General features: G+C 32.2%; 8 protein-coding genes and 2 long non-coding RNA genes across 18 annotated transcripts; 5 read left to right on the top strand and 5 right to left on the bottom strand.

Moving 5' to 3' along the window:
- Positions 1-16,996: 16,996 nt before the first annotated feature.
- On the top strand, positions 16,997-18,881 carry LOC107951448 (selenoprotein K). The gene is made up of 4 exons (XM_016886511.2): positions 16,997-17,183; positions 18,212-18,315; positions 18,421-18,571; positions 18,717-18,881. The coding sequence occupies exons 1-4, from the start codon at positions 17,165-17,167 to the stop codon at positions 18,752-18,754; spliced, it is 312 nt and encodes a 103-aa protein (XP_016742000.1). The 5' UTR covers positions 16,997-17,164; the 3' UTR covers positions 18,755-18,881.
- Positions 18,882-21,108: 2,227 nt separating this feature from the next.
- On the top strand, positions 21,109-22,361 carry LOC121212490 (pathogenesis-related thaumatin-like protein 3.5). The gene is made up of 3 exons (XM_041085315.1): positions 21,109-21,222; positions 21,301-21,967; positions 22,086-22,361. The coding sequence occupies exons 1-3, from the start codon at positions 21,171-21,173 to the stop codon at positions 22,219-22,221; spliced, it is 855 nt and encodes a 284-aa protein (XP_040941249.1). The 5' UTR covers positions 21,109-21,170; the 3' UTR covers positions 22,222-22,361.
- An 18,153-nt stretch (positions 22,362-40,514) lies between these two features.
- Positions 40,515-43,570, top strand: LOC107951446 (ubiquitin-fold modifier 1). 2 transcript variants are annotated; one of them, XM_016886509.2, is made up of 4 exons: positions 40,515-40,791; positions 40,889-40,986; positions 42,185-42,217; positions 43,171-43,570. In XM_016886509.2, exons 1-4 carry the CDS (start codon positions 40,724-40,726, stop codon positions 43,236-43,238), a joined length of 267 nt encoding a protein of 88 aa, XP_016741998.1. In that variant the 5' UTR covers positions 40,515-40,723; the 3' UTR covers positions 43,239-43,570. The 2 variants fall into 2 exon arrangements, with proteins under 2 accessions (XP_016741998.1, XP_040941260.1); XM_041085326.1 differs by lacking the exon at positions 43,171-43,570 and adding an exon at positions 42,847-43,151 and having other exon boundaries at positions 40,600-40,791.
- Positions 43,571-47,954: 4,384 nt separating this feature from the next.
- Positions 47,955-53,115, bottom strand: LOC107951444 (histone-lysine N-methyltransferase ASHR1). Its single transcript, XM_016886508.2, has 14 exons — positions 52,866-53,115; positions 52,554-52,699; positions 52,332-52,466; positions 52,184-52,238; positions 51,958-52,076; positions 51,399-51,487; positions 51,240-51,321; positions 50,361-50,465; positions 50,165-50,255; positions 49,976-50,086; positions 49,702-49,808; positions 49,318-49,387; positions 48,924-48,987; positions 47,955-48,392 (listed from the first exon to the last, which is right to left on the bottom strand). Exons 1-14 carry the CDS (start codon positions 52,963-52,965, stop codon positions 48,227-48,229), a joined length of 1,440 nt encoding a protein of 479 aa, XP_016741997.1. The 5' UTR covers positions 52,966-53,115; the 3' UTR covers positions 47,955-48,226.
- A 15,579-nt stretch (positions 53,116-68,694) lies between these two features.
- Positions 68,695-74,344, top strand: LOC107951443 (uncharacterized). Of its 8 annotated transcripts, XR_005907749.1 has the most exons (6): positions 68,733-68,990; positions 69,298-69,486; positions 69,585-69,666; positions 69,749-70,110; positions 70,224-70,323; positions 74,149-74,344. It is a non-coding gene; the product is annotated as an uncharacterized lncRNA (long non-coding RNA). The 8 variants fall into 8 exon arrangements; XR_005907748.1 differs by having other exon boundaries at positions 68,743-69,486; XR_005907751.1 differs by having other exon boundaries at positions 68,778-69,666; positions 69,749-69,898; positions 69,990-70,110.
- An 8,961-nt stretch (positions 74,345-83,305) lies between these two features.
- On the top strand, positions 83,306-84,667 carry LOC107951442 (oxysterol-binding protein-related protein 1C). The gene is made up of 2 exons (XM_016886507.2): positions 83,306-84,077; positions 84,157-84,667. Exons 1-2 carry the CDS (start codon positions 83,727-83,729, stop codon positions 84,532-84,534), a joined length of 729 nt encoding a protein of 242 aa, XP_016741996.1. The 5' UTR covers positions 83,306-83,726; the 3' UTR covers positions 84,535-84,667.
- Positions 84,668-86,067: 1,400 nt separating this feature from the next.
- LOC107951441 (uncharacterized) lies at positions 86,068-87,275 on the bottom strand. Its single transcript, XR_001698424.2, has 2 exons — positions 86,707-87,275; positions 86,068-86,422 (listed from the first exon to the last, which is right to left on the bottom strand). It is a non-coding gene; the product is annotated as an uncharacterized lncRNA (long non-coding RNA).
- A 5,538-nt stretch (positions 87,276-92,813) lies between these two features.
- LOC107951440 (30S ribosomal protein S13, chloroplastic) lies at positions 92,814-94,042 on the bottom strand. Its single transcript, XM_016886506.2, has 3 exons — positions 93,821-94,042; positions 93,194-93,418; positions 92,814-93,113 (listed from the first exon to the last, which is right to left on the bottom strand). The coding sequence occupies exons 1-3, from the start codon at positions 94,025-94,027 to the stop codon at positions 92,946-92,948; spliced, it is 600 nt and encodes a 199-aa protein (XP_016741995.1). The 5' UTR covers positions 94,028-94,042; the 3' UTR covers positions 92,814-92,945.
- Positions 94,043-98,835: 4,793 nt separating this feature from the next.
- Positions 98,836-102,475, bottom strand: LOC107951439 (nitrate reductase [NADH]). Its single transcript, XM_016886504.2, has 4 exons — positions 101,233-102,475; positions 100,990-101,130; positions 100,441-100,673; positions 98,836-100,323 (listed from the first exon to the last, which is right to left on the bottom strand). The coding sequence occupies exons 1-4, from the start codon at positions 102,209-102,211 to the stop codon at positions 99,007-99,009; spliced, it is 2,670 nt and encodes an 889-aa protein (XP_016741993.2). The 5' UTR covers positions 102,212-102,475; the 3' UTR covers positions 98,836-99,006.
- Positions 102,476-113,440: 10,965 nt separating this feature from the next.
- Positions 113,441-119,717, bottom strand: LOC107951438 (mitogen-activated protein kinase kinase kinase 1). Its single transcript, XM_041085349.1, has 9 exons — positions 118,501-119,717; positions 117,526-117,610; positions 117,335-117,397; positions 116,390-116,547; positions 115,870-115,942; positions 115,715-115,774; positions 114,587-114,697; positions 114,056-114,303; positions 113,441-113,848 (listed from the first exon to the last, which is right to left on the bottom strand). The coding sequence occupies exons 1-8, from the start codon at positions 119,505-119,507 to the stop codon at positions 114,094-114,096; spliced, it is 1,767 nt and encodes a 588-aa protein (XP_040941283.1). The 5' UTR covers positions 119,508-119,717; the 3' UTR covers positions 113,441-113,848; positions 114,056-114,093.
- Positions 119,718-144,179: the final 24,462 nt, after the last annotated feature.

Raw genomic sequence — 144,179 nt, forward strand, 5'->3', positions numbered from 1 at the left:
GATTAAACATTCTGACTTTAACCTAACCTGTGCACGGAAACAAACCATACGCTGAGTATGAACTTAGTGGTATTTCTATAATCTGAACACTTAATAATATGAAAATATAACATTTACTTAAAAATCATATAACAATCACTATTATTTAATTGTTCAATTCGTAGACAAATTCTTAATTCCTTATACTAATTCAATTCTTGTTATCTATTAACCCAATAGTTTTTCTCAATAAATTCACAAATCATTAGAACAATAATATTCTTCTTTCATATTCAATTCAGAGATACTTAATTCATGTTCCTTATTCATACTTTAGTTCACTGTTTAATTTCAATAAATATTATTCAACAATTCACTTGTCAATCAATATTTTGTACTCATTTATTCCAATAACAGTTAGTATTTTCAATATTAATCACTTTATCAATATCATTCAGTAACAATCAATTGTTCAGTAACAGTCGATTATTCAGTAACAGTCATTTATTCAGAAACAGTCAATTATTCAGTAATAATCAGTTATTCAGTAACAGTCATTTATTCAGTAACAGTTAATTATTCAGTAACAATCAGTTATTCGATACTTTTATTTACCCCTATTAACATGATCGGACCTGGACGGATACACGGATCCAACCAAACACACCAGTACGGTACATTGTGCCTTAACGGTACACAGTACCTAAACAGGAATTAGTAACGGTAGCAGTAACAGTAACAGTAACAGTATTCAACACACAAAGTGCTGAATCTGTAACAGTAACGGTAACAGTATTTGACACACAAAGTGTCGAATCGGTAACAGTAACGGTAATAGTAACAGTAGTTGGCACATAAGTGTTTGATCAGTAAGCCGGCAAAAACCCGTACTCTTCCATATCCTATGGCATGCCAACTATATCTGACTTAGCCCGAATACTGTTAATAGGGTATTTCGTATTACTTTTCAATTTCAATTTCATTCTCAATTTAATTAGAACTCAATTCAATATAATTCAATTCACTTTTCAATAACAAATATTCGATTTCACAATAATCACTTATTCATACTAATTTCATAACATTTCTAACCAATATATTTTCCAATATAACGTACATTCAATTATTCAATATCCACATCAATCACATATATTCATATAAATTCAATGAATTTATCACATACTAAATCAATTCATTTCAATTATAAAGAAACAATATAAATAATTCTCATCTTAATTATTTATCATAACATTTACCCAAAATTCAATTATCATAATTACACAATATCACATTCACATATATATTTATAATATATAATTCAATTTAATTCAATCAATATAAATTCATCACATACCAAATTAATCCATTTCCATTATAAACTCAATAATTCTCACTTCAGCATTAACTAAATGCATTGAATAAAAAATATAACAATTAATAACTAGGTTCGGATTATAGAAATACAAACCATAATTTTTGAGCTAACCTTCGTTGACTTTGTCTTTTTCTTTCTTAGCCGAGGTTTTCCGGCACAAGATTAACTATTTAAATTCCAAGCTTTAAAATCCCTATTTCTCCCTTTTCTTTCTTTCCCTTTTTCCTTTCTTTCTTTCTCTCTCCCCTGTTTTTCGTTTCTATTCTCTATTTCTTTTTTTTAATAATAATAATAATAATATTTATAATAAATATCTTTTTATTAACAAATATTTATATTACATTTGTCACCTTTTAATTAGTTTGTCATATAAAAATCTTATATAATAATTATTAATATCTTTTACTTAATAACAATAAATAAATAATAAATATCTATTTTAATAAACAATACATGTATTACAATTATATTATACATATTATTACACATGTATTTTATCTTTACACTACATTTGTCATAATTCAATTTATTTGATAATATTAATAATAATAATAATTTAATAAATATCTATTTAATACACAAATACATATATTACAAATGTACACTTATAAATATTTTTATATTTGTATGTTATCGTAACCATCCATTCGTCTTTCTTTTATTTATTTATCATACAAAAATCTTATAATATAATTTATATAATTTATAATTTATTTTAATAACAAGTATAAATACTACAATTGTACACATATATTTTTGTACATTTGTACAATATCAATACCATACAATTTTCATACTTCCAATTTATTTAATAATATATCAATAATATTTAATATAAATTATAATTTAATAAAATAATACTAATAAATAATAAATATCTATTTACTTAAATTACAAGAAAATACATTAATACTTTACAATTGTCCACATATATTTATTACACATGTATATTTTTATTACCATACATTTGTATTTATTTAAATTGTTTCATAATATAATATAATTATAATATAATCAATTAATAATATATAATATATATTCCTAAGAAAAATCTCAGATTTTTCAATCCAATTGCCACCTCAACTATATCAAATAGCATATTTGTCATTTTGGTCCCCCTTTCTTTTTATTAATCTATAATTAGACTTTTACCCTTTATTTAATTTAATCCTTATACCTAATTAACCTTTTTAAGCTAATTCACCTTATTAAACTCTAATTAATCACTCAATTAACTTCATAAATATTTTTAATAAATATTTAAGAATCCATTTTTCAGAAACGGAGATCCGAAAATAAACTTTTCTGATAATCGTAAAATTCGAGTCGTTACATTAATAATATTTATGCCAATTATCATCATGTTAATTGTATGATAAATGTTTGGATATAATGCATATTATTTGCATAGGAACTTACTAAGCTATATAGCTTACTCCCCTTTCTTTTCCCTTGTCTTATAGTGTCACCAAGCTAGCTCGGATTTGGGGATCGTGGGAGACTCCATCACACTATCAACTGATTATTGACATTTTGAGTTATGGCCTGTATAGGGACTTGGTCATTTTGTCATGTGTCATAATTGATTTGGCCAAATGTGTTGGCTTATGCTGGTTGATAATTCATTTTGTAAATGGCAATTGAAATTGGCTAATATTGGTTTAAGTATTTATGCATATGATGATGTTTTCATGAATGTGGAAATTTGCATAGTTTAAGTTGATAAGTATGTGATGTTCGTATGTGGTAAAAGATAGCATGTAAACGATGTGTGGATGTCTTGATTGTGGCTGAATTGGTTGAATGTTATTACTTGGATTGGTGTTATGTTTTGTTGTGTAGGTGTGTGCACAAAAGGGTGACAAAATGGCTTGGTAAATAGCCTTGTTTTTGTCCACACTGGTAGACACACGGGCGTGTGTCTAGGCCGTGTGTGACATACGGCTTGCCCCATGGGCGTGTGTTCTAGCCGTGTCTCTACCATTAAGGTGCAGGGGACACATAGCTGGATGCCCATGGGGCAAACTGTGTGTCAAACACGGCCTAGACATATGCCCATGTGTCTATCCGTGTGGACAAATACAAGGCCATTTTCCAAGCCAATTTCCACCTTTATTTGCACAAACACATACATGACTTCAAGGGCACTTAACATGACATAATTGAGCACTTAAAACATACACAAACAAGACATGATCATGATCATTCCATCTTTACTAATACATGCATAAAACTTCATACTTTGTCAAGCCAAATTTATAAATTTGCATGCACTAAGAGTTGAAGTTTACTTCCATTTAACATACTCATGTCTTAGTTATTATCATGCCACTCACTCACAATTTCATCATCAAACATCCATAGTCACATCCACAATTCATCCATGCCAAACAATTTTAACCACATCATGTATGACCTTGGCACATGCATGCATATATGAATAGATTTACAACCAAATAATCAATATGAACCATATCGCATGGCCATATACGAAATGAATCACCAATACACTATAAGCCAACACACTTGGCCAAATTAATAATGACATAACTAATTAAAAGATGAAGTGCCTATACATGCCATAAACTTAAAATACTTGCATTCACTTATACCCAAATGATAACTTGATAGTGTGATAGCATCTCCGGCGAACTCCAACCCGAACTAGCTAAACTAAACTATAAAAGATAGGAAACGAAGGGGAGTAAGCAATAAAGCTTAGTAAGTTCATATGCAAATAATAAACAACTATTAACATTCATTTACTTTATCCATCTATAAGAATACTATTATTACAATTTGTATTAAGTCTCAAGATTTCCACTTATTCATTTATAGTGCTTACACTTTTAACTTATAAACACCATTTACATGCCTTGGCATTAGCCTAGCCACCATAGTCTCCCCCATTATAACATATCACATTATTTAACAAGTTATTTCCATCCTCTTAATCACATGCAAATTATTTATGAGTAATCATAATTTCAACATATAATTCAACCACCTTTCACTTGTCTAAGCTCGTAACTTACTATATTCTCATAATGACTTTATTCAGCAATTACTTCTGTCTTTCCTTTTCCTCATATCCAATGAAACACAATTTAAATAAATAAATCATACTGTATCACAATTCAATTAGGCTCATAAACCTATCACATGATCATTATCAAATCTTATCATGTATCCATTCATCTTAAGTGTAAATCAATATTCATAATGCTATCGATATTTTTTAGGCATAACTTACTCGAATACATTCTTACCAAATGTTCATCACACACCAAGCTCATTACTCATGAATTGTTGTACATACCTGTACCATCTCGTAACATATTTATGCCTTTTTCATCACATCATTAATATACCTGTTGAACCACTCGGAATACTAAAGGATACTCGAAAAGTCTTGCACATAAGTGCCTCATACGTAGCCAAAGCTACCTTATATCTCATAACACATGAAGGCTCATTCTCGAGCTACTAACGGGTTTGCTCACACAAGCTGTCGGTCAGGGCGTAGCTACACGAGCTGCTCACACAAGATATCAGATATCCGCAACACATGCCGGACTACCCAGCCACCACTAGGACGTATAAGACCAACACCTGGAAACAAATAAACATATATCACATACCTCATGAGCTCATAAATCACAGGGTTCCTAGTGACATGTCACTCGTATCTTATTCTATTCCTGATGTTCAAACGAGATTTTTCATACTTATCGGAACTTGTCAATTGTATCCATAGAATTAATCATTCATTCCACACATTAACGAATCATATAAAATATTTAAAATACAAACATAATAATGCATTATTCACATACGAACTTACCTTGATACCAAAATGGCAACAAGGGACCTAACCGTCAATTTCTCGTTTTTTCCCGTTCTAGGTCCAAAACGCGTTTTCTTTGATCTATAATATCACATTTAGTCTATTTATTAGTCACGTTATTCAATGTAATCCAAAAATCACATTATGGAAAAATTACATTTTTACCCCTAAAGTTTCACATATTTACATTTTAGTCCCTTGGCTCGTAAAACGAAATATGTTAAATTTATTTACTACCCATGTATAGCCAAATCATTTTCATGCTTATAGAATCCCACATGTTCCATTAAATCAGATTTTTAAGACATATTTCATAAATTTTACAAATAGGTCCTTTTATGCATTTTCACCGAAAATCACTCAGTAAAAGTCATTTCTCTAACCATAAACATGCATTTTCTACCATTAAAAATCAAAATACACACATTAATCATGGTTCAAAACCCTATACTTTAACCATATCTCAAATTAGGAGTAGAAATAGATAGATCTTGTTACAAGGATTTCAAAAATGTAAAAATCATTAAAAATAGGGCTAGAACAGACTTACAATCGAGCCTGGAGGCTTGAAAAACCCTATACATGGTTTCTCCATGCAATTTTCGGCCAAGGGGTTGAAGATGGAAAAAAACTGGCTTGTAATTTTGTTTTTAATTCATTTTAATAACTAAATGACCAAAATGCCCTTAATGAAAAACTTTGGAAACATGCCTAACCATGTCCATTTTTGTCCACCAACCTCACCAATGGTCTAATTACCATATAAGGATCTCCAATTTAAAATTTCATAATAATTGGACACCTCTAACATGTATAACTTAACTTTTACACTTTTTACAAGTTAGTCCTTTTGACTAAATTGAGTGCCCAAACATAAAAATTTTTGAATGAAATTTAAAAGAAATCATTCAGTGAAATTGTAGACCATAAAAATATAATAAAAATAAATTTTTCCTCGTCAAATTTGTGGTCCTAAAACCACTATTTCGACTAGGCCCAAAATCGGGATATTACATCCTTAAAGTATGAAACCTATTAGAGTTGGTAAGCCTCTTGTTGATAACATCCGTAAGTACAATGCTAAATAATTTTGAGCTACTACCGATGATGATCTTGAAAAAGATAAATTTTGGTTAGAAAAAACTATCAGAGTTCTTGATGAATTATCTTGTTCACAGGCTAAATGTCTTAAGTGTGCAGTATCTCTATTAAAACATTCAACTTATCAGTGGTGGAATATGTTGATTTCTATTGTGCCAAGAGATCGGGTCACCTGGGAATTATTTCAAACCGAGTTTCGAAAGAAATACATCAATTAGAGGTTTCTCGACTAGAAACGTAAAAAATTCTTAGAGCTTAAACAGGGTCATATGATAGTGTCCGAATATGAATGAGAATTTTTTCGATTAATAAAATATGCTCGAGAATGTATTTCGATTGAGACTGCAATATGTAAGCGGTTTGAATATGGCTTAAACAAAGATATAAAACTATTAGTCGGGATCCTTGAGTTGAAAGAATTTGTTGTACTGGTTGATCAAACATATAAAGCTGAAGAACTAAGTAAAGAGAAAAGACACGCTAAAATTGAAGCTAGAGACTCGAGAAAGAGATTGATGGGAAAGTCATACCAGTTAGCACCGAAGAAACCTAAAGAACATCACTATCGTTCTATTACTTCTGTGGGATACTCTGGTAGAGACAGAGGTTCTCCATGCTCCAGTCCTAAATCTCAGGCTATATCTATAGCAAGTGTGAGTAATGTCAGAAACACCAAACCCAAGTGTAAGCACTGTAACAGACCACATTTTGGTGAGTGTCGAATGAAGAGCAGAATGTGTTTCAGATGTGGTTCTTTTGACCACAATCTTAGAGATTGCCCAAAGAAATCTGAGAAAGATAATATTCGAACTTCGAGGCTGAGCAACACAGCTGCGAGAGGTAGACCACCTCGTAATCTTGGAAATGTGAGTGGTAGCCATGGTGTGATGAAAGACTCGACTGTAAGGTCTGAGGCATAAACACCAACTAGGGCTTCTGCTATTCGTGCACGCGAAGATACTTCTGCGCTAGATGTTATTACCTGTACTTTCTCTTTTATTGATACTGATGTAACTGCTTTAATTGATCCCGGATTGACTCATTCATATGTTTGCATAAATTTAGTGTCTAGTAAAAATTTACCTGTTGAGTTCACTGAATTTGTGGTTAAAGTATCGAACCCTCTAGGTCAGTATGTGATAGTTGATAAGGTTTGCAAGAATTTTCCATTAATGATTCAGGGTTACTATTTTTGGCTAATTTGATGCTATTACCATTCGATGAATTCGATGTGATTTTAGGCATGGATTGGCTAACTCTGCATGATGCTGTGGTAAATTATAAATGAAAGCTTATCATATTGGAATGTCAAAATGGTGAGATGCTTCATATTAAATCAGATAAATTGAATGGGTTGCCTATTGTGATATCAGCTATGTCAACACAGAAATATATGAGAAAAGGTTGTAATGCTTACCGTGCTTATGTATTGGATACTAAAGTATTTGAGTCGAAGCTTGATCAGTGCTAGTGGTTTGCGAATATCCTGATGTGTTTCCAGAGGATTTACTTAGATTACCACCGGTCAGAGAAATTGAATTTGCTATAGAAGTTGTACCGGGAATAACACCAATACCGTTAGCACCATATAGAATGGCTTCTACTAAGTTAAAAAAGTTAAAAGTATAGTTGCAAGAGTTGACTGATAGGGGTTTTGCTCGACCTAGTTTTTCACCTTGAGGTGCACCGATTCTATTTGTTAAGAAAAATGACGAATCGATGAGATTATGCATTGACTACCGTCAGCTCAATAAAGTTACAAACAAGAATAAATATTCACTGCCTTGTATTGATGATTTGTTTGATCAATTGAAAGGTGCCACAATTCTTGAATATTGATCTTCCTTTTATCTATTATTAGTTACGAGTGAAAGATTCGAATGTGCCAAAAACAACATTCAGAACCAGGTACGGACATTATGAATTTTTTGTGATGCTGTTTGGTTTAACTAACATACCTGCAGTATTTATGGATTTGATGAATATAATTTTCAGACCGTATTTAGATAGATTTTTTGTGGTATTTATTGATGATATTCTGATATATTCTCAAGATGAGACTAAACATGCCGAGCATCTGAGAATTGTTTTGCAAACCTTACAAGATAAACAACTATTTCCTAAATTTAGCAAATGTGTATTTTGGCTTCGGGAAGTTGGTTTTCTGGGACACATAGTATCGGCTAAAGGCATCAGAGTTGATCTGAATAAAATTCCAACGATTGTTAATTGGAAACCATCAAGAAATGTATCTGAAGTCAGAAGTTTTTTTGCATTAGTCGGTTATTATCGGATATTTGTAAAAGGGTTTTTGATGATAGCTACAATGATGACACGACTATTACAAAAAGATGTGAAGTTTGATTAGTCTGATAAATGTCAGCAAAGTTTTAACCAGTTGAAAGCCCTGTTGACCGAAGCAACAATTCTGGTTCAGCCTGAATCGGGTAAGGAATTTGTGATTTTCAGTGACGCGTCATTGAATGGATTAGGTTGTGCTTTGATTCAAGAAGGTAAAGTAATAGCTTATGCTTCCAGACAGTTAAAGCCAGATGAAAAGAACTATCCGACACATGATTTAGAGTTGGTAGCTATTGTTTTTGCGTTGAAAATTTGGCAGCACTATTTGTTCAGTGAAAAATGTCTTATATTTACCGATCACAAAAGTTTAAAGTATCTGATGTCGCAGAAAGATTTGAATATGAAACAGCGTAGATGGATCAAACTATTGAAAGATTATGAGTTAGTTATTGATTATCATCTGGGAAAAGAAAACGTAGTTGTTGATGCTTTGAGTAGAAAATCCTTGTTTGCTTTTGCAAGCAATGAATACCCAACTGTCACTATCTGATGATAGCTCAATTTTAGCTGAGTTAAAAGCTAAACCAATGTTCTTACAACAAATCTGCGATGCTCAGAAATGTGATAGTGAGATGTTAGCTAAACGGGGACAGTGTGAATCAACTCTTGATTCAGAATTTCAGATAGGATCCTATAATTGTTTGTTATTCAGAGGTAGAGCTTGTGTACCGAAGAATCCAGAGCTTATACAGAAAATTTTGCATGAAGCTCATAGTGGTAGCTTGTCTGTTCATCCGTAGAGTAATAAAATGTACAATGATTTGAAATAAATATACTGGTGGCTAGGAATGAAACATGATATTTCAAATTTTGTATCTAAATGTTTAATATGTCAGCAAATTAAAGCTGAACATTAGGTACCTTAAGAACTATTACATCCAGTGATGATATCAAAGTGGAAATGGGATAGAGTTACTATAGATTTTGTATCGAGGTTACCCCTATCTCCAAAAAAGAAAGATGTGATATCCTGAATTAGGGCCTAAATGGAATAGTGGTTTCAAAACCACAATTCTAAAGTAAAAAAAATTATTCCGATTAATTTTTATAATTTATTGAGTGATTAGATGCATGTGTTAGAATATCGATAGAAAATTTCATGAATTGCATGTCTAATTTGCCTATTAGAACTTAATTGCAAAAGTTGATAAATATGAGTTTTAGATGTTAAAGGATTTAATTGAAGATAATAATTGAAGTAGAGGTCCTTAAATGGTAATTATACCATTAGGTTTTCATGGACAAAAGTGGACATACATAGGTAGAAATAACCAAAGTTTTTAATGAAGGGTATTTTAATCATTTGGTAATTAAAAGATTAAAAAAAGGAAAAAGATGGCAAAATATGTCCATCTTCTTCATTAGGAAGAAATTTCAAGGGTTCTCCATAGCTAAGGTTTGTTTCAAGCTTCCAAGCTCCATAGTAAATGATTCTAAGCCCCATTTTTAATGTTCTTTGCGTTTTTTGAGTCCTAGTAACTTGATTTAGCTTATTCTAGCAGTAATTTAACCTAGGGTTTATATTTGGAAAAATACCCATAGGTGAAATGTGTTTATTTTGATGTTTTATGGTATAATATGAAGCTTTAAATTGTGTTAAACAACTTTTGCTAAACGATTTTACGTGAAAACGAGTAAAATGACATAATCGGTAAAAATACCTCATGTTTATAACTACATGTTAGAGTGAGAATTTGATATTGCCATAAAAGGGAAAAATGATCAGCATGTCATAAAACATAATAATTTTGGAAAAAATTTTAATTTTTGAGCTTTGGGGCAAAAGTGTAATATACAAAAGTTTAGGGGCAAAATTATAATTTGGCAAAAGTTAGAGTTAAGGACTATTTTGATAAATGTGAGTATTAAATCAGCTAAATGTGTTATTTTAGACCAAGAAAGACGTGGAATCGACCTTGATCAGGGAAAGGAAAAGATTGTGGACTAAATTGCAAAATTTCTTTATTTTGTACCGAAGTAAGTTCAGGTGTAAATGTAGTAACATAATTGTCATTTTAAGTAATTTAATGTTATTTATATGATATGATGATTAATACCATGAAATATTATGCTTTGTGGTTATTATTGAGTAATATGCAAATTATGTGTGCTACTTGTTAAATATGAATTACTACCGAGTATCGGTTTCGATATTCCGTGGAAGACGGCAAAGATGTGTGATCGAGGAAAAAGCTCGTTTGAACCTTGGGAATAGATTAGAATACAAGTGACATGTCACTAAGATATTTGAGTTCCAAGCTCGTTGCGATGAGTCTGAGTTCGTGAGATGTAACTAGGCATCCGAACTAGTTGAGTTGAGTCCGAGTTCATTTATGGGCGGGTTACATGGTAGCTTGGCTACATAATTTCCGCAGGCTATTGAGTTTGTCTAGCTGCGGGTATGGCACTTATGTGCATGAAATCTGTGTATTCAAATCATATTCCGATGTGTTCAACGGGTAAATCTTAAGTGGATAAGGTGAGTAACTAAAATGAAGGTGACATGTTGGTAAGTGTGGTGAATGAGAAAATTTGTACAGGTATGTACTTAACCCTCGGTTTGAGACTTCAATATAACAATAATATGGTAGGATCATGAATGAGAAATATGATATAAATGCTTTGGTGATATTATGCAAATGTGGATTTCGTAATATTGCATGGTTATGTTACTTGCTATTTACATGTGAACTTACCAAGCAATTATGCTTACTCCCTCCTCTCTATTCTTTGTAGTTTTGTCAAGCCGGCTAGGAGATCGAGAACGGTTGGAGGCGAGCTCACACTATCAACAAACTATTTCGGTATATTGACTTGTATATTTTAGGAATATGGCATGTATAGCATTATAATCATTTTGTGTATATAATCTTATGATATGGATCATGGATGCAATGGAAATGTTTGAGAATGATTAGCTATTGGAGTGGCTAATCAAGATTATATTTGATAACACATATGCTTTATGTGCTAACTAATCTATGGAAATCCATAAAATGGTATTGGCTATAAAATAGAATCACACAGCAGTAGTGACGTGAGTTTGAAAAATCACTAAAAATAGTAGAGATAGAATTAGATGATGAATAAAATACAGAATTGAATCTTAATGAACCTATTTTCATGTGGAAGAAACAAAATAGGTAAAAGATTTTTATTTTATGAGATATTTACGTTTTGGTGAAACAAGGTCAAAGCGATTTCTAGATTCCCTGTTCTAAATTTAGAAATTTATCATACATTGTTTAAAAATAATTAGGACTCAAAATTTATATGTATGAATTCCTTATTGAGTCTATTTTTAATAGAAACAAACGAAATGGTCATTGGATCTCTGTACAGGAAGAAATTTGATTTGTAGTGCATAGGGGTCAGAGTAGCCGAACCCTGAAACAGGGGAGACTTTAACTAATAAACTGTACTAATTGGCCCTACCAAAAATTCTATAAAGAAAATTAGTAAGTATATATATGAATCTAGTTTCAGATAAAATTTACGAAATTTGATTTCAAGTTTCGTAACTCGAGATATGATTTTTTTAGCGACTGTGACGCGGATGGACAGCTTACTACGAGAATTGTTTGAACTTGTTTAAATGCTAAAATAAGTTTAGTAATGTCTCATGCTCGACTCTGGCGACGGTCTCGAGTAAGTGGGCGTTGCAAAAGATTTCATTTGGGTTATTTTCGATCGTTTGACAAAGCCGACACATTTTATTCCTGTACGTACAAATTTTTCACTTGACTGATTAACTGAGTTATATGTTTCGGAGATAGTTAGACTACATTGAGTACAAATCTCCATTATTTTAGATAGAGATCCGCGGTTCACATCACGATTCTGGAAAAAGTTAGAAGAAGATCTAGGTACGCGATTACATTTTAGCACCGCATTTTACCCTCAGACTGATGGTTAGTCGGAGCGTGTGATTCAGATTCTTGAAGATTGCTTCGGTATTGTGTTTTAGAGTTTGAAGGCAATTGGGAGAAATATTTTTCGTTAGTTGAATTCACATATAATAATAGTTTTCAATCAAGCATAAAGATGGCATCGTATGAGGCTTTGTATGGTCGCAAATGCCGAACTCTGTTATATTGGGCTGAGCTTAGTGAGAAAAAGATACATGGGGTGATTTGATTCGTGAGACTGAGGAAAAAGTGAAAGTGATCCGAGATAGCTTAAAAGCAGCTTCAGATCATCAGAAATCTTATGCGGATCTTAAACGTAAAGATATAGAGTTTCAAGTCGACGACAGATTATTTTTGAAAGTATCGCCTTGGAAGAAAATTCTTCGGTTCGGTCTAAAGGAAAACTGAGTCCATGATTTATCAGGCTGTATGAGATTACTGAAAGAATCGGACCTGTTGCGTACCTATTAGCTTTACCGTCAGAACTTGAAAGAATCCACAATGTTTTCCACGTGTCTATGTTATAACGGTACCAATCTAACCTTTCACATGTTATCTCCCCGAAAAATGTCGGGATTCAGCCTAACATGACATACAATAAAGAACCGATCGAAATTCTGACACGAGAGGTGAAAGAGTTAAGAAATAAAAACATAACTTTAATAAAAGTTCTCTAGCAGCGACAAGGAATCAAAGAAGCTACTTGGAAACCTGAGGAAGCTATGAGAAAGCAATAGTCGAACCTCTTTTCTGGTAAGATTTTTTAGGACGAAAATCTCTTTAGGGGGAGAGTTGTAACAACCCATTTTCAGTGAAATCGTAACAATGGTTTCGGGACCACAAATTTTAAGCCAGAAAATTTAGTTTAATATTATTTTATGGTTTATATTATGATAGAAATATCATATAAAGGTTTTGTTAAGAAATTTTACTGTTTACATGCCTAATTTGATAAAATGGACTAAATTGCGTAAAGTGCAAAAGTTGAGTTCTAATAGCTAAAGGTATTAAATAGCTATAGAATTTTAAACTGGAGGTCCTTATATAGTAAATATGCCATTAAAGTGCTTAGTGGATAAATATGAATAGTCATCATTGGAAATTGAATGAAATATTAAGGTTAATTTTGAAAATTAATGATTAAAATTATAATAAATAAAATAAAATAATTTATTCTCATCATCTTTCACCAAAAAAAGAAAAAAGAAAGAAACCTAGCCATGGAAGCGTGAATTTGGGAAAGCTTATTTTGCTCAATTAGGTATGTATTTTTGTCCTTTTTTATGATTTCTATGTTTCCGAGATCGTAGTAGCTTAATCTAGCTACCTAGAGGATTAATTTGCAAAAATATTAAAGTACTAGGGTTTTTCCATTGATGAATATGGTTGCATTTTGAAGTTTGATAATAGAAAATGATTGGTTGTTGTTAGATAAACAACTTTTGTAAAAAAAAATTTGATAAAATTATCAATCAGGGATTAAATTGAAAAAGATGATAAATTTATGGTAAAATTTGTGAATTTTGTGAACTATATGGGCTGCTATTAATATGTATAAAATCAGCTAGGCTTGAGTAAGGATTAAATTGTATGAATTTCATTTTTCGAGCCTAAGGACTAAATTACAAAAGAATTAAAAGTCTAGGGCAAAATGGTAATTTTTCCAAAATTCTATGTTGGATTAAATTGAATGAGAAATATATTGAAATGAGTTAAATTCGTATAGATCCTGTCAGACCTCGTACAAAGTTAGATTGAGGTAAAGAGAAAATATCTTATTAGTCGCATTCGTATCTACGTACACTTGTCGAGGTAAGTTCATGTAATTAAATTGAGTATTTATATGTTTTAATTGAATCATATGCAAGTGATTTGTATAATTGCTATGTATAAATACCAATCGTATATCCGACGATTACTGAGTCCTATTTGAACCTTAGAAATTCGTAAGACACAAATGACATGTCATTAGGGTTACCGATTTGGTTTAGATCCTGAATGTGTTGCGGGCACACCACAGCTCGTATAAGCTTCCCAATTTACAGCTCGTATGAACTTCCCAATTTACAGCTCGTATGAGCTTCCAGATTCACAGCTCGTGAGAGCATACTGATTCATAGCTTGTAGGAGCATAGATGAATATGAATTGTCGGATTACAGTTCAGTACACCTCATGTGTACTACCCGTGTATCCAATGATATTTTAAATGGTTCAACGAGCACAGTTCTATTACGAGATTATATGAGTTCGATATGAACTATCACTGGTATTTACATGAAATATGATTATTTGATGAATTCAACCATGTGTGTTGGATCTTATATGTAAATTTCATGGCTAATATGTTTGTGATTATGTGTTTAGGCTTTTGACCAAATTGGTTGAGATATTCTATGTTTACTTACCTATTTTATGGACATATAGTAAGTTAAAATCCGCGTTATACAAACTTACTAAGCTTAAATGCTTACTCTGTGTTATTTTTCACGTTTTATAGTAATTCAAAAGCTCGTTCGGGTTGGAAGCTGGTCGGAGCTATTTCACACTATCCATCGGTCCGTTTGGTACTTTCAGTAAATTAATTCTGGTTATAATGGCATGTATAAGTTAATTTGGCCAATGTTGACATATAATTGTTTTGTTGATATTAGCCACTTACATGGCTTGTGTTTGGTATATTTTGATGTATATATACATGTGACCTTACCATATTTGATGTGTGTTTAATATGGTAGAATGATGAAAAGTAAAATGTGGTTTGAATATACATATATGTATTAGGTCATTTAGGTAAGTTTAGATACTTGGTTGACATGTTTTTGTCATTTGAAGTGCCTAAGGGCATATTGGTTGTATGTTGTGACAATACATGTTTAAGACTTAATTTTAGCCTGATTTGAATGCGTTGTTATGGCTTGTTGATGTGCAAATTATTGTGTTTAGGTTGGTACCAAATTGGGTGAAAAATGTGGCTTGGAAAATTGCCTATTTTTGTTCACACGGGCGTGTGTCTCAGCTGTGTGTCCCCTGTATCTTTTAAATTGCGCAAGTCAGTATGCTCACAAGGCCTGGCACGCGGGCATGTGGCTTGGCTGTGTGGCCCAAGTCAGAGAGTTACACAGGCAAGGACACGAGCTGGGACACTGCTGTATGTCCCTATTTCGAATGCCCACATGACCAAAGACACGTGCGTGTCTCCTGATCGTGTGAGTCACACGGCCTGGCTATATGGCTGTATGACCTCTGCAACTTTGAAAAATTTTAATGTTTTCCGAAAAATTCCTTGAGTATCCGATTTAGTCCCGATTTGTTTCTAATGTGTAATTTAGGTCTCGATGGCTCGTATAAGGGACAATATGTATAATTTTAATTGGTTTTTGACATGAATGCTATATGATATGAAATGTTTGCATTTTATGTCTGTTTGATTTGTAGACTCTAGTAATACTCTATAACCCTATTCCGACGACGGGTTCCGGTTATGGGTGTTACAATTAGCAGCTGGAAAAAAGGATCAGAAGAGAGAAAGCCTAGGCTTCATAGATAAAATGAAGGATATTGTAGAAAGCGCTAGTATGTTTGGACAAGCAAGGAGTAACCACTATACTAGAGAATGCTCTAAACAAATAAAAGTTCAAGAGAAGTCTAAACTCTAGAAAAAGGATTATTTGTCACTATTGTGGTGTTCTTCCTACTATTGATCTTATGAAATCTATTTCTTCGAAAAATCTTATTCTTGATTCATTGATTAATGATTCTAAGACTATGTTGATGTTGTTCCAGTGTTGTCATATTATTTAAGTAGGCAATTGTTGTGTGAACACTCTTGCAAGAAAAATAATGCAATATTTGTATTGCTTTTGTTGATGATTTTGGGGACCTAATATTATGTTGTCCTTTTTGATATCCTAGATTTTATTTCCTTTCTTTTTAATGTTGACTTAGTCGGTCCTCCTATGTATCATACTTCTTTTAAGTAATTTTAATAACAAAAAAATTAAATGAAATCTTGAATGTTGTTAAAATATTTGTATAGATTAATATACCCAAACACAAAAAACCACCTGCATATTAGTAATGCCAACATGTCAATTAAGTTCATGTCCTAATCAAGGTTTTCATTGCTGAATCAATAGTAGAATTGATTAGATCATCAATTTTTAATTTAATTTATTTAAGTAAATAAATTATTAAAATTTCATTCAAAAATATTTAAAAACATAGAGAAAATTGATTTAATTGATTTTAAACTATTCATAAATCGATTGAATTAATTCGCTCTCTTTGAACTAATACTCTAATCATTTTGTTTTAAACAAAATTTGTATTAATGTAACACAAAAGGTCCGCAAAACATTAATTTTTTTTGAATAATATTATAGACTCTAACTATATTTACTATTAACCCATAAATAAAAAATAATAATGCACTTAACCACAATCTAATCACGTATTAACAATAATACTCGTAGAAATCCATCCATCAGCTCATCAAATATATATTTTAAAAACGCCTATTTAAAACACAGCTGTTATCCCTATAATTTTCCCTCGTTTTCGAAAAAGAACCGGAAGACGCTGGAATTCTTCTCATGGCTTATGTTGAGCGAGGTTTGGATCCTTTCTCTCTTCTTGTCAATTTCTCTTTTAACTATTCATTTCTGCTATTAGATTTTTTTTTCTTAATGTGGTTCAAGGTCTATTACCCACTATAATTTCTTTTTATTTATGTTATTTTTTCCTGTTTTGAAATCTAATATTCGTTGAACCCTAATTAGTTACGAGAAAGAAAAGAAATGTTTTTTTTTCAGATTTTTTTAATCAATGAGATTTTTGTGGATCGTAATTTCTTGTGGGATGATGGAAATTGGGGTTTTAGTTGGGTACTTCGATGAATTTTGATGAGAATTGTTCTAGCTTGGAACAATCTTCAATTTTCGGACTTCTTTAGCATATAAATTCGACCCAGTTATTTTCGTTTCGCGGCTTTTAAATTGCTGAAATGAGGTTTTAACTTATGAATTGCGCAGGGTTCCAGAATTGTGATAGTGTCTGTTGAAAAAGCCCCTTTTATGGTAACATTTAAAATCAGTTTCAATAGATCATATTTCATTCCTACCAAACGAAAGCCTACCCTCAACGAATTACATTTTATAGAAATAACGAATTTGCGTTTTCGTTTTCATTTCTTGTATCGAACTAATCCGCATTCCAGTTAACGTTGGATTCAATTTTCTATCTTTGAAAAGAGCCCTGTTTTCTAACCCCTCCATAGTTAGTGCTATTTCTTTGCTCTAGTGGGTGGTACCTGCTAAATCTCTGTTATTTCGAAGATAGTTGTTTCCTAATTCCTAATGCTGTTATGAACAAGGGAGGTTCTTTATGTTCTTCCACATGTGGTCTTTGTGAGTGAACTATATGTATGTGAACACTGCTAGTAATATTTTCTTTGTAACTCTTCATGGAGTTTATGGCTGACAATCATCGCTGAGCATTCTTAGCTGCAGTAGTTATTTGAAGATTAGTTACAACTTATTGCCTTTGATCTTACAAAATTGGCTCGTTTGATCACTTTAGTATATCTCGATCCCTCCTATCTTCATGTTGCGTAAAACATTTGTTTGTGTATGCTTATTCAGGTGTTGTGAAATCAAAGCGATCAATATGGCGACTGAGGACCATCATCGATTTCTTCTGGGCAATCATCAATTTTATCGGAGTGTTTTTTTCGACCATGTTCTCGGTAAGTTCTCATTTTTCTTTGTCAGTGGTCAGTTCTAGGGTTCCTTGTTTTTGTTGGTTAATCTGCTTCAATGAATTGGAAACTTGAATGTTGCATATGCATCAGATGGAAAAGTCAGATGCCTATAGAAAAAGCTCTGGTTCAAGCAAGAAATGGTATGGTGGTCCAGGAGGACCAGGAAGTGGACCGTATGGTGGTGGTGGCGGCCCACGTCGACCATCACGTGGACTAGACAATGTTCGAGGAATTGATCATAGTAAGTGCTGTGCCTTATTATTATTATGCCTGGGAACTTCCAATTATCAGTGTTTTTTTATCACCAGGCCATGTTCCCCTTCTCTTTTTTCCCCTTCAATTTGTCAACTAAAATAATTTGTCATTTGCCACTGCTATATTTTCAGGTTCCCTTCCTGCTTGCGGCTCTTGCTGTGGTGGCTAATTCCCAAACATTGTTGTGTCTAATTCATTTTTATTTTGTGCAAGAAATTTATAAGATGTTAGTGTCAATAGACTGCCTGTGAAATAAAAAACTTTGGAAACTCTATAAACCCTTTTATTTTTCTCTCTTTCGAATTTTGACATATTTTTTATTGTCATAAATTAAAAATTGTTGATATATGATTTGGTTGGTAGCTCCGTTGATCAGTTTATCGGTTAGAATATGCAAAAGAAAGGGGTTCTCTTGTGAAAAAGAAATGGAAAAATGGAGCTTTTCAGAGAGCTCCCTTTTAAGAGTCTTTAGAAATATATTAAAAAGATTTTTTCGGGTCCGGTTTTGGATTGGGTTAAAATATATTCTATAACAGAAATCATTTGCAGCATTATTGTTAATTGCAATATGATAATTATATCATCAACTATAGGGTAACTGGGATTTATCATCAATCATGGACCGTGGTCTATCTGAGATGGATAGGCGCTGACCTGAATCTAGTTTGTTTCAGGTCAGGAGTTTTAAATTCGGGTTGATAGATATAATTACGTCCAAAAAGCGTAGGGCAAAAAAGAAAGAAGAAATCGAGATCTAATGATATGTTTATTTACTCAACTGGAATATAGAAGGGTTAATTACACGTCTCAAAAATGAATTTTCAAAGCAAACAAATCTGTAATGTACATGATCATTCATGTAAGCATGTGTTTTTATGTTGTGTTTGTGTTAAAAATATTATATAACTAATTTTATATATTGGTAACTGGTTTTAGATGACTTTTGATCCTCATCACATGTTTGTATGATGTAATTGTATTTAGTACAAAGTTGCCGTAGTTGTTGGAACATAGCAAAAATATAATTTATGATTGTTTTTTGGTTTATTGTGTAATTTGATGCTAAAATTTTGATTTAATGTAATTGTATATGCTGAACTTGGAAAATGCATCAAGAAAACTCATGTACTTAGGGATAAATTGCATTTTGACTTCTCTACTGAAAAATGGACAAATTGACCCTTATATATTATAAAAATGTACAAATTAAGTTTTCTCATAAAATTTCACTATTAAATATTAAATGATGACTTGACCTATTAAATTCATGCTGAGAATTATTATTTTTTATTTTAAAAAATAATAAATTCCAACCTGCCATTTAAAAAGAATTAAATATTATAATAAAAAAGCTTAATGCCAGATTTGGTACATCAACTTATTATTAAAAATAATAACTTATGGGTTTTGTTTAGAGGTGTTCATGATTAGGGTCGGGTTCGGGTCGAGCCCAACCAAAAATTTAGTCCCGTTTGTTAGATTCGGGTTCAACTCGGTCCAAAAAATGGGCTCAAAATTTTGCCAAGTTTGTCTCGGATAAAAATGTTAAAACCCAGGTCCGACCCGTATTAATTTTTCATATTATTTTTATACAATTTTTAAATATATATAATACATCAAAATAAATATTTCCCAACAAATTGAAAATAAATTTTAAAAAAATGTATACTTAAATAATACTAAAATAAATGCAACTTAACAAGTAAATACCTCTAAAATAATAATAAAACAAGTTTTATACAATATCCAAACAATAACAACAAAATAGTAGCAACATACTAGTAAAATGGTAGAAAAATAGTGAGAAAATAATAATAATAATAATAATAGCATTAAAAAAATAGCAAATTTTTTTTGTTCTTTAGTAAATTCAAGTTAGGCTCAGCCTGGGCCAAAAATATCTTATTTGAGGCTCGGCTCATTTTTTAAACGAGTCTTGTCCAAACTCATTTTTTAAGTTTATATTTTTATCCAAAACCTCCCACATTTTGGACGGGCCTTTGAGCTGAATGACCTGATCCATGAATAAGTCTCATGCATTATGTATAAAACTAAAATAAAAACTGTTGCATATAAATAATTTTCTTGTTAATTGCATTCTAAACAAGGGTGTTGCCGATAATTTATTTTTAAATTCCTTTAAAATTAAAAAATAATATATGATAAAATTATATTTTAACTTTTTTTAAATAATATAATTTAAAAAATATATATAAAATTTTAAGCATATAATAAAAAATTTAATTTAGTTTCGGCGCTTAAAAAATTATCCAGAATAAAAAAAAATGTAAAAAGTTGGAAGTTATGGTACAAGGAATAAGGCAACATGAAGTGGAAGCGATTGCGGGTAAATGGGTGCATTAAAAAGTAAAAGAATATGCATTTTATAGAAGGAGAAATGAAATTTGGAACCTGAATAAACTTGCAGGAAAGGATTAGGAAAAGAATCAATGTAGCCTTACGTGGGAAAAGCCTTCCAACTATGGTTAATTATCCTCCCCTCCCTCTGCACGTATTCTTCTCCCTCCCCTTTGCTTTAAATCTCTGCTCCAAATTCTTCATATCACATCCTCCCACACACAAAGATGAATCCTTTACTTTCACCTCTTCTTTTCACACTGCTAATGCTTTCATCAGGTACTAAATCCCAACATCTACAGCTCTTCATTATTTTATACATTACATGATTATTATTATTTTTCTTGGATTTGGTAGGGCCAAAAGTGTATGAATGTGCAAGAGTCTTCACCATAGTAAACTACTGCAAGGAAACAATCTGGCCTGGAGTCACCCCCGGTGACAACTTCAACGGTGGTGGTTTCGAATTAAAATCCGGCCAATCCGTTGTTTTTCAAGCCCCAGTGGGGTGGAGTGGTCGAATATGGGGTCGAACCGGTTGCAAGTTCGACAAAAGCGGAACCGGTTCATGCCAAACAGCCGATTGCGGTAACACCCTTAAATGCAAAGCCTCGGGGAAAACCCCGGCTTCGCTGGCTGAATTTACGCTTTCTAACGTAGATTACTACGATGTGAGCCTGGTCGACGGATTCAATCTTCCGATTGCTATTAAACCGATGAATGGGCAAGGCAACTGCAGCAGTGCGGGTTGCGATAAGGACCTGCGGCAAACTTGCCCCTCGGAGTTAGCCGTCAAGGGCGGAAACGGCAAGGTTATTGGTTGTCGAAGCGCCTGCGATGTGTTCAACACCGATGAGTATTGCTGCCGAGGGACTTATGGGAACCCTGTGATATGTCAACCTACGTTTTATTCCAAGAAGTTTAAAGATGCTTGCCCCACTGCATATAGTTACGCATATGACGATCCAACCAGTATTTTCACTTGTTCTGGTACTGATTATGTTGTCACCTTCTGCTCATCCAGGTTTGGATCATTTTCCTAATAACTATATGTGTTCACCCACAATAAATGTATTAGAATCTAGTCATGTTTGTAAGTACTCACATCAAGTGAGAATGAAATGTTTTGATGTTGATTTCAGGAATCAAACGGTATGTTCTTACCATGACCACAAGCTTGTGTGCAACGCAGCAAATGGCTTAAATCCATGGATGGGAAGTTGGTGGACTGCAATGCTTGCACTGTTAGTAATGATTAATCTGAGGATCTTTTTCTAAGAAAAAATGGCTGTAATTTGTAATTGTAAAATTACAATTACATTCTTTTATTCTTTAATTGCTATCTTTTACTTTGAGAAAAACAACATTACTTAATTCTGCCATAATCATTATCTTTTCTTTTTCCTTTTCCATTTTGACACTTTTTGTGAATATTATTGACTGAAATGAAGATCAAACTTATGGGCTTATGGGTTTGTTTTTTTATTTGAGAAATGGTTCACAATGCTAATTTATGATACCATATGTGGAGTTTTTATATTTCTTTTCTAATAATACTTGGTTCTTTTTTAAGGAAAAAAAATAGACTAATAAGGCGAAATTTCTAATAATTCATCGGAGTTGCCGCCAACCACCGATTAAAATTTCGCCTCCATTTCACGGCGGCAGCAGCCATGAACTAAACAAACAAATGTGAAAATGTGGGTCAAACGTTGATGAAGGCGGCTTCAGCCACCAAACCCGCAGATTGGGTGAATTAGCATCACAACATCCTTGCGACACAGCCCAAAGATGAAACCCGGGTAGAGAGAGGGGAATAAATATCCAGCAAAACTCCCACGAGTGATGGATCCAAACCTACCCCTCCCGACACCTTCGGTTGAGTTTTTATGGAATTTTCGACTAGTTCATAAAAATCAACTCAAATCTCGGTGGTTTTTTTTTTAATATTTTTTATTTTTAAATTTATACTAAAAAATAATTTTTGTTTTATACCTCTTGAATAATAAAAATTTAAAGTCTTCTTGATTTTATTTTTTTATTTTTAAATTTATTTGATAAAATAAATTTTGTTTTACAGATATTATTTAATAAAGTTTCAAAGGTTTTTTTTATAAACTTTTCAGAAAAGATAAATTTTAAAATAAATTAAAAAATCAATAATTTTTATATGCTATTTTTAGAAAGATATGTTTTATAAAAAATTTAAATTATTTTTACTATTTTAAATATAAAATATTTATTTTTATATCATAAAAATTAAAATTAATTATAAAGTAAATAAAATTTGTTTTGGATGAGTAAAGATTCATTAATTTCCGATTTCTTAATTTTTCTTATTCAGCACTACCAACAACTAAAACTTAAAAAGAAAACAAGGCAGAGTTTTTAATCTCGATTTTATTAAAAAAAAAAAAAAGGTGATAGGCAAGAGGACAAAAGAAAAAAAAACCTAGAATGGGGAGATGGGCGGCGATTTGGCGATGGATTGCACCAACAACAACAGTAGCAAAATTTGAAGTCTTTCAAAACAACAAAATATCACATTTATTAAGAAACCATTGTACATAAGCTATCAAGCCTCATTGTGCTAATAACTTATCGTAAGTGGGATATCCGTCTAAGTTTGAAAGTTAGTTTAACAAATAGAAAGGTTTAAAAAATAGGAATTAAAAAAATAAGATGATCTAAAAAATAAGATAATTTAGATAAAAATATAAGTTTCAAAAATAAATTTTGACCAAAAAAAAGTCTCCTTTTTAAATGAGTCAAGTTTTAAGTAAAAAATTTTTGACCGAGTTGGGTCAGTATAAGCTGTTTTTTTGTTCTTTGTTGTTGTTTCGCTACTATTTTACTATCATTTTGCTATTATATTGCTATTATTTTCCTGTTATTATTTAGATATTGTATAACTCTTACTTTTATTGTTAATTTTGCTATTATTTTAGAGTCATTTACTTGCTAAGTTGCAACTATATTAGTGCTATTTAAGTATAGTGACTTTTTTAAATGTATTTTTAATTTATTGGGAAACATGTATTTTAATAATTTTAGTGTATTTGATATATTATATTTTTTAAATTTATTTTTATATAAAAAATAATCTAAAAATTTTAATACAGGCGAGCCATGTCAGACTCAGGTTTAGCATTTTTAATTTGGATCGAGCTTGGATAGAATTTTAGACTCATTTTTAGAACTGAACTAGACCTAGAAAATGGGCCTACAATTTTGTATCAACTTAACTCGGTCCGACCCATGATTAGGTCTAATTGAGTTTGCAAGAGCCAAGTTGATGAGTTGGACTTATGCACACGAGAACTAATTTTGAAAGGTTGATGTAGTGTAAATAGGTTGATTTTCGTTGTGTGATAACATTGCACAAAATATATATATCAATCTTCTCTCAGTTGTTATCTCCTTCCTATTGAGTTTAAAAAATATTTTCACCTTATGGATATCAAAATGTACAACTTTTATCAAATATAGGTACAAAATTTTAAAAAAATGTGTCAAACACATATACCAAATAATGTATTAAGTCTCTATATTATAAAACCATCCATAATATATTATTTTGTTTGATAAAAATAAATCTTGATTTTTGAAAAATATTTATTTTAAAATTTTAATCTTATAAATATATTTTTTATATTATTTTGGCTTATATGTCAAAAAACCTTAAGAAAATGCAAAAAAAAACCCTATATTAAATTCCGTCCAATTAAGCACCTACCGTTAACTAAAATAATCAATTAAGCCCTTTCGTTAACGATTTTTGTCATCGACCACGTTGACCATTAAAATAAACTAACAAATCAATCAAATGATGACACAGGGTAGTTTCAGGCACAATCTCATATTTTTCCCTTAAAATTAATAAAAATTACAAAAAATAAAAAAAATTATAAAATAATAAAATAAAATAAAAATAAAATCAACAAATATTAAAAATATTAAAATTGATATAAACTTATTAAAACTATAAAAAATTATATAATAATATAAATATTTATAAATATATAATCAATTAAGCCATTTCGTTAACAATTTTTGTCATTGACCATGATGACTATTAAAATAAACTGACAGATCAATCAGATGGTAACACATGGCAGTTTCAGGCACAATCTACTATTTTACCCTTAAAACTAATAAAAATTACAAATATATATAAAATAAAATAAAAATAAAATCAGCAAATATTAAAAATATTAAAATTATATAAACTTATTAAAAATATAAAAAATATAAAAATTTATAAATATATAATTAATTAAGCCTTCCGTTAATAATTTCAGTCATCGACCACGTTAACCATTAAAATAAACTGACAGATCAATCAGATAGTGACACATGGCAATTTCAGGCACAATCTCATATTTTTCCCTTAAAACTGATTAAAATTACAAAAAATAAAATCAATAAATATTAAAAATATTAAAATTGATATAAACTTATTAAAACTATAAAAAATTATATAATAATATAAATATTTATAAATATATAATCAATTAAGCCCTTTCGTTAACGGTTTCTGTCATTGACCACGTTGACCAATAAAATAAATTGACAGATCAATTATATGGTGACACATGGAAGTTTCAAGCACGATCTAATATTTTTCCCTTAAAACTGATAAAAATTACAAAATAAAATACAAAATAAAATCAGCAAATATTAAAAATATTAAAATTGATATAAAATTATTAAAACTATAAAAAATATATATAATAATAGAAATATTTATAAATATATAATCAATTAAGCTCTTCCATTAATAATTTCAGTCATCTATCATGTTGACCGTTAAAATAAATTGACAGATCAATAAGATGGACATAGCAGTTTCAGGCACAATCTAATATTTTTCCCTTAAAACTGATAAAAATTAAAAGAAAAGTAAAAAATTTTATAAAATAAAAAATAAAATCAAAAAATATTAAAAATATTAAAATTAATATAAACTTATTAAAACTATAATAGATTATATAATAATTAAATATTTATCAATATATAATCAATTAAGCCATTTCGTTAACGGTTTCTGTCATTGACCACGTTGAAGGTTAAAATAGACTGATGGATCAATCATATGGTGATACATGGTAGTTTCAAACACGATCTAATATTTTTCTCTTAAAATTGATAAAAATTGATAAAAATTACAAAAATAAAACAATTATAAAAAATAAAATCAGCAAATATTAAAAATATTAAAATTGATATAAACTTATGAAAACTATAAAAAATATATAATAATATAAATATTTATAAATATATAATCAATTAAGCCCTTCCGTTAACGGTTTCTATCATTGACCACATTGACCGTTAAAATAAAGTGATGGATCAAGCAGATGGTGACACATGGGAGTTTCAGGCACAATCTAATATTTTTCCCTTAAAATTGATAAAAATCACAAAAAATAAAATAATAAATAATAAATAAAGTCAACAAATATTAAAAATATTAAAATTGATATAAACTTATTAAAATTATATAATAATATAAATATTATAAATATTATAAAAATATAAAAATTCTAATAAATTATAAAAAAATTATAAGATTAATAAAACTTATTTAAAATGTTTAAAATTTAACAAGTATTAGAATTCTTACAAAATAATAAAAAATTGTAAAAATAAAAATTATTAAAATTGTTATGAAATAAATAATAAAAAGAATAAAAGAACAAAAAATAGGAGAGCAAAAGAGAACGTATGAATTTTATTGATCAATAAAGATATTTACAATGTTTCTCCAAAGTATAATAAGTATAAATGAAATAAATAACTACTTCTAATGAACATTAGAGTCCTAAAGTAAATAAATCTTATTTTGATCTTAATGGAAATGTAACAACCCAAAGTTTAAGAATATCGGAAAAGTGTACTTTCAGGTTATTAATTTACGTAAAATGAATTTGTAAATATTTATTAGAAATATTTACGAAGTTAGTAGTGTAGTTAATTAGATTTTGGCTAAGTAAATTAGCTTGAATTAAGGCTAATTTAGTGAAAGGACTAAATTGAATAAATGGTAAAAGTTGAATTGTGGAATAGAAAAAAGTCAAAGGACTAAATTAATAAATAAATCATATGAGGACAAAGTGTTATAAAATTTTATACATTTGTAATAATTGTATTTATACAAATGTAATATGTATAAATATTTACTTATACTTTAAGTATAAGATATTTATTAATTATAATATATTATTATATTAACTATTAATTAATTAAAACATAAAAGAAATAAAAATAAAGAAACAAAAGAAAAAGAACAGAGAAGGTGGAACGAAATAGGAAAGAAAAAAAAAGGAGAAAAGAAAAATGGAAAATTAGGGTTTTGAAGTTTGAAGCTTAAGTTGGTAAGTTAATTTAGTCCATTTTCTTGCAATTTTGATGTTTTTGGAGTCCTAGAGACAAATATTACTTGATGTAAGTGGAAAATTTAAAAGTTAGATGATTTTTAGACATGGGTTATGTTGAACAACTTGTTGAAATAGGGATTTAATTGAATAAATTTCAAGTTAGAATTGATTAAGGGATTAAATTGTAATGGAAGTTATAAGTTTTATGTTTGAGAGACTAAATTGAAAGAAATTGATATTAGGATTTTACTATGAACATTGATGGATAAGGTGAATGTGATAGGAAAATTGAATAGATTTGAAGTGTAAATTGAGTAGTAAAAATCAACGAATTAGTTTGGATCAAATTGAAATTGAGGTTTGAATTGAATAGAAAATTCAATTAGTTGTTGTAAATTGTTAATATATTAATAGTATAAATTGTTTAATTTCCGTAGCTAATGTAGTACAGGAGACATCGACAAAGAAAGGAAAAGAGAAGGTTGACGAAAAGTAATTCAAAAACTACGGTTTGTATTTCTATAAACCTAACTTAATAGTTATTTACTGTATTATTTATTATTTAAATTACATGAAAAATGAAAATGAGGTAAGTATTCTTAACTTACTGTACTGATTTGAAATGTGAAATTTTAAATTGAAAAGCAATAGAAAAACCCTATTAACAGTGTCAGGCTAGTCGGATATAATTAGCATGCCATAGGATTGGAAGTGTTTCAGGGATATTCGACCTTGAGTCCATAAGACACCTCGTGTGTCGTACTGTTACTGTTACTGTTTCGGATTAAATTTCAATAAGGTACTCTGTACCGTACTGTTACTATTACTGTTATTTTTCGGCTTCGGCCGATGAAGCACTATGTGCTATACTGGTGTGTGGGTTGGATCCGTGTATCCGTCCCGATCCAAGTTATGTTAATAGGGGTAAACTACTGTACTGAAGATTGAATAATACCGACTGAACTGAAAATCTTACAGGTTTTGATTCTAATGATATATGGTTTATAAAATAAAGACAATTGATTGAATATTCATGATCTATTTATTTATTAAAATCTATGGTTTAAATATAGACTTAAATGTAAGTATTGGTTTATAGAAATACCACTGAGTGTATACTCAGCGTACTTCTATGTGCAGGTTAGATACGAAAGCAACTAACAACTTAGCATCCAAGCCAAGCCCGAACTCAAATACTTGGTGATGTATCTTATTTTGAGAAATGGCATGTACCTAGGTTATCTTTTAGAAATCATTTTGGATGTGAATGTTAATAGTGTAAGAATGATAAAGGTTAACCCATGACTGCAAAGTTTATGTTTACAATATGGTCATTTATGTAGTCTAATTTGAAGTGATTTAATTAGTACCAAAGTACACTTTCTGGAAGTTTTATGTTAAACACTTATTAATACACTCGAGTGGGATCGTAACATTTTGATGATTATAATGTGAAATGGATGTATTTAATCATGTTTTGGATTGGTTGAAAGATTGGTTTTAAATTTTGCTTGTTACTGATGTTTGCAAGGTTGGTAAACTTAGACTATAAGGTTCATTTTGAGTCCACACGGCCTAGCACACAGGCATGTTGTTAGGCCGTGTGTCCCCTGCACCTAAATTTTGTAAAACATAATGCTCAGGTTTTACCACACGGGCAGAGATAAGGGCGTGTGTCTCAGCTGTGTAAGGTACACGGCTACAGTACACAGGCATGTACCTGGCCGTGTGAAAACTGCACTAGATTCGAATTGAAAATAAATCCACACGGGCTAAGCACACAGGCATGTGTCTTTAAAACTAGTTTGTTCATGAGCAACAAGTCAAAGAAGTACACGGGTAGAGGACACTAGCGTGTCCTAGCCGTGTGAGTCACACGGTGTGACAACACGAGCATGTCATATAGACACACGGGCATGTGGTACTGTTCATTAAGGGAAACTTTGAAAATTTTATGAAAAATTTTATAAGCATCCGAATAGATTTCGATTTATTTCTAATATCTTCATTGGGCCCCGAATGTCCGTTTAAGAGTCAATAAGATATATTACTGAACTATACAATGTTTAATTTTATTTGATTCGTGTTATAAACTGTATTGACCAGTAATACCCTGTAATCCTATACTGACGACGGTATAAGGTTAGGGGTGTTACAGGAAATCTACTTAATAATAAGATATTTATAACACTCCACCTTAGATGTCATTTGGTAGATAATGTGCCTCGTTAAAATTTTATTAAAATAAAAACCCCATAGGAAAAAAAATATAGTAAAAGAAAAAGAATACACTTATCTATAATATACATATTATGCTACCTCATTAAAAACCTTACTAGAAAAAACTTAGTGGGATAAAACATCGGTTAAGGGAAAAAAAGTGCAACGCGTATTTACTCCCCCTCATGAAAATATCACATAATATCTCATATTCTATATATTTCAATATTGAATACTAACTTTTCAAATGATCACTTAAACGAATTTCATAAACATTTGTATAATCAATCTTTTGAATGCCACAAGTGAGGAAATTTGGTGGAAATATATTTTTATCTCTTCAGGAGTTAGAAAAATAATCATAACAAACTTTGATAATGATCCTTCTATAAATATACATATAGGTATTTTGGATCATTTTATAATTTTCACTAAGTTAAATTTACCATATAGGTCAAAATCATTTCAATTCATACAAGCGTTTATGCAAACATATTGAACAATTTCTTGGGAATTTCTATATGTTTCTGGCATTCTAAATCATTCAAGGATTTTTAATATAAACTTCACTATATAGTGATTCATATAAAAGGTTGTAACAACAACCATTAGACGTATGCCAAATCTTTTATGAGCAACTACAGTTGTAACATCCCTACAATTGATATATAATAAAAGTAGTAATAAATTGAATAATTTATAATTGATTTTTCAGTAAAATGAGAAAATGATATAAAGCGGATAAAAGAGAATATTGAGGAGTATAATAATAATAATAATAATAATAATAAAGAAGTAGGTTTTAGTATATTGATTTAAAGTGAAGGCTAAATCTAAATATGTGGAAAGTTTTTGGCTTAAGTGTAAATATTCAAAATTTAGGAGATCGAAGTGTAAATATGAGAAATTTGAAGGACCAAAAGTGAAAATAATCCAATTTACTAAGATATGGAATTGGCATGTAGCAACCAAATTGAATAGGTGAAGAATTATAAGGGACTAAATTGTAATTTCACCTGAATAGGTGAAAGGCTGAGAAAAGAAGTTTTCTTTTTTTTTTTTAATTTAGTCCATTGCCATAAAAACCTACCTTTTTACCCAAAATTTTTGAAAATTTCCTTGGATATTAAAGAGAGAAGATGAAGTAGAGATTCTAGAGAATATGTTCATCAATTTAGAAGCAAGAAAATAGAAGATGAAAGTGGAGAAAATGAGAAGAAAAAAGAAGGAAAGTGGTGAAGATGAGAAATGCATAGAAATAAAGAAGAAATGAAGAAATTCTTGACAAAGGAGGTAAGTTTCATACTAAACCTAATTGTATTTCAATAAATTGAGTTAAAGATGTTTTGAGTGAGATGTATGAAACATGTATTTAATCTAAATACTAGAAATAGAAAGTATTTGATGAAGAATGGAGACTTAAAACACTAAATTGGCAAGAGAGAATGTGATTTGTATAGTGAAAAGTACAAAGATTAAGAAATGAAAATGTAATCTACACATAAACATAAGTATCTAAATTGTATAGTAATCAAAAGTATGACAATTATGTGTGAATGAATGAAAGATGGTGCAACGAACTATGGAAAAGAAAATATTTTTTTATTAAAACAGTTTGGACAACAGTAGTGACTTAACTTTGAAAATTCACCAAATATTATAGAAATTTGGTTAGAGATTTAATTAAATATTTAATTAAATCTTATTGATTCTAGTTTCATATGGAAGAAATGGTGAAAGAAACGGAATTTTATAGTTTGATATATATTAATTTTCAGGAAACAAGGTCAGAGTGGATTTGGGTTCCCTTGTTCTGACTTTACAAACAGAAACAACATCCAAATCTCGTACTAAGAGATAATTAATTTTTAGTAAAGAAAGGTCGAAGCTGTCAAATAGCAGAACAAAGACAAATTTGAAGAATTTACTGTAATTATTGGCTAAGTCATAAATTTTGAAATTTTTATGGTAAAAAGATATTTTAGTCTAATTTCAAAAACATCAAGCGAATCTTAATTTCGAATTATGTAGCTCAAGATATAAATAATTTAGTGACTATGACTCAAGTGGACAACTTTGATATGAACACATAAGTAAATAGTGGAATTGTAGATAATGTTACATATAAGCATGTTATATACTAAAAGTTAAAGATTCTAACAAATATATACATAAAGGATGTGGAATGGAGAGGAAGAGGAGGAGGAGGAAAAAAATATGAATATATATATATAGTTTAATGAAGTTAAAATGTTTCGAAATGGTTGTATGTGATGGAATGATGAATACATGTGAGTATGTTTAAACGAAATGATAAAATGTAAGTGAATAATTGTTAATTGATGTGATATTTGAATTCTTTGTTAAAATTTTATGAAGAATTAAATTGATTGGCACAATTTAGAAATAAATATGAAATATACGTAAAGTGGGTAAACTAATTTTAAAAGTGTAAGTCCTCCAATGGTCTTATTTGTAAAACTTTAATATTTGTGTTAATTTTATATACTTTGTTATCTTTTGATTGAATATCATGTTTTTATGAGGACTTGATATTAGAAATAGATGTAAGTGGATGATATGTAAAATGAAGTGGCGATTATGACATCTGAATATATATTCAGGTAATGATATATAAAAATAAATAAATAAAAATAAAGCATGGAACTTGTAAGAAAATGAAGACGACGTCAAGATGATAAGTTCGCCATGTCACGACGTGGAAACCCAAACGTCATGACAACAATTCAAAAAATTTTATGAACTTTACAGTTTGGCCTTTGATCAATTGTAAATGTTTTAATGAGCTCCTTTAACTCATTATTAGTTATATCGTAAATTTAATTATTACTAAAATCAGTTAATGATCTACATTAATTAAACAATATGATTAATTGATCTGAAATTTTCAGTAGTTACTTCGGTTACGAATGTGAAATCCTGATGCCTTGACTTGATGATCGGGTTGGTGATGGGGGTGTTACAACACTAATAAGATATCTAAAGGTTATTGTATCCACCACTAGAGAATATCTTTTCATAATCATTGTTAGGACTTAGCGGAAAACTTTATTTGTCTTATTTCATTTTCGTAAAACTACTCATTTGTATCCTAGTGGTTTTATACCTTGTTTACACTACTAGTCTAGAAACTTCACGAATTTAATTCTATTTGAATTCTTTTCATTTTGGCCAATCTATTTCATGTTTATCTTTCTTAACAGATTTCTTCAAGATCCTCTTTTTCTTGCATTATTTTAACAATATTATTTCCTGTAGAATCGTCGTCGACAACTTTTATTCTCATAATTCCATATTTTCTTATATTGACATAACTTATCGAGATCTCTTTATTTTTACTATTTTCATTTTCAATTTCAGGTACTTGAAACTCTTCTAGAGTTTTAATAATTAGTTATGTCTTGGGATTCTTCTGAAGTGCCTGCCTCCATTATATGACCATCTAGATTTATTCTTTTCTTTTATAAGAATTTTCATCTTTGAAACCAATCAATCTATCATGCTTCAAGCATGTATTACCTTCAATTATTCTAACAAATTGTCCTACTGGGAATTCAATTCAAATTAAAACCTTAGCTAGTATATAACACTTGATTATTCTCATCAGATCAATAAATGCATCTGGCGGTTAACTTGTAATAAAGTGAATTATCTTTTTGAACTTTTGGTCTAAATTACTTTCTACGAGGATCTAAATAATGATAATTCATTCTAAGTAATTATTTCACCTAGTTATTATTTCTCTTCCCCTAATGTTGGGAAAACTATCAAATCAAATAGTAGTCACAAATCATGTTGTAATTGAATCTCCAATTTATTCAAAATATCTAATAATACAAGGTGATTCATAATAAATATATATTCCTAACATTCTTTGAATATCCATTTTGTGAATTGTGTTGGAGCAACTTAAATGTATACCACACATTCAAAATTCTAAAATGGGTTGTATTTGGCTCTTGACCAAAAACCAATTGTAACGGGGAGTACTTATTACAATTTATTGGCATGATGTGCATAAGTGTTGATTCATATAAAATATCACATCCTTATAAACAAAAAGTTTTGTTCTCAAAAGTAATTGTTTAGCTATTAACTGGAGGCATTTAATCATTAATTATGTTTAACCATTTTATACTTATAAACAGACATTTGCGATGGTTACTTGCATTGACAATCTAACATACAATATTCATTGAAAGTAAGTAATAAAGTCACCGACATTAACAAGAATCGTCTTGATTGCATAATCTAAAAGTTTAATTTGTAAACAAATCATTAAACAATTAATCTCAAAAACTACAGGTTGTGAGTTGATAACTCGCATGTGATTAACTTGTAGATACATCTACCAAAATTATAGATCGAAATATCCACTTGTTGGATAAATGAGCCCATGTTTCTTTCAGAAATGCAAGGAATTCAATCTCAACTTTTTCTAGTGAGGTTTTAATATCTTATTTGAGAACAAGCAACACTTAAAAATCTTTAATATGAAAAAATTTTAGGTTTTTAAATAAATATTCATGTAAATTCTTATTTGTTGCATCATTATTGATCGAGATGGTCTAACCGAACATGTTAGCTAATTAATATATTTGGACTAGTAAACTTTTGATTTACTTTTTATGTGATTCAATTATTCTAATATAAACTCATGGTTTACTATTTCACGTGATTCAATTATACTAATGTAAACTTCTGGTTTACCATTGTATGTGATTTAACCATACTAATACATGTATAGTACAAACTAGTGTTGGATCTAGTGCTCTAAAGGTAGTATATTCGTTTTATATACTTGTATTTTTCGAACAAATTAGTTTAACAATAACATCCATTAATTACATTAATACCCTTTGTATATTGTCCTCAATTTTTTTTCACGCAAAGCAAAATGGAAGTAAATATTGGGTCATTTGTTATCTAATGTTTAATTAATATGAAGCGGTATTGTAACAGCCCGTTTTTAGTGAAATCGAAATAGTGATTTTGGGATCACAAATCCGAGTCAAAAAGAAAATTTATTTTAATATTATTGCATAATCTGCATTATGATAGGAAAGACGTATGAAAATTTTGATAAGAAAATTTTACCGATTTCATGTTTAATTATGGAAAGGACCAAATTGCATAAAATGCAAAAGTAGAGTTCTAGTAGCTATAAGTGTTAAATAGCTATGAAATTTAAAACTTGAGGTCCTTATATGGTAATTGGACCATTAAGAGAAATTAGTAGATATTTTTGATGATCCATCCATGGAAAATTAGAAAAAAAAGGACTAAATTGAAAATTAAAATAAATAAAAGATGATAAATAAAATAAATATCTAATATCATCATTTTATACCATCTTCTTCCCAAAATTCTATGGAAACCCTAGGAAAGAGAAATAAAATCAAGCAAGCCTAATTGGGTGAGTAATTTTGTCTCGTTTTTAGTAATTTTTATATTTTTGAGATCAGAATAACCTAATCTAGCTATTTTGGGGATCAATTTGTAAAGTTATCAAAGTATTAAAAATTTTCCATTGATGAATATGTTGAAAATTTAACATTTATTGTAGAAAATGAAGTTGATAGATAAACAACTTTTGTAAATTAAATTTTCTTGAAATCATGATTTAGGGACTAAATTGTAAAGATGTAAAATTCATGGAAAATTTTTTATTTTTATGAAATATATGTGCTGTAAATGTTATATTTAAAACCAATTAGGCTTGAAATAAGGATTAAATGGCACGAATTTCATTTTCCAAACCTAAGGATGAAATTGTCATTTAAGAAAAGTATAGGGGCAAAATGATAATTTTGCCTGAGATGTAAATCAAATTAAATTGATAATGAAATGGATTAAATTGATGTTAAATTTATTTATATAGATCCAGATATACCTAGTATGGAGTTGGATCGACGAAAACAAAAAGTATTGGATTAGTAGATTCTTGTATACGAACGTTTATTAAGGTAAGTTCATGTAACTAAATTATGTATATTAACATGTTTGAATTGAATGTATTATGTATGAAAATCAGTTACATATTTTATAATACCCGATAAATGTTAAGTCCCGTTTGAATAAATGAAATTCGATGGATACAAGATTTCCCGTATTGGTTGCAGTCCTACATATGTTCAGAGACACCATAGCTCTTATGAGCATTCTGTTATAAGCATTCTCGAGCTTCCATTATATGGTTCCTGTGAGCATCCTGATCGGTAGTGATTCTGCATGTGTTGCGGACTACCGTAACTCTTTGTGAGCGTTCTGTTATACAATTGGTTATGATCCTATATATATTACGGACACAAACACAGCTCTTTATGAGCGTCCTGATATAGGCTCTTTTTGAGCTTCCTGATATGGCTAACTTGAACTTCCTGTTATATGGCTATCCGAAGCTCTCTAATAATAAATCCTCGGAGTTACCTGTTAAACTCAATGAGCTTCCTGTTTTAAACTCTTATGAGTTTCCTGTTATAGCCTGGATAAACTTCCTGTTACATGGCTCACATGAGCAACTTGTTATATGGCTCGACAGAGTAATTCCTGATTATGGCCCTAATGGGTACCCCCTGGATATGAATTGACAGATTTTCAGTTTTGTACGTTTTAAGTTTACTACATGAGCGTATCCATTGATATTTCAAATAAATTCAACGGGTAAAGTTTTGACATGGCTAAATTGAACTTGAAATGATTTGTCATGGAAATGTACATGTAATATGAAAGTTACTATATGATGAGCTTATCTTTGATTCTTGAAATTTATGTAGGATAATGACTAACATGTTTGATGAAGTTGTGTATTTTAGGCTGTTAGCTAAATTGCTTGGATGCGTTTTTGTATGCTTACCTTAAATGTAAATGAATGGTAAGTTAAAATTCCCATTATGCGAACTTACTAAGCATTAAATGTTTACTTTGTCTTATTTTCCTCTATTTTGTAGTGCTCGGAAGCTCGTAAAGGTTGGAATCGATCTGAGCATCATCACACTATCCTTCAACTCGTTTTGGAATAAATAGCAAACTTATTTTGGTATAATGGCATGTATAGGCTATTTTGACCAGTGTTGGCATTTAAATGGTTAATTGTAATATAGCCATTGGAATGGCTAGTGATGGTATGTTTAGTGAATATATTTATGAGGTTATAATATGGTTAATATATATGTGCTTGATATGGTTAGATTAAATTATGGTAAACATATATGTCTTACAAAAAGTAAGTTTGAATACATGTGATGACATATCATGTATAATGTTAATGTTGGCTTGGTTTTAACGTTTTGAATTGGTTGGTATATGTATGCAAGTAATAATGTAGATACAAGGTAAAATTTGGATGAGAAATAAGGCTTGGAAATGACCTTATTTTGTCCACACGGGTAAACACACGGGCGTGTGTCTTAACCGTGTATGACATACGACTGTGCGCACGGGCGTGTGGTTTGGCTGTGTGTCCCCTGCATCTTAAAAATTAAGAAACAGAATGCTTAGAATTCGCCACACAGGCGTGTGTCCCCTGTACCTAATAAAAATTTTAAAATTTTGCAAAAAAATTTTTGAGTTTCCAATTTAGTCCTGATTTGATTCTAACGTGTATTTTGGGCATTGAGGACCCAATTAAAGGACGATATGATTGATTTCGGATATGAATAGTAAATGATATGAAATTTTCTATAATTGATCTGTAAACTTCGGTAATGCTCCGTGACCCTGTTCCGATGACGGATAGGGATTAGGGGTGTTACAGGTATTACGTGGTTAAATTGTAATACGAAAAGACAACTTGTATTAGTAGCTGAACCTAAACATTTCCTTAATCTAATTAAAAATGAGCAAACTGATTGAAAGACTAATATGTTGTCTATTAAGTCCAATTGGGGAAATGTTTTGTCTTAAGCTCAAAGCGGATGACTCCCAGAAGATAGACACATAGATGTGACTAGCTGGACTGATAATACATTAGACAAGACCCAAATAGAATATATTTTACATTCATCGTGTTGCATACCTTAATCCTAAATGGATTAAGGACTATATATGCGTAACTTATATACTTTGATGTAAGTAAAAGTTTGAGTTCAAATAGATAAGGAACCAAAAGCTGGTGCATTGGGTATATGACTTCTGCAATAGTTAACATCATTCACAATAGAGAAATTCATAGTCCAACTAATGGGTAAATGGTATCTTCTAATCGACATTACATGATAGTTGAAAAGCAAAAGTAGCCACAAGTCATTTTTCTTTGTGATAAATGACTTAAAAACTATTTGATAGTAATTGACTTTTCATGAAGGAATATATAGTGGTCATCATGAGATAAAATAGGATCATTTTAGGAAAACGGATTTATCTCAAAGAGATTAAAGATATCTTATGAGGGTAGCACACTCATGGCAAGGTCATTGGACAAGCAATGCTTAAGTACCTTTTGTAATGATATGTAATTAAGGAGAACTCAATTACGATACTATAGTATAATGACTTCGTGACTAAAGAAAAGTTGGAACTTAATTATAAATTATTTGAGCCCTAATACATATGTCCTTTCGGTCCCTCCATTAGCTCGTTGAAATCAGAAATAAATTGCATGTAGAATCAAATGAACGTAAATGAATAGAAATGATGAAGTTAGAGAAACGAGTCGCATTCACAAATAAATGTGTTTTCTCACTGAATATAGAAATGATTTGAGAATTAATTTAGGGTTTTTGAATTGTTATTTAATCAAACAATTGAAGTTCAAAAATAAAATTAAGTTTATTATTCATCATGAATCCATTGAATATGGAAATGAAATATATTTCCTCCTAGATTTTTTTACGGTAAAATCGTTATGACTTTAACGGAATTATAATTGGGTTAAGAAATTTATTTAATTGAGAAATTAATTTAGTTAATTAATCAACTAAATTGATTAATTAAATAATATTTATTTTGAGAATTAGAAAACAAATATTGGGTTAGATTAAATATTGGGTTAATGCTCTGTTTTCAATGATGAATTTTGAGGTATTCTAAATGGTTTGCTTCTATTACAAAATAGGCGTTGTGATAAAGTGTTGATTAGAACGGATAGCATGGAGGTTCTTCAGGTCTTTAAAGATACATTCATATCTCTTATCAAACGCATTCACCAACTATTGAAGGAAGTAAGGCAATGGGATCTTGAGTATATTCCCAGATAAGAAAACTCAGAAGTTGAAAGAAATGAAGCCTTACATTTATTTGCAGAAAATCCATTGGATAGTACTAGATAATTGTACTTATGTAGTTTTTTATAAAAAAAAAAAGTAATCAAAATAAAAATATGCCAAAGCTCCTTACCAATTTAAAATTGCTTGATAAAATTCAAGATCAAGAATAAGAATCGAGATCCATCTAAAATAAAAAATTTCAACATATTTAACAACATAAACATAAAACAAATTAATCATAATTAAACAAAAAATAAAAAAAATAATATCAATATAAAACATTAAATAAAAACTTCTTGAAAATCCAAGCATCTTGTATCTAAGAGTTCAGAAAATAAATCTAATCTTCATTCCTCAAATGAATAAATTTGATAAGATAATATAAATAAATAGATTTATATAAAGTTCTTGGCGCATAAATTATCAAATCTTTGGAGTAGCTAAGTGGTATAAGGTGATTTGGTTGTTTGGGGTTCTGTGTTTGAGTCTTCACACGGGTTAATGATTTTTTTCTTTCCATCTTCTTTATTTATAAATTTTCTCTAAAGTTTATATTTATAGACATAACAAGCATAATTGAAATAAATCTCTACTTTTAATAAATATTAGGGTCCTAAAATAAATCAAATTTATCTTGATCTCGATGGATATCCACTTAATTATAAGATATTCATAACAAAAATATTAAAATCAATATACACTTATAAAAATTATAAAAATAATCATAAAAACTTGAGTTGGACCGATTAGCCCAAAACGGTAAGGGTACTGGTTCGATAAAAGGCAATAGACTGATTCACCTATAGACTAAACAGTTGAAATGATTTTTTTTTATTTTTTTAATATTTTATTAAACTAAAATTTCATTATTCAACTACTAGCATATGTCGGAATAAAATATTCTAACCAATGTTTTGAGTACCGGATCGATGGTTAATCGATCAAGCCACCAGTTTGTGAGTTTGGTTGATTCGTCTAGTTGAATTAAATAAAACATTTAAAATATTTTTAAAAAATAAAAAAAATCGATTCAACTATTTGATTTTCAAGTCAACTAGTTTAATGGCTTTCTCTGGAGCAATACTCTTGTCGATTTTGGTTTAATTGGTCCACCCAATTGATCCAATCCAATTCAAGTTTTTATGATTTTTTTATAAATTTTATAAACTTATATCAATTTTTATAATTTTTATGATTTTTATAGAATTCTAGTACTTTTTCTTATAAAATTTTAAATATTTTTTAATAATTGATTAATTTTTAATTTTTATATTTTTTATAATTTTATTATAAAAATTTTAATATTTAATAATTGTATATTTTATATTTATTTGAAAAAAATATTAGATTAAATTAGAAACTACCACGTGCCACCATATGATTGATCCATCAATTTATTTTAACAGTCAACGTGGTCAATGATGAAACCGTTAGCGGAAAGACTTAATTGATTATTTTAATTAACGGCAGGGGCTTAATTGGATGTGAATTTAATGCAGGAACTTAATTGATTATTTGTATTTTTTAAAGGCTTTAAGGACATATAAGGCTATTGTTTTAGATAGTATTAGATAAAGTTAAATATAATAATTTCAATATTTTATTTTTAATAAAGAAAAAGAGATTCTTTATTTAAAATATGATTTTAAAAATAAAATAAAATCAATTTAGCATTTCCATTTAATTAATGATTTATCAAATTCGCAATGTATATATAAAAACGCTTATTTGAACAAAAGATATTAGTTAGAAGGGCATTTTTAAATATTAGCCAAATAATTGATATATTAGAATAAAATAATATGGTAACACAACCTGAATATTATTACAAAATCCAAGTTGTCGTAACAATCACGCTAGAATATATATATAGTTTTAAATTTATCAAATATATAAATTGGATCGTAGAAAAGAAAATTTCAGAAATCTGTAAATAGAAAAAAACTGGGAGAAATGGCGAGTGGTGGAAAAGTGTCTTTTAAAGTCACTCTTACATCCGATCCAAAGCTCCCTTTCAAAGTGTCAGTTTTTTTCATTTAAATATTTATTTGACTAATTTTTCTTTCAAATTCTGGTTATCGTTCCCGAATTATTTTTATATAATTTTCGGAATTTCAGGTTTAGCGTTCCTGAAGCAGCCCCGTTTACGGCTGTTTTGAAATTCGCAGCCGAGGAATTCAAAGTCCCTCCCCAAACCAGCGCTATCATCACCAACGGTAATCAATTCCTTGCTTCTGTTTTCTTTTTGTTAATTTTCTACTTAAGTATTGATTTTCTATCCTTTCTATTGTGATTTTTAAATTAATTATTATACACGGTATTGTTAAATAAGAATTCGGGAATTTAGAGGTAGGAACTGTGTTAAATGAACAATTTTACATCTTTATGGGGGGGGGGGAGGGAAGACACTAATATCAGAATATATGAAGTGACTTAGGCAGAATTCATTGTAGTAAAAGGTGTTTTAAGGTTATCATATGATGAAACTTAAGTGATCAAAATCGTTTATTGAGTTCTGTAATTTGATAGATTTGGACATAGAGTGTGTTTCTTCATAGGTGCACCTCTATGAGTGTCGGATATGGGTATGTAATTAATACGGGCATGCTCAATTATTTCCTAATTTCTTCAATGTATTTGAAAGATCTTTGGAGGCTGATATCCTTGTATCCGTATCTGAATGTGTGTCGGATACTGCTATTTCAAGAAAAAATAGTCAGAGCATCATAGCAACTTACAGAGTGCAAGCTCTTTGAGATGTACTTCTAGATTGTGTTACCTATGACTATTCAGATCAGTAAAAATATCTGCTAGTGAGTATAACGGGAGGATGCTGTATGTTCTGAAGAAAACCTTTAAAAGCTTCTGAATGTTTGAAATGGAGCCTTCTCTTGGTTGAACTTTGGATCTATACTTTATGAGACCTGGTTCTGATATAGATCTACTTACTTTTGGAGCTCATCAACATGGATAGGGAATCAATTAGATATTCTTAGTAATATGTAAGAATTCAAATTTTCAAAGTGAGAAACTTAAACAAAACAACATGAAGTTACATTACGTTTGGGCATTCAATAATTTGGCTCATCTGTTTACCTTTAACTCTAATTTTCGCAAACCATGTTTGTTACCTGATCTACATGTTCTGAGTTGATAATAATGAAAAATAAGATAAAAATGCTTTAAATTGTTGTGAAATCAGAATATGCTGTGGTTAGATCTTTATAAGCTGCTTTGACTCCCTCATTTCTATAATTTGTTTTCTTAATAAGCTTAGTTCAACCTACATTTTTAAATATGAATTTCACATATAATTATAATGAGACAGACATGTCAAATCTACGATGTTTGATATCTAAATATCTAATCCTAAAGCATGTGGTTCATTGAATTATGTGTTCTTTCTGAATACAGATGGTGTGGGAATCAATCCTCAGCAAAGTGCAGGTGCGCCTACACTTACTCTGTTCTTAACTAGTTTTGTTCTTTTAGAGTTTTATTTTTATTTGCTTGTGTTTATCGAGTCTTATTGTGTTTTCCTTTTTCTTTAAATTTTGCACTTCAAATTAGAACCATGTCACCTTTGAACCAAGCATCTGCCCTTTTTTTCTTCTCTGGAAAATCCAATGTATAATGGTAGATTTGTGACCTCCCTAAGAGGATTAGGAATATTTTTACATATCATTTAGCAAGACTACATGATGCAGGAGCATTGAATTTAGTCTAATTATTTAAATTTTGTTTTCTACATTATTCTATTTGAGTCTATCTATTTGAGTCTATGTTTTGTATTTTTTGTTAAATATTTATTGAGTCACATGACTTTTAGTAAGAATTCGGGTATAAATATTCTACTAGAGGGTTAATAAGGTCATTTATTATCAGTGCACCAAATATCCGAACACGATATGTTTGGGCTGAAATATGGGTCAGTTTTATGCTGATCCCTCGCTTCTTCGAAACCCTTTAGTACTCGATGCCTTTAGTAGTGATGATTGTTGGCTAAGTGCAAATTTATCCTTCAGTACAAGTTATTTGCTATTCTTCTGGACTCTAACCAAAGCTCATCGTTTCAGTTGTGTCATCGCTTTTCCCATTACCTTTAGGATGGATGAATAGCCTAAGGATAGTAAGTACATAGCTCAGCAATATGGAATCCTAAAATATAATTCATTTTACCATTTACTATGCTATGTCCGATCCTCTGTTATTTTAGTGAGTACGATCTCCTATTCTCTAATTGCATAGCAAAACTAGTCATTTCATAGTTAAGGAAGTTAATTTGTTGAAAAAGTAAGGGAAAGCGTATCTCATTGTAGTTGTGATTCAACCTTGTTCATGTAGCATTTTGCGCAGGTTTATGATATGCGTTTACGTAAACTTTGATTTGGTTTTGGCAGGAAATGTGTTTCTGAAACATGGTTCGGAGCTTCACCTGATTCCCCGTGACAGGGTGGGAGCCTTTTGAATGCTTAAAAACTTAACGCTAGTTTATCACCTTCAATTATGGATATATTTTATTGACATGATTGAACTTTTACTGTGTAAACCATAGCTGATTAACATATATTTGGAATAAAAATGATATAATGGGTATTTAGTTTATAGATGGTTAATGAAATTTAGGGATGGAGTTGTTAGTTGTGCTACTCAACTAAATAGGAGACGAGTTCCAAGGTTGAGATTTTGATCAGAAATTCCAGCCTTGATCTCGATTGCCTACCATCTTTGAAGATCTTAAACTCGTTGGATTATGTTTATTAATCTAATAAAATTTCAGACTTACTTATTTGAGTTCAACATTGAATTGAGGTGAGAAGTTTATAATTTTAACTTATTATCATAAGCTTTCCAATTACTATTTTATGTAACTTTTTTTTACATAAAATTTGTTTTTCACTGTTGTAATCTACGGAAGTTACCTTGCAAAGTCAACATACATTCTTAAACAGCAGCGTAAATCGGCAAATTTAAAAATCCCATCCCAATTAAGTTGACCCAGTCGAGGGGATGTGATTTGACTATTTTGCCATTTTCATTACCAATATAAAAATGCCGTGTAGTAATCTAATCGAGGGAAGAAAGAAGAGGATTATGTATGTTTTTATGTTCATCATTTTAATTTTTTTTTATTAATTTAATCATCCCAGTAGAAAATTTGTTAATAATCTTTTCACCTAATATGAAAAAATTATAAAATAAAAAATTATTCTTTTAGTTCTTTTAAAAATTACAAAAAATTTATGTTAATCCTTTAAATCCACCACTGTTTTCCCTCTATATCCTCCATTTCCTCCTCCGATCTCGACACCGAATGGGTGTGAGTTTTCTAGCCATTACTTTTCAAGCTCTGTCACGGCACAATCACCATTGTCTTCCCCCAAAGTGCCATTACTTTCCGAGCTCCATCAGGGCGCAGCCATTTCATTCGATTCTGTGGAGCCGATATGCAATGATAATTTGGGTTAGTACAGTGTTGCATCTCTGTACAATAGAAATTGCTACTGCACTAAGATGCTTGGTCTGAAATGAATTGGCTGTTAATGGTAATGATCGAAAGCTTCACTGTTAGTAACTTATTTGTTTGACAAGCTAAGTTTTTAATGGTGTCCCTATTTGATTTTTCATGTCCTTGAACTCATCTCCGCTTGATTATATGTTTTGAGATTCCTTAATGTGAAACTTGTCTATATGGCTAAAGTTTCAAGTAGACTACTGATTAGTTCTCATTATATAATTATTTTGGGCTATATCTTGCTTATATTTATTTAGTTTCTTGAGTGTTTTTATATATTTTAGAATCATTTTAATTGATTTAATTTTTACTTTTTTATGTTTGTATTGTAAATACTATGTTTTTCACACATTTAGTTTCAATAAAATATTTCATGTGGCATTTGTAAGTAAAATCGGTCCGAAAAGAAATTGTCAATACAAGTTTCACATTGATGGGCAGTTTTAATGTATTTTAATGTTTGAGTCATATCTCCTAACATACTTGGAGTTTGGAGCTAAAATTTCCACAATGAATGTACAATATGTAGATCTTCAATCAATTTTCTTTGACTTTTTTCATTGAAAGTCGTTAACTTAGACAAAAAAAGTCATCCAATAACATGTGAAAAATTATTCTAAAAGATGACAAAGAAGTGGGCCTAACAATTTATTACTAGCAAGTCCTTTGCATTGTCATTTTCATCTTCCCAAACCTCTATAAATAGCCTATAGTTTTGGAATAGGAAGCATCTTGGAGATGAGATCAAGATCATTTTATTGTTAGTATTTATTTGTTTCTTTATACTTATAAAATATCAAGTTTCTAATATCTAATATGTATCTTTGCCTATAGATTCATATGCTTAATTATTGGATTTTAATTGTTAGATTATCCAATTAGAACCTCCATTTTTTGTGGATTCTAATTGAGTAATAACATTAAATACGGAAATTTAATCTTAATATGACACAAAGAGTGGATCTTTTAACCTCAACATATTTTCTTCCATTTCGAAATTAAATATTAAATATTTGTTCTAATATATTACTTATAATCTTGTAAATTTTAATCAATTTACTTGCGAATCAACTTCGGACTTTTAAAATTTTATTTCTTAAATATAATCTCCACGAAGACCTAAAAAGTGTCTATCAATTGCATCAACTACTCGAAATTCTCTCACCCTCGTGTAGTTATCAACATAGAATTTCATCCGAGCCTATGCTTCTGGAAGTTGATCAACAGTGACGTTAGTTAGTTGCTCCCATCTTTCAATGGCTCCTGCACTGTAGAAACCCTTGTCCTTGAACTAGCATCCCAAGTAGATTTAGGTGCTTGATGACTATACAAAGCCTTAAATGGAAACATGCCTATGGTAGTATGGTGGCTAGTGTTGTACCACCATTCTGCTAGAGGCAGCCAAGGAACACATACATCAATTTAGGCCAGTAAAAGTACAGCCTAATTCTGTAATAGGTGCTCTGCAGCCCTGAGTGGTCACTCTCTTCGGGGAATCATGATTTTTCTGTATATTTGCTCCTTGAATCGACCATAGCTTCCAATGCAAACTCCTTTTATACCTTAGTACCCCCATGTGAATAGGTATAATGTAGAACCGGACCAAGTGTTAGAGCAAATACTTCGATATTGTTCATCATCTTTGTATCTTAACTCCACCTCTTCAACCCAACTTGGAATTATTGTTGTGGAAGACAATAATAGCTAGTGACCTTCCTCGTGAAATCTTCTGGAAAGTGCATTTGTTTTTTGTTTTTACTAGACTTGTATTAGACGATGTAATCAAGCCCCAATAACTTTGTTAAGCCATTGTTTTTTTTAATTGAAGTGACGAATCTTTATTCCAGGAGATGTTTTGAAGGCCTCATAATCAATCTTTATGATAAAAAGCCTTCCCTCCAAATAATGCCTCCATTTTAGTACTACCAACAAGACAATAAGCAATAGGTCTACCTTTTTGAGTCCCCAAGTAGAACTAGAAAGTTTTTGAAAAAACTGGTAAGGCCAAAACAGGAGCCTTACACATAGCTTCCTTAAGCTTTTTGACGCAAGCTAAATCTTCACTCCACAAGAGACCTTTCTTCTTTAACATCTCATTGAAGGGTTTATAGAGGGCTTTATAACCTCTTAAAAACTTCCTATAGTAGCCTTTCAACCTCATGAAGCCCCTAAGTGATTTGAGATTTCTTGCAGTTTCCATTTCACCATGGCTTCTATTTTGCTTGAATCAGTAGCCAGTTTTTTGTCTAAAATTATATTTACCCAATCAAGCTATTTGCACTGTTACAATGGCTATAGTCCTCCAAGAATTTCACATTGGAAAGCTATTTCCATTCCCCTCTATGGCCATTCTTGGTGTGAAAAAGTTATAACTGCTGCCATTGTCCTCCAAGATGTTGATTGGCTTCCCTTTAAGACTCCTAATAATCCTGAATGCGCTACGCCCCACACTCCCAGTTACTACATTTATGGAATTTTCTTTGTCACCTTCATGCACTGCTTGGTTATCTAGAACTTCAATTGTATTTTCCATTATTTCTTCTTTGCTTAACATAGCTTCTTGGTCCTACTCTTCTACAATCAAAGAATTCAAATATTTATTCTTACAAACGTGTTCAAGAGTGAATTTTCCCCCCACACTTGCAGCAAGGGTTTGGTAATTTGTTCGGTTCATTTGGGTTAAGAGTAGAGGTAGAGCTGATTGTTTGGTTTTGAGTACTATAGTTAGGTTTTTGGTATTTGTTTTGGTTAAAGGAAAAAGGGTGTTGGTAAGGGCTTAGATTCAGTTTGTAGGCGTATTTAAATTTCTTGCCTTATAGCTGGTAAAAGTACTATGGAGGCCCTTATACAAGAAGTTAGATTATATTTTATCCCCTCTACTAAAAAAATGAGTAAATAAATCCATGTATGGTAGATCAAAAAGTAAATTGGTTGTTCTGTTAAAAACGTCATCTATTTCTACTATTAAAATTAGTTGTTGTACATTGATATAAGGTACACGTGGCATGTCATGTATAACTATCCGGTTATTCCATCAGTCACACCAGTTTTTAATCGTAGAAATGGATGAAAATTTTAACTAAAAGGATTAGTTTTCTCTTTATAAGGCCTAATTTGCTCTTTTTTTAGTAAAGGGGAACAAAATGTAATTTGATTCTTACTACAATAACCTCCATAGTACTTTTACCTTAAAAAGAAAAGGTCATGAAGGTTGGCCAACCTATAGGAAGTAGTTAGGGTGGATGATTCGTTGGTTTTAACCCTCAGTTGTAGTTCTTAGAGACCACTAATAAAGATGGATATGAAGATAGATTTGAAGTAAATGTGGGTCGAATTAAAGAATATATGGCTTTTACTCCTCAAACTTCTCTTTGTACTCTTTTATAGTTCCATAATGTACCAATTGATTAAACTCTTCTATGACATCGGAATAAGTCCTTTCATTGAATCTCTTAAAAAAGTCTACGGAAAACTTAGCCCGACTTATTTTTTAACTTTTGCATCAAGTAACCATCCAACCATATTTCAGCCTTCTTAGTAACTATTTTTGTAAGAGCTGCAATAACTTCATGATATTGCCTATAAAGAACTAAAATATTGAAAACTCAAGTTTTATCATTTTTAAAATTTAAAAAAAAAAACGAAAAAAGAAGAAGATGAAAACAGGTGTTTATCTAACTGGGTGGTTTCATATAGTGTACTGTACCAATTAGAGCACCGTTTAATCACAGTCCAATCCAATTCTAACAACATTAGCTAATACTGATATTTTTCAGTGGATACATAATCCTTTTCTCCTTTTAAGTTGAAAAATCTCCAATGAACCCGAGAGAAACCAAACTCTTGGCTTCCGGATATTGAAGAGCACAATTGAGTCATTCCTTGATGCAAGCCTGTAAGCTTCACATTGAAGACAATGCCAATAACATTCGCAACATAATTTATGAGTCCTCTCTTGATGAGAGCTTGAACAACGCTTCAGCACGAGCTTCCTCCAACTTCATCAACAGTTCTTTCATAAATGGTGTACTTGTCCCATGAGTGATTCGCAGTATGTCAACCGCCTTGGTGAACGACTTGATAGCATCATCTGTCTCCCCTAGCAACCTGTCATTAATAAATATCGAAGTTTTTTATTCCAAAACCAGGTAAAACTATCAAACCATTTGTAAAGGGATTCTTTGAGAGGTTATTTTAAGATCATTCCCACTCATTGACCTGTTAAAGATCTCAAAACCTACCAGCTACAACTAAAAGAATGCATATTTGCCTCTAAAGGACCTTGGAATAAACTTTGCTAGGTTCAAGAAAAGTTGCAAAAAGATACTGAAGTTCTTATTAAGTAACAATCCGATAAATCTGATGCAGTTGTGAATTTTTGGTTATATTCCTGGATGAACACAGCTATGGGAAGTCATAAAATTTGGTGCATTTCACATTCATGTTGAGCAGACGAAAGTGTGTACTTTAGCTGCTACAAGGTCTCGAGAGACAACTTCATAGAAAGTGATGGCCTCGGTTCACTTTATAAAGCTTATAGGGTGCTGGATATAACTAACATTTTCTAAGACGAACAAGTGGAAGAAAGAAGTGAACCAGAGAATGAAGTCAATAACAAGGGCAAGATATTTCTCTAACCATTCAAGCTTTCCACAACTGTAGTATTGTAATCCAAGCAAAGGATGAAATCCTGGATAAAACCCTGCAACGAAACAGAAAGGTAAATTGGGATGCCAATAATTTCTCAACTCAGGACCATTACACCACATATACTTTAAGGGTATAGTCATCTAAGAGACCGCAAACATTTCTTAAAGTCCTTTTTTTAAGGCCACGTTGAAAATGTCAGAGCTGAAGTGAGAGCTAGGCTTAGAAATGAATTTTTGGGTAATTCTTAGGGATTAAAAGCACTAGATTTTGCTAAACTCGCAATATTTAGGGAAAATAGAAACTCAACGCATATTGCTAATTGACAACTAAATGGATCTGTCATTTGTTTCTTGTCAATGATTCAAGTTGAAAGATGACCTACTTTCATACACCGGAATCGTCAATCTGCAAATTGTCAAAGCTTCTTTCCATTCTTCCAGCTGCATTAATATCTGCAGGATTAATTGATTCAATTTGTATCAAATCACACATCAACACAATTGTTATTGCCGATAAAACCAATGTTATTTTACCAAGGGATGTTTGATAGAAGAGGAAACAAGAGGTGTTAGCTTTCAGTTTAGCTTCTGACATGATCTAGCGATTCATCAGATTGGGAAGTAACAAGACAAGAATATACACTGATGTGAAGCTGAATTAGTAATAAGAATCCTACTGCTACATCATATGAAATTGAATCATCTTTAAACTATGTTTCTTCAAGCTACATTCTGCTCAGAAATGTGAACATGACTCAAGGAAGTACCTCAAGAAGTTTTTCCCGAGTTCTCAACAAAATGATTGAAAAAGGACGGTACACTTCCTTCTGGAGCTTTTCAATATTTTTATACAAAACAATGGCTTCCTGAAGATCTGAAGTTCAGGTTAAGAATCAACTTTCATTCATTTCTTTCAATGAATGCAAATTAAATTATTACCAGATGAGATTAGTTCACCAATGAGATTATATTCAATGATATTTAATTGAATTTCCACCAACGATGACTAGTTAGTCAACAAAGAAAAGAAGAGAAGGATACTGCCTGAGGAACTAGCCTTGTCCGACAATGCTTTGATATCACTAGCAATCTTTCTTATCTCTTCCTTGTTTCTAATGAGGCCACATTGTTGGCAAACAAATCCTTTTTCATCTGCAAATCCAAATTACAAAATGTGTAAACATTTTGTTTAGGTCATTTAACAGTCTTGAATTAAATATAACCACATACCTGATTCTCTAAGCAAGAAGCCACTGCATCCATTATCCCTGCACCGATAGCCTTCTAGAATTGCACTTTCTTGGATATCACCATACTGACCCTTAAGCAGAATACAAGCACAGGTTAATTAAAGAATGAAAAAGGATCATTCCAAAAGCAACAAGATCACATACTGGAAGGGTAAAAAAATTGACAGAGGAAATACCAGTTTGTTACAGCGAACACATGTACAAGTGAAAAGGTACTGTTCTTTGAGAGTCTTTTGCCGAGTAATTGTACTTGCAGCAGTCTCTACATAACTGATTGATACCTAAGAAAAGAAAGAAAATGAATAGCAAGTTCAGTTGCAAATGCAGAGATATTAAAGAATTATTCTAACAAGATCTTCAGGATAATAATTAGTTAATTGAAAAATGAAAAATCTCTAGTAATGCCTCTTCGTTTTCTGTCATGAGATTGGTATTTAACTCAAAGTTGGTTCAAGCCTCAGATACAGTTTACAACACAGAGAATAATGAGATACCTAGAGAGTGTGTAAAATGGAAGTCATAAGAAATCCAATAGACCAAAGGCTACATTTTACCACAAATAGATCACAAGATTAAAAGAAGACAAAACTAGCCATTGAACATCTAGAAACCTTTCTCCTTCTTGAGCAAGTATTGCAGCACTATTTACAGTGATAGCAGTGGGAAACCTACGATTGAATACAAATACGGAAAAAAAATACTGAAGCCATAATTTTCTTTTTAAAAAATAGAAAAACCAAATTATTAAACAAAATGGTAGTATCTAAATCATGGACAAATCATGATGGTGCAAGTTCTATCTCTGCATAAGAATAATAGCTGACATGTATGCTTTAGGATCAAAACTAAATAACACAAATAATTGTAAGCTCTAGGGTGGCCTCATACAAACCCTAAGAAACTGAACCTTTCAAAAGGGTTTTCTTCTACATATTTGTCAAAAATGGACAGACCATTTCAAAAACCTATATGGCTATATCTCATGAATATGTCCTACTAAAAAGGTTCCTAAAACAAAATACAAAACCAGATACTATAAAATAAAAACTTCTCACCTCAGAATCTTTGGGTATATGTTGTACAGCACGTACCACAGCCAACCTTCCTTCAAATATCAAGACAGCATTTGGCAAGCAGCTACAGCACAGTAATTGTTTAGCAAATCATCAAGCTCACAGTGACATACCACAGCATGAATCGATAAGCTATGTTACCTGTGGTTGATAATAGAAATAACAGGATACAGTCCAGTCCCAAGCGGTCTCAGTTCACTGTCACAAATGGTATGCGCATTACATGCAAACTGCCATTTTCATAGTAATAAATAAGAACATATGTTCATCCAGCTTAGACAGAACTTGTTAAGATTCCTAACTTTGTTACAATAAAAGAGGCATGAAATTACACTGTAATAAATTCTGGGACTGCTTATTCAGGCCAATCTTACTTTTGGATTGAACATCCATCTAATTGAAACATAACTTATACAACCTTGATCCTTTTCTGCATAATGTTTTAAGCAACCCATAAGTTCCTAACAGAAGCTTGCATTCTTCCTGTTGATTTGAAATTTAAGAGATTTAATGATAAAATGGCAAAAGATCACATGGAAGAAATGCAAGACTGCTTACATAGTACCTAGATATAACCTTCATTAATTTCTTTCTTGGAGTGAGTGAGGAAGGAAAACATATTAGATTTAATATGTTTCAAGTAATTATGACTCAAATGATAAACTAAGGAATTAGAAGCTTAAAACCGTTCAATATGGACCTTGGAAAAGTTTTCAGCAATCTCCTTTATGTCATTGTTGGGAAGCTGAAGAATCAAGTTAACAAGGTTAGCCATCTGCGCATATAACAATAGCTGCTTCTCATCAATATCCGACATGTCTTTCTCCGATTTAAGGCTAAACAAAATAGCTGAGTGGTACGATAACATCGTAAGATGTAATATAGCAAAATCAACCAAATTCAACTAAAAAAAAAACAAAGGATACGAGAAACCAAAGCCTCCACCAAATTGTAATTGTCCATAGCTGTAACAGGGATGACCTGAAAATCATAAGCAAATGTTAATAATTCCCATAAAAAAACAAAGCACATTATTCTCAAATATTAAACAAATAACAAGAACTCCCCCATTACATTCCCATTTTGCAATTTTCTCCTAAGGTAAAGTTTCACCATCATTCGGATGGTAGGCGTAACAGATTTTCTCCTTTCTTTGTCAAGCTTAGCGAGTAACTGACACTCGAGCCGATGCAACTTCCATTCCAGTTTCTGTAAATAAGCCATTTAACCAATCAATAAATTCTCAATATATTTGATAAAAAAATTCAACAAATTGAGTTGGAACATTGATAAAACCTGACATGAGCTCCCACAATACCAAACAACATGACAAGCCGAGCATTTCTTAAGATTGCTTTTGCTGAAACATCCATCGCACCTTGATTCGGTTAAGGAGTTGTTTGGCACGCAGAGGTATGGCTCTTGACTTATAATCACTTCTCCTACAAATTAAAGCTTCTTTTAGAATCTCTTTATGCAATTTTAACTAAAAAGGAATCATCTAAAAAAGAAAGTATCACATTACGTATGCAATTGATAGATTAATAGATGAAACTTAGCAGATTTTTGTCTTTTTTTTTTTCGAAAAAACGGTGGAAAGAAGAAAACCTGGATAGAAATCCCTGGCAGCGAGGAGGGAACGGCCTTTATCGTGGAAAGTTGAAAGGGTTAAGCCTCGAGGTTGAAGAGAAGCCTGTAATTCCTCCATTAACAAGCAAAGCCAGAACTAGTAAGCTCTGGAAGGTTTTTGCTTTAGACTAATGAAAGACTAATCCTCGGCGTCCGATTTTCGTAAACAAGTTGAAAGTTAAACGTGGTGGAAAAAAAAATGAAAACGGCACTCTCATTGCTCTTCAAAAGTCATTTTGGATAAAAATGACATCTTTTAGCTTTATTTGTTCTCTAATATATTTTATTTAATTTTTATGTTAAGCATATAATTATTTTTCTCTTGAAATTTATTTAAAATATATAAAATTATAAATTAAAATTTATAATTAAAATATAAATAGTATTAACTAATCTATTCTCAGGTAAAAATTTCATCATCGATGGGAGAGTTGCAATTGTTTATTTTTAACTGGAGTCAAAAATAGTGGTTTCAAAACTCCATTTTCGACAAGTGAGCTCGAAATAATATTTACGTGGTTAGTATATATTTTAATTAAATTTTTATCCTTTAATTTTATTAAATTGATAATTAATTAAGGTATAAGGATTAAATTGTAAAAGTGATAAATGTTAATTATTATAAATTTTTAATGGCTAAAGGATTAAGATGAGAATTAAACCAAAGTCTAAATTAACAATTTAGCCGCTTAATGATATAGTGCCCGATTTGATGGAGTAATTTTTATGAAATAATGTTTAAAATCAAAATTAAATAAAATATGTTTGAAATATTAATTAAAACAAATAGGTGATAGTGGAAGGAGAGAAAAAACAATTGTTCATCTTCATCTCTTCCGAAGATTGCTTCATTGAAGAGAAGTTCTCAAGGGTTTAAAGCTTTTGGCTCTTAATTAGGTACCTTAATTTAGTCTTTTTTCGTATACTTTTATTTTTTTTGAGGTTTCGAGTTTAAAATTGTTAAAGTTTTTAAATATTTTCATTGATGAGTGTTTGATAAAATTGGTGTTACTTGGTTAAATTTGATGCTTAGATATGAAAACAAACTAGTTTGTAAAATGAAAATTGTTCGTTTTGGACTTAAGAACTAAAGTGTAAATATTTCAAAATTGAAATAAAATTTCTATAATTATATATAATAGAGGATTATAGAAGGATTAAATTGAGACCAGTTTCGAAATCAAAGCTCAAATTCGAAAGTTATAGTAATTTTAGTGTTAGGGGCTAAATTGAATAAAATGAAAAACTTGAAGGAATATTTGATAAATGAAATTGAATTGATACATAACTATAGTATGTTGTTCATTGATGTTTGGAATTGATAATTTAATTTAATTATGATATAGATTGAGATTTAAACCAATTGGAAGATAACCGCGAAAAGGAGAAAATTGTGAATTAGTCCCTAAAATCTTATCAATTGTTGTTTTTTCCAGGTAAGTTCATATGGTGTAATTATGTTTTGATCCTTATGTATATTATATAGTGAATATATATAAGTTCTAGTGAACTTTGAATTGTTTGCAATTTAGTACTAAAGGGTGAAATTGGGATTAAATTGAAAAGTAATAAAAATGAACTTACATGATGGAAATTACCCTGACAAAACTTTGTAAATGTATCGTACACATGGTTACAGGTTGATTTTCGATGATTCCGAGATCCAGCATTTGTTGCAGACTTAAACATACATGTGACATAGGTTTAGGTCGGACGAGTAACCTAATGTCGTTTTATAGGTTTAGCTTAGACGGGTAACCTTACATGCATATACAACCCTGTCCAGACTATTTGATGTTTCCATAAAAGGTTTAGCCCATATAGGTAACCTAACATAAACAGATATGTTTAGCTTAGATGAGCATCAGATGTGATTAGTACTTGTGTATTTGAGTTCTTTTACGATGTTTCATCGAGTAACTTACAAGATACCAAATATGGAAATTGAACATGTAAAGTGCTTAATGATCAAAGGTAGCAAAGTGGAGGATTTAATGACAAGTTGAGTATATACATATGATTGAGTTAAGGTTAAATTGGATTTAGAAGATATGAAATGTTATGCTTGTACTTGATGTGTTATATGATTGAATGTGAATCAAGCTCACCTTATTGTGATTATGTTTTGATGTGTTAGGTAAATTTGATTATACACATTAGTTTAACATATGTATTTGTTATATGAGGTAAGTTAATTGTTTATATACATATGAGCTTACTAAGCATTTTGTAATGCTCACCTTATTGCTTTTATTTTCCTGTAGATTTTGACTTGTAGAACATGTCGGTCAGATCCTCAAGGAGCTCACACTATCCATCTCCTGATTTGATATATTTTTTATCATTTAAACTCGGTTATATGTGGCATGTACTTAGGGTTGTAATGTTACCTTGTAATGCCAAGTTTGATTTAGAACTTTACTTGTTATTGAACTTATAATGTGAATGGCAAATGGTATATGTGCACAAATTGAGTAATGTGTTATAATATAAGTGTTTGATATCTATAGTTGCATAATTGATCATGAATTGAATTGAATAGATGAATGGTTAAGTGCATTAAATGGTATAAATAGGTGTAATGTGAATTGGTAACAATTGTGGCATATTGTTCAGATGCTTAGAAGGATGATTATATGTTATGTTTTGATTGTTTTGAATTGTTGATAACTTGGAAGTTTAGTTGTGTTTAGATGAGATATTTGGTAGATTATGGTGTCAAATTATAACATATTAGTTTAGTTGATGTTGGAATAGCATAAATGAATGTTTGTGTATGTTTTGGGATTTTTTTGTACAGGTTTTAAGTGTGCCTAAGGCACCATTTAAGGTAAGGTTTGGTTTAGGCATAGAAAGGGGCCAAAATGAGGGAGTTTTGGCATTTTTGGTAACAAGATATCGATACCCTAAGTAAAGGTATTGGTACTTTGCATTTTTCAGTTGATTTTCAAACATCGAATGCCAATACAATATCAATACTAGACTAAAGTATCGATACTTGATACCATAGTATCGATACTATTGAACTTATGTTTTAAAGTTTTGCAAAACAGAATGCCAAAACGGTATTAAAACCAAATTAAGGTATTGGTACCTAATGATAAGTATCGGTACTTCAAGACTAGTATAGGTACCTTTTAATTTAACTTGATTTTTAATGAAACATCAAACCTAAAAATGGTATCGATACTTGGCCTTGGTATCGTTACCTATACTCAGATTTTGAAAGTTTGCAATTTGATCCTTTTTTATGCTCGGGATAACTTAAGAGCTTTCGTAAGTTTGATTGATACCTAATTTTGATTGTATATCATGTTATGTAAGAAATTATGTCATGAATCAGTGATGGAATGGATTAATTGCTATGAATTGTATGTGGTCAGCTTCGATAATGGTGGTAGCATTTCGTAGTTTCGGTCCAGCGACCGGGCCAGACGATGGGTGTTACTGTTGGATCTGATGCCATGAATACAATATATTTGTTTGTAAACTTGTAATTTTTTCGAACAAATTGGTTAACAAAACAATTTCATTAATTATATTAATATACTTTGTATAATTGTAATACCCCTACCCGTATTCATTGCCGAAATAGGGTATGAGGCATTATCGGAGTTTACGAATTAAATTTTTTTATATTTAATATAGCTCATTTATAAATATCTAACCTTCCCTGTAATATTAAATCGAGACCAATCCACATCAACCAAATCAATTCAACATATTTTCAAGATAAATTCATGCATATTTATAAGATAACGTCATCACTTATCTAAAACCAGGTTTGTTAACCATACTAGTGGCTAACTTTACTGTAATACCCCTACCCGTATTCATTGCCGGAATAGGGTACGAGGCATTACCGGAGTTTACGAATTAAATTTTTTTATATTCAATATAGCCCCTTTATAAATATCTAACCTTCCCTGCAATATTAAATCGAGACCAATCCACATCAACCAAATCAATTAACATATTTTCATGATAGATTCATGCATTTATATAAGATAACGTCATCACCTATCTATAACCAGGTTTGTTAACCATACTAATGGCTAACTTTACATTCATTTCACGTTAACATTTACTTTGTTAGCTTATACATGCCATTGATTTCCAAAATAAAGTTTCTTTATATACCAAAATCCTGAGGTTGACAGTGTGATGTGTCTCCGACCAGATCCGACCTCCGAGTTCCTAACACTACAAAACAGGGAAAAAGGAAACGGGGTAAGCACTTTGTGCTTAGTAAGCTCATGTAACAAGAATTATGCTTACCTAATATTTTCAATACAATACCATAAACATCCATATATCCATTCAATGCATTATTACCCTAATATGCACAAACTCAACATTCAAGTTAGTACAATAATTTCCATGTACCAATAATATATACCATGATTGATGAGCTCATCAATATCATAATTTTCATTTCCTTGTTATTTTTTTATACTTATCCCGTTGAATTTATCGGAATTTCAATGGATTTTCAGAGGTACACATTTATTGTACAATTCCGGGTCTGTCAATTCATATTCATGTGCGCACATTTCCATTTCAGAGAGCACACTCCCGCGAACCTTAACCTTGCAGCGGGATTACCAGTCCAGGCTAAATCCCCTGCAACGACAATTACTCTAATGAGCTTGGATCTGAATTACCAGTCCAGGCTAAATTCAGACCCTAATTCGGATTACCCGTCCAGGCTAAATCCATTTTACACATATTCTTCGGGAGGGCTATATCAGGATAGGATCACCCGTCCGGGCTAGATCCTTTTTACCGTCAATTCCTTTTCAGAGATCCATCGAATTTTCCTTTCATTCAACCGGGATTTCTTCCCATTTTATCAAATATATCAATGTTTCATTAATTTTTATACAATGAACATTCAAATCATATTCACATCAATAACATACAATCTCAAGCATTTAAGAATATAATTCAAGTTACACGAACTTACCTTGATACTTGTTTGTAAACAATAAAAATCTACTAATCCCAAACTTTTTCCTTTCCTCGATCTAGCTTCGTATTTGAATCTTCCGGATCTAAATAAATAAATTTAATTATCAATTCAATACATTTCATGTTCATATGCATCATTCTCTATAATTCAACTATTATTTATAGTTCATTCAAAGCTGTCTACTTGAGTCATAGTCACTATATTATTTATAACTTGAGCTACGGAACTCCAAATTAAGATCCGTTAATTTTCTCTGAAACTATACTCATATATATTTTTACCATAAAATTTTCAAAAAATTTGGTTTAGCCAATAAGTACAGTTTATTCTTTAAAGTCACCCCTGTTCTGCTATCGGCAGTTCTGACCCTTCTTCACTAAAAATTAATTATCTCTTCATTCAGAATTCAAATGATGTTATCATTTGTTTCTATTAAAAATAGACTCATTAAGGATTCTATACATATAAATTTAAGCCCATAATTGTTTTTCTTAAATTTTTTATGATTTTTTAAAGTCAGAACAGGGGAACCCAAATTCATTCTGACCTTATCTCACAAAATTCATTATATCTCAAAATTTACAAATCCATTGCTTACAATATTTCTTCTATGAGAAACTAGACTCAATAATATTTAATTCCATATTTTTTCATCTTCTAATTCGATTCCTACAATTTTTGATGATTTTTCAAAGTTAGTCTACTGCTGCTGTCCAAACTGTTTTAGTGCAAGCTGTTTATTACCATTTTTCCCCTAAACTTTTAATAAATGATAATTTCATCCCTACTCAATTAGCCTCTCAATTGAGCTGATTTTTCTCAATTAACATTTTATTCTATCACCTTAAACTAGTTTAAAACCTTTAGGAATCAGAATTTCAGCAATAGACTTTAATTCCAAGCATTTTCACAATTAGGTACTAAAAATCAATTTCTATTGAAATTACCTAATAAAATCATCTCATAAACAAATTAAAGCTTTAATTTCATTCTATTTCATCATAAAATTACATCACTCAACCATGGTGACTTTCAATTTCATCCATGAAATCAAAAACTAATGAATTTAATAGTAGGACCTAGTTGTAAAAGTCTTAGAAACACAAAAATTACAAGAAAAAGGCAAGGGTTACCTCACTTGGTTCAAAAATTATGAAATAACAGCTTAGAGAACCCTCCTATGGCTTTTTTAGCTGCTGGAATTGAAGAGAAATGAAGAGAAATCTAGATATTTCCTATTTAATCCTAGTTTTATTTAGTTAATTTTGCAATATTCCAATTTTACCCTTAATTTATCAATTTTTCTGCTGATTTCATACCCTTGCCGTCCAGCCCAAATAAATTTTGGGTCTAATTTCCTTTTAAATCCTTTCTCATTAGACTTTTAAGCAATTTAATCATTCTAGCAACTTTTACACCTATTACAATTTAGTTCTTTTCATTTAATTGACTACCCAAACATTAAAATTTCCTAACGAAATTTTAATACCACATTAATAACATTTCATAAATATTTATAAAATTATTTTCGACTCGGTTTTACGAGATAGAGGTCCCGATACCTTATTTTACCCAATTTCTTCAATAATTTCTTTTTCTAACTAATCACTAAATCGATAAAACTTTCCTATCAATATTTTCATACGATTTTCCTATCATATCAATTTTTAAGCAAAAATATTGAAATAAATTTCTCTTTAAATCGGATCTATGGTTACGAAACCATTGTTCCGATAACTTTGAATTTAGGTCATTACAATAATTGTCCTCATATAGTTTTTACACACAAAGTAAAATAGAAGCAAATGTTGCTAATAAGTTGTTTAATGTTTAAACTAATACTAAACGGTATTAAGTAGTCAGATTGTAATACAGAAAGAAAACTTGTATTAGTAGACGAAGCTAAACATGTACTTAGTTTAAGAAAAAAATGAGCAAACAGATTGAAAGACTAATATGTCATCTGTCAAGTCCAATTGGGGAGATGATTTGTCTTAGGCATCGAAATCGATAACTCCCAGAAGATAGAGACATAGATGTGACTAACTAGACTGACAGTCCATCGGACTTGACCGAAGAAGAATAGATTTTGAATCCGTTTATGGATTTATTCATTTGTGGCGTTCATAATGTGACATACCTAAACTTTGAGTATATGACAAACTATGTATGCGTGACTCTTACACTTTGATGTAAGTAAAAGCCTAAGTTCGAATAAATAAGGAATCAAAAGTTGGTGCATTGGGTGTACGACTTCTGCAGTATTGTGACAACCCTAATTTGGCCCTAGTCGGAAAGTGGTTTCGGGATCACAAAACCGAGTCACAAAAATAATTAGATGTTATATTCTATGTTTATTTCATGTAAAAGTGCATGTGTGAAAATTTCATACTTTGATTTTGCCATTTGTAAGTGAAATTATGAAATAGGACTCATGTGAAAATTTTTGAAAATGCTATAGGCTAATTTGTAATGGCCAAATAACTTATAGTATGAAATAGGTGGATTTGCATGTCAAATTTCCCACCTTAAAACATAGTGGCCAGCCATGATGGGCATGATAAGCATTTGTGCACTTTTTTTTATTGAAATTATGGCATAAGTATGGCACAAATAATATATGTTATTTTGTGTCATAAAATGTTAGTAATAAAATAACAAAAGGAAGTAAAAGACAAGGTTTTTTTTGTTCATCCTTGTTCTTCATAGCCGAAAATAGGACAGTAAGAGGGAAAAAAGCTCTTGAAAAATTCGGTCACTAGGGGAAGAAAAATCCAAGGTAAGTTCATGGTAGTTTACTTCTATCTTGATTTTCATGAGTTCTTCTTGATTCTACCTTAACTCATGAAGCATATTTTTTATTTTTAGTTGTGTTGTGAGCATTCGGTCATGAATGGAAATGAAGGAAATGGTTGTTGTTTCATGTTCTTTTGATGAATAATGGAAGATAGGTGAAGTTGAGCCAAACAAATGAGCATGCATGTGCCTTAGATGCTAAGGGGGAAAATCGGCTAACATGTTGTGTGTATTATGGCCGAATGTGAACTTGGATAACATTGAGTAATGTTTGTGCTTTAAAATGATGAAATGGAGATTATGCTTAAGTGAAATCATAGGTATGTGATGATTGATTTGTGATATGCATGTTTGAATAACATGCATGCAAGTTATGTGTGAAAGAGTGAATTGGTAATAAATCTGCTTGGGACAGCAGCAGTAACATGATTTTGGAAAATCACCATAAATTGTGGAAGATGAATTAGAAGTTGAATAAATTATGTAATTAAATATTAATGAGTCTAGTTTCAAATTAAATAAACGAGAACATATTTTAAATTCTGTACAATGAGAAAATTGATTCATAGTGAGGAGTGGTCAGATTAGTCAAACAGTGAAACAGGGGAAACTTTAAGAAAAATCTGGTATTGATTGGCCAAACCAAAAATTCTGAAAATTTTATGGATAAAAGATATATGAGTCTATTTTCAGGGAAAATTAACGGCACTTGATTTGGAGTTTCGTAGCTCCAGTTATAAATGATTTAGTGACTATTGCTCAGGAAGACAACTTGCAGTGAAATTATGATTATGTGGTAAACATTAACAAAAATTTGTTAATGAGTTGCTTATTGATTTCTTATAAGCTTACTATGATCAGTAGGTGTGAAATTCGAATATATATATTATATTTTGAAAGTGATGCTGGAATAGTCGAATAATGACTAGTATAAAATCTTTGAATTTAAGCTCAAGAGCATAGAGGGGCAAATTTGGATAAGGGAAAAGAGAAACTAATCGAATAGCCGTTGTAATCGTTCGGCAACGTTCAAGGTAAGTTCTTAAGTGTTTAAGCTTGATTCCTTCTTATATGCCTAAGAGCTAAATTAATATGGCAGAGAGAATGTAAATTTTATTTAGTTAATGTGTCGAATATGTAATGATTTAAGGCTATAAGCCGATTACGGCTATTATGCTTAAGTTGAATTGGATTTGGAAATTTGATGCACTAAATGAGTGTTACAATGAATAAACTATGTCGTATATGTGCTGGTAGAGATATCACGATTTGTGATTATTAAATATCTAAAGGAAACCATGATGTGTATAAAATTATTTTTATTAGTCCTTTGTGGTAGCCGAATGTGGCTTGGTACTAAAGTGATTAAATGTGAACTTCGATGAGGTAACTGTTAGTGATCGATGATATAAGTTATGCATTATAATATATATTCGGGTTTCAAACCTAGCAGGCGTAATGCCGGTGAAATGACATCGGACTTAAAGGTCTAGCAGGCTTATGGCCGGCGATAAAATCAGGTTATTACCTAGCAGGCAAATTACCGGTAAACTATTAAAAGTGTGGTGCTATAAGACTATGGGCTAATACGATATGTGGATTCGTTCCGTAAAGTAAACTATTTAGGTACGAACAACCTAATTAAGTACATGTGAATTAAATGAATTTGATGATTGATGTGAATCGAACATATAAGAAATGGTTTCATGTTTATGTTTAACTATGAGACCTTGTGTTAAATCGACAATCGATTTCGTTCAATACATTAAGTTGGTCAGGTATGCGATATGTACTTATGCATTTTAAATCGATTGGAATTGAATCATAAATGTGAATTGAGAAGCATAGGTGAAAATGCCTATGTCATATATATGAGTAAGGATAAAATCATCGTAAATTATCGATAATGATGGGCTATGTGCGAAACCATCTTATAATTGCTAATTTGAATGGTTGTGTGCAAATCAGTGAGCAAGATGTATTGTATTGAGATGATGCTTCAGTGAAAATATACGTATGTTCTTTGTGTTGAATGAATATTAAATTAAAGTTATGAGCCGTATGTGACTAGCATATCTAGTCGAATTTGATACTATTAAATGATGTACTAAGATATGTGTTCCAATGTGGAAATTAAACCCTATGTGGTTGAAAGGATGAAAATCTTTGTTCATAGATATGTGTTTCAGTTATACATGATTGAAGTATAAGTTATGAAAGTGGGAAAGAACAAGTGAATTGTCTATCGAAATGTGAAATTCGGGCTTCAGGCCTAGCAGGCTATAATGCCGGTGAAATGAAATGTTATGTGAATTCGGTGTTCCTTGTAAGATAGGGATTTAGCCGAATGTTTAAGATGAAATGATAGTGTATTATATCATGCTTACATGGCCTAATGGTAAGTATAACATGTTGGTAAATATGCAATGTGCTTTTATAATCGATTGATAAGTTTGAAATGAATATGAGTAAAATGTTATGCATAAGCTATCAAATGCTAAGTGTGAAAATGAGATGAAAGAAAAGTGTTGAAATGTGTTAATATATGATTAAATATGCATGATATTTGTATTCGGCTTAAAGACCGCAGGCTATATGCTGGAATTATATCCGGGTTAAATCCCGCAGGCTTCGTGCTGGTAATATATCCGGGTTAAATCCCGCAGGCTTCGTGCTGGTAATATATCCGGGTTAATTCCCGCAGGCTTCGCGCTGGTATTATATCCGGGTTAAGTCCCGCAGGCCTAGTGCTGGTATTATATTCGGGCCTTTGAGCCTAGCAGGCTATTATGCCGGTGAGACACTATTCGGGCCTTTGGGCCTAGCAGGCTATAATGCCGGTGAGATACTATTCGGGCTTTCGAGCCTAGCAGGCTATAATGCCGATGAAATGATAATCGGGCCTCGATCCTAGCAGGCGAAATGTCGGTGATTTGAGAAAAGTCTAAGACTAAGGTACCTCGTGTTAGATTGACAAATGAATACATTCAATATGTTAAGTGGGCCAGGTACACATTATGTACTCATATGTGAGTTTGATTTGAAGTGAATCATTAGTGTGTAATGTGATACATACGTGAATAAATGTTATAACTATATCTATGATCATGATACATCGGGTCAGGGTGTGAAAGTATGTGAAAGTATTTGAGTTAATTATGTTATATGAATCCAGATTAAGTATGATAAGAATGCTGAACGTGCATTATGTGTTTGTGTGTATTCGGCCAGATGGCAATATACCTAGAATATGGCCTCTTGAGAAATTGAATAATCGAAGTATAATTGCGTTTATTTGTTTGCATTGCTTAAAACTTACTAAGCTTATGAAAGCTTACTCCGTTGTTCCATTCCTTTGTTTTATAGATTGTTGGCTCCAGTTATTTGCTCGAGTTGGAGTTCGCCAGAGATATTATCACACTGTCGAGCTCACGCTATTGGTGTAAGTAAATCCTAGTATTTCGAGTCTATGGCATGTATAGGGTTTTAATGTTGAGTATGTGATACTATAAGTTAGCCAAAGGTGGTGGCTTGTATTGATAAAGTGTTTTGGCCATGTGAATTGGCCTATGTTGGCTAGTGATGTTTTGGGCCTCGTAAGCCCATATATGGGACAGATTGCATGTGAAAAGAAAAGATTTAAATTGATTGAAATTTTTTTGGCACGATTTTTGTGTGATTGACTGAGTTTAAGTCGGGTAACACTTCGAACTCTGTTCCGGCGAGGGATACGGGCGAGGGGTGTTACAAGTATGTAGCGTCATTGACAACAGTGGAATTCATAGCCCGAGAAATGGGTAAATGATATCCTCTCATTGACATTATATAATTGATGGAAAGTAACTGTGGCCACGGGTCGTTCATTTTTGTGATGGATGACTTGATCACTATTTGATAGTGGTTGACTTTTCATGAAGGAAGATATAATGGTTACCATGAGATAAAATAAGATCATATTAGGAGAACGGATATTATCCCAAAGAGATTAAAGATATCTTGTGAGGGTAACACACTTATGACAATGCCATTGAAGAAACTCTGATCAAGTTTCTTTTGTAATGGTATTCCATTGGGAGAGCTCAATAACGGTACTATAGTGGAATGACTTCGTAACTAAATGAGTTTATAATTAATAGGTGAAAAGCGGAAACCTAATTATAAATCATTTGAGCCTTAATTGCATATGTCCAATCGATCCCTCCGCTAGCTCATTGAAACCAGAAATGAATTGCATGTTGAATTAAATGAGTAGAAATGAATAGAAATGGTGAAAATGAAGAAATAAGAAACATTTTGAAATGATTATGGTTTTCTCCAAAATGAAAATGAATATGGAGAAATTGAATCATTTGCAAATGAATATGGTTTTCTCCAAAATAATAATGAAAAATGAAAATAATTTCAAAATAAATTTATATATTTTGAATTAAATGAAGTTCAAAAATTGAAATAAATCCTTTGGTCATATTGAATCGTTGAATGTAGAAATATTAAATATATTTTCTTATAGATTCTTTTATGGTAAATTCATCATGATTTTAACGGAATTAGAATTGGATTGAGAAGATTATTTAATTGGACATATATTGAAGCTTATTTTGGGAAATAGAAAAAACAAACATCGAGTTGGATCGAATTATAAAATATTGGGTTAAAAGTCCAAGAAGTACTTGTAATTGGACTCAATATGGAAGATGCTCAAAAGCCCCTCATGTTAAAAAGGTGAACGACAAACCCTAGTAATATTAACTAGGGTTGTCGCCACCAATACTTTTAGTTAAACTAGGAGTTCGTTTTTCTAGTTGAAATAAACTTCTATAATTCAATAAGGGTTCGAGATTCTCTCCCTATAAATAGATGACACCGGTAGGGCTATTTTCACAACTTTAAGATATCATTATTCTATCTGAAAATAGAAAGACTTTTATTCTCTAAGAAATAAATATACTTTTTGGAATAATAATTTTGTTGGTTTCTATTTGAGAAGAGATATTCATTTTCACATTAAAGAAAAGAAAACGATTTCTAGTTCTGTGTTTGATTCAATTTGTTTGAGCTTACACTCGAACCATTTCGTGGTACGAGAATAGCGGGAAAGATAATTTGGTTGAAATTTAAGAACGACAAGGATCTATCTATCCAAAAACACAAGTGCGAATTTAGTCTAGGGTTTATTGTTATAAAGTCACAAACTGGGTAAGTTTTCAAAATTTTTATTTTTCGCTATGCAATTAAACCGTTTTCGAACCAGTTTTTATCCAACAAAATCTATCATAGAGTCTGAGTTTATCACTTTGGAATTGGATGGTAGTATTCCATTAGGCATGAAGGCAACAACTTCTGTGTCTATACATTGTGATTGCCAATTGACAATAGCCATTATAAAGAATAAAACTTTCAATGGAAAAAATAAACATATTTGTCTAAGGCATGATGTGATCAAGCAGCTACAAAACATAAAGTTATATCAATTGATTACGTGAAGTTAGAGATAAATTTTCTTGATCTTCTAACTAAGCCTTTGAGAAGAAACTAGTAAATGAAACATCGAGGGCAAGATGATTACTATCAAATAGGGATATCAACAATGATTAGAACCCAATCTATGTGATTAAAGATCCCATGAATTAGGTTCATATGAGTAATAATGAAGTCATTAGTTGATTTGTTAAGCATTATAAATTATGCCTATCCTATGGTGTAAATAATGTTAAAATTGAAACGAAGGTGACGATGAGTAAAAACTCTTAAGCAAATCCATATCCTTTATAGGTGGTGTATTAATCAACAAGTAAACTTGATGAATTGACCTATATGAATGCGAAGTTGAGCCTCTTTTATGAGATGTATGACAAAGCCTTTAGAGCACTCATGGAAAATCAAGCACGCGCACAGCCTATTAATGCATAATCACGTTGAATAACAAATCATAGGTATAATGTATTGAATGAGAATGCTAATTTACATGATAAATAATTGGTTCATAGAAATTTATGTTTCACCAATTGTTTAGTAAATTATTTCTCCTTTATCTAAGTTTTGGTTCATAGTTTAAAGGACACCAAAAATAGTACATTATATTAAAGTACTTAGCTAAAATCTTTTCCATTATTATTTGGAGTGTAGTGTATTTCAAAGAATCCTATGTTCCCTAAAGATGCCCTTTGAGTTTTATTTACATAGCATTACTTAATATTGGGCTTATAAGAGCCAGGATTAGAGAATAGGTACACACGCGCGGGAATTGAGCCGAAAGCTCAATCCAATGTTAAATTGGTTGATTTCCCCTACGCACAATACAAGACCTAATCTGTTTTCTTTTCTTTTCTTTTTTTGCTTATTTTATTTTATTTTAAATTATTTTGATTAAATAGGCTTATCTAAAATCTCATGATTTTCACACCAACTAACATCCAAATTTCCTAAGCTACATATTTTCTTTTCTAAATTTAGACATGCATGGCCAATCTTCATAATCATTAATCAATGTGCATTTCTCTCATCTACTGAAATTCTTCCGTTTATCCCTTCCTCTTCTATTTAACTAAGTATTTTTTATACATTCTTCTCATATCTTGTTTCCTTTTAGAAATGAAAGTGCTTGTTGAATCCTGGGGATATACAATCCACAAAATATCTTTAAGGACAATGCTAGCCACACCTCAAGCATTGTAATTTCCTTTTGCTTTCAACCCCCTATTTTCAACAGTATACCTTTTTTTTACTTTAAAGATCCAATAACCTTAAATTTTTTCTTACCTTATATATAGCTAACAAATCAATGGCTGGTCTTGTTGATATAGGTTTGAATGTCGGTAATGAGAAACCAACAACGTGTTTGAATGCAATATTAAATGAAGGTTTTTAATGGTTTATCAAACATGTTGTTAGTCTACTATTGTTGCACTGATGAATTTCATTTTTCACTTATATGAAGTCAAATAAAATTTTTGTTTGTCCTCATTTAGTATCATCAAAATGCTGCTTATCACATATTGTATTCTTTCCAACATTTGCATATGTAGATGTTGACATACAGGTCTATACATGAAAGAAGAAAACATAACTTGAAAAAGAATAACTAAAATATGAGACAGAACTAACACAAACACAACAAGAATTATCCACGTATAAAAAATTATATAAAACACTTTTGGCCCATTTGGTGTAAGTAATGTTGATATGATATATTAGTTATTATTGATATATCATGTAATTTTGAGATAATAATTAATTTGGTAAGTTCGATGTTTTATATGCTCACGTGACTTTTTGTTTGAATATAAAGGATAAAAAAAAACACTTGGAGGTGGTATTTAAATATCATTTATGATATCCATTTTTATTATTTTATTTTGTTTCCAATAAAACCATCATCTAACACTAAAAATTACATTTTTTTTGCTTGATTACTAGAAACATCCTCATCTTCTTCATTTTCTTTATTCTCTTTTACTGCCATTGTTGTGGAATAAAGGTAAAAAGATTGCTCAAAATTTCATCGTTTGTGAAATAAAATAAACTATATTTATGAATACTCATGGTCTTTTAAAAATTTTACCATCCTTAACTAATTATTGATTATAAGATCTTCATTTCTCAATTAGTGACATATTTTGTATGGCCTACTCTTCATTTAGTTGAAAAATATATTATTAATCATTCCACATCAATACTCTCATTTAAAGAAAACTTTTGAATTATATATATTCTAAATCTATGTTATTTTTAAGATATTTTGTTGGTTTTTTAAAATCAAAATGCAAATGAAAGAAAGTGTCAAGTTAGCCAAAGGTTGATAAACTCACAAATTTCTTAAAATAATATTTGATAATTAAAATGGTTTAATAATGAAGAAATATTATCGACAAACATTTTAATATATTATGTTAATAAAAAATAAAAAATGTGAAATATAAAATATTGATAAAAATTATTTTTTTGAATAAAATCGACTAGTCGTTTATTGAAAAAATAACTATAGCACAGAGGTTTGGTGAAGCCTAAAAATAGGTCTATTGGGTGTATCTCCAGCCGATCCATTAAAGAAAAATAAAGAAAGCAAAAAGCCCTAGTGGGAGACAGAATACTTAAAGCTACAAAAACAGGAAACCTAGGGAAATAATTACTAGTCGAATCAAAGTGCAGCTGGACACCATTTTCTAACGTCTTTTCATTTCCAATTGTCCCATCTGCTTCAGTTGATAGCCGATTCATTTCTTCCATGGTATACTATTCGTTCCCTTTCTTCTTTCACAAGGCAATTTTCAATCTGGAAGCCTACTCCATCTTCCCTCCGGACCCAAATGAATGCGGTGTAGTGCCTCTCCTTCCAGGTGCGTTTCCTTTCCCTTCTTACACCATCTTCTGTAACTCTTCTTCCAAGTGCATTTCCTTTCCCTTCTTAGACCATCTTCTGTAATATTGTGAGCCAAAAAATTCTCGGTTCTATTGATAAATTGAAACCTGATTTCTTGAAAATGCTCCGACTTTTTTTGAATATCACTGATGATTGCTCTTATCACTGACTTATCTTGCGTCGTTGTTTGACACTTCTTTATGACTGTGCGTGAATCCCCCTTTATCGCAACTAAGTGTATTCCCATAGAAAGCCCAAGTTTGACCGCATGAAGTCCGACATAGGTTTCTGCTGCAAAAGATGTTGGAACATTTGAGTTCAAGACAGTCTTCATAGCGAGGGGAACTCATATCCGATCCCAGACCACCAGTCCCGCCATCGATTTGGAATCCCTATGGTTAAAAGCAGCATCAAAATGAATCGACACCTCAGAACTTGTATCGCTCTACCTGGTACTCCTATCCTTATTCAAGGTATTCCTTCTTTCTGTCAGACCATCAAGCTTTACCAAATACCTTTGAACTTTTAATGATAGTTCCCTGCCTGACTCTAATTTCCTTTCATGCATGAGTTTGTTTCTCGACCCCCACAGGAACCATATTCCATAACAAAACAATCGACATTGTTGGTGAGTGCTCCTCTGGAAAATCCAGGTAAGCCAATCCCAGAAACTTTGAAACATAAAATTATTTACCCAAGAAAGGTCTAACATTTGCCAAACCTCTACTGCTACAGGACAGTACCGAAAGACATGAGATATATCCTCTTCCCCAGATCCACAACGAGGACAAATAGTAGTGTCGACTACTTGTTTAGATCTCAGATTAACTAAAGTAGGCAGATAGTTCCATGATGCTCTCCAGACTGTAATCATAATCTTTAAGGGTAGTTGTAAATTCCATAGTTGTTTGTAGAAGTTTTTTAAATCGGCCTGCAATAATAAGTTGTTAGAATCCGAGCTATTGTTTTGTAATAGTTTGTAGGCACTCCTGACCGAAAGCTCACCAGAAAGCTCACCCTTCCACACCTGAAAATCGACTTCTGGGATTTCCACCAGAGGGATTTGCAAAGTCTTTTGAGCAATATCTATTGGGAAGGTACATTGCACTAGATCTGTCTTCCACAAATTATTTGTGTTATCAATTAAATCAGAGACTAACTGAACTTCATTATCGCTTCCGTGACTCCCAACAATCGTATCTAATCCTAGTATCCACTGGTCTTCCCACACTGAAATTCCAGTTCCCCGTTTGACTCTCCAACTCAACCCGCTTCGTAACAAACCTTTTGTAGCCCAGGCACTCTTCCAGGTAAGTGAAGGTGAGGTACCTAATTGTGCATTTAAAAAAATCTGAATGTGGATAATACTTGGCTTTAAGAACTTTTGCCAATAAGGAATTCAAATAAGAATTGAGATGCCAACCTTGCTTAGTTAACATAGCAATATTAAACTGGCTAATATTTCGAAACCTGAAACCTCCATTTTCTTTCAAAATACAAAGGTTCCTCCACGCACACCAGTGTATACCCAGTCTTCCATGTCCCTTTTGCCACCAAAACTTGGCAATAATATTCTCAATCTCAACACATAACGTCTTAGGTAAAAGGAAACAGGCCATTGTGTAAGTTAGGATGGCTTGTAGAGTAGACTTAGTAAATACTTCATTCCCTCCTTGTGATAGACGTCTCGTACTCCAGTTATCAATTCGCTGTTTAATTCGGTCTTTTAAAATCTGAAATGATTCTTTTTTCTTCCTGCCTACCATGTTAGGCAACCCTAAGTAACGCTCCGGGTCATTCGAACTTTGCACACCCAATATATTGCCCACCACTCTACTTTCAATTTTAGATGTATTCTTACTAAAAAAGACGATTTGTCAAAATTAACGCACTACCCTGAACACATTCTGTACTTTTTGAGAATTTCTTTTAAAACGCTTGCTCCTCAACTTCTCACTTCACTAAATAAAATGCAGTCATCTACAAATAGTAAATGTGATACCTGTGGACCACTCCTACTGGCTTTTACTCTTCTCAATAGCCTTTCGCGTAATTCTTAACACATTAGACAAGATAAGCCTTCCCCACATATAAGAAACATAAAAGGGCTGAGTGGATCCCCTTGACGCAGCCCCCTTGCCGGTTGAAACTTCTCCCCTTCAAAACCATTTACTATTACTGAATAGGAAACAGAACTTATGCACTCCATAATAGTCTCAATCCACCTTGAATCAATCCACCTTGAATCAAAGCCCATACGAGTCATTATTTCTTTTATAAATTTCCTCTCAACTCTATCATATGTTTTACTCATGTCAAGTTTCACTGCCATAAAACCTTTCTGCCCTACTCGTTTTTGTTTCAATGTGTGAAGAATTTCATAAGCAAGAAGGACATTATCCGAGATTAATCTCCCTGGTACAAAAGCACTTTGAGCCACATCAATACATTTCCCAATATCACCTCTGAGCCTATTAGCAATAACTTTCGCCATGATTTTATAAATCACATTACATAAGCTGATTGGTCTAAACTGCTTCATATTAACGGGTTAGCAACTTTTGGAATGAGTACAATGTGCGTAGAATTTACCTATTTGAAACCTTTTTCCTCATTCAGAGTTTTTAAGCAGAAGTTGAGTATATCATTTCCAACAATGTGCCAACACTTTTGATAAAACAACACCGGTAATCCATCTTCCCTTGGGGCTTTAGTGGGTCCCATCTCAAACACTGCGGCTTTAATCTCTTCCTTTGTTTAGGATGCCGTAAGCACTTGATTATCCTTCTCAGATATACATCTAGCAATTCCCAATAATAGCTGTTCATAGCTTCCCCTATCTTCTGGCATAAATAAGTTTTGAAAGTAAGACCGCGCAATACCTTCTATTTTTGGGATGATCTCCATTTCTCTTCCCTTCTCATCCTGCAATTTATGAATCAAATTTCTCCTTCTCCGGTGTGTAGCTTAACTATGAAAGAAAGCAGTGTTCCTATCTCCATATTTTAACCAGTTTATGCGTGCTCTTTGTTCCTAGTAGCATTCGTCTTTATCTATTTCAAGGTTCAGTTGAATTTTTGTGTCGATCAACTCAGCCAGATTAGCATCATCTCTCACAACTTCTAGGAATTCTGATAACCTGTTTGTAAGAACTGTCTTACGCCTCTTTCGATCGGCTTGAATCCGAGTAGCCCAACTTCTTAAACCATGCTTTAGCATATCTAAGTTCTTTAACAAGTAACCTGATGATGACCCCCCAATGCTATTGACTTCTTCCTCGAATGACTCATCCAGTGTCCACCAGGCTTCAAATCTAAAAACTTGCCTCTTCACCCATTTTTCTACCTTGATTGTATTAATTAATAGGGGGCAGTGATCAAAGAACAAATGAGTAAGGTGTTGGATAGTTACCTCAGGAAACATGGCCATCCATTCTTTATTTGCAACACCCCTATCAAGCCTTTCGTGTATATTTGTCTTCGGTAAATTTCCCCTCTCATGTAAACTATCTCCCAGAAAACCCTACATCCACTAGGCTGCAATCTACTAGAATATTACGGAACAGCTCTATTCTTCTTTCATCTTTTAGAAGCCCTCCCCTCTTTTCAAACCCGTACATTATTTCATTAAAGTCCCCACAAACAAACCACGAAAATCTCTCTCCAGTGTATAAGTTCCTCAACGCATCCCAATAATAATTTCTATCATGTACATATGGGGACCCATAAAAGCCGGTAAACCTCTACTGACCTCTCACATCAGTATCATCTACTACCACATTAATAAACCTTTTTGAGTATTGCCGAAGCATAACACACACCTCCGATTTCCACGCCAAACATAAGCCACCTCCAGTACCATCCGGATCCACTTCAATCCCATGAATATACCCACAACTCCTGTGAATCTTTTCCATTTGATTTTTGCATATCTTCGTCTCCATGAAGAAGACCATTTGGGGATTTTGTAACTTCAGCATATACCGAAGTCTCCGAGTTGTCCGTAGACTCCCCAATCCACAAACATTCCATCTTAACAGCTTCATTTCGCCTGATCGGCTTGCCTCTTGGCAGTTGCCGATACAAAGTGATTTCCCTCCAACAATCTCCTATTCCTACCCCAATACTATCGTACCCTCCATCTCCCCTCTAGCCCACTTCCTCCCTTCGCCGATCAGAACCCCTTCTTCCAGATCGTGCTCCATGTCAGTTAAAGTTGGATTCGACATTGAATTACTCCCCATGTGGTTTCTTAAAATTTTTTGACCTTCCAAACTGAACCCCAAGACTGGGTCAAAAAATTATTCATATCCTTTTATTTTATTTGTACTAGTCCGAAAATTACCCCCATTCTGAAAATTACCTACGCCATCACCGCACGTTTTCCCATCCCTTTCTTCTCTCAACCATACACTGTTCATTGCTACAGCCCTCTGTGACTAAATTCGTAGGGACAAATCCTAACCCATCTCAGCTACTTCCACCCCTAGTGCCATATTTGCTTCACAAAAATAGTCATTATGCCCTAGTCAACCGTAGTAAAAACAAAAAAGGGAGTCGCTCGTACCTAAAACTTGCATAGGTACAATTTTCATTGAACAAAATTCGTTTCCTCCTTTTTAACAATCGTCGCACATCAATCCGAACTCTTACCTGCAAGTAATTTGTGTTTCCCTTTCCCAGATTTGAACCATCATACTCAATAAATTCTCCTATAAAGTTACCCAACTGCATTGCCAAATTTTCCAAAAAAATGCCAATGGGGACGTCATGTATCTAGACCCAAAAAGATGCCATAAACAGTGGTATTTTTAGAGGATCTTCTCCCCATTGTAACTTAAGTAAAACTAGCAAATGATTATTAAATGTCCATGGAGATCCCTTCAGCACCCTATCCAAATCCATGATATGATAGAACTGGAACAGAAATCTTTTTTCACCCAAATCCCAAATGTGAACACCCCTAACTAGATGCTTTCATGGCAGGAAAATGAATAATACTAGCGGTTAAAAAACATCCCACTAACCTGAAAAACTCCTCTCATCTTCTATATTCGGTTCGATTTGGACTTGTAGGATGGCATCTTCTTCCTCATTGAGTGATAACCCTGCTAACTCGTTTTCCATTAATTTCAGGCATAAATCTCGATCAAACGTACCGCTATGCAAACCAAGAGACCCTCCAATCTGGAATTGTGCCGTTACCCCTCCACTTTCAACAAGAACAAAGCCTAAGAAAAGAGACGTGCCAGAGAAGTCTGGCTAGAGACGTGCTAGAGAGGGCAGACATATTGATACAAATTATTAAATATAAATTATTAGTTGAAAAAAATTATTGTAACGGCCTAATTTTCAGTGGTGTCGGAAATGGTGATTTGAGATCACTAAATCCGACAAGTAAGATTTAACAAGATAGTAATTTAACATTTATGAGTCAAGTAAGAATTTAGAAGAATTTGTGAATGGGTGAATTTAGTGAATTAAAAGAATTTATTAGGTCAAACGGGTAAAAAAACGAGGTATCAAGATCTCAAATTTGAAAATTGAGCCATAAATATTTTTATAAATATTTATGGAGTGTCATTTAATTAGTATTAAAGTTTGGTTGAGAAATTTTAACGTTTGGGTAGTCAATTAAATAAAAAGGACTAAATTGTAACAAATGCAAAATTTTCTAAAAAGATTAAATAGCTCAAGTGTTAAAATAAAGAGGATAGTGAATAGGCTGGATGGCAAGGGCAAGAAAATCAGCAGAAAAATAAGGGAAATAAGGGCAAAATTAGAAATTTTACAATTTTAACATATAAAATAAAGACAAAATTGAAAAATCTAGAGATCTCTTCATATTTTCTTAGCCAAAAAACGCCATAGAAGATCTGGGGAAAGCTGTTTTTTCATATTTTTACATCATGTGACTTTAATTCTTGCTCTTTCTTGATAATTTTTATGTTTTTATGACTTTTACAATTAGGTCCACTTATAGAATTCATTAGTTTTTGATTTTATGGGTGAAATTGGAAGTTACAATAGATGGGTAAGGGAATTTTATGATGAATTATTATGAAATTTAAGTTCTAATTTCATATTAAGGTGGTTTTATTAAGTGATTTTTATAGAAAATTGTATTTAAGACCTAATTGTGAAAAAGTTGTGAATTGAAGGTTGGTGTTGAAATTCAAAATATCAAAGGTTTTGAAATAGTTTATAATGATAAAATAAATTGTTAATTGAGAAAAATTAGTTCAATTGATGGGTGAATTGAGCAGGGACTAAATTGTAAAAACTATAAATTTTGGGGTAAAAATGTAATTTCAAAATTTGAAGAGCATAAATTGTGAAGTGAAATAGAAATCAAATAAATGCTAATGAGTGAAAAAATTTTATATTATAGATCAAGAATCCAAAGAAGAACGAGGAAAAGAAAAAAATTGCGGAATAGTCCCTAAATTTTAATATCTTTTACAAATCAGCCGGGTAAGTTCATATGGTTGAATTTAGATGTTTATTTGTGAATGATTGAATAATATAATGTGTTATTATATATGAATTTATTGTGAGATTGTGAAAATTTTGTTAATGAAAGAATAAATGTGAAAAATACAAATTAGGAAAAAACGCAGGAATTGAGTACGTTCGTATCGTGACATGTGATGAATTGACGGATAAGACCATGATTGTTCCATGGAAAAGTGTGAAATGTAGGTATGGTATCATCCATACTGAGTTGTAAAATGTAGGTATGGTATTATCAAATCCATACTGAGTTAAGAAATGTAGGTATGGCATTTCCCATACCGAGTTGTAAAATGTAGGTATGGTATTTCAATGAGGAAAACCATACTGAGTTTATGAATTGTGGCACTGAATAATGACGTACTCAATTTCGTAAGCCGTTTCCTAATTTAATAATAAGAAATACAAGAGAAGTGAACCAAATGAAAGAGATTGGGTAGTTGTTAATGTTGAGCTCAACTATGTGAAGTATTATAACAGTGGTTGTGAATGGCAGGAAACTTAGGAAATGTTTTGGTATTGTTTGGAAATATTATGTTTGGTAAGCATTACTTTTAAACCTATGAACTTACTAAGCTTCAATAAGCCTACTTGTGTGTGTTTGATATTTTTATGTTGATTGAATTGAAGTGAAGTTGGTAAATCGGATCAACACAACAAGGCACACTATCCAGATCAATTCCAGTAGTTTTGTTTTATGTTTAAAGATTTATATGGCATGTATAGAGTTTAAATGAATTGAAGTAAAGATGCTATAAACTAGTTAACAATATTTTGTACTAAAACAGTTTTTGGTTAGTAGCAGTAGTTTGACTTTGAAAATTCATCATAAATTATGAAAATATAATTAGAGGTTGAATAAGATATGAAATTAAATTCTATTTAATCTAGCTTCACATAGAAGAAGCGGTGTAAGCAAAAGACTTTCATATCAAGAGATATTTGAATTTTTGTGAGATAAAGTTAGAGTGATTTCGAGCTCCCCTATTCTGACTTGTAAAAATCATTAAAAATTGTACAAAAATAATTATGGGACATAATTTATATGGTTAGATTCCTTAATGAGTATATTTTTATGAGAAACAACCCATAATATTATTTGAATTTTGTACAAAGAGATAATTAAATTTTAGTGAAGAGTGGTCAGAACTGTCGAGCAGTGAAACAGGGGAGACTTTAAAGAATAAACTGTAATTCGGGTAATTGCCAACTTCTTACTGTCATAGATGTACAAGCCCATTGTTTAGCAAATTCTTTAGTCCCCAAAGATTTTGTCCATATCTTTGCTGAATTGATTAGTTCAGAAATACTTCCGCTAGAATGACAGAAAATAAAACTATTTTTGTTCTTCCAAATAAACCAACAGATAATAGAATAGAAAATAGTTCACTCTCCATCAAAAGACAACAAATTACCTTTATTCTTAATATTCCATAATATACACCTTTCTCTTGCCAATCGAAAAAAAATGTCCCAGATCCTTGTTGGTACAACTAATTTCCACACCCCAAAGGTAAAAGCACAATCTATTAGATGCATTGACGACTCCATAACATCACTGCAAAGTTCACAAGCATGTGGATTATGCAGTTCCCCATCTCGCGCGCTCTTCATTCGATAGAAGCCTATCACGGAGGAATAACCAAAGGAGTAATCGAACCCGTTGAGGCACTCGAACCTTCTAAAGTAACATATGCCCCTCATTATGTCTCAAAGTATGAGTAGAGAAGAGATGCTTATAGGAATCTTCCATTGAGAATTTCCCTGCTGTCATCCATCGCCAACTAAGAATATCATCCCCTGCTTCTTGCATTGGTACTTTGCAGGCCTTAGTTTGTTCAACCACTCGTCGGGGAACCACCATTAATAACCATTGTGTATTCCATATACCACTCGATAAAGTCATATCATAAACTTGAGTTGCTTCATCAAGAATCTCATGACCACTAAAATGATATTTTAAAATTCCCACTTCCCTTGCTCAATTGTCATTCCAAAAGTTAATCACACGACCATCGTTTACCACCCAAAACAGTCGCTTCTTGACCTCATCCCAAACCTTAGACAATGAGCGCCAAAGATAGGAACAGTTAATACGAGTAATACCATCTGGAATCAGCCCATGCATTTTGTATTTATTCCATAAGATTCTAACCAAAAAAACTTCAGGATTAGCAATCATGTTATACCCAAGTTTCAATAGAAAAAGTTTATTCTGATCAACAATATGCCTTATCTCAAGTCCTTTATTCACAAGAGGTTTACAATAATCTTCCCAATTAACAAGTGATATTTTTTTCTTTGAAACTGAAAACCCCTGATAAAAATTTTGAGCCAATTTTTCAATCTCCTTTCAAATCGAAATAGGAATGCGGGTCGTTGCCATAAAATAATTATGTATTGCCATTAGAATAATTTAACCAAGGTGAGTCTTCCTATTAAGGATAATTTGCGCACATCCCACCCACCAAGGCAATTTCAAACTTTATCCATGATGAATTGGAATGAACCAACTCCAACTCTCTTCTTAAATTGCTGACTTTAGAGAAACCAAATTTGGCACAAAGCCTTTATTGTTCCTCCATATTAACATTATTCGAGAAATAAACCTGAGTCTTTTACTAATTAACCCGATGCCCAGAAAAGTAACTGAGAGTATACAACACATACTTTAGACAATCAACATCTTTCCTATCTGCCTTACAAAAGAGTATCAAATCATTTGCAAAAAATAAGTGAGAACTCCTAGGCCTCTACGAGAAAGCATGAGTGGTTCCCAACAATTTTGCTCAACTGCCACATTGATCAAATGTCCCAAGCGTTCTATACCTAAAATAAACAAATACGAAGATAAGGGATCACCTTGAAGGACACCTCTGGTTGGGGTAAATGTCTCCATAAGATAACCATTCCAAAGTAATTACATAAATGATAAAGAAACACAATTTATTATAATCCTTACAAGAGATTCCAAAAATCTTACAAACAAGGTTCCTCGTAAAAAATCCCATCTAACTCGATCATAAGATTTCTCCATGTCGACCTTTATAGCCATCTAGTCCTTTTTTACTCTTTGTATTTTTCATTGTGTGAATAGCTTCTTGTGCCACTACTATATTATCTGATATGCTTCACGAAGTAATAAAACTTGACTGATTTTGCTTCACCAAAATTTGCATAGCTCGACAAAGTCAAATAACAATTAGTATAATGGTAACCTTATATAACACGGTACAAAGGTTAATTGGGCGAAATTGATTAATGGTTTCTGCTCCAATGTTTTTAGAAATAAAAACCAATAAGGTTCTGTTGAGACTTGGCTCCAAAACCCCTCCCTTAAAAAGATTTTTTACCATCTTGAAAAAACTTTCGCCTACAATATCCCAAATATCTTGATAAAATTTCGCATGAAACTCATCAATTCCCAGAGAGTTTAGAGGAGTCATACTAAACATAAAATGTTTGACTTCTTCCATACTCACCTTGTAAGAGAGTGTTTCAAGCAATTCCCCTCCAACCCTCGGAAAAAGCCCTGTAATTGGGAAATCTCCAATATGGTAATCATCCACCTTATACAACTTGGAGAAATATCCAACTGTATGATTCCTTAAAAGCTCATTATCAAAACACTGCTCTGATCTATCAATTTCAATGCCTCAATTCTATTCTGCTTCATTCTTTTCATGGTACGACCATGGAAAAATTTGTATTTTGATCACCATTCCAAAGCCACTCTATCGTGACTTTTAGAACTACAAAAGCTTCTCTTGATATAGTATTTGTTCAATTTCTATTTGAATTTCCACTTCTCTTTGTTTTAAACATTCAGAGCAACAATGTTTTAACCTTTCTTGAACCCGTTCCAACTTTCTCAAGGCCCTCCTTTTCTGTGAAATAATATTCCCAAATGCTGTCTTATTCCATTCTTTAATCCACTAAGTTGAAATCCCTAAATTCTAAACAATGCTAACATCGGATCTCTAGGATTTTGCAAAGACATCGTAGAATTTTGAGTGTGTTTGTCAGCTTGCTAAGAAATGAAAAGGCCTCTCACCCTTTCTTCCTTTAGACATACTAGCCGAAACAATAATGAACCGATAATCTAATTTCAGCCTATACAAGTAGTGAACATAGGAATTAGGTGCAAAAGATAACCAAAGATTATTACCAAGTGCTCGGTTTAGCCATTTAGAAAGATTGCCCCTAATCCAAGTATATATTGATATTTGAAACCCTAAATCTTAGAGTGCCTATTGAGAAACAAAAGACTTAAAGTGGTTACAACCCAAATTTCGAGCCTCTGTCCCCCACGCCTTTCTTCACAGCTTAAAACGATATTAAAGTCACCAACCAAAAGCCATGGTCCCACCACTTCAGCAAATATTAGATTCAAGTTATTCCAGAGTTCCTTCTTCGTATTTCATTGAGGATTTGCATAAATTTCAGTGCACAAGAAAGGAGTTATATTCCCATCAACTCATATTCTCATATGCATAAATTTTGAATGCACCTTTAAGTTATCAATACCAATATCATAGCTCCATAACAGCCAGATACCCCCCACAAATCCTGTGGCTTTAACACTAAAAGAATTGTCAAACCTAAGCTTAGCTATCACTCAGTTAACCTTACTTCCACTGATTTCGTCTTAAATAAAGCAACAAAATTTGGCTTAAATTCCTTTTTATATTCAGCCAAAAAAATTGGAAAACGGGTATGCCCACACCCTTGACAATTCCAGAAAAACCTTTTAAAATTCAGACCTACCACTATCAATTAATAATTAGAAAATTGATACCTACCCATTCATGCCTTCTTAGCATTTGTTAACATCTCATCGTTCATCTTAACTAATGCGGTATCACCCTTCACCATGACCATATCACCTACGACGAATTTGCTTAAGCCTTGAATAAGGTCTTTAATCGCCACATCAGTCCGAATAGAAAGGTTATCAACATACGAAGATTTTTTTGGGTCATGTCCTATGTTTTCACCAGTCTCCTTCACCATCATAGATTGTTGTTGACCAGCATCCTTCCTCAAATTAGAAAATGCACTGGAACACTCTAGAACATCTAAAGAATTTACCTCCTTCAAAATCTTTTTTTTTTAAATTCAAAGAAACAACTATATTTTCTTCCTTTAAAAAGCCCATTCTCAACAGCCCAAAATTGTATTGGTTCTAACTTAGAGTCTAGTATTCATGGTCCCATCCTTGAACCATCCTCAAAAGGGTTACCATTCAGCCCAGGTTGAGCCATCGTATTACTAATAGGTTGTAGCACTTTGGACCCTCTTTTTGGCTCATTTAGGTTAGAAACCACTTTATTTTTACCCTTAATCGTCACTTTCCTACCAACAGTCATCTTGTTTTTCACACTAGCTTTAAAATTCCTTTTAGTCAACCGTCCATTCTCCACAATTTCCTCTCCAACCTCCTTATTTTATACTCTGTCATTTAAGCTAGACGATTTATTTTCATCTAATTCTTCAAGATTTCTACTTAGAATCCCAAACCGAGATCCTGATACCCCTTGATTATTGCTAACAACATGTTTTTCGCCGCCAGTTTAGAGCTCTATCATTGTCTTCATTCCACAATCATCTAAGATCCAAATTTTCACCCTCTACTCGTTCCTTCATAGAGATAACCTTACCAACTCCACTTTCCAATATCCCTTTAGAAGTCTCTATTTCCCCCGATTCGTGAGGGCATAAGTCGCTCTTATGACCAAATCTCTGACATTTAAAACATACGAATAGCAACAACTTATACTCCATACGCTGAAATTTCTCGTTAATTTGCATTTTTAAAACCAACAATTTTCCCAAATCAACATAGACTGCAATCCTCGAGAATTGGCCTTTAGAAGTACTATTCGTATTTCGGTCAAATTTTGCAACCATCCCAATCACATTGCCAATAAACCAAAGTAGGCTTTTTGTATACATACCTTTTGGTAGCCCAGGCAATTTGATCCAAACCATCAGACTTGTTGGGTAAGGTTAATCCATTGAAAATGTTAGCATCCACAGTCTCACTATCAGATAATGCCCAAATATTGTCCATGGTCCACCAAACAGCACCTCCAAATATTCCTCATTAGTTTGAAATTTGACCGAGAAATAATCGTGTTCCAGATCAATGATATGCAAAGGTTGATTTGTTCTCCAAATCGCTTGCAATTTGTTAACCATATCAAAATAAGAGATTTTTCTCCCAAGTAGCTTGACAATCACTATCCGTGCCATTCACTTAGCGATGAATTGGTGTACCCGATCAGAAAAGGTTATGGATGGAACACCGTCTATAATCTTCGCCTTTGCATCCCCATCACCCAATTCAAAGTCCTCCTCTTGCTGCACATTAGCCCTTGCAGGAAATCTTCCCATCAGCTTTTCTTTCCAAGATATAGATTGGGCACCAGCCCTTTCCACTATCATCCCTTTTTCATTTCCCACTAGGTCATTAGGATCCGATGGTTCGTTCGTCCTATGTTTAACCTTCTTTGTCGACCTTCTAACGTCATTTGCAGAAGCCACATCGTAATTCATCATTTGGAGAGCAATATATATTTTGTTATGGGTAAGTATTCACATTTGATATTTTTGGCACCATGCTTAGAACTACCTATAAGCCCTCCCCAACCTATAAATATAAGGATAATATGTTTTAGCACACTTGAACCATCGTCCTCCTAAATTCGCAACAATACACATGCCAATCGAGCTATGACTCAACCAACAAATAAGTTTATTTTATTAGTTTCATTATTATTACAAACAAAAACTTTGAGATAGATAACAGTTTAATAAAATTTTCATAAATATATATAAAATCTAATTAATCTATTTCTCACTATTTATATTTATACATATATTTAAAAAACATATTTATGTACGCTATCTTAGATACAACTAATTAACATGGATTAGAAATCAATAATGTATTGAGCATAAATATTCATTACTCACGGTGCTATTTTGCTGTAAAACATAGTTTGATTCCTTTAAGAATACATGCCAAGCATTCGGATTTAATTTAATTAAAATTTTTATTACTAAATTTATAATAAATATGTTTTAATTACCCTTATATTTACTTACCTTATTATTTTAAGTGCAAATATTTTTTAGATATATACATATATATAAATGTGTGAAATCAATGATATATTTTTTACCTTATTATTTTAATTAACATGGTATCGGAAATCAATAAAGTATTTACTATTTTCACCCTCAAAATGAAAGAAAAAGAAAATAAGAGACCATTTATAGTTAAAGGGGGAGGAATAATTGCTACTTAAACCCCTCTGCTATTTTGAGCTATTCTTAGAGGGTCTTCCATCTTTTTGTTTTACTATGTTGGTCCTCTTTATTTTATTCTAATTACAATTTGACATAAATTAAAGTATCAATTTTACGTTGACACACCCATAGTATTTAATATAAATTAAAAAATTGGGCAATTTAATTTCTTAAATATTAAAAATATAATATCCACATTCTTAATCTTTTTTTTTCTTTCAAGTCTTATTCGCACAAACAATTAAATTAACATATTTTTGTTGATATATTGCTATTATTATAAATTTGTTAAAAAAGTATCCGTTATTCATATATTATTTTAAAATTTATAATATAAAATATTATAATACAATTTTTACAATATTTTCACCATACGTAAAAATATTATTTAAAAATTAAAAACATATTTTATGAAATAAAATGATTAAATTTATTTCACATTATTAGTTAAATTTTAAAAAAAATACTAAATGATTTTAATATTTTTCCTCTCCTCTTACTCCACCGATCTTCTGGCAGTTATCCCTTCATTTCGTCTATTGTTTTTTAATATAATTCAGTAACCGTCTCCCCAAGGTATTCTCACCACAAAAACAAAAGCATTGTGGAAGTAACCATCTCCTGTCTTTCTTCTCTTTCCCAAAGCGCCAACCAACTACTTACCAAGCAAACCCAATTTAAAACAATACCGCCAAAATTTAACCGCCAACCGCCCAGCTCCGTCGCCGCATCAGCTTTTCTCTAAATCTTCCAAAGCATCTTTTTTGCTGTGCTTCCACCGTATTGGATCATTCCCTGGTCCTCCTCTCCGACCCGTCGACGGCCAGTTGGCTTAGACTATCGTCGACATCAGCGTCCTATTTTTTGATATCGTGGATTTAAATCGGATGAGCCAGAGAAACGAGAAACCTTTGGGAGAAGAGGGAACGGATGATCCGATCCCTCCGCTGCAAGTGGATCTGAAGATAAACGACATCGTAGGGAATGGGATATCGGGAATGCTTTACAAATGGGTGAATTACGGGAAAGGATGGAAACCGAGATGGTTCATTTTGCAAGACGGAGTTTTATCGTATTATAAAATCAGCGGACCTGATAAGATCCTTGTTAGCCAAGAAACAGAAAAAGGATGCAAAGTTATTGGCGAAAAATCTCGCCGTATTATCTCCGGCCATCGCGATTCCTTTTCAAATAATTCGCTAACCAATCGCAAACCCTTCGGTGAAGTCCATCTAGAGGTCAAAGTCAAGAAAAAAGGTTTAAAATAAACGAAAATGAATTTGATTTTTGAGTTATTGATTTTATTTTTTGTTTCAGGTTTCTACTTTCAGGCAAAGCAAATCACACGATAAGAGATTCTCAATCTTTACCGGAACGAAGATGCTTCATTTACGAGCCGAGTCGCAGGACGATCGAGAAGCGTGGATGGAGGCGCTTCAGGCTGTTAAGGATATGTTCCATAGGGTGTTCCATAGTAAGGTAGTGGCGCCGATGGTGGACAAAGTGGCGATTTCAACCGAGAAGTTGAGGCAACGGCTGGTGCAGGAAGGGTTAGACTCAGCGACAATCGAAGATAGCGAACAGATCATGAGGAATGAATTCGCCACGTTGCAGAAGCAGCTCGTATTGCTTAAACAGAAACAATGGCTACTCATCGACATCTTGCAACAATTAGAGGCATATGTTATGAAATGAGAAAAAAAAATTCAATTTTCAAAAACTGATCCAACATTTACTTCGATTCACTAATCAAAAATTATATTTTCAGATTATTGATATTTTAAAAAAAAATTCAATAAAACAGGTAAATATGTCTCATTATATTAAATTGGTGTTAATTTAGGTTTGATTTTTTGTTTTCTTTTTCTTTTCTGAAGTTTTTGAATGAACATGAGAGGAAATTATCGGTATGGATGTTATCGTATTGATAATTACGCTACTCATTAAAATAATAAAATTTTAATTTAAGTCCTTCATAATTTATAAAATTCTAAATTAATAATTATAAAATTATATTCTAACATTAAAATGATAAAAATTTAATTTAATTTAATTTTTTAAAAATTATAAAAATATGATTTATTAAAATAATAAAATTATAATAATTTATAAAATTTTAAATTAATAATGATAAAATTATATTTTAACTTTAAAATAATAATAATTTAATTTAATTTAATTCTTTAAAAATTATAAAAATATAATTTATTAAAATAATAAAATTATATTTTTATTATTATAAAAAAATACAATTTAATTTCCGTCCTCGAATTTTTTTTAACTCCATCAAAAAGTATAATTATAGAAATGTATGTTTTGTGCGTGTTATAAATGCTTGTAAATAAATTTGATTTTTTTTATTTTATAAAATAAATCTGAAAAAGGTATCGAAAGTATGAAATCTTGACCGCCCAATCAGTCCAGGTGAAAAACACGAGGGGGACCCATTCTATCCAATCTTCTCTTAAACCCAAAACGTCAGTGTATTAAAAAATCACGTGTGTACTTTTGGTGAAGGACTCTATCAAACCGTAATTGCATCAGATTATTTGTGTTTTAGTTATTTTCCATACGTTTTATAAATTTTTTTAAATGTGTTTTTAACAAATTAATGTGTTGAGTATTTTTGTCTATTAAAAAAAATAAAGTGTTCATTTAAAATATTATATTGGAAAATATAAAATATATATTTAAATGATGTTTGAATATGTTATTATGTTGTTCCATTACAAATATTAAAATTTAATTTATTGTAATTCATTATTAATAATTATTATTAGTTATTTTTAAATTTTAATTTGAATATATAACATATATATTACATATTAAAATATAATCATCACAAATACAAATATATAATGATATATATCTTTAAATTAGTTTTAATGGAAAATAATTGTACATTGAATACAAATATTAAATTAAAAAATAAAGATTGAAAACATCATCTGACTTTCTTTAAGAAAAACATCAGACTCAAAGTGATTTTTTTTTTTAAGAATTAATTATAGAGAGACATTTTAGAAAGGGAGATGAGTTAGAGATGTTTATGGGTGTTAGACTTAAAGCATGATATTAACATATTTTATATTTATTCAAGTTCGGTTTAATTCGAAATATGAGCATAAAATTTTGTTCAAATTTCTTCATATTTACAAAAGACTAATCTAAATTCATTTTAGGTCCGTCCGTATTATTTTAAAAAAATATTTATTTCATTTCATTTTATTTTAATATTTAATAATTTTTAATTTTTTATTTATTGAAAAATTTTTATATAGTCATTGTAATGGGCCAAAATTGCCCGGCCCAAGACCCACAAACAATAAACAAAAAAAAGACCAAAACAGTCCAATTTTTAAGCCTTGCCCAGCCCAAATCACTAAATAACAAACCCAATACAAACCCAAACTAACCCAAAACCCTAAGCCCAGTCCTATGGCCCAAATTTTTTTTTCCCAGAAACAGCAAACCCTAGCACTTAGCACTCCCTTTGGCCGGCGCCGCCTCCACCTTCACGCCACACCCGCATTTCGCGCCTTCATGTTCGCTCCATGTAGCCGTTACGCTCGCGCCTCCATGCCTGCAAAAAAAATGGGAAGCAGTACCAGAAAGTGCAACGAAATAGGAGCAAGTTGTTTTGTTTCTTTTTTCCTTTTCGGCTATAAAGGCCGAAACAAAATCATTGTAAGGGGGGATTGACTTTTGAATACAAAATACACAAAAGAGAAATAGAGAGCAAGCCAAAAGAATACTTTAAAGGTGGTTCTGTCGCTGTTATATGCTGTTTTTTTTTCCCTCTTTTTTTTTATTTTGATTCAAATCCACAACACACACATAGTATAAGAGGGAGTGAAAGAGGTTTACCGGAGTCGTACTCGGGATATCGAGGGGGTTAAATACCTCGTTTACGTGGGTCGGGCCACCGTCTGCGGACATGGTGTGTCGTATCTCCGATGGGAACGGCGCTGGCCGAATGGGGAAGGAAATGAGAAAACATTTTTTTAGTTTTAGGGTTTTTACCAAAAACAAAGGTTAAAATGTTTTAAAACAATTTTTTTTTTGTTTAAATAAAGCCCAAACGGCACTGTTTCAATGCTGGCCGGCGCGCGCACCGACCCAACCCGGGGAGGATCCACGCATTTCTCTGCTTCGGGGAATTTTTGATATTAATCATTCCCTTCTGCGATGCTATTCGATTAGGTCTTTTTACCTCTTCTAATTTTTCCTAGAAATTTTATGAAAGTTTCATTTTGATCCATACTTAAACGCTGCGTTCAAGCACTTGGAATAATCGTTTTCGATCCCCTCACACTTGCACACATTACGCTTTAGACCCTATTTCAATTTCAATGATTTTTTTATTTGTTAATTGCCTCTCTTAATTTGCTTTTATTTCAATTAATTTTTTTTCCATTTTAATTTGTATAATTCATTATTTCTTTAAATCCATTTGGCATTCATCTTTTTAATTTTTTTTAATTACTTTGATGAATTACGTTGTTGTTTATTTATTTTTGTTTAAATTATAAAATTATTATTTTTAAAATTTCTTTTATATAATATTGTTTTAAAATTTTGTATGATATTACATTTAAATACTCTTATTTGTTATTATACATATATATTTTATGATAAAATTAGCTCTATTCTGTATACATTATTGTTTTCATATTATTTTATGTAAATATATTCTTTTATATTTATTATATATATTCTTTTAAATTTACTTATGCATAATTTGTTTTTTTAAGGATCCTAATTTTAATGGTATATTTTGTTTTTTTAAATACTTTCATATATTAATATTTCTGTATATACATTATTTACATTATTTTTTTCATTTTTATATATATATCGTTAGTCAAATCAATTTGTTTTATTTGAAATTATGTTATGTATTATTTCGAATTTCTTCTTACATATTATGTATTTTAATAATCGTTTATACATTATCAGTTTTTATATACATATAAATTATTCTAGCGTGTGTTATTCCTTTGTATATTTTCATATGGGTTTTAAATTGTTTTGTGTTATGTCGGTTCCCAATTTTCATATTGTTTTGTGTATTATTTGTCATTTTTTTGTTTTCATATTGTATTCACATATTAGTGTTTCATGCATGTAATTATGTTTTTTTTATTCCTTGTTATTGTATCATGTTTCTAATTCCCATATTCACTCATTATCAATTGTCATTTATCCCCAAGCAAACCAAACAAATGTACTCTAAGATGATTCTATAATTGCTTATTTGGAAATTCTTCAAAACAAGGCAATGTTTCTTGTTTGGAAGTTTGAGAAATCGTACCTTACCGTGTTGGGTTTCTATTTTTTATTCAATTAAATACAGAATATCCTTTTGAAGTTTCATCCATGTTTTCTTAAATTAAAATGAGGTAATATTTTGTGTTTGGAAATTCGAGAAATCGTGCCCAATCGTGTTGGGTTTCGATTTACCGTTTGACCAGATAGCCAAATATCCTTTTGAAATTTCAAATGCATGAGTTTTAGAAATCATGAGATAATCTTGTATCGAAGGCTCGAAATGTTGTGTCCAAACATGCTGGATATGATATTTTATTCCTTCTGAATGAGAGAATCTCAATATCCACCTCAAGTTATCCAAACATTTTTAAAGGAATTGTATTTTAGAATCTCTTCAAGTTTTCAACATTAGGACGTTATTTGATCAATACGGTACTAATTTTGGGCGTTGCGAGGATGCTAATCCTTCCTCGAGCGTAACCGACTCCCGAATCAGTTTTCTAGTTTCGTAGACCAAAAACGTTAATAAACCAAAATGCTTTATTAAAATGAACGATCACAGGGTGACCCGATCACACCTAAATAAAAAAGATTTATGGCGACTCCATACCTCGTTTTAAAGTCGATCCCCATTTTTTCAAACTTAAAAATGGTTTCGACAGTCATCTTGACATTATTTTAGTGTTTATATTAGAGTAATATTATATATTTAATATAAGTTTATTTTTTTAATATGTTTTAAATTACATAATATATAAAAACAATATAATATAAAGTATTATAAACTTTAAAATAAGTTAGATTGGGCTAAACTTGGGCCTTGAATGGTCAAATCTGAGTTCAGCACATTTTTTAAACGGATTTAATTTTTTTGTTTAGACCTATTTTTTAAGCCTAATAATTTTATTCAAATCATTTCAAATTTCGAAGAATAATTCGAGTATAAATAATTGTAAAAATATCCAAAGACATTGAAATTTGGAAACATCTTATCAACATCATAAGTCACAGTAAAGAATATTTACTTTCACAAAGATAAATAATATTAATTTTCCATCTCTATACTATTATTTGAGTATATAATTGATTTAGTGTTAGGGTAAAAGGATGAAATCATTACTAGTTAAAGAAATTATAAAAATATTTTTAGATGTATAAAATAATTTATAGTTATTTTTGCTTTTTATTTTAATAAAATGAGTAAAAATTTTAGCTTGTTTATAAAAATAATATAAAAAACTAATTAATTATGCAAATGGGATGGAGAAAATTTAATTATTAGATTGGGTTGTTTGTTACAGTTCACGTCGGTGCCGCCTGACATATCGGTGGCATCACCTCTCCTTTTTGGGTAATCATCGTGTAATCATCACCTTTTAAAAAAAAAAAATTTATTGGTGTTGCCACTATGTCAGGCAGCATCCGTATATATTTTTTAAAATATCCGTAAAAATATGGGTATATATTGAAAAAAATTATGTAATGGTGTTGTTAGTGTGTTAGGCGGTACCAGTGATTTAAAAAAAATTATTGCCAAAAAAGAAAGTTGTGACAAAAAATATATTTTTCACATCAAGAATGAACTTGAACAAATAGTTATCCAAATACATTTAAATCTAGACATCCATTTGTCTATATTTATTCCAGATGTATTTTTAGTAAGTTTATATGTTTTTTTAATTTAAAAAATATCAAGTTATTTATATTAATATTTTAAAATTCAAAATATATAAACTTTTAATAAAATTAAAATATATAATTAATAAAAATATAAAAAAATTATTTAGAAAAAAGAGACTAAACATATGGTAGATTCATTGTAGACATATTTTTTAGTTCTTTTATATATTTTTATAAATTATAAATTTATAAAATTTTAGCTCTTTTCTATATTTACATATTATATATATAAATTTATAATATATTACATATATTTATATATTTTTCAAAATATTATAGATTTTTATATATATTTAATTGAATATATTTTTATAAATTTATATTTTATATATTTCTAAAATAATAATAACTTAAAATATAATATTTTATAAAAAAATAAAAATATATAAACTTACAAAAAAATACATCTAAAATGAGCCTAGATAAATGAGTGTCCAGATTCAGATGTATTTGAATACTAATTTGTCAAAATTCATTCTTAATGTGCAAAAATATATATTTTTATTAATTTATATGTATTTTTTAAAAAATATTTTTTAATTTATATCCATCACATGGCATATTAAGAGGCCACCATTTGTCATCATCGGATTGGCGATCAGTGATATGTTAGCACAAACTAATAAAGTTAATATAAAATTACCAACCTAGATGATAAAATATAGGTTCAAATACCAATTAAATTAAAAAAATAAATATCAATTAAATACTTTTATACAAATTTAAGACTAAACTACATACAATCCAAATAAAATTTATACAGAAAATGTCGAATTCTAAAACATTAAAGAAGGAAGAATGAGTTCCTCCTTCAAGACAGCCCAATCTGGAGCATAGGAAAGGAAACCAACCGACCAAACATTCCACTTTGAAAGTCAAAGATATCCCTTACTTGGCTAAGCTGTGCCTATTTGAAACTAGAAAAGTGAGGCTAATGTTGTTTTTCACCCAAAATAAAACCCCCAATATTCCTTAAATAATTCAAAACCAAGGTAGAATAGAGACAGTTTCAAGGAATCACAATCATATTTGTCTCAACTTCCAAAAAGGCATAATGTAAAATACCATTTTCTTTACTTCTATAAATTGTTCTTCCCCAAGTTGCCTCATTTCGTTTTGTCTAATTAGGAGACTTCATGAAACAAAGCCACATTAATATAAAAAATTATTAGCCTCTCTTTTCTTTTTTAGATAATATGTTTTTGAAGATTAAATTTACAACCTATCCTTAGTTAAATTTCTTTTTAATAGTTACTCATCATATTTGAATTTTATTTAATGCTTAAACTATATTAAACTATAAAAAGATCATTTTATACAAATATATATAAGTTGATGTAGTGATACAATAAAGAAGAGATATGGAGGAGAGAGTGGTTATGCTACTGGAGGTCGGTTCACTCAGTCAAATTGGAGGCTTGGAGATTATAGAAAGTAGAGGTGGAGTAAACTTTGGAGAGTAGAAGTTGAGAATATCTTAGTTGAGCGTAGGCTAGTATCTTTCTGAAGTCGTTTCCTTCTTCATCGTTCTTGGAGGAATTTATAGTCAAGTCTCGTGCAAGATGGTGCTAACGTGTGAACTTGCCATTTAACCATCATTGCAGTACGCGTGGGGCAAATGTCCTCGATGGGACGAGGATGTCTCTGATGAGACCAACCCTGTCATTCATTTTGATTTGACGGTATGGAGTAGTTGAGCCCACATGAGATTTGGCACCCAACGATGTCATGTTCCTAATAGATGGTCGAGGGGCCTTGGGCAACAAGTTGTTCCTACTTGCCTGGGTTGTTAGAATGGGAGGTGAAACTTGAAAGTGACCATTTCGATTAGTAACTAGTGGATTTACTGTTCAAGCAACGTTCTAGCTTGCCACATGTCCTTATTCGGGTAAGGGATATAACAATATATATTAAATGAGAATTTAAATAGAGGAAACAATTTGGATTATCAAAATTTTATAAAAACTCCATCTCAATTCGAGTTAGAGCGGGTTGACAGTCAATAAGCCTATGTAAGACTAATAATACTCAATGAAGATTGCTTGATTTTCCATGAATGTAACAAGGAAGATAGGGAAAAAGCCTAAAATCCCAGGACTGTGGAACATGGCATCCATTACGGGATAAGCAACAAGCAATTCCACAAACACAAGAGTGAAAGGTATTCATGTGGCTTATATAATTCAGCAAAAGAAGATAAGAGTGGACAACAATTTATGTGAACACTGTTCATAATAGTGTATTGCTTTCTACTGCCACTTCGAAATCTGGGACCTACATGTTTTTATTGACAAATTTCATCCCTGATTGATTGTTTTCGGCATAACATTCCAAATGCCACCACCCATTGATCTATAATAAACTTTCACAATATATTTAAGCAATGAATAAGACAAAAAGAAGATACATTGCTTACTTCTTTTTCATATTATGGGGCAAAAGGCCCATTTTTGTTACCCAAAACCCAGCTTAGGAAAGTTTTGAGAGGCATCCACTTCGCACAAAAGAATGGGATGAATTGGACTAGCTTTGTTTATTTTTGTCCCAAAAAGGGAGGGCCATTTTTTGTTATTACCTTTGTTTTTCTTGACTTTTAGTTTCAAAATCAATTAGTATTGACATAGTGGAGTTATCGGCAATCCTTGGTGAAGCGTTCAAACTTTCAGTTTACGTTCCGGGCTAGATCCCTGAACAACCCTAATCCCAGGGTTGAGTTCATGGGATCATAGTAATAATAATAGTAGTAATATCACCCGCGTTGACACAAATTTCTTCAACTGCAAGCATTCATTTTATACCTGCTAATATAATGAGGATCAAACTGTTTAACTTGATATTTAACACAAGTATAGCGCGGCAAAATATGTATCAACACAAGTACTGAACACACATATTTAATCAAAAATGAAAATTCAAAGAAACCGGTTTTGGCTAGGCATCGGGATGAGGCATACCGTATGCTTTGCATTGCAGAAGCTATGTTCCGATGAAACCCAGAACATAAAATTGAAAGGCTCATGCAGTTATATAGACAGTGCAAATCCCATTTCAATATCAAATCAAACCATATTGTACTACAAGGCTACAATGCATTCATTTTGAATCAAACATAAAATTAAACATGATTCACTTCATCGAAACAAAAACGGTTAAGATCAACGAGGGGCTTTCTTCTTACCAGCAATGGCAACTCTCTTACCCTTCAAAGTCCGGCAATTGTTTTTGGTGTGCTGTCCTCTACAAGGCAATCCCTGAATATGGCGAACCCCTCGGTAACACTGAATCTCTTTCAATCGCCGTATATTAAGAGCATTGAACCTCCTCTGCAAATTGAAATTACTTAGAAATGAGCGTTCAAGGTTGCAACTCTTTAAAACAAGACAGAAGGACAAGGGCAAGTTACCAAGTCGCCTTCAATCATATATTTGGAGACTTCATCACGAATCGTAATGAGCTCTTCCTCTGACAAATCTTTGGTGATTTTGTTCTCCATTTGGAGATCACATAGGATTTTACGAGCCCTCGTACGACCAATCCCATGGATGTACTGCAGAGAGAATTCCACTCTCTTGTTGTTTGGGATTTCCACTCCGCCAACACGAACGCATACAATGCTTAGACCATGATGCTAATCGATTCAAACCATTTTCACCAAGAATTTAGCTTCCAAACTCATTAAATTTCGGGTGAAGTGAATTATAGGAAAAGCACAAACTTTTGAATTCTACATTTGGAATATGACTTAAAATTTCCCCTTTTTATCAACAATTAAGCATACTAAGAATTTGAATATGAATTTTCCAAATATACGGAACCTTACTTTGCCCAAACCCTAAAACCTATTAAGCCTAAAGCAACAATCTAGCAAACCAAACTAATTACGACGACGAGCAAAAATGGGCAGAAATAGTAAGATTTCAGCTAGCAGTTGCTTTATCTTTACGATTTTTATTTTAATTCAAGGAAACTTAAATAAAAGGTCAAGCGGTTAAGTTGAATAAAATTGAACAGAGATGAGAAGGAAATTTACCTTGGGAGGGTTTGAAACGGGGAGGGAAGCAGTGTTGGAGAGAGACATAGAGCTTACTTTGTTGCATATAAAGGAGAGAGAGGGTGCAACGGGCATCGCCAGGGTTTGCGCCATTTTCCTTTCAATTTTCTCGGTATCCAAACAGAGTGAGAAGAAGAGCTTCAGACGCTCGTAGGATCTCTTATCCTCTTCCCCGGAAACAGACATTAAAGGTACTCGCTCCCTTGCAATGGCCACGTTTTCGTGGGCCTAAAATCAACTGGGCAATACTGAATGGCCCAAAACCAAGCCTGAAAATGGTCCTTTTACTGATGGGGACTAGTCCAAAATTGGATATTGGGTTTTTGCAAAAGGGGTTTAGACAATTGGACTGGCTTAGGCTTTGATTGGAGTTTTGACTAAACAAATCTTTTTAGGTCCTAATGAGCAAAAAACGATGAAATATTTGGGGACAATAAGACAAGGTTGGGTCCTTGACTTGTATGGAGTGGGGGAATTGATAGACGAGCAAATCCTGAAATCTCTCAACAAAGGAGTTTTGTACTTGGAAATGTCAGTTTGCCATAATGTTGTTTGTCGTCCTGCTTACCTATCCTGTATTGGTTTGGCCGACCAGCCAGTTGTAGTAATTATCTGCTCCCATGTTTTTGTATTAACAGTGCTGAGAAGTTGGCACTTTGGTTTTTCGACTACTCCCAACTTCTGTCGTACCTTGCTTTGTTAACATGTCAACCACTTGTTCATGAGCAGGCACCTTACCAACAATAAGTTGTAATCAAAATATTTAAACTTTGAGCCATGACCAGATTTGCAAAAACGACCACTGTACTCGGATTATCAAAAAAAATGAGAGAAAATAGGAGGAAGTAGGGAGATCCTAATATGTAAAAAATCGATTAACCAAACAAAAAATAATAATTTCCTTTAAGCTACTTAACCATGCACAACACTAACAAGGCTAGAAAGGGCTTACAAAGATGGAAGCATCAGACTTATGTTTTTAGAATATGATCTGATACTTTAATCAGTGGGACATCACAGCGTTTCAAGGGGCTAAGAAATTAAGTATTGGACCATGCCAAACAACTATAAAAGACATTTATTACCGTTTGTAACTATTAGACAGAGTGAACCCACCAAAATGTCCATGCATGTAGAGGTCTAGATTTTTTATAGTTTGGGTGGATCCAACACATCCCAATTTCCATATCTTTTAACCTAAACTATTCAGTTATATATATATATATATATAAATATGTAATCTATTAAAAAACACGTTGAAGAGCTAAATAAATAATCCGATCATTAGATAGATATATAAGTTAGGGAGAAAGGATTGTATAAAACTGTAATTTCACATTATCCCTATCCCTTTCTAATAAGAGGATGACAAATCAGATTTTTCAGGAGTTGAAAATCAGGAGGAAAAATCTGATTTGTCATCCTTCTATTAGAGAGGAATAAGAATGACGTAGAATCACAGTTCTATACAATTATTTCTCGTAAATTAAAAGACGGAGAAAAACAATTGGACTTTTTATAAAATAGTAATGTAATTTGAATGTGATTGATAGAAATAAAGAAAGCAAATGATAATGAAATATTTGAAAAAAGAAAACAAAACACGAAAAGACAATGAAGTAGCAACTGGTCCACCCACTTGCTCCTCCATGTACATATATGTATATAATTCTATCATCCATAGGATTTGCTTTCGTCCTTCTATACTTTTTCTATCTGACAAATTTGAAGTTATTACCAAAAGGAAATTTCCTTATCAATGGCTTAGAATATAAAAAGGTTATCAATCTGGAAGTCACTAACATTATATTATTTACTATACTGATCATCACAGTCAAGTTTGGTGTTTTGAGTACACTAATTTCAATTGGTTAGTTAAACTTGATTATCATCAACATTAAGACGGCTCTATAACACATTTGATGACAAGATATTTTTAGGGACGAAGATAGAAATATTGTGTCGGGGTTGAAATAAAAGTAATAATTTTTTTAAAAAAAATATAGAACACAAAATAAACAAATTAATTAACCCTTAGAGAGCCAAAATGACTTCAAAAGGGGACAATAATCAAATCCTTTCAATATATTAAAAATCCATTGGATCAATTATATAAGAATGGGTTAACGCTTTTGTTTAAAAATAATATAGACCGTTTATTTATTTATTATGTTATTATAATAAGTAAAAAAAGAAAAAGCAACTTATTATATATACACACATTTGATGGTGTTAGGAAAGTGACAGCACAAATTGCTGTCCTTGGCTGCTAGACATTGGAGCACTAAATAAATAAACATATAAGCAAATACTTGTAATTAATAAATTATAAAATGTTATTATGATCCAAAGTCTTTGGAGATAATGCTCAAATTGTGGACTTTAATATTCATATTCTAATTTCTACCCTACCAACGAACATGCCCACTTACATTTCAACCAATTTAAAATCTCATATTTCGGAGATAAAAATTAATCAATTATCCTTTTTAATATTAATTTAAGCAATTGGATTCTAATTGTTAAATTTTGCAAGCCTAGTTTTAATTTAATTATATATAATATGTAAAAATAATAAAATTTTTTTTTTAAAATTAATTTAATTTCTAGCTTGTCCCAAATATAGAAGAAAAAAATAGCATCCATCATCAAGATTTTTTAAAGAGCCTAAATTAAATTGTATTATTTTATCATAATTAAAGCATAATTTTATTATTACAAATTTAAAAATTTAAAATGCTTAAATAAAAATTTTCTATTTTTGGACCATGTCAATCATCACCATATAGTTTAATTAAATAAAAGTGTATTATTTTATAAAAGTCAAAGCCAGTTTTTGTATTTGATAATAATAAAAAAAAAGTGAAAGTGTTGTACTATATAATGTGTATCTACCAAAACTTTATATAATTAAAACATTGTAGCAGCAAATAAAAGAAATAAAAACTATGGGTGTTTTACTAAATAACACGATATTTTATTCAGGACATCATCTAATGATGGATGTCGATCATAACAGTGTGAATTATATAAAAATAATTATCAATAAATTAAAAAATTATAAACCCTAAGGTCCAATTTCAAAACCATTTGTCAGAATCTGCTTGATTGATGCAACATATGCCCACAGTGCATAAACTAGAAAATATGGTACAATTTAATATGTTATCTCTCATCATTCTGTACCTTTTTAACTTTTAAAAATTTGAATAATTTAAATTAGGGTTTAGTTTCCACAACTTGGATTAAAATAATTAGATTAAGATTCATTTAAATGTATACTGACAAAACAAGTAATGTAAAAAACTTCATAAAATATTTGAGATTCATTAGAGCTCCCAGGAATCCAATTTATTTTAACCAACAAAAATTGTTATAAACACCAGAAAAATAATTAAAATATAATATAAATTACTATACACAAATAATTAAGAGATGTAAATATATTTCCATAATTTCTTTTATTATTGATATTTTAATAATTTAATCGTTAAATTTATTAATTATACTTTTCATGTATATAAAATGATAGGTTAATTTGATATATCAATATATCGAGCTAAAATACTATTTATATTAAAATATATTGAACAATTGATATTTTTTTTAATTTACCCTCAAAATTGACATGTATAATTTATATTATTGAAGCATGAAGTATGCCTGTTAAATTATTAAAATATTATAAAAGTAAATTATGTAATTATTAAATATAAATTTGGGGGTAAAGTAAAAATGTATAAAAAGATAGGGGTTGGAAGAGATGAGGTGAGGGACATCATGAAATGATTTGCTGGTTTGATTCCAACTTGGTAATTGGAACATGTATTATTAATATAAAAAGGGAAGCAGGGAGGAAAGATAACGTGTAAAAGGACAAAAAGAATAGAGGGGGGAAGGGAGCGCGGAAACTAAACAAAGGCAAAGAGGTGACCCTTGGACGTTCCAAGAACCAAACCCCCATGCATGCATTTAGCTGTATTTAAATTAGAGGGTCAGTCAATATACCATCCTTCTCTCGAACGCCGCGTTCAATTCTAAACCCACCCTGGTCCCATCTATTTCACCCTTATTTAATATCACACTTCCCCCTGTAAATCGCAAATTTTGATAGGAGAAGCCATTTTCTTAAACAGTAGGGGAGACGCGGCGGATGGACTTTTCTCTTTAAAGGCTATAAAGTATTTTTAAATAAAAATAAGAAAAATTTGATTTATTTAAAAATTTTAAAAATTAAATTTTAAGTTAATTAAATTGAGTTATCTAAGTTATTCGAAATATTGGAGTTAACTTGAATAAGAAATTTCAGATTTCGGGTTTGAGTCGAATTAAATTTTTATATTTCTAATAACAAATTAATATAAATACCGTTTTGGTCCATGTCAATTTTGAAAATAAGCAAATCGATCTCTCTCTTAAGAAAAATTAACAAAAAAATCAAAGTAATTTTTAAAATTTAAAAAAAAATTAAAATTCAAACTATTTACAGAAATTCTAAAATTTATATTTTTAAAAAAATTATAAATTTTTTAAAAAAATATAAAAATATATATAATAAAATTTAATAAAATAATAATTTTAAAATCTAAATAAGTGATTAATGATTCAAATTCATCATATTAAAATATATTTTTTTACATATCTATTATTTCAAAATTTTGAATTCTAATATGGAAATAATAATTCTTATTTCGCACACATGTGATTATGAAACACATAAATGTTAGTGTAGAGATAATATTTCTCAATTTTTAGTTTTCGTGTATGAATAAAATTTATAGTATGTCATAATATAATTATTAATAAAATTCATCAGGTTGGTAAATCCACAATGATCACTTTCTTTTGTCTCTATTCGGAAATCATGTTTTCTGGTTTTTGTTTGGAAGGAAAAATTAGTGTTTTCAAAGTCATTAATTTAATAATTCTAATTACCCATAAACTTTTTCTCGCTCTGGTTATTATTTGGAAACGAATTTCTATATAGAACATGATACAAGAAGATTTATTATTATTATTTATTTTCCTTCTCTCAAACTACAACACCCTTGATTTCTCTATGTACATCGTTTTCCCAACAACTTTGCTATGCCATGGGAAAAATTAATAATAATACAAGACAAAGAACAGTGACTAAAAAACATTTAAACATCTCCAAATTTTCCTTAAAATACCAACAAAAAATCCTTGACGTAATACTTCATCTTCTCTATGTTAGGCTGCACGGCGAACTGGATCATCGGCGGCGGCCCACAAGCCAACGCAAGGGTGTCGCTGGAGCCCTCCGGGATGTGATCCCTCATTACACTTTCCGTGATGAAACCTGTGCTATATTGCCATCCTTCCCTTATAGATTCTTGTACGACGTACCATACTTTCAACCGATCATGCTTCTTAGCCCAGTCGTCGAGCTCCTCTTTCAGCAAAATGTCGTCCTCGGTTCGGTTTGCGTACACGACATACATCTCGGTCTCGTCCTTGGGGTCTTTTAAAATGGCTTGGATGAGTTGATAAATGGGGGTGATCCCCGTCCCACCGGCTAACATTGCTAGTTTCTTGGCAAACTTGGGTTTGCCGTGAACCAAAAAGTTGCCCTGACCGGTGTATTCGATGTGACCCAAAGGACCCTTCACGTCTAGTGACGAACCGAGGGGGAGAGAGTCCAAATATTGTGACATGAGGCCACCGTTAGGGAATTTCGGGTGCACCCCTTTGAAGTAAATCTTGACGACTAGATCAAAGTGGCCAACTTCATCAATGCTACTAGTTGGGGTGTAGGCTCGCATGCAAAGCTTATCACCAATGGTGGCACACAAAAATATGTGCTTCCCTACAGGTAACCCGAGCACTTGATCTTCCGACGGCAACGCGAATCGGAACCGACGAACGTCATGGGAGATGGATGTTTTTTCGACGAGTTTGCATGGGATTTTCTCACGTGGAATAAGCGCCACAGGTCTTGTGGGCGCAACTTCTTTAATAGGAGCTAAAAAGCTCATGTTGGACGCTCCATGCACGGAAGTATTAGGCGAGGACCCCGCCGAGTCGGAAACATATCCCGACGTTAACAACTCACCGATTCGATAATCTTCTAGCATTTTCTTGGCTTTGTCGGAGTGAATGGCGTCGAACTCCTCGGTGCAGTCGGTTCCGGCGTTGATAAGAATACTGTCGGTGCCACCAGGGTGATCCTTGAGGAACCGAGTGCAATCATAGATGTTACCATGGACAACGATCCAAGCCGAATCAGCAGAGTTGTGTTTATTGACCTCGGACATTGAAAATGTTTTGGAGGCAGTGTTCATGAAAGGAGAAGAGACACTCTTCTTTATGGTTGGGTTTTCGGGGTGTCGTTCCTTAGCCATCCATCCACCGGATTGGTTGCCCGGCAGTGTCGGGTGCTCGAAAACAATCCCGATTTCACCTTTGTGTGGCCTGCACACGTTTGTTTTTACACGGAACCAGCAGTTGTTCATCATTCCCTGTTACATGTGAATCATTAAACCTATTAACTCCATTAGTGGGGAACAGAGAACAAGAATATAGAGCAGTTTATTCTTTTAAAAACATGTTAAAAAAAGTGAAGTGTAGGGTGTTACCATAAGATTCCAAATGAGCTTTTCGGGCTGGGTGTTATTGGTCTCATCCCAGGCTCGAACCGCTATCTCTTTGGCACCCAAAAGGTCAAGCACTTCGACCTCAAGCGACCAGAAGCACCAGCACCAGAATTTACCGTATTTATTAGGCTTTTCGGGGTGGTCCAACGTGCACACTTGCCAAGTTTCACCACCGTCCATTGTTACTTCTACACGTGTTACCTTTTTCCCACCGCCTGTCGTCAATTTTACACCAACATAAAGCGCGTTTAGCTATGGGATGATTAACTACATTTCCACGACTCTTCCAAAAAAAAGAGGAAAAGGAACATAAAAAAGGCTGATTCTCATCGCCCCCAACTTGCAGTCACAAGCACACAAGTTGCAATCCAACTACTTAGCTTTGACCTTAAATCTAGTCCAGTTTTACAAAGGTGCATGGACCTTAGTTAACAGCCAACCATGTCGGGGACTTTAGTACGTACAGTTGGAATCCAATTGGAGGAAAAAGACCAGAAGATTCACTTTGTAAAAACGAAGTTTTGAACTCACCCGAATATGAATAGCCCCTCAGAGTGTACGGCCTCTGAGTTGTCCACGAGTTGATTGGTAGGATCTCTTCATGACAAGGCGTCGTTATCACCGAGCTGATGTTTAGCTCATTGATGACGTATTCCGGCTTATACCACCAAGCTGCAAACATTACATCAGCATGTTTCATTATCAAAAAACTGAATTTCCCATGCAAAATAATTTTACTGCTTAGTAAAAAAAAAATAAAAACACTTTTAATACCTTCAGCGTTGGCTAGCTCTGAATCAACATGAGAAGGAAGGACCTTATTATCTCTATAGTGATAAAAATTATCAGATTCTTTCGTTGTAACAATGATTCGTTTCAACCATTTCACCATTCTCCCGCCGATGAACCCTGGTATGATGATTCGAACAGGGAAGCCATGGTCCGGGGTTAAAAGTTCCCCGTTTTGCATGTAAGCTAATATAATATCCCGAGCTGGGTCCATGGCGAATTCCTTCTTGATGCTAGTTCCATACTTGGATCCGCCGCCGCCGGGCAAATGCTCAGCTCCTTCGAAACACACATTGAGGGCGCCATGTTTCTTGCTGTAGATCCCACATCGTTTGAGCAAGTCACGCAATGGTACACCCCTCCATATCGACGTGGAAATCCCCGACGCTCCCCAGTTGAAACCCACCGTTGGTTTGATCATGTTTTGTTCTTTACGACGGTTCCCGGCGCAAACCAAGGTAACCGGGAACTCACGGCTTTGAAACTCTTTCACGAGCTGATCCATCGTCAACTTCATTGGCCTTTTAACTAAACCGGTTATTTCAACGGTCCAGTCATCCCACGAAGCTTTGGGGACCGCACCGTGGTTACGAACGTAGTGGAGAGGAACCGGGGTGATGAAACCGTGGTACATGAGGCGGTTCAAAGGGGGTTCAGAGTTGAAAGGGTGTTTCCCTGTAAGACGGACTAGGGAAGGGTTCCGCTCGATCCAGTTATCAGCGGTTGCTTCGTCTCGAGGGTCCAAGATTGACGATTCAACCTCGTTGTTGGATTTGACGACCATGGCTTTGTAATATTCGATCTCGTTATCATCATCATCGCTGGAGGATTCATAATCATGGTCGAGGAAAACCTGGTGAACATGACGGTGGGTTGGGGTTGGACCGGGCTTCAAGGGGGTGTACACGCCGTTCAAAGTCGGTTCAAGCCCCCTGAATTGTCTATTATCGACCGAAGCCGCCATAACTATGGAGATTCAATATTTACTTGAAAACAAGAAAGAAAATTCTCTGTTTCTCTTTCTTGACTGGATTTTCTTTTTTGTTTCACTGAGAAAATGAAGAAACTGGGGGAGGGTGAAGGCGTTTAAATAGCCTCGTGGAGGCCATAAACATATCAAATGGGACCCTCTGCACGATTGCGTTGTAAACCTGGTCACTAAATTCAAATGGTTTTTGTATTTGCCTTTTCTAATCAAAAGAAGTTTTTAAAAATATTTGTATTTTCTTTTTCAATTCCCTTTTTTCCTGGGAGAGAAATTATATTCTGTGTTCTTTGTCGGGGGCTGAGATGCGGGCGTCGCGCCGAGCCACGGCTCCATTCGCTGCGCTGAGTTAAGAAAGCAGTTAGCTAGCCAGCCACACGATTATTTCCGTGCATCAACAGACTGATAAATACGCACCACTTACATACAATAAAATATCTACTAAAATTTTTATTATTATTTTTTAAAAAAATTGATCAATAGGACGAAAAAATAATGATTCCTGGGACACTTTTTTGAACAAATCTGGAAATATAGAAGGTGTGTGGAGGGAAAAATATCAGTATTAATTAGGCTCTCAAATTAATAAGCATAAAAAGAGAATATTCAGCTCAATCAATGTTTATATGTATAGGTTGAAAATGATTTATTGGCTCTGCTTAAACCTTGCCTATAGGCACGGATTAAAGAATAAATGATATTGTTTAAGTACAATATTTTAAAAAATATACAAAACACATGTAAGTTGCCAATTGAGTCTTAGCTCGATTGGCATAGGTATTATTGTCAATGTAAAAGGACATGAATTCAAGTGTGTTGATGCGCATTATCCTTCTATTTATGAGTTAAAGAAGAGCTATGGATAATTTTAGATATTATGTAAAAAAACACAATATGTAAGTTTAATATTCTCAAACATGCATATACCAACATGGAAACACAGCAAACAAACAAAACTAGACGATTTGAGCGACTAATCCAATCTATTTTTTACATTCATAGGAGTTCGACTATATTTCTACTTTTTTCTAAACATTTCTAACATTATTTTTATTGAATTTAGAAACAAATGTAAAGAATTAACCATAATTTTCTTTCCATTATGATGTCATCTTACTAGTATCACTAGAAATTGGTAAATATTTTTAATACTAACTTTTCCTATATTAGCTGTAGTCTATCCTTTTCGGAATTGATTGACAGCAAAGTTTTATTCATTTGGATTTATATATATATATATATATATATATACTAAGTTTTAAAATATCTTTTTTATACAAGTTGTAACTAATTTTATAAATCTTTACGGTTTATGTTCGAGGTTCATGACTGTCTCTCTCAACAATATTGTTTCTAAAACTTATATTTTCTCCTTAAAAGTATAACATATCTTACCATTATACTCGACTACTTGTTTGTAACGTGTTAACCTTTTTATATCTATATTACCAACAACATAAAATATTTAACTAATGATTTTGTATTAGATGAACATAAATTACTTATTATTGAAGGGACTAGTTTTTGACTTTTTATTGAATAGGTTTTATTATTGAAATATATAATGGGAAATTAAGTGGATTTTTTTTATTAGAGAATAACATTCAAATCGAGTATTCATGACATTTTTTCACCAATAAACAAAGGGTTAAACTTGAAGAAAATGGTCTAAGGCTGTTAATCAATATAATGTCATATCTTTTGACAAAGAGATTACAATTTTATGGTCTAAAAATATTTGTACTAGATGTCAGAAAATCTAAAATGTCATCAAATATCTTTGTGAAAAAGAAATTATTCATAAAAAAGTTATGTTTGTATTTTCTAAAAAAGAAAAAAAATCAGAATTTAATCCATTAGATATAAGTTTATTATATGAATAAATTTTAATACCAGCTTTAATTTAATATATAATATAATATATGAATTTTAATTTTATAATTTTCGCGTAAATTTTTTATCTTCATTTAATTTTATATATGAATTTTTTATTGCAACTCAACTATACACATTTTAAAAATTAAATCTAGATAATTCCAAGTTGTGGATATAATAAGTAAGCATAAACGATGCCATGTTGATAGTTGTGCTTGTGGTTTTATGAAAGAGTGGATTAAAATTAAAATTTCATATATATATATATATTTAATAGCATAAAATGAAATTTAATGTATCAAATTGTTTGATCAAAATTTATGTGTAGTTTTGATATTTATATTCATTTATTATATGATTTTCCTGTACTTGTTAAGGGGTGTTTTTCATTTCGGTAAAGTGTTTTTCCACCACAAAAACAATAAAGAACACTTGATTTTAGAGTCAAAAGTGTTTTTTCATCTAAACACAAAAAGTAATATTTAAATTAACCTAAATCTTGGCTTTTGCGTTTGGAAACGAAATGATCAAAATATCCTTATTTATACTAACTATTTAAAAGTTATATAAAAATTAGATTAATTTATATTTTATGTATCATTATATTAAATTATTTAAATATCATTTATTATTATATTTAAAAATTTTAAAATATATTATGTATAATTAATTTTACAAATAATTTATACTAATTACTCAAAATGTATCGTATCATTGAATTAAATTATTTAAATATTGCATAAGTTAATTAATATTTTACTTTCCACTATCATGTTTAAAAATAATATTTCAACTTTCAATAATAATTTTTGACAACAATATCAAACACTTAAAATTAATATTTTTCGAGAAAACAAAACCTAAGTGATGTGTTTATTATATTAATATTTAAAAAATAAAATTACATATCTTTTTAATCTCGCTTTTACTCATCTTTAAAGCTATAATTACACTATTTTTTTTTGTTGCTGCTTTCCATTATAGTTATTATGACTGTTAAATAAAAAAATATGTTTAAGATCACAGATGTGTAAGACAAATAAGAAAAGGGATAAATTTTTACTAGGTGTGGAAATGAGGGGGAAGTGGCGCATGGGAGAGCTCAACGGCCAACCAGCAAAAAACAAAATACATGGGGCGGGTTTTTGGTGTAGCTCAACAAAATACAATATAGTTGAAAATTAAAATGCCTCACTATCTCTTTACTCAATAAATAAATAAATAAATTAGTTTATATATATTAGATCAAATAGTAAATTAATTTTTTTATTAAAAATTTTAATTATTTTTACTATTAAAAACTTATTTTTATACAAATTTACTTGTTTTTTTAATAGATAAAATAAAATACATGTATCTTTATGATACTTTTATTCAATATCAAAAAAAATTATTTCCTATTTAAGAATTGAATTCCAAATTTAATCAAAACTCGAGGTAATTAGGAAATATAAAAGAAAAAAGATATCAAATCAGAAAAGAAAGAAAGAACGAGGAAAAAAATAGTGAAAAGGGAAGTGAAAAAAAGATCACAACTGGGGAAGGGAGGAATTAGGGAGAAAGGGGCAAGCAAAAGAAATGGGACGTTGGCTCTTGGGGGAAACGATGAGCCAAGCTCCCTTGGTTTTTTGGTGGCCCGTCAACTGCTTTGCCTGACATACCACACTTTATAGCAGACAAATTTGCGTGTCAATACTTGAATGAGGTCCATAGATTTAGGGCCAACTTTCTTTAACACTTTTTGGGGTTCAATTATAAACTACTCTGCTCCTCACACTTATTTTTGTACGATGTGATTCTCCAAGGAAAATAAATAATAAAATATCAAAGACAATGTGGGAAGGGGAAGGGTTTATACAACATTAGGATTCAATGTTATATACACTTTGAACCTTTTTGCATTCAGCTTTGACTAGAAAACTGGGAATATAAGCTCACAAATTGTGAATGGATCAAGTGGCACCTCATATTTCGGGTTCATACCTATGTGGCTGCTTCACTACTTCATTATTTATTTCACTTTTTCTTTTTTTAGTTTTATTCAATAAATGCAAATTGTTAGCTAAAAAAGGCTGTTTCACTTGGGTGGTAACATGTGCTTCAGCATGTGTTCAAAGTTGATTGGCCATTGCAAACATTGTGATTGCCTTATTTAACATGCCAAATGAAGTTTCCAGGAATGATGGTGTTATATAATTTGCTGTCACCAATATTCTTATAACATACAGGTACAGTTAACTTGTAGTGTAAAAAATAAAAAATAAAGACGACACTGTGTTTACTTTAAAAAAATGACATATGGCATTAATGAAGTTAGATAAAAATATTATAGAGGTTATTGTATTAGGAGTTGAATGTTATTTTGCTTCCTCTATTAAAAAAAGATAAATTAATCTTTGTATATTAAATAAAAGAGTAAATTGATTATTCTGTTAAATTTTTATCTATTTCTATTGTTAAAAATTGGTCACTGTACATCAACATGTAATTATTTGATTATTTTATCACTCATGCTAGCTTTTAAGAGTAGATTTGGATCAAATTTTTAATAGAAAAGATCAGTTTACTGTTTGATCTAATGTAAATTTACCTATTTTTTATTAGAGGAAACCAATTGTAATTTAATACTTAATGTAAAAACCTCTATGATATTTTTACCATTAAAGTAATAAATTTCGATAGTTATATATAGGTATAACAATATGTATACTTATCTATTGTAGTTTATCATTATCACCAACATTAAAACAAGCATCAATAGCACATTGTTTGGTATTCAAGATTCTGCCAAAAAAGGGTTTTTGGTGGAATGCTTATCATCACTTTTTTATATAAAAAAAAAAAAGAGGAAGAAGAAGAAGAAGGAAATGGATGAAACAATTATGGTGATTTTGATTCATGAATCCAACAAAGATACTGCAGAGTCCATAACTTAAAAAGTGCAGTAGGTTCCAGGTTATGACTTTTAGAATATTTTCTTTGCGCCAAAAAAAAAAAGAAAAAGAAATAATCCTTTTCGTTAATTTCATGCGACCAAATAGTATTTATCTTGTTCTTTTAAAAAAAAAAAAAAGCTAAACCTTTTGCAGCACTACTTTAAGATATACACGAATACAAATATATGTTTATATACATTATAAATAGAATGGTCAGCTCAGGTTGAAGTATGATTTCGAAAAATATTTCATGTCTGTTTTTAAGTCGACCCACTTTGCTTCACTATCCAAATTAATAATAAAATATTAAAATTTATATTTTATATACTTTTATAATTAAGTTTAAATTTTAAAAATTATTTTTTTATTTGGGTAGGGTCGATTTGAGGTGTGAAAATCCTCAAGTTGGGCCTACTTCACTGGGCAGGCTACCCGATCATTTGACAAGTCTAATTATAGATTAGTGGTGAGTAAAATCTAATTCGATTCAAAAAATTCGATAAAAAATTCAAATTTTAAATTAAATAGTTCAAGTTATTTGAGTTAATCAAGTTATTCGGATCAACTCGAATAAAAAATTAAATTTTTCGGTTTAACTCGAATATGAATTACACAATTCGAGTTATCCAAAAATCTGAATAAGAAAAGACAAAACTACGTCGTTTTGATAAATGTTTACTTTTTTAAAAGTTAAAATTCAAAATAATTAAGTTAAAAGGCAAAACTATATTGCTTTGATAAATGTTTATCCATTAAGTTATTATATTGTTCATCTAGTTAAATAATCTTGTACTTCGTCCACCAGTTAAATAATCGGTCCATCTAAATGCAACATTAAATATAAATAATAGTGTAGGGCCCAATAAACAACAATCCAAGATACAAAGCCCATTTACAACCCAAATACCACCCCACTAAATCACGCCACTAACTCCAACACCCCACTAAACCACCCCACTAACTCCATCGCCCCACTTGCTTGCAAAAAGAAAGAGGAATCAGTTGTAAAATTTGGCTATAAAAGCCATTCAAAACTATTATAAAGGGGGCTGGTTTTTGGAGATTAATCAAGGATCAAAGCAAAAGAGGTTTTTTTTGTCTATTCTCATTTTAAGTTCTTTGTTTGTTTATTTTTTTCTTTCAATTTTATTTTGTTTTTTTATACGAAAGTAAAAATAAAGGGAAGAAGCTTACCCATTTTAAAATTACCGAAAAAGGATTTTTTTGAGGTCCGGCTGTCGTGTACAGTGGTGCCGACGGCGGCTCGTGGAGGTCCGATGACCGGAGCAAGGTCAGACCAATAGCCGGATTTAGAAGGGAGGGGGAGAATATTATTTTTAATATTGTTATTATTATATATTATTATTATTATTATATTATATTTATTTTATTACTGTTACTATTATTTTATATATTTATTACCATTATTTATTTATTATTATTAGTAACATATTATTATTTTTATTATTTTATTATTATCATGGTACTATATTAAATAGTTTTGTACTGTTATTGCTACTATTATTATATTTCAACTCTATTTATTTATTTACCTAAAAACATTATATACCTTTATTTTATTTTATCATTTATTTATATCTTCTTATATATTTTTTTCCCATATATTATTTTATTGTTATTAATATATTATTATTATTGTCTTCTATTTTGTTGTTGTTATTATTATTTTAATCGTTATTACTATGTTTATAGTTACTCTTAGCATTATTCTATTATTACTATTATTATCGTTAATTAATTCTATATTTTCACTACCTTATATATTTTCTTTTTATATTTGTTATGATTATTATTATTATTGTTTTATTATTACTACTTACATACTTTCATCATCCTCATATATATATATATATATTATTTTCTATTTTTACCATTAATATTATTATTAACGTATTATTTTTTTTATTAATGTATTATTATTATTTGCGTTATTAACTATGTTATTTTATTATCATTTCTTTTGATTGTCTATGTTAGTTTTAAAATCGGTCCATCTTGTAGTTTTCGTGAATTGTTTTTTTTAGTATTTGTGTTTTGTAATTTATTAGTGCGACATTTTATTCGTAAATTATTGTTTAAAATAAAAATGCTTTTCGTTTAATTGTTTCTTTTTATTCGAAAGTTTTTTCAAAATAAAGGTAGCATTCTGTGTTTGAAAATTTGAGAGATTGTGCCTTAACTTACTGGGTTCCGATTTTTCATTCGACCCAAATAACCGAATATCTTTTTTTTTTAAAACTTAAATGCATAACTTTTGAAAATTAAAAGACAAACTTATTTTTGAGGGTTTGAAATGTTGTATCCTAATTTACTGGGTGTGACATTTTATTTCTTCGAGATAAGAGGGTCTTAGCATTCCATTTAATTTATTCAAGTATTCTTTTAAAAAAATAAAATAAAAGGATCGTATTCTAAAATCTTTTCAAACATTCGACGTTAAAACATTAATTAATCAATTCGGTACCAATTTTGAGCGTTACGAGGGTGCTAACCCTTCCTCGTGCGTAATTGACTCCCGAACCTTTATTCTCAATTTCGTAGATCAAAATCATCGTTTTAATAAATCAAAATATTTTATTAAAATGATCAAACTCAAGGTGATCCGATCACACCTCGGAAAAGATTGGTGGCGACTCCATTTTTGTTTTTAAGTCGACTCCCGTTTTTCAAATTTAAAATGGTTTTGATAAATAGGATTCGTTAACTCGACTCGATTTGACTCGAAATTTTTTGACTCGATTCGACTTAATTCGAAAAAGTTCAAATTGAGTTCAGTTACTAAAATAGGATTTGTCAACTTGACTAACTCGAAAATTTTTACTCGATCGAATACTCACCCCTATTGTATATAGTAGAAGAAAAAATTATAAAAGAAATTATTAAAGTGACAAATGGTATAAGTACCATGGAGGTCCTTGTACTATGAGTTAGATTGCATTTTGTCCCGTTGACTCAAAAAAATGAGCAAAATAATTCTTGTACATTAAATCTAAGAGCAAACTAGTCCTTTCAATTAAAAATTCCATACATTTTTACTGTTAAAAATTAGCGTGGTAACAAAATAATCAGATAGTTACACATGGCATGTCATGGGTACCTCATGTCGACATACATGGACCAATTTTTAACCAAAAAAAGTGGATGAAATTTTTAATATAAGGACAAATTTACTTTTTGATCTAATGTACAGAGATTAATTTGTTTATTTTTTGAATAGAGAGCAATATGTAATCTGACTCCTTGTATAAAAATTTTAATGCTACTTTTACGTATAGAAAATTTATTGTGAATTATTGAAAGCATTCATCACGTAGACTCCAACTCTCATACATATTATATTTCTGGTTGTGATATTGTTGAACAAAATAAAAATAAAAATTTGAGTTATGTTATTCGGTATTGTAATAACAGAGCAAAGCCCGAACAATAAACACAATTAGTGCGACTCAAACTCAAGCCATACCTGGAGCCATCACAAGAGGTTCTAAAGTATTTATATTTGAACATATATTTGGTGTAATATATATTTGATTATAGATTGACATAAAAAAAAAATTAAAATATGTGACATTGCTATTGATATTATAACTAAAAAAATGATTGTGCTTTTTTGTGTAATGGCCTTACCCAAGTTTATTGGATTGATTGAGATTAATGCTAGTGATCTCAAAAATATGCAAAATTTCCATACCAAAGAGTTGTTTTAATAGACAAAATACATAAATAATTTTCACTACAATTTTACACTGCGATTTTTTTAATAATTAGGGATATTGGATCGAGGTTGTTAAAATTCAATATTAGTGTCAACCGAAACCTTTCCCTAATTCATTTGTCTTCAAGGTTTTCTTTTTTGGCGGGCTATGTTTCTCTCGACGGCATGGTCCCCGCCGGTGTTCTTGTGCGGGTTAGGTGCAACTTCCACCTTCCTCTCCCTCCCTTCCCCAAGTGTGGCAGCTAGGATTCCTTATTTTGAGGTTATGGTTTGAGCTCAGTTTTGGGCTTGTGTTTTATTTTGCTGGGCTTTTGCGTGTTGCTTTGTATCTGAGTTTGTTTGCGCTTAATGTTTTATCATCCCTGTGGTTAGATTATACTTGTTACTGATGGTTTGATGTCTATGTACCTTGTTCTTTCATGACATGGGTACGTTCTTTTTTGACCAATCTGAAATAAATAAATTGTTAAAAAATATTTAAAAATATAACATTTGATTCAACCATTTCAATTGTTGGTTTTTAAATCCGATTTAATCTGTTTGTACCGAGTTACGGTCAATCATTTTTTGTCACTCTTCGAACTAATATCTCGATCGATGTTCAGTCTAACTAATTGATATAATCTAGTTCAAGCCACACTAATTTTCACTTGATTTCGAGATGATCCATTGAGAATATCCCTTGATTTCGGCTTCATCTCTCAACTGTTATTCATCATTGGCTCGGAAGTGCTGGCGATACTACTGCTGAAAGTAGCAACTATTGATGGCCACCCACGTTATAGATTTCCACCATTTATTCGTCAAATTATCTTCAATCTATTACCATGCATTACTGATAGTAGGCTAATTTGGAAGATTGTGTATAAAATTTGATAACTTTTCCGAGAAGAAATGTCGAAGAGCATCATTTGAAAGATTTTTTTATATATTTAAGACAATACTGTTTTTGGTGATTAAAGGAGGGACAATCCATAGTACAATAATCAAGGAATTAGTTTAGGAAACGCAGCACCGCCGCATCGGCTAAGACAAGCTAGTAACACCCGGGGAACCGAATCCCTTTCACGTGATAAGCTATCATTTGCAAGCCAATCCGCCACAAAATTCACCTCTCTTGGCACATGCGACAATTTCCATTGCCAGTCTTTTTGTAGGAAATGATGAATACCCTCAAATATGGAAAACAGAGGATGGCAGCTACCAACTCCATGCTGGATCATCCTGACCGACACCTCTGAGTCCGACTCGATTACAACAGACCTTATGCCAGCATTCCATGCTTACACCCATGAAAGATACCCCATAACTCAGCCAACACAATGTCGCAACTACCCAAGTTAACAGTAAAGCCAATCACCAATCCTCCGTCTCGTCCGTTAGTATTTAGTTTGTATCATCCCTCCACCGGTTTACTCCAAGCATAAAAAGCTTCCTGCTGCGCACAGCAGCACCCGAAACAGCAGCAACAGCTTCCTTCAGAATTGACCCAATAGCCTGGAGCTTCACAAAGAGTGCCCAGCAGTGCCCCGCAATGGCCATTTCGTTCCTCCATTTCCATATCCGCGAACACAGAGTTGAGAACAATAGAGGCCAGCACCAATGACCAACCCGCCGCTTCTTAAATCATATAAGATAAACTGTCCACCAATCCGCAAAAGATAAAGAATCAAGCTGTCTCGTCGTCCAAAAAAACGCCTCCACAACTCTTGAGCCGCTCTACAATCCCAAAGAATATGAATAACATCCTCTCGCACACAACCACAAAGCCGACTTGAGCCGCTCTACAACCCCAAAGAATATGAATAACATCCTCTCCCACACAACCACAAAGCCGACATGCTTCCGTCTCCTGTATATTCCTGGCCACATTAGTCAATAGCCTATCCTGCCAAACAAGCGACGAACAGCTTGATCTTTGCCTGCGCTGGTATCCTCTATAACTCAACATTAATCGAGTCCGACACATCATCCCACCCCATCCAAAGTTGGTAAGCTGATCTAGACTGAATTCACCAGAACTCGTTCCCAACCAGATTAATATATCCTCGTGCTCCACCCTAATTCGGCCCGGATTGGCAAGCACTTGACCAACAATATGACTCGGCAGCATTGTGTTAATCATAGGCAAAAGTAACAAAGATTCAATCGAAACTCCCTAACCGAAACATTCAACAACTCCGAACACTGCCTCGTTAAAATGCTGCAGAAGGGGTCCATCAGCTGTCCAACAATCAAGCCAAAACCTGGTAATGGCCCCATTACCCACTCGCCACAACAGACCCTTCGCACCAGCATGCTTCGCCACAAATGGGAGTTACTGCTATTACCTGTAACGGTAAAAAAATCATCATGACCCAAATATTTTGCAGTCACCCCTCACCCATAACTGAATCGGTTCATGCATCAAATGCCAACCAAGCTTAGCTAAATAAAACTTAAATCCATTCCCTCGTAATCTTCTGCCCCAACCCAGAACATCCAAATTGACAAGTTCATGGTATAAATCAGCATAGTTTATCCAGTTGAATCACTCTTTTCTATGTGACAAAAAGTTTTTCCATCTATTATGTAATTACTTAAGATCAAGGTATATATTTCATCATCCGACGGCAGCTAAGTAAACGTCCAGTCCTTGATAGATAGCAAACAAGTTGAATATGTACTTAAAATGTAACTAGTACTAATTTCCATAAAAAATTTAGAGCGATACATATTTACAAATAAATAGTGCGTGCCTCTATTTCTTACAATAATTTCTCCTAGTAAAATTATAATGTTACACCCAAAATAACAAACAAACTAAAGCAATTTCAGAACAGAGAAAATCACAACAAATAATTCAACCGCAGTTCTTTTCTGTACAACATTGTAGTGGGATCATGATGTTTTCGATCTACGGAAATGACAAGGGCCCATAGAATGCCTCATACTCCTTTTTCCTACCCTTGTGCTGACTCTTTAGTCTTTAGGGGCAAAAGTAAAAGGTAAAAAGCATTTGAGCTTATGGACGAAAAGCTGTCTTCCTTCTTCATCATGGACATAGCGGCACCCAAAGAGAATAAACATCTGTGTAAGAATTGAAGTCAAACAAACTTTTCACAAACTCATGATTCACAAGAATCAATATACCATTTTCACTTTATATTTTAGGCATCTTAGGATCTAAAAACACAACACATTGTGACAAAATGGCAGATTCCAGGTCTGATCAAACAGACTAGTTTCAATAGCAAGGAAAGAAATAAATATAACACAAGCAGAAAATATTTATACCTCATAACTTGTTGCAATTTAGTTTCAAGGCTGAACAATCAAAACCGCCGGCCAAGATGAGGGGATGCAGAGCCTGAGTGCGATGGAAGAGGCCTCTTCACAAATGGATGCTGCAAGAGCTTTGCAGCAGTTGGCCGAGCTTCAGGATTGGTTTGTAAGCATTGCATGATAAAATCTTGTGCATCTTTTGACAAAGAATCAGGAATTGGCGGTGGCTCACCTTTACCAATTCTGAACAATGCTTGCATCTGTTTTGAGTTACACAAGAAATCATTAACAATATAACAATATTTAAGCAAGCTACAATTGCATGCATGAAAACGGAGAATATAAAAAATTTAACTAACAACAATACTTGTTCATAGCTCTCCATCGCAGTGCACGATAGAATTCACCCAACTTCATGCCATAAAATTCTATAAGCCATTTCGTCATTTGGTGATGAAAACATACAAATTTCCATATTGCCTATTCTTTCTACTTTTATACTAGATCACTTAATAATTTATATTACAGAGAGAAGCTACATACACATTCCAACTGATGGTACGGAATTTCACGGGTTAACATCTCCAACACAGTACAACCAAGGCTCCATATATCAGCAGGAAGTCCATACCCTTGACCTTTCTGGTTGACAACCTGTAATTCAACAGCTGATGATCAACAAAACATTATTGGTAGTATGTGTCACAAAGTAAATAACTACCATAGCAAAGGCAACAATGGTAACCATGTTTCCGGGGAAAAGGCACTGGAACTTGTTCCCTATGGAAAGAATCACTAGAATCAAGGCAAGAATCAAGGACGCAATCAAGGAGGTTGATTGGATTGTGATTCTGGTTTTATTTTATTTCCTAAGGTTTCTCTATTAGCTGAAAACAAAACTTTCCTAGTATGCTAGGAAATTAGGGTTGCTCTTACTGTAAACCTTTATTTATGAGGAAATTAACTAAGGAATAAAACAAGTTGAATTTCCAGAAAATTAAGGTAGGCAACTCCCTTAGTGTTCCATCACCATAGGCAAAACTTGGAATGGAAACAAGGGCAAAGACCCTTCTGTCGAATCTGATTTTCCTGTTAATTGCCTAGTAACTCGATCTCAGACCCATGATCATAACAAAACTCATCTAAGAAAAAACACCATTTAGGTCTGATCTCAAGAGGAGCCAGCATCTTTCACAATGGGAGAAATGCCATAATCAAGCATTTGCAACTATTAGTCCATGAAATTTGTCTAGCCAAAAACAACTTTGTTCAAAATTTCCTGGTGGCTAAAAAGATTTACTTTTTGAAAAATAAGTATTCATTGTTCATGTAAATGAAGCCCTGGGAAATTATGTTGGATCAGCAAGAGAGATTTTTACATTTTTCTCTATATAGAGAAACATTGGCCAAGAAATTGTTTCATTTTCATCATATTCATGATTGACTATTCCTAAAAGCTAAAATACCACCACCAGTATCTCTAGGATAGGAGAATATTAGCTAAAAACATATTCTATCATTCCTGTTGTCACCATAGCCATTATTAAGTATTCCAACTAAGCTAGATATCTTGAGCAGTATCACTAATACAGGAAATGTGATGCTCAACACACATCAAACAACAACTATTACAGAATATATCATTTCTGAGTGGAAAGGATAGAAGCAAACCTCAGGGGCCATCCAGAATGCTGTCCCTTTGCATGATTTAACATCATTCAACTTGGTTGCCTGAAGACAAACACCAGCACCAATATCATTACTGTGATCATTTTAGAAGCTACAAAGAAACGAAAGAAAACCAGGGTCGTAAGAGTTGAAAAAACCTTTGCCAACCCAAAATCTGCAAGTTTCACAGATCCGCTTGCATCTACCAATATGTTTGCGCACTTAACATCCCTGTATCAACAAACAAGGAATTAATTCAAGTTCATGGTAACTTAAGCATAACATAGAACAAACAATTTTTAGTTCCAACGTTTAAAACTATAACAAATACCAAGGGAAAAGGACAGAAATCAAGCAGGCAGGCAACCTTTGGAAAATAAATACAAAATGATATGTAAAATGTTTAGAAAAACTTCTATTATCAAAGTATATCACATTCTTGACTTTTTAAATGCCTTTTGAGAAGGAATATCAACAGAGATAAGGAATCTTGGGTAAAGCAAAAAGTTCACATTAAAAGGGCAAATTTTCCATATGAAGTAACATAAGCATGTAAGAACATACAACTAAAGTGGCAGTAAAATTTCACATTTAGCTAGATCAAGCAAACAAAATAAATAGATAAAATTAAGCAATATGGTAATTAAATGAGAAGCAGCATAAAAAGTCTCGACTTACCTGTGAACCACATTTCGGTCATGAAGATACTTCAATCCATGCAGAATCTGTCTTGTATATGCAGAGACTTGAGAATCCCTAAGATGATATCTCTGATATAGTTTCAAAAGGGAGCCTTTGGTTACAAGCTCAAGAAAGATGTATAATTTTGATTGATCCTGCAACAATCAAAAAATCGAAAGATGGAAGTTAGACAATTAACAAAACAAAAGTAAAAGGTCATCCTGTTAAGCCAAGGTATTCAACAACCCCACTTGCATAACTAGCATGATAATACTCCAAGAAGCACACATAAATGTAGCGATTTACATGCATCAACAGTCATTCAATATTTGGCATTGAGCTGACAATCTTTTTCTTTTCTTTTCAACCATCTCTCTATAGCTAAACAAGTAAGGCTATTTAAACATAAACTTTGGCATTAAGGCCTTTCTCAGAATGCAAGAATATACAGGGGAGGTAGATATGTAACAGTCAAATTGTAGTGCAATAATGCACTAATGCTAGAAGATTAGCAAAATAGCCTCAAACGGCAGCAGCAATATAACCTTTCAATGGGTACAGATGACAAAACATTCTAAGTCCAAGATAAATTAGTTCCCGTGATAAATTTACAGTAGGCCACAGGATAGCAAATGTTTTCTTTTATCCATGATAAATTTCTGTGGATATACACATTCTGTCAAATTTAATTTTTAGAGAAAAATACATTGCAAATGGCTATATTTGAATTTTTTGTTTAATATCTATTTTGATGAGAAAAAAAAAAGTAGGAAAGGAGGCTAAAATATTACAAATGAAATGACAAAAACAAAGAGAGGTTTCTGTCCTAAAACTCAAGAAAGAAAACTAAAAACAAAATTAAGCGTAACCAATTTTTCAAAATTCAGAGAATAACCAAAGTTATCAATTCAAGTGATTATGGTAAATGTGACAAATTAGTACCTTATCTGTGCCATAATACTGAACTATATTTTCATGTTCAAACTGACTTAAAAGCGCAATCTCCTGAAAAAGAAAGGAAAGAGAGAAATTAAATGGACAGAAAAGAAGAAAATAGATATTTCAAGAAAAAAGATTGATTAGCATAAAAGAAACTGAAAATTTAAATAAATAAAAGCCAAGATCTGTCTCACATGTTCAAGTTGGATAACACTTTGCTTTCCCTGACTTCCTTGATCAAGCAACGAAACTTCCTTCACCGCAAAAAAGAATCCATCGCTACAGGAAAACGAATGGATAACTTATTAATATAGCACTGAAAGAAAAATATCTCTTCCCTAAAGAAATGCATGATCTACTGAACAAGTGGAAAACCAATTAATTGCTGGTTAGGATAAAATATGCTTTTGTACACTATTATGAAAAAAATTATGATCAGTGATTTTTTCTGTAACTCCCAAGTAAATGTCATCATATAGCTTAAAGCCTATAACAATCCAAAATCTCTACAATTAGTTCCAAATCTCAAAGATCCTAGTGCAGTGTTGCCTCCCTTAATTATGTTTCTCATGTCTTCAAAAACAGTAAACAATAAATTCGTCATCTTGAAATCTATATACAGAACAAGATATCTCCAAGGAACAAGTTCCTAACCAAATAATACCACCAAAAACATATACTTGAATCGACAATCAAAATCTATTTCTAAAACAGGACTTACTACCATTCACAAATTGCCCACAAAAAATGTAGGTCCAATCATGCAAAACTTCAAGCAGCAAAAATAAAAAACAAAAACAAAGTAACACTTAAAGACAGATGATAGTGCAGGCTAAAATACATCAAACCTTCATGTTCAAGACGCAGAAACATGAGATGTCCAAAAAGTAGTCACATTTGGAATTCACCATATAAATGAAATCTAGCAATCCTAAGATGCTACTATCCTTAATCCATCAAGCCAAACATGTAAGAAGGTGCTCTCTAAAGAAGAAAGGAGCCATACAGAGGCGCTTTCTTAAATGCTTAACTAAGACCAAGAACACTTCCTAACCCCAGATGCTTGAAACAAAAGATAAAATAAGGTGCCCAAAGATAAAATAACTTGCAACAAAAGCTACTAAATGAAAATGGATGTTATATTATAGGCAGAGTATCAAATCACTTACTCAGAAATCCCTTCGTAAACCGATCCAAATGATCCACTTCCCAGAAGCTCACCTTTCTCCCAATAAGTAATTGTCCTTTTGAACCTACCGTTAGGAGAAATATTTGACATAGGCTCTGTTGTAGTACTCGAAGAATCATCATCATTCGAAGTTGTGAAAGAACAAGACTCTGAAAGCACCGCATTGTCTCCTATTCTCATTAAATTTTCCTCCTTAGTATTTCCCTCATTAAACCCACCGTCCTCTCTTTTATATTCTTCGTCATCGGAAGACGAATGTGAGTTAACCGGAATCGCACACCCTCTATCGTCATCGGGGCCGAAATCCCTAAACAGATCCCAGGTGGAGCAGCCGTTATCGATCGCTTTTAGCTTCATTCCCGGAGGTGGCTTTAAAAACGGTGGCTTATCCCCTTTAATTCCACTATTCCCTCCTCCAACAACAACATTCGAAACGCAAGACGTGCTTGACTTCAATTCGGTTGTCGTAGTATTATCCACCGCAATTTTATCAGAAAAGCAGCATTCCCTTTTCGACTCGGACGAGTCCTTCCGAGTCAACTCAGTAGCCAAAACCCTCTCAGCCAATTCATCTACTGTTACTTCAGCGCCGGCGCCGCCTTTTACTAGAGCTGTCTCTTCTTTAGGACTATCCAACCGGTTTAATCTGGACCGAGGCAGAAGATCCGACGACGATCTGATCTTACGGGCCTCCCAGGCGGCGGTCGGGATTGAAAAATCTTCAGGACCATTAAGGCCCAAGCTCCGACAAATTCGATCGAGCTCTCCGTCGGTTCCTTCGAGACGAAAGCTTGTTTGATACAAATCGAGCGATCGTGTGACTAGAGGAGAAGAAGAAGAAGAAGAATCATCGAGAGACGAACAAAACGAGCCCGCATCGTAATCGATGTCCTTCGCTGCATTGCGTCGCTCGAGTCTAGGTTTTCTTCTGCTCCTTTTCGAGTCCATGGCGACTCTATTGCTAAAGAATCGAGGTAAGTGATGCATGTGGAACAGAATCCATCAAAATTCAAAAAAAAAGCTAAAGCAGCATAGGGTTTCCGAAAATATCAATTTAAGAAAGAGAAACGCTTTTGTTCTTTTTCTCCGTAACTTTCCTGGGAAAATTTAGGTGAGAAAAATTGGGAGCGAAAAGCGGCTGACCTAAAGAGAGAGAAAAAAAACGTGATAATGGTAGACAGAGTGGCTGGCTAGTAAACGCCGTCGGAAGAGAGAGAAATAAAGAGATTATACGCGTCGCCACGTGTCGCTTGCAAGAAATTTTTAAATCTTTGCATCCAAGGATTACTTTTTTATCCAGTTAGCTCCTTCAGTTTGTAAATTTTATTTTGGATTGTAATCACTAGGCCGTTTGTAATCGAATAGTTGCTTAGACTGTCCATTTGAAATAGTTTAATATTTATAGTTACTCATATTTGTATTTATATTTTAATTGTATGATATTGATTATATTTAAAAAAATGTAAATTAATCATATATATTAGATTAAAAAATAAATTGATTATTTTGTATATTAAAAAATTGATGAATATTTAATAGAAAAAATTGAATTGTTCTTTAATTTAACGTATAAGAATTAATTTATCTAAATTTTAATAAAAATATAAAATATAATTTGATTTCTAATATAAGAATCTTCATAATACTTTTATCGTAAATTTGTCGCCACATGAATAATAAGCTTATACCCAAATTTATTGTGTTGGAGTTACAATTTTTTTTTTAAAGTCCCACAACTATAATACATATACAAATATATATATATATATATATTTATGATCAATCGTAATATAAAACTTAACCAATATACAATACAACAAAGAAAGAATAAGATTCAAACCTTTTAAGGTCTAGTGCCTTAGCTTTTGCTAATAGTGTCTTTAATCTAATCATTGTCTGAGTCACTTGTCCAAGTTCGAGGGCTTATTTGAAAAGTAAGAGAATTTAGATAAAATATAAACTTGAAAAATAGGGTTGGACAAAAAAATAAGACTAATTCTCTAAACAAGTTAAGTTTCAGGTAAAATTATTTTTGTTCAGGATCGAGCCAGTCAGAATTAGTTGTTTTGTGGTTGTTTCATTATTGTTTTGCTTTCATTTTATTATTATATTGCTATTATATTATTATTATTGTTTAGATATTGTATAACTCATGTTTTATTATTAAATTTGCAACTTTGCTAAGTTACAACTATCTTAGTGTTTTTTAAGTATAAAGGCTTTTCTAATGTATTTTTAATTTGTTAGGAAATATTTATTTTAATGTATTTAATGTGTTATATTTTTAAGTTTATTTTTATATAAAAATAATTTTAAAAAATAAATACGGGCTAGACAGATTAGATTCAGATTTAGTATTTTTAATTTGAATAAAACTTAAACATAATTTTAAGTTTATTTTTCGTACCAAACTGAATCTAAACCTAAAAAATAAATCTTAAATTTTATATTGACCAGATTAGGTGTGTAGTGTCTAAACCTCATGAACAAAGATTAGATATTTTTAAATAAAATTTTGACTTCAAAATTTATAAATAAAAATCAAATTTTTTTAAAAAAAAATTGATATCAAATATAGAAAGATGTGTATAAAAACAAAGGGGTTAATGGTCTACAGCGGCTGGCATCAAAAGTAGACCAACATGGATATTCGTCATTATCCTTGGTAAATGTGTGAATTTGCGTAATGTTAAGAGTATGGTGAGATTTATACTCTAAAACAAAATCTATCTCTACTGGAATTGAATTAGTGTAATGCTATGTGAGTGGAGCCATCCACTCTAATTTTAATTTGATTCAATTGGAATCAAGATTTATTTATAAAATTTTAGTTAACTCATTCAATTCACATTTACATCATACCATATTTTTTAAGGTTGAGTTAAGTTGTAATAAAATTTTAGGTCCGATTGATAAGTTTGGCTTTAGCTCAGTTTGAAAAATAAGTTTAAATATTTGTTTAAGTCTAGCCTGCTTGTATTAATTTTTTAATTTTTGTTTTTATATAAAAAAATTAAAAAATATGATATATCAAATATACTAAAAATATTAAAATAAAAATTTTCTAACAAATTAAAAATAAATTAAAAAAATATTTGTACTTAAATAACAATAAGATAAGTACAACTTAACAAGCAAATACCTCTAAAATAGTAGCAAAATTAACAATAAAACAAGTGTTATACAATATCCAAACATTAACAACAAAATAGTAATAATATAATAATAAAATGGTAGCAAAATTGTGTCAAAAAGTGGGAAAACAACAAAACATGAAAGAATAAGGATTTTTTTAATGAAAATTGGAGCCAACCCAAACTCAAAAAAATCTTATCTGAGGCTCAATCCATTTTCTAAACAGGCCTATATTTTTGTCCAAACTCTCTCATTTTTCGAGCGAGAGTGGGGCCGAATGACCCGACCCATGAACAACTCTATTTTTATTTAAGTGGTAAAGTTGAAAGTTTAAATATTATATGGGTTTTAAGTTCAAATCTCATTATATGTAGATTTTAATAGTGTAACTTTATAAATACATGGTTTTTTTAATCAAAATGAGTATTAGTTTAGTCAAACTCTTAAATGATATTAGATTACTTTATTATAGTACACTCGTGACGTGGATGAAAAAGCTAATATAACAAGTATATTTATAAAAAAAAATATTAAAGCTAAATAAGGCTTTGGTTAAAATGCATTTTAGGTTCAAATTTCATTATAATAATATTTTATAAATATATATATAAATATAAAAAATACCTTCGTATTAATATTTGTTATTTTGTACGAGTCAAAGGTTTTTAGTGTTAGTGTCTAGTTAATTTGTGACAGCATCTCAATCAAGAGCTTAAACGACTTAATTGGTTTCATGAGTCAATGGGGAGTCAACTAATTTAGAAAATTATCAAAATACCCTTCTATAAAGTAAGTTATATTATTACAAGAATACTCTTGTTTATTTATTTATTATTATACGATTTTATATAAAAAAAATGAATAACAACTCAATTATGATGAATTTTGAACCCATGACACAATAAATCTTAGACATTTAATTTTATTATTTCAACTAAAATTTTATTTAATATCACTTTTTAACAAATATGTTTATCATTTAAAATTTTTACGAGAGTGTTATAATCTAGTAATTTGAATATATGTTATAATTATAAGTTAAATTATAGAAATGTATAAGAATATTAAAAGGATAAATATTAGAATTATACATGAATTTTAGTTTAATGTGTAATTTGGTGTAATTATACATATGGGACTTTAATTGTAATTTAAATGTATATATAAAATTTTAATTTTGATTTAACTATATAAATTTAAATAATAAATACATCAATTTTAATTTTATATAGAATACATATATCACTATTTGTATATGTAATATGTTAACGATAAATAATGTTATATTAATAATTACATTAATGTTCTATAAAAATTAAATTAAAACATTTAATATATAAAATTACATAAAATTAAAATTTATATATATCTGACCAAAATTTATTTACACTTTTAAAAATTATCGAATTATCTCATAAATATATAGGTTTGTTTGCTATGATTATTAGTTACAATCATAAATTTAAAAAATACGTAAAAAGCATATAGTGGAAAATGATAATATCGTAACATTATAAATTATGTTCAAAAACACTATACATGTTGTCGCTTCTTATATTGACATACGGCATTTTTAAATGTTTTGTGGAAAGTGGAATCAGGTGGGAAAGGAATGGTGGAGGGGAAGGTGAAGTAAATAAATAATTAAAATGACGAGAGAGGGAAATGGAAGGAAAAATAAAAATAAAATGGTTTATGTTATTAATATTTTATTATTAAATAGATATTCATTAAAATCAATATAAGTTTATAATATTTTAGAACGAGATTTATTTTATTTATATATTTTTTATACATTGTAGTATCTTATTTGTAATTTTTATTGACATGGTAATATGTGAAAAATACAATTTGATAATTATAAAAAAAATAAAAGTTAAATATAACCATTAAGTGATATATAAATAAAATGGCAAACTATAAAAATAGTCACTTTTGTTTGTATCAGATTATATTTTAGTTATTTATATTTGAAATGTTATGTTTCAGTCATTTACATTATTATTTTGTTACGAAGGTGTCACTATACCATTAAACTCCGTTACCTCTCTAACGATGGGCCTACGTGGGAGTCCAAATTAAATTTATTTAATTAAAAACCTATTTTCATCTCTGCAACTGGATATCCTAGTTGACATTTAAAACTCATTTAGACTACCGTTAGGGAGGTAACTGTTAGTACAAAACTCCGGTAAGGAAAAATCTCGAACACACGATCGGAACTCGAAAAGAAAAAGAAGAAATAGGACAGGCTCCAAGGCGTGTATCAAGCCACTATCTTTAAGGTTATATTCGCCCCCACTTATCTTCAGTGTGCAAACGAGTTCCAAGCAAATTAACCTCGAGGATACAATGAAGCCAATGACTATTTGCGTTTTGCACTGACGAGAATAGTCCACTATGCACTGAGTAATGTATAACAAAAACTCAATTTCTACAAAAGATTTCTGCAGCAATACTTTATAGAATAATCTAATAATATTAGAAAATGAAGGAAGAGAAGAAATAATATTAGAATTTGTTGATATGATTTCCAAATGAAATCCCATTCCTATTTATAGGAATTTTCATGTCTCTTCATAGAGACATCTTTCAATAGGTGTCTTTATGAATAAATAAATAATAATAATTATTCATTTAATTTTGTAACTATTCAAATAATATTTTTTGAATAGTTATAATTCTTTTTTAAAAAATCAAATGATATAACTTTTGACCAATGACCAAAAGTTTTATCTTTTGATTAATTATACCCATTCATTTATAGTTATTGGGATACTATAAATATTTGAAAATATTCCAACAATCTCCCCCCATTTTCAAAATATTTAGATTTTGATATTCTTGGAAATCAATTTGCATAAATAAAGGTGTCTTACGATTGAACCTTCACTTAGTGAAAACATGTTAAAGTTAATCGAAATTGTATGGTAGACTAAGCTTTGAACCAACTATTCCATTTGATTAACTGAACACATCTCACACAGTGATTTCAACATCAGTCAATGCATAGTATCTAGGGACACTATTATAGCCATGTGTCTATGTCCTCTTTTCATGAGTGCTGTCAGAGCCAAGCCCTTAAGCTCCTAGAAGCGGCCACACTTCCACTCACATAGGTAGATCCCATCAAAAGTGTTCCCGTAATTATAACACTCTAACATATTTATGTTATGGGTCCATTAAGAGTACATTACTCATACTTCCCTTATCATTACGGGTACCTAGCACTTTAATCTTAGGATGGATTTATTTATAGTGCTAACAGTCACATACTAATGATGTACTTTGTCTCATTGAACTCAAGACTTGACGTTATACCAAGCATTGAGTCGAGTTTCCATCATGGGTGACTCTAATTAATAGGCTTGAGTCCCATCCCTTTTGAGGTCCTTTTTACTGCATCTCTAGCAAGACTTTTTGTCAAAGGATCTGCCAAATTTTCACTTGACCTCACATAATTAATAGTGATCACTCCATCAGAGATTAAATGTCGGACATAACTATGTCTTAATCCAATGTGTCTAGGGTTTCCATTATATACTTGGCTATATGCCTTTGCTAGAGTAGCCTCACTATCACAACGGATAGAAATAGGTGAAATTGGCTTAAGCCATAAAGGTACATCATAAAGCAAATTTCTTAACCATTCTGCTTCTTTAGATGCAGCGGCTAATGCAATAAATTCTGCTGCCATGGTGGAATCAGTAATACATGTTTGTTTCTTGGAACCCCAAGAAATGACTCCTCCACCAAGAATGAAGATCCACCCACTAGTAGATGCATGATCTTCCAAACTTGTAATCCAACTAGCATCCGAATACCCTTCTAAAACTGGAGGATATCCATTATAACACAATCCATAGTTAATAGTTTTCTTTAAGTACCTAAGTACTCTATTTAAAGCTTGCCAATGCAAACTACTTGGATTACTTGTGTATCTACTCAATTTTCCAATAGCATATGCAATATCTGGTCTTGTACAAGTCATTATGTACATAAGACAACCAATTAGACTTGCATATTTCAATTGATCAATTTTCCTACCAGCATTAGATACTAATTTTAATTGAGGATCCATGGGTGTAGATGCTGGTATACAGTTGAAAAGATCAAACTTTTTAAGCACATTTTCAATGTAATGTGATTGTGATAAAGCTATAGTGCTTTCATCTCGGGTTATTTTAATCCCAAGAATAACATCTGCTACACCCATATCCTTCATAGCAAAGTTGTTTGACAAGAATTTCTTTGTGTTTTCTATTTGTTCCAAATCCGTGCCAAAAATGAGCATGTCATCTACATATAAGCAAATTATAACACCCTTTCCATTATCAAATTTACTATATATGCACTTATCGGATTCATTTATTTTATAGCCATTAGCTAAAACAACCTTGTCAAACTTTTGGTGCCATTGTTTTGGTGCTTGTTTAAGCCCATATAAAGATTTAACAAGCTTACATACCTTATGCTCTTGTCCTGGAACAACAAATCCTTCCGGTTGCTCCATGTACACTTCCTCTTCCAATTCACCATTTAAAAATGCAGTTTTAACATCCATTTGGTGAACAACCAAATTATATATAGAGGTAAGTGATATTAATAGTCTAATTGTAGCAATTCTTGCTACTGGAGCATAGGTATCAAAGTAATCAATACCTTGTCTTTGTGTAAAACCTTTTGCTACCAACCTTGCTTTAAATTTATCAATGGTTCCATCGACCTTCATTTTCTTTTTGAAGATCCATTTACAACCTATTGGTTTGGAACCTGGTGGAAGATCAACTAAGATCCAAGTTTGATTTCCCATTATTGAATCCATTTCATCATTTATTGCTTCTTTCCAAAAAGCAGAGTCTTGAGATTTCACTGCTTCTTCAAATGTAATAGGATCAGATTCGGTATTATAACAATAAGGTATCTTATTGCATATACTTTCACCTTTTCCTTCTACAAGAAACATAATGAAATCTGGTCCAAAATCTTTGACCTTTTTAATCCTCTTACTTCTTCTTAATTCTTGACAAGATTCATCATTATTATCAATTTGTTTCAATGGAATCTCATTCTCATTTGAAGAATGAATCAATTGTTGTGGTTGTAATTGTCTTGATATAGAATTAAATCTATTTCATCAAAAATAGCATCTCTTGATTCAATAACCATATTAATTGAAATTGAATCATTTGGTTCAATTACTATGAACCTATATGCCTTGCTATTATGTGCATAACCTATAAATATGCATTCAATTCCTCTTTCACCTAACTTTTTACGTTTAGGTGTTGGAACTTTTACAATAGCTCTACAACCCCAAACCTTTAAATAATTAAGGTTTGGTTTCCTTTTCTTCCATTGTTCATAGGGGGTTATTTTAGTTTCCTTATTAGGAACTCTATTCAATATATGACAAGCTGTTAGAACAGCTTCTCCCCAAAAACCCTGTCCAAGACCTGAATATGATAACATTGAATTTACCATTTCAATCAAGACTCTATTTTTCCTTTCAGCTACACCATTTTGTTGTGGTGTGTAAGGGGCTGAAACTTGATGGACAATTCCAGTGAGTTCAAAATAACTTGGATTATAGTATTCTCCACCTCTATCCGATCTTAAGCACTTGATAAATGATTCACACTGAAGTTCAACTTCAGATTTATAAACTTTAAATTTATCAAGCGCTTCATCTTTTGAATGCAATAAATATACATAACAATATCTAGAACAATCATCAATAAAAGTAACAAAATATTTCTTTCCACCTAATGTAGGAGTATTATGCAAGTCACATAAATCACTATGTATCAAATCAAGCAATTTTGTTTTCCTTTTAACCTTAGGGAAAGGATTTCTTGTAATTTTAGTCAACATACAGGTATTGCATTTTTCAATATTATTATTAAAAACAGGAATTAAATCTAATTTATACATGTCATTCAATTTTCTATAATTCAAATGACCTAATCTATAATGCCACAAACAAAATGATTCAACCATATAAGCAGAAATAGTATTTTTATTCTTATTAATAATATTAAGTTTGAACATGCTTTCATACATATACCCTTTTCCCACAAAAATTCCTCCCTTAGACAAAATAAACTTATCTGCCTCAAAAACAAGTTTGAAACCAAACTTATTCAACAGACTTCCAGACACTAAATTTTTCCTAACTTCTGGTACATAATATACATCATTTAAGGTTAAAACCTTTCCAGAAGTGAATTGTAGTTCAACAGACCCTTTGCCTTTAATTGTTGCGGTGGAAGAATTTCCTATGTACAAGACATTGTCATTTTCACATTGTGTGAACTTTGTGAACATGCTTTTGTCTTTGCACACATGTTTGGTTGCTCCGGTATCAATCCACCATGTATTATCATCTTGTGCCATATTAATTTCAGATATCATTGCAACGAACTTTTCGTTATTATCAGCCTTAGAAGATGATTTCTTCTTTAAAAATCGACATTCATTCTTGAAATGTCCCGGCTTTCCACAATGATAGCATGAGCCCTTTTGTTTCTTTTTGAACTTAGGTGCTCTATCAGTCTAATTGAACTTTCTCTTGAATGGTTTAGTAGTCTGTACTTCCTCCGTAACATGTACTTTGGCATTTTCAGAATTTAGGTTCTGATCTTGTTTTCGATACTCTTCTTCAATACGAAGATGATTTGCCAAAGCCTCAAGAGACATTTCCTCTTTCTTATGTTTTAGACTTCTTTTAAAGTCTTTCCAAGATGGAGGAAGTTTGTCTATTATGGAGGATACCACAATCATTTCATCCATTTTCATATCATATTGCTTAAATTGATTCAGCATCTTTTCAATATCACGAAATTGTTCCATAACAGAACGACCATCAACCATTTGATAATTATTGAAACGACTGACAAGAAATTTCTTACTTGTAACATCTTCGGTCATGTATCTTGCCTCCAATTTGTCCCATAATTCTTTAGCGGTGACGTCGTTTTGGTAGGTGTCAAACAAACCATCAGATAAACCATTCAATATGTGGCCCATGCACATGTAATCAGCATTGTCCCATTTTTGTCTTTCTCAGGTTGCAGCAACAGATTCATTTTCATTCTCTTCAGGTCTTAGAGTATCCAAAACATAAGCAATCTTCAAAGTTGATAACAAAAAGTGCATCTTTTTCTGCCATCGTCGAAAATTGCCACCATCAAAACGATCAAGTTTAACAAAGTTGGAAGCCAACTCCCTTAGTGTTCCACTTTCATGTGTTGTGGTAGTCATCATGAAATATAACATTAAAATTGTTAGTACAAAACTCCGGTAAGGAAAAATCTCGAACACACGATCGGAACTCGAAAAGAAAAAGAAGAAATAGGACAGGCTCCAAGGCATGTATCAAGCCACTATCTTTAAGGTTATATTCGCCCCCACTTATCTTTAGTGTGCAAACGAGTTCCAAGCAAATTAACCTCGAGGATACAATGAAGCCAATGACTATTTGTGTTTTGCACTGACGAGAATAGTCCACTATGCACTGAGTAATGTATAACAAAAACTCAATTTCTACAAAGGATTTCTGCAGCAATACTTTATAGAATAATCTAATAATATTAGAAAATGAAGGAAGAGAAGAAATAATATTAGAATTTGTTGATATGATTTCCAAATGAAATCCCATTCCTATTTATAGGAATTTTCATGTCTCTTCATAGAAACATCTTTCAATAGGTGTCTTTATGAATAAATAAATAATAATAATTATTCATTTAATTTTGTAACTATTCAAATAATATTTTTGAATAGTTATAATTCTTTTTTAAAAAATCAAATGATATAACTTTTGACCAATGACCAAAAGTTTTATCTTTTGATTAATTACACCCATTCATTTATAGTTATTGGGATACTATAAATATTTGAAAATATTCCAACAGTAACGAAGGTTAATGGTACAGTGAGCACTTCGTAACAAAACGATAACGTAAGTAACTTGCAATAACCCAATTTGCCCAGGCCCATCAAAATAAACAAAAAAAAATTCTTAAAGTCCAAATAAAAAAAAAGTCTAGTACAAACCTAAATAAAATTACAAACCCAAAATCTTACAAACCCAAAAATTACAGACCCAGTAGCCCACAACATTAAGTTTTTTAGAAAAAATCCTAACCCTAATACCCCATGTGCGCCGCACCCATCTGCTGCTACCCACATGCCTCCGCAGCGCACCTAACGCCCGAGACCTGGCACCCTTGGCCGTCTTGCACCAAAATGGCAAAGTCCCCCCTCTGTTGACCTCTCCAATACCTGCAAGCAAAATAAAAAGGACGACACAAAGCAGAGAAACAATAGCCTAGACAATAGTGTAAAATCAAATCTTCGACTATAAAAGCCACAAAATCATCGATGTATTTTTTACAGACGACATTAATAAAAAAACAGACTTCAAAGTTGAAAGAGTTGATTATTTTATTTTTAGTTTTTTAATTTATTTTAATAAAAACATAAAACAAAATAAAAAAGGAGAAACCTTACCCTTTTCTTTTCACGTTTTTTGCCGTCATGAGACGAAAGAGGTTGCTATCTCTAATGAAAGATAACACTTTTGGGGTTAGGGATTAAAAAGTAAAAAAAATTACCTTTTTTATCTTTCCAGCCACTGTGGACGGCGGCACTGGCGACCGGTGGCCGCCATGGTGGCCGATGGCTGGACCCTTGGCCGGCCTTAGAGCCTGCTGCAGAGAAAAAATGGGAGGTTTTTTTTTTGAAAGAAGAAATAAATTTTTTATCTCTTCGGCCATCGTGGATGGCGGCGCCATCGTCGGCGATCGGTGGCCGCCACGATGGTCGACAGTCGAACCTTTGGCCGGCCTTAGGGCCTACTGTAGAGAAAAAATGGGAGGGGTTTTCTTTTTTTTTTTAAAGGAAGAAACGATTTTTTTTGTTTAAATAGGCGACCTAAATGGTGCCGTTTTGGGCCGATGTTCAAACGTCAAAATGACATCGTTTTGACGACTCGGGGCACGACTCGACCCGTCCCTTAGGATTCGAGTGTTTTCGCCTGGAAGGGATATTTATCCGTTGGATCCTTCCGCCTTTTTTATAATTTTCAATCTAGTCCTATTTAAGCTTTATGTATTTAAAATTTTTCCGCATAATTTTGCTCTTGTTTCATTTCAGTCTTCTATGAAACGCTGCACTTTGAGGGCTGGGATAATTTCCCATTTAGTCTCTGTCTCTTTGCGAGCGTTTTATTTAGGTCTTAATTTTTTTTCTTTTAAATTTGGCCATGCAATATCATTCTATTTTTGATTTGGTCCTTCGATTTACCAAAGGATACAGCGCATTTAGTGGGGTTTGAGATATTTTCCCAGTTAATCCCCATTCCTTTTTGCGCATTCCATTTTAGTCTTTGACCCTGTTTTGATTATTTATTATTTATATTTTAGCCCCTTTTGTTTTATTTTATTCTATTTGTCCTGTTAATTTTATTTTAGTTACTATTAAGACCTCTTATTTTAATTCTGTCATTTTATTTATTCATTCACTTGTTTATTTATTCCTTATTCCATTTATTCCATTCATTTATCTATTCATTTACTCATTTATCCATGTATTATTCATTCATTTATTTATTTTTGCTTCAATCCTTATGTTCATTTATTTATCGTGCTGTCATTTTTTTGTGTTAATATTTTTATTTCCTTTCATTGATTTTTTTCTTGTGTATGCTTTCATTATTATTACTGTTTTATTAATATTTGTTCATCTACTTATTTATTACCCCTTTTTATATATTTTCTTTACTTTTATTTTTTTTACTTGTTCATTTTATTCATTATTATTATCATTACTTTTATCTTATTTTTATTACTTTGTCGTTTCTTTTATCATTCTCGCATCGTTTACGTTTATAATCGTCTTAAGGCATCTAACATCTTTATTTTTATTTTATTATTTTTATGTATTTTATCACTTTATTTATTTTACACCATGGATTAATATTCTTACTATCATTATAGTTACATTGATATTATCATATCATTCCTCTATTCACTTATTATATGTTATTTAAATATTCTATCCGTATAACCATTTTAAAATCGCTACAAGCATTATGAAATTAGCCGCTTTTATATTATACCCCAAAATGAGAAAAATACTTATCGTTTTAATATTACACTTATTATTGTTCAAAATAAATTTTTGAAATAATAGGCAATGTTCTATATTTGGAAGATTCGAGAAAATCTTACCCTAACTTACGGGGTTTTGATTTTCTCGTTGAACTCTAATAACTGAATATCCTTTTAAAATTAAAATACGTAAGATTTCAAATAAAAATAAAGGCAAGCTTATTCTCAAAGGTTCAAGATGTCCTGTCTTAACTTACGGGATGTGACATTTTGTCATCTCAAGACGAGAAGGCCTTTAACGTTTATTTCAAGCAATTTGTAAGCAAAATTAACATTAATGTAAAGAGAGATCGTATTCTTTAAATTATTTTCAAGTTCTCAACCTTCGACACTAAGACATGAATTAATCAATTAGGTGCCAATTTTGGGCGTTACGAGGGTGCTAACCCTTTCTCATGCGCAACCGACTCCCAAACCCATTTTTCTGAACTTTGTAGACCAAAAATCGTTGTTTTAATAAATCAAACATTTTATTAAAACGATCAAATTATGAGGTGATCCGATCACACCTTATAAAAAGGATTGGTGGCAACTCCCAATTTTCGTTTTCAAAACAAAAGTCGATTTTAAAAAAAAATGGTTTCTACAGCTTGGCGACTCCACTGGGGACAAAATAAGAGAGTCAAGCCACGAGTTGATTATTTCTTGTCTTTTTGTCGAAAATTGAGAATTCGATTTAAACTTACGATCCTTTCGTTGCATTTCATTTTTATGGTCTGCATCATTTCGATATGTTTGCTTTATTGGTTTGAGTCTTTTAATATATCTCGGTATATTGCATTGCATAATCGGTGGATTTTACCCTTTTAAGTGGGTGTGAGAAACTATTCCTTCATGAGGTTTTCACCTCCGTATAGGATAGAGGATCGTCTGTACCTATGTCTTCGTGAGATTTTTATCTCCGTATAGCCATAGGGAAATGTATTCCCCTGAACCGAACTCGATTCGCATGAGCCTATAATGGGTAAGGATCGAGGAATCTTTCGGTTCAGGTACCCTTACTTTAGAACCGAACCACATATAATGATCCCTAAGAGTTTACCCTAGGTAGAACTGCACCAAGCCCTAATGGTTACCCGAATAGGCAATTTATTTATTATTTCTTGCTTTATTTGAATTCTAGCTTTGTATACTGACTTATTTTGTTTTGATTTAACTATGATTGCATGACATTTTCATCATAAAAAAAAGTGTTGATTCACATTCAGTTGCTAAATAGAGAGCTTTCCATGGAGAATGGATTTTTTGATAAAGTGGAAGATAATGCGGCTGTGTAACAGCCCGATTTTGGGCTTAGTTAAAATAGTAGTTTCGAGACCACAAATCCAAAGTCAGAAAAATTATTTTATTATTAAATTGGTGTTATAGCATGATTATATAAGTGCATGAAAAATTTGATGGATTAATTTTAGCGCTTGGAAGCTTACTTTTGAAAAAGGACTAAATCGCATAAAGGGAAAAGTTGTGAATTGCTAGCAAATGGTATTAAATGGACATAGATTATAAATTAGGGGTATTTAATATACTAATAGGCCAATTTTTAAGTCATAGGCGGCCATTGAAACAAAGAAAGTCAAAAAAATCAAAGGTTGTTGGCATTAGGTGATGTATTTGACTAATAAATAAAATAAAGAGAAAATGTTGTCATCTTTTTTTTTCTTTCTTCCTTAATCCACCGATTTTTCCTCCAAGAAATAGCCATGGGAGCTTGAAACTTTCAGCCCCTTATTCCTCTCTTAAGTAAGTGATTTAAATGGTTATTTTTGATGATTTTGGTACTTTTGGAACCCTTGTAGCATGAGCTACCTATTGAGAGGACTATTTTGCAAAATGGTTAAAAGTTTAGAGATTCACCATAAGAGAATTTATGATATATTCTGAAATTTTATGGAAGAAAATGAATCTTAGTTGCTTAATAAACAACTTTTGTGAAGTGGTGTTCATGAAAAACACCTCAAAATGGCTAGTTTGTAGTATTTGTAAAATAGATAGTAATGTGGTGAAATAATGGAAATTTTGGGTTGCTATAAGAGTAAAAAGAGTTTTTCTAGGCTTAATACATGAAGAAATTCGATAAAAAATCGATTTTCAAGCCTAGGGGGTAAAATGGTCATTTTGTGAAAGTCTAGGGGCAAAATGGCCATTTTACAAAAAATGTGAATTTTTGATTGTCTAAATTTATTTAGTTATTAAATGAGTGAATTTTTATTATTTTAAATCAAGAAATACAAAATCTGAACCTAGACCAGGAGAAGGCCAAACAAGTAGATTAAACCGACTAGTCGCTTACGTTTTGTAATCCGAGGTAAGTTGTATGTTAATAATGCAACTATATTGTTATGATGTGTAATTGAATTGATATTGCATAAATTGTTTTGATTGTGAATATGAGTATGGATATTGAGAAATTAATGTAATAAAAACTCCCGATTGAACATTAGAAATAGAATTGGATATTCATGCCATGACATTGGGTGATATGTGTGCTAGTGTAAGACATGTCTAAGACATGCATCAGCTACATAATGTGAGCCAGTGTAAGAATTGTCTGGGACATGCATCTGTATTGAGACGAGAGTTAGTGTAAGACATGTTTGAGACATGCATAAGCCTCGAGATATACAAGCTAGTATAAGACCTGTCTGGGACATGGCGTCAGCTTATTGTGTGTTAGTGAAAGACCTGTCTAGGACATGGCATCGACACCGATAGATGAGAGCAAGTGTAAGATCTATCTGGGACACGGCATCGGCCTTGATATATGAAAGTCAGTGTAAGACCTGTCTGGGACATGGCATCGACTTTGATGTACTAGCTAGTGTAAGACCATGTCTGGGATATGGTGTCAGCATCTTATCCCATGTCTGGGGCTATTGAATATCGTGCAGTATTCTAAATGGTTCAACGGGAGATTTATGATTTATATCGAAATGAGAGAACTTATGACCATGTGGTGAGTGGTACAGGTACTTAAAATGAGAATTATGAAACACGAGCTTCATTTACGTTGTATGTTTAGTAAGGGAGGAAAGTGAGTAAGTTGTGCCTATGACTACTTGTGTATTTTACACGAATTATGAAATGTGAGTTCAAGCCAATGTTGTATGAATGGTGAGAAACAAATATGAGCAAGTAATATTTATGAATCCTTACTTTCATGTGCAAATCGAGATATGTTGGGAGTATGATCCCTTATGGTAACTTGTAGTTATTTCATTATTTACATGCGACTTACTAAGCTTTGTGCTTACTTCTCTTCCTTTCCATTTCCTTGTAGTGCCGCCAAGTTAGTCCGTGGATCAAAGAACATCAGAGGCTTTGTTCACACTCTCATTTGAAGCACTTGGTATAGTTAGTTCTTTCATTTTGATTATGGCATGTATAGGATCTTGTCTTTGAGTTTTGTGTCATTGTTAATTGGCCAAATGTGTTGGCTTGGGGTGAAACCCCTTTATTTTGTATAAGACCAAGGATAATGGCTACTAGTATCATGATTTATATACAAATGATGGTGACTTCCTAGATGAGCAAATTGCACGACTAATCAAGTACTTGTGAGGTTGTTAAAGTGTAATGTGGTTGTATTAGATATGTTGTTGTGGTTGAATTGACTTTGTGTTGTGTGTGGCTTGGTGGTATGAATTGTTTTGTAGGTTGATGTAAGTAAGGGTGGCAAACAGGCTTGATAGATAGCCTATTTTTGTCTACATGGCTAGACACACAGGCGTGTACGACACATGGTCAACTTCATGGGCGTGTTGTTTGATCGTGTGCCCCCTGCACCTCGAATTTGGAAGTCAGTATGCATGGTAGTAAACACACGGAAAGAGACACGAAAGTGTGTCTCAATCGTGTGAAGGACACGACCTCTGGCCACAGGCGTGTACCTTGACCGTGTGCCCCTAATTGGTTGCTGACGTCAGAAACAGAATGTCAAGGTTTTTACACACGGGCTGTGACACGAGTGTGTCATGGTCGTATGAAGGACACGTGCTATACACATAGGCTTGTGCCCAACTGTGTGAAAACCTCTATAGGTTCGAATTTAGAATTAATTCCACACGAGTTTGGGGCACAGACGTATCCCTCGTGCTTAGGCCGTGTGAACCACGTAGGCCTTTAGCACGACTATGTCAAAATGGCCATACGGGCGTGTTGCCCTTTCACACGGGCGTGTGCCCCTGTTTCAAGTGACATTTTTCAAAGTTTTCAAAGGTGTTCAAATTAAACCCAAATCGTTTCCAAAGTGTGTTTTGGGCCTCGTAGGCCCATATTAAGAATTTCTAGATTAAAATTGAAAAGTTTTAAATTTGATCCAGTTTTTGCAACTTGGAAATAATTGTATGCATGAGTTTACGTCAGGTAATGCCTTGTGCCCAGTCCCGGCCTCGAACTTGGGTAAGGAGTGTTACATTTAGTGGTATCAAAGCTATGATTTAGTCGATTCTAGGACTAACCTAGCGTGAGTACGAGTCTAGCTATATATGCCATAGTTGTATATTGATAGTGTGACGACTCCTGATGCCATATATTGTGTTTTTATATATAGTAAATGGATCCTGAAGTGGCTACAGTAGATGATGTGGAAAGTAATGCGCCAACTCCCGCTGAAGGGACTGCTTCGGTAGATAGTGGGCCCGTGACAATGAGTCAGGGCGGAGGGGCTAAAGAAGCTTACCGCCACATAATGGATGCATGATACTCGGAGTTTGTTCGTGTGAATCCAAACACTCCACCTCTCCCACCTCCTCTGATTCCACAGCCTGCCCTTATGGCTCCCCATGGAGCAGACATGATTAGGAGGGAGAAACCTTCAGTAGACAAAATTCGTAAGCATAGGGCCTAGGAATTTTGGGCGAACATTGATGATGACCAGAGAGAGCAGAGTTTTGGTTGGAAAATATCATTAGGGTATTTGATGAGCTATCGTGCACGTCGGAGGAGTGCATGAAGTGTGTAGTGTCACTTCTACGAGACTTGGCCTATCAATGGTGGAATACTCTCGTGTCAGTGGTACCGAGAGAGAGTAACTTGAGAATTCTTCCAGGAAGAGTTCCGTAAAAAGTATATTAGCCAAATGTTTATTGATCAAAAGAGGAAAGAATTCCTTGAACTGAAGTAAGGCCATATGACGGTGACAGAGTACGAGCGTGAGTTTGTGAGGCTCAACAAATATGCGCTGGAGTGTGTATCTACAGAAGCCACCATGTGCAAGAGGTTTGAAGATGGTCTGAACGAAGACATCCGTCTATTGGTTGGCATCTAAGAGTTAAGGGAGTTTGTGGTACTTGTCGAGAGAGCTTACAAGGCCGAAGAATTAGCCAAAGAGAATAGGAGAGCTGACATCAAGTCTCGTAACTTAAAGAAAAGATAGATGGGGAATCACACTAGACCTCATCCAAGAGATCGAGAAAGTTTCCTACTCGATCAAATGCATCAGTAGGATTTTCGAACAGAAACAAGAGCAAGCAGCATGCAGTGTCTAAAGCTCAAACCACTTCTATCGCAAGTGTTGGTAGTGCTCGACCAAATAGACCAGAATGTTCACAGTGCGGTAGACGTCATTTTGGTGAGTGCCGAGGTAATGAAAGAGGCTGTTTTAAATGTGGACCATTGGACTATTTTATTCGTAGCTGTCCCGATATGGTCGAGAAAGATAAAGATCAAAATGTGAGATCAAGTAATGCTTTTTCAAGGGGTAGACCACATAAGAACCTGAGAAGTCGGGCTAGCAGCAGAAGTGCACCTAGAGATGCTGCTGCGAGGTCCGAGGGGAGAACACCTACAAGGACTTATGCTATACGTGCCAGTGAAGAGGCAGAGTCTCCCAATTCTATCTATGATATATCTGTTGTTGGTTTGATTGATCCGGGGTCTACCTATTTTTATATTTGTATGGAATTGATACCCCATATGAACATGCTAGTCGAGTCCACTGAATTTGTGGTAAAAGTGTCCAACCTGTCAGGCAAACATGTGTTAGTTGACTGAGTATGTAGGAATTGTCCTTTGAAAATTAGAGGTCATTGTTTTCCGGCTAACTTGATGTTATTGCCATTTAATGAATTTGATGTAATCCTTGGGATGGATTGGTTAACTTCTCATGGTGTTGTAGTGGACAATGGACGAAAAGTGATTGAGTTGAAATGTGGAAGCGGGGATGTTCTTCGGGTTGAATCAGGTGAATTGGACAATTCGCATGTGGTGATATCATCCATGTTAGCAGTGAGATATTTAAGAAAAGGGTATGAAGCTTACCTCACTTTTGTATTGAATACTCAAGTATCTAAATTGAAGATCGAATCAGTACCAGTGGTATGTGAGTTCATAGATGTTTTTCTTGAGGGACTATCCAGATTGCCTCCAGTGAGGGAAGTTGAATTTAGAATTGAGTTAGTCCCTCGTACGGCACTCATCTCGATTACTCTGTATAGGATGACATCGACGGAGTTAAAAGAGTTGAAAGTTCAGCTACAAGAGTTAACGGATAAAGGTTTTGCGAGACCGAGCTATTCTCCATCGGGTGCTCTGGTACTTTTTGTGAAAAATAAAGACGGGTCGAATAGGCTATGTATAGACTACAGACAGCTTAACAAGGTGATGGTAAAGAACAAGTATCCCTTTCCAAGGATAGACGATCTGTTTGACCAATTGAAATAAGCCACCGTGTTTTCCGAGATAGACTTAAGGTCCGATTATTACCAGCTCAGAGTAAAGGAGCAAGATATACCGAAAATCGCGTTTAGGATGAGGTATGGTCACTATGAGTTCCTTGTTATTCCCTTTGGTTTAATGAATGCCCCTGCGGTGTTTATGGAGTATTTTTCGGCCATATTTGAATAAGTTTGTAGTGGTCTTTATCGATGATATATTGATTTATTCTCGTGATGTGAGTGAACATGCGGAGCATTTAAAAACAGCTGTATGCCAAGTTTAGTAAAAGTGAATTTTGGCTCCGAGAGGTCGGATTATTATGACATATAGTGTCGGGTGAAGGAGTTAGAGTTGACCCAAGTAAGATCTCGGCTATTGTAGAGTGGAAACTGTCTAGGAATGTGTTAGAGATTAAAAGCTTTCTGGGCTTAGCTGGGTACTACAGACGGTTTGTCAAAGGGTTCTCGATGAAGCTACTCCGATGACTAGACCGCTACAAAAAGAGGTCAAGTTTGAGTGGAATGATAAGTGCCAACAGAGTTTTGAGACATTAAAGACTTTATTGACCGAAGCCCCAATTTTAGTGCAATCGAAATTGAGAATGGAATTTGTGGTATATAGAGACACCTCCTTGAATGGATTGGGGAGCGTACTCATGCAAGAAGGTAAGGTCATAACTTACGCTTCGAGACAACTGAAGCCACACGAGAAAAACTACTTGACACATAATTTAGAGTTGGCTACCATCGTGTTCGCGTTGAAAATTTGGAGACACCATTTGTATGGCCAGAAATGTCGAGTATTCACCGACCATAAAAGCCTTAAGTATTTGATGACTCAGAAGGAGTTGAACCTATGACATCACAGATGGTTGGAGTTGATAAAAAACTACGAGTTGATAATCGACTACCACCCGGGAAAAGCAAACGTAGTTGCCAACGCTCTGAGTAGAAAGTCATTATTCGCATTTAGGGCCATGAACACTCAGCTGTCTATGGCCAATGATGGTCTGGTTCTAGTAGAACTGAGACCTGGACCGATGTTCCTTCAAGAGATGCGTGAAGCTCAGAAGGGTGTTAATGAATTGCAAGCCAAGATGACTCGGAACAAGACAGATTGTGAATCAGACTTTTAGATTGGTACCGATGGGTGTATCATGTTCAAAGATAGGGTTTGTGTACCCAAGGACAATGAGCTTATTCAGAGGATTTTATGAGAAGCACATAGTGGTTACTTGTCTATCCATCCGGGTAGCATGAAAATGTATAACGACTTGAAGAAAATGTACTGGTGGTCGGGAATGAAAAGAGACATTTCAGAGTTTGTTTCTAAGTGTCTAGTTTGTCAACAAGTGAAGGCCGAACACCAAGTACCTTCTGGTTTACCTCAAACCGTAATGGTTTCTGAGTGGAAATGGAATCGTGTAACCATGGATTTTGTGTCGAGGTTGCCTTTGATGCCAAGAAAAAAGGATTCCGTTTGGGTGCTTGTTGATAGGCTCACCAAGTCGGCATTTTTTATACCGGTGCGTACTGACTATTCCCTTGAGAAATTGGTTGAATTGTATGTTTTTGATATCGTGAGACTTCATGGACTACTATTGTCGATTATTTCGGATAGATATCTGAGATTTACCTCGTAGTTTTAGAAGAGGTTACAAGAGACAATGGGAATGAAACTAAATTTTAGCACTGCATTTCACCCGCAATCAGACGGTTAGTCAGAAAGAGTAATTCAGATTTTAGAAGATATGTTACGGTGTTATGTTTTCGAGTTTCAAGGCAGTTGGGAAAAGTACTTACCGCTGGTTGAATTTACCTACAACAATAGCTATCACTCGAGTTTGAAAATGGCACCTTATGAGGCTTTGTATGGGCAAAAGTGCCGAACACCCCTGTATTGGACGGAACTTAAAGAGAATCAGATTCACGAGGTCGATTTAGTTAAAGAGACTGAAGAGAAGGTTAAGGTGATTCGTGATTGCTTGGGAGCCACTTTAGATAAACAGAAATCCTATGCAGATTTGAAACGAAAACAAATCAAGTTTCAAGTCGGTGATAAGGTATTTTTGAAAGTATCCTTGTGTAGGAAAGTCCTCAGATTCGGTAGAAAGGGCAAGCTGAGTCCTCGTTTCATAGGACCTTATGAGATTATTGAGAAAGTAGGGCTTGTTGCCTACAGATTGGCTTTGCCCTCAGAGTTGGAAAAGATTCACGACGTGTTTCATGTGTCCATGTTACATTGATATAGATCGGATCCTTCGCATGTGATCGCCCCAACTGAGGTTGAGATTCAGCCGAATATGACTTACGGCGAAGAGCCGGTTAAGATTTTAGCTAGGGAGGTCAACCAATTGAGGAATAAAAGTATAATGCTCGTGAAAGCATTGTGGCATAGACATGGAGTCGAAGAAGCCACATGGGAACCCGAGGAGACCATGAGAGACCAATACCCGAATCTATTCATCGGTAAGATTTTCGGGGACGAAAATCCCTAAGGGAGAGAATTGTAACAGCCCGATTTTGGACTTAGTTAGAATAGTGGTTTCGGGACCACAAATCTAAAGTTGGAGAAATTATTTTATTGTTAAATTGGTGTTATAGGATGATTATATGAGTGCATGAAAAATTTGATGGATTAATTTTAGTGCGTGGAAGCTTAATTTTGAAAAAGGACTAAATTGCATAAAGGGAAAAAGTTGTGAATTGCTAGGAAAGGGTGTTAAATGGCCATAGATTATAAAGTAGGGGTATTTAATATGCTAATAGGCCAATTTTTAAGGCATAGCCGGCCATTGAGACAAAGAAAGTCAAAAAAATCAAGGGTTGCTGGCATTAGGTGATGTATTTGACTAATAAATAAAATAAAGAGAAAATTTTGTCATCTTTTTTTTCTCTCTTCCTTCTTCCACCGATTTTTCCTCCAAGAAATAGCCATGGGAGCTTGAAACTTTCAGCCGCTTTGATACGACCACACCTTCCGAGTTGTCAGCTACTAATGTAGATTCTCTCGAGTTGCCCGTAGGACCGATTACCTGAGCTCGAGCAAAGAGATTCAAAGACGCAACAACAACCTTAGTTGATAGAGTTTGGGGTGAAACCGTTGCTGGACTTATTGAAAGCTCTTGGATCAGCAAGTCGAGCGACCCATGCATTCTCCTTCAAGCTCAAATCAGCTTAACTTAGCTTAAGAGCCTGTTTTCTGCTCATTTTATTTTTTTTCGTTTAATTTGCTGAAATAAAATCATTTAATTTGCTGTTAGCTAAATTAGTTAATTAGGTCTTAATAATTAATTTGTCATAATCTAGACTTTATAAATAGGTATAATGGTGTCTTAAACTAGCTTAATTTATTAGCTAATTAAGTTGTCAAGTTTAAGACCGATTTTAAATGAGCTGCTCATTAAATTTGCCCAGCCGATTTTTGCTATTAAATTTGTCTAAGTTCCAGCAGATTTAATACATGTCTTAACCTTGCATAATTAAATTGTCTTAGCTACTACAAGTTTTAAATGTGTCTTGAGCAGCCGAAATTAATGTGTTTAAATTAATTAATGTGCTGAATTAATTTGTGTATGGAGGTGCAATGCATGGGACGACATTTAAACAAATTAAAGTTGCTGAATTGGTTTTCCCAAAAGCCATGATGGTTCGGTCAATGCAACATTCACCATCAGCTGATGGTTACTCTCCCCAACGTGGCTACTCAATTTTCGAAGCTGGCATTCAAGACTTTCACACCAACAACCATGCGTTCACATTGAGGGGCTGTCCATTGATTTGTTTTCACACTTTATGGCCGGCCAACTACTCAAGGAGCTCATTTAAATGCTAATACCATTCAACTCTTCCAAGCATCAGCTTAATTAAGCTTCCAAGTTCCAATGTCAAATTTAAATATGCATTTCAGCTCCCAAAACGTGCCATTAATTCCAGCTGAACAAATGCTTCTAGAATGCCGCCCAATGAGTTCTCAAAAGCCAAGAAGCTTCAAGGAAACTCCCTAAAAAAATCTGGAATTTTCTAGCTTAATTAGGAAGAAAACAAAAGGTTAATTAGCTACCTAAAATGGCTATTCGGCTAGCCTTTGCAACAACTATAAATAGTTTGTTTATTTCTTGTAAAGGGACTTTTTGCCAAATTTTATATAGCCGAACTTTTGTTCTTGTAAGAATTTCTTCTCTAAGTCTCGTTTAAGATTTTCGTTGGCTTATCTACCTAGTAGCGGCGTCAACCTAATTCTTTCACGAAACCGAACTTATCACTAGTTTTAGTGTGGCGTTCAAAACCATTTATACCGAGGTTCCTATCTGCCTAGATAGTGGGTCGAGGTCCATTTAATTTTAACCATCCCTTCTTCAGAACTAATAAGTCTCGGGTCGATATTTGCTAATATCGGTTCAACTTGTTCTTAGGACCAACCATACCATATTTCGTCCATTTCCCAAATATTCCAATTCAATCAAATTTCGTTTCTTTCCCTAACCATAAACAACCTACCAACTATCCCAACTTCTTTGTTTCTTAAACCTAAACTTAATTACCATTCTCGAACCTAAACTTTGATACCCAAGTCTCTTTCAAACCCGGAATCACTTCTCTATTCCATACTCATCAACTTCTTCTCATAGACGATCGGGCAATCTACATACGACTCCACTCAAGACGAGGCGAGCTCGTATCACGCTTATTCTTCTCTCAAGTAAGTGATTTAGATGGTTATTTTTGATGATTTTGGTACTTTTGGAACCATTGTAGCATGAGCTACCTATTGAGGGGACTATTTTGCAAAATGGTTAAAGGCTTAGAGATTCACCATGAGAGCTTTTATGATATTTCTTGAAATTTTATGGAAGAAAATGAATCTTAGTTGCTTAATAAACAACTTTTGTGAATTGGTGTTCATGAAAAACACCTAAAAAAGGCTAATTTGTAGTATTTGTAAAATAGATAGTAATGTGGTGAAATAATGGAAATTTTGGGTTGCTATAAGAGTAAAAAGAGCTTGGCTAGGCTTAAGACATGAAGAAATTTGATAAAAATTAATTTTCAAGCCTAGGGGTAAAATGGTCATTTTGTGAAAGTGTAGGGGCAAAATGGTCATTTTACAAAAAATATGAATTTTAGATTGTCTAAATTTATTTAGTTATTAAATGAGTGAATTTTTATTATTTTAAATCAAGAAATACAAAATCCGAACCTAGACTGGGGGAAGGCCAAGCAAGTAGATTAAACCGACTAGTCGCCTACGTTTTGTAATCCGAGGTAAGTTGTATGTTAATAATTCAACTATATTTTTATGATATATAATTGAATTGATATTGCATAAATTATTTTGATTGTGAATATGGGTATGCATGTTGAGAAATTAATGTAATAAAGACTCCTGATTGAACATTAGGAATAGAATTGGATATTAATGCCATGACATTGGGTGATATGTGTGCTAGTGTAAGACATGTCTGGGACATGCATTGACCACATAATGAGAGCCAGTGTAAGACATGTCTGGGACATGGATCGGTCTGAAGATATACAAGTCAGTATAAGACATGTCCGGGACATGCATCGACATTGAGACGAGAGCTAGTGTAAGACATGTTTGGGGAATGCATCAGCCTCGAGATATACAAGCTTGTGTAAGACCTGTCTGGGACATGGTGTCAGCTTATTGTGTGTCAGTGTAAGACCTATAG

The sequence above is a fragment of the Gossypium hirsutum genome, chromosome A02, assembly GCF_007990345.1.
Source record: "Gossypium hirsutum isolate 1008001.06 chromosome A02, Gossypium_hirsutum_v2.1, whole genome shotgun sequence".
Classification (NCBI taxonomy): Eukaryota; Viridiplantae; Streptophyta; class Magnoliopsida; order Malvales; family Malvaceae; genus Gossypium; species Gossypium hirsutum.

Bases quoted from the DNA above. Each gene is read 5' to 3' on its own strand.
- LOC121212490 (XM_041085315.1), top strand. From the start codon at position 21,171: ATGAATCCTTTACTTTCACCTCTTCTTTTCACACTGCTAATGCTTTCA. The intron at 21,223-21,300 runs GTACTAAATCCC...TGGATTTGGTAG, and splicing joins ACTGCTAATGCTTTCATCAG to GGCCAAAAGTGTATGAATGT. The intron at 21,968-22,085 runs GTTTGGATCATT...TGTTGATTTCAG, and splicing joins GTCACCTTCTGCTCATCCAG to GAATCAAACGGTATGTTCTT.
- LOC107951444 (XM_016886508.2), bottom strand. From the start codon at position 52,965: ATGGAGGAATTACAGGCTTCTCTTCAACCTCGAGGCTTAACCCTTTCA. The intron at 52,077-52,183 runs GTATCCTTTGTT...AATCGGAGAAAG, and splicing joins GGTGGAGGCTTTGGTTTCTC to ACATGTCGGATATTGATGAG. The intron at 48,393-48,923 runs GTTAGAGAAATA...TATTAATGACAG, and splicing joins AGTTGTGGAAAGCTTGAATG to GTTGCTAGGGGAGACAGATG.
- LOC107951438 (XM_041085349.1), bottom strand. From the start codon at position 119,507: ATGCATCACTTACCTCGATTCTTTAGCAATAGAGTCGCCATGGACTCG. The intron at 115,775-115,869 runs GTTTTTTCAACT...GTTTGTCTTCAG, and splicing joins CAGATTTTGGGTTGGCAAAG to GCAACCAAGTTGAATGATGT. The intron at 114,304-114,586 runs GTATGTAGCTTC...AACTCAAAACAG, and splicing joins CGTACCATCAGTTGGAATGT to ATGCAAGCATTGTTCAGAAT.
- LOC107951440 (XM_016886506.2), bottom strand. From the start codon at position 94,027: ATGTCTGTTTCCGGGGAAGAGGATAAGAGATCCTACGAGCGTCTGAAG. The intron at 93,419-93,820 runs GTAAATTTCCTT...TGAATCGATTAG, and splicing joins CCGTTTCAAACCCTCCCAAG to CATCATGGTCTAAGCATTGT. The intron at 93,114-93,193 runs GTAACTTGCCCT...TTCAATTTGCAG, and splicing joins ATATGATTGAAGGCGACTTG to AGGAGGTTCAATGCTCTTAA.
- LOC107951446 (XM_016886509.2), top strand. From the start codon at position 40,724: ATGGCGAGTGGTGGAAAAGTGTCTTTTAAAGTCACTCTTACATCCGAT. The intron at 40,987-42,184 runs GTAATCAATTCC...TTCTGAATACAG, and splicing joins CAGCGCTATCATCACCAACG to ATGGTGTGGGAATCAATCCT. The intron at 42,218-43,170 runs GTGCGCCTACAC...TGGTTTTGGCAG, and splicing joins CAATCCTCAGCAAAGTGCAG to GAAATGTGTTTCTGAAACAT.
- LOC107951442 (XM_016886507.2), top strand. From the start codon at position 83,727: ATGAGCCAGAGAAACGAGAAACCTTTGGGAGAAGAGGGAACGGATGAT. The intron at 84,078-84,156 runs GTCAAAGTCAAG...TTTTTGTTTCAG, and splicing joins TCGGTGAAGTCCATCTAGAG to GTTTCTACTTTCAGGCAAAG.
- LOC107951439 (XM_016886504.2), bottom strand. From the start codon at position 102,211: ATGGCGGCTTCGGTCGATAATAGACAATTCAGGGGGCTTGAACCGACT. The intron at 101,131-101,232 runs GTATTAAAAGTG...TAATGTTTGCAG, and splicing joins AGAGCTAGCCAACGCTGAAG to CTTGGTGGTATAAGCCGGAA. The intron at 100,324-100,440 runs GTAACACCCTAC...CACATGTAACAG, and splicing joins AGCTCATTTGGAATCTTATG to GGAATGATGAACAACTGCTG.
- LOC107951448 (XM_016886511.2), top strand. The intron at 18,316-18,420 runs GTAAGTTCTCAT...CATATGCATCAG, and splicing joins TTTTTTCGACCATGTTCTCG to ATGGAAAAGTCAGATGCCTA. The intron at 18,572-18,716 runs GTAAGTGCTGTG...CTATATTTTCAG, and splicing joins TGTTCGAGGAATTGATCATA to GTTCCCTTCCTGCTTGCGGC.